General features: G+C 44.2%; 10 protein-coding genes, 2 long non-coding RNA genes, 1 other non-coding gene and 1 pseudogene across 20 annotated transcripts; 7 read left to right on the forward strand and 7 right to left on the reverse strand.

Annotated features, from left to right (window-relative positions):
* Nucleotides 1-4,003: 4,003 nt before the first annotated feature.
* On the forward strand, nt 4,004-9,860 carry LOC120661443 (filament-like plant protein 3). 2 transcript variants are annotated; one of them, XM_039940307.1, is made up of 5 exons: nt 4,004-4,367; nt 4,836-5,016; nt 7,108-7,291; nt 7,380-9,295; nt 9,436-9,860. In XM_039940307.1, exons 2-5 carry the CDS (start codon nt 4,912-4,914, stop codon nt 9,649-9,651), a joined length of 2,421 nt encoding a protein of 806 aa, XP_039796241.1. In that variant the 5' UTR covers nt 4,004-4,367; nt 4,836-4,911; the 3' UTR covers nt 9,652-9,860. The 2 variants fall into 2 exon arrangements, with proteins under 2 accessions (XP_039796241.1, XP_039796242.1); XM_039940308.1 differs by having other exon boundaries at nt 4,135-4,393; nt 9,436-9,844.
* A 1,664-nt stretch (nt 9,861-11,524) lies between these two features.
* LOC120661444 (WD repeat-containing protein 74-like) lies at nt 11,525-16,229 on the reverse strand. Its single transcript, XM_039940309.1, has 12 exons — nt 16,058-16,229; nt 15,841-15,956; nt 15,709-15,738; nt 15,489-15,625; nt 15,165-15,341; nt 14,984-15,047; nt 14,784-14,891; nt 13,871-14,024; nt 13,239-13,328; nt 13,041-13,096; nt 12,677-12,734; nt 11,525-12,183 (listed from the first exon to the last, which is right to left on the reverse strand). Exons 1-12 carry the CDS (start codon nt 16,137-16,139, stop codon nt 11,702-11,704), a joined length of 1,554 nt encoding a protein of 517 aa, XP_039796243.1. The 5' UTR covers nt 16,140-16,229; the 3' UTR covers nt 11,525-11,701.
* A 1,124-nt stretch (nt 16,230-17,353) lies between these two features.
* Nucleotides 17,354-21,092, reverse strand: LOC120661445 (probable protein phosphatase 2C 62). Its single transcript, XM_039940311.1, has 5 exons — nt 20,748-21,092; nt 19,162-19,413; nt 18,440-18,725; nt 18,051-18,205; nt 17,354-17,712 (listed from the first exon to the last, which is right to left on the reverse strand). Exons 1-5 carry the CDS (start codon nt 20,784-20,786, stop codon nt 17,572-17,574), a joined length of 873 nt encoding a protein of 290 aa, XP_039796245.1. The 5' UTR covers nt 20,787-21,092; the 3' UTR covers nt 17,354-17,571.
* A 3,218-nt stretch (nt 21,093-24,310) lies between these two features.
* On the reverse strand, nt 24,311-29,458 carry LOC120661446 (annotated as a pseudogene). Its single transcript, XR_005669905.1, has 23 exons — nt 29,137-29,458; nt 28,911-29,002; nt 28,747-28,808; nt 28,618-28,654; nt 28,473-28,534; nt 28,260-28,369; nt 28,029-28,215; nt 27,847-27,955; nt 27,660-27,761; nt 27,266-27,361; nt 26,929-27,099; nt 26,744-26,806; nt 26,575-26,655; nt 26,407-26,483; nt 26,234-26,312; nt 26,024-26,152; nt 25,840-25,929; nt 25,628-25,747; nt 25,375-25,541; nt 25,178-25,286; nt 24,984-25,043; nt 24,806-24,900; nt 24,311-24,728 (listed from the first exon to the last, which is right to left on the reverse strand). The product of XR_005669905.1 is annotated as a protein TPX2-like (transcript).
* Nucleotides 29,459-30,558: 1,100 nt separating this feature from the next.
* On the forward strand, nt 30,559-34,835 carry LOC120661447. 3 transcript variants are annotated; one of them, XR_005669907.1, is made up of 4 exons: nt 30,559-31,979; nt 32,089-33,275; nt 33,499-33,598; nt 34,479-34,835. It is a non-coding gene; the product is annotated as an uncharacterized LOC120661447 (long non-coding RNA). The 3 variants fall into 3 exon arrangements; XR_005669908.1 differs by having other exon boundaries at nt 32,146-33,275; XR_005669906.1 differs by having other exon boundaries at nt 30,559-33,275.
* Nucleotides 34,836-36,309: 1,474 nt separating this feature from the next.
* LOC120661448 (serine/threonine-protein kinase svkA-like) lies at nt 36,310-44,907 on the reverse strand. Of its 4 annotated transcripts, none has more exons than XM_039940315.1 (20): nt 44,595-44,907; nt 43,317-43,373; nt 42,759-42,786; nt 42,525-42,647; nt 42,256-42,367; nt 41,035-41,072; nt 40,862-40,915; nt 39,418-39,486; nt 39,229-39,345; nt 39,043-39,111; nt 38,713-38,792; nt 38,496-38,624; nt 38,175-38,418; nt 38,005-38,097; nt 37,756-37,920; nt 37,543-37,667; nt 37,314-37,440; nt 36,969-37,093; nt 36,708-36,869; nt 36,310-36,631 (listed from the first exon to the last, which is right to left on the reverse strand). In XM_039940315.1, the coding sequence occupies exons 1-20, from the start codon at nt 44,687-44,689 to the stop codon at nt 36,592-36,594; spliced, it is 2,052 nt and encodes a 683-aa protein (XP_039796249.1). In that variant the 5' UTR covers nt 44,690-44,907; the 3' UTR covers nt 36,310-36,591. The 4 variants fall into 4 exon arrangements, with proteins under 4 accessions (XP_039796249.1, XP_039796248.1, XP_039796247.1 ...); XM_039940314.1 differs by having other exon boundaries at nt 38,005-38,103; nt 44,595-44,906; XM_039940313.1 differs by having other exon boundaries at nt 36,310-36,869.
* Nucleotides 44,908-46,550: 1,643 nt separating this feature from the next.
* Nucleotides 46,551-51,215, reverse strand: LOC120661449 (protein MAIN-LIKE 1-like). The gene is made up of 6 exons (XM_039940316.1): nt 51,062-51,215; nt 49,006-49,095; nt 48,268-48,921; nt 48,021-48,182; nt 47,557-47,940; nt 46,551-47,473 (listed from the first exon to the last, which is right to left on the reverse strand). Exons 2-6 carry the CDS (start codon nt 49,087-49,089, stop codon nt 46,904-46,906), a joined length of 1,854 nt encoding a protein of 617 aa, XP_039796250.1. The 5' UTR covers nt 49,090-49,095; nt 51,062-51,215; the 3' UTR covers nt 46,551-46,903.
* Nucleotides 51,216-51,341: 126 nt separating this feature from the next.
* Nucleotides 51,342-61,305, forward strand: LOC120661450 (transcription factor GTE12-like). Its single transcript, XM_039940318.1, has 10 exons — nt 51,342-51,637; nt 51,995-52,762; nt 52,847-52,895; nt 53,001-53,047; nt 53,174-53,228; nt 53,302-53,346; nt 53,484-53,605; nt 53,702-53,768; nt 60,515-60,636; nt 60,725-61,305. The coding sequence occupies exons 2-10, from the start codon at nt 52,271-52,273 to the stop codon at nt 60,992-60,994; spliced, it is 1,269 nt and encodes a 422-aa protein (XP_039796252.1). The 5' UTR covers nt 51,342-51,637; nt 51,995-52,270; the 3' UTR covers nt 60,995-61,305.
* LOC120661451 lies at nt 55,480-60,288 on the forward strand. Its single transcript, XR_005669909.1, has 2 exons — nt 55,480-59,122; nt 59,458-60,288. It is a non-coding gene; the product is annotated as an uncharacterized LOC120661451 (long non-coding RNA).
* Nucleotides 61,306-62,936: 1,631 nt separating the features above from the next.
* On the forward strand, nt 62,937-63,008 carry TRNAH-GUG. Its single transcript has one exon. It is a non-coding gene; the product is annotated as a tRNA-His (tRNA).
* A 184-nt stretch (nt 63,009-63,192) lies between these two features.
* Nucleotides 63,193-71,787, reverse strand: LOC120661452 (pre-mRNA-splicing factor ATP-dependent RNA helicase DEAH7-like). The gene is made up of 16 exons (XM_039940319.1): nt 71,467-71,787; nt 71,242-71,371; nt 70,863-71,078; nt 70,384-70,445; nt 70,000-70,264; nt 69,731-69,910; nt 69,477-69,607; nt 68,561-68,658; nt 68,061-68,166; nt 67,421-67,598; nt 66,663-66,892; nt 66,403-66,582; nt 65,764-66,012; nt 65,363-65,424; nt 65,087-65,239; nt 63,193-64,996 (listed from the first exon to the last, which is right to left on the reverse strand). The coding sequence occupies exons 11-16, from the start codon at nt 66,831-66,833 to the stop codon at nt 63,400-63,402; spliced, it is 2,412 nt and encodes an 803-aa protein (XP_039796253.1). The 5' UTR covers nt 66,834-66,892; nt 67,421-67,598; nt 68,061-68,166; nt 68,561-68,658; nt 69,477-69,607; nt 69,731-69,910; nt 70,000-70,264; nt 70,384-70,445; nt 70,863-71,078; nt 71,242-71,371; nt 71,467-71,787; the 3' UTR covers nt 63,193-63,399.
* A 784-nt stretch (nt 71,788-72,571) lies between these two features.
* Nucleotides 72,572-76,822, forward strand: LOC120661453 (protein FLX-like 1). Its single transcript, XM_039940320.1, has 5 exons — nt 72,572-73,159; nt 74,337-74,569; nt 75,501-75,664; nt 76,188-76,264; nt 76,351-76,822. Exons 1-5 carry the CDS (start codon nt 72,659-72,661, stop codon nt 76,444-76,446), a joined length of 1,071 nt encoding a protein of 356 aa, XP_039796254.1. The 5' UTR covers nt 72,572-72,658; the 3' UTR covers nt 76,447-76,822.
* A 280-nt stretch (nt 76,823-77,102) lies between these two features.
* On the reverse strand, nt 77,103-82,486 carry LOC120661455 (SH3 domain-containing protein 3-like). The gene is made up of 10 exons (XM_039940322.1): nt 82,365-82,486; nt 80,839-80,961; nt 80,485-80,554; nt 79,510-79,658; nt 78,704-78,805; nt 78,433-78,630; nt 78,280-78,342; nt 78,106-78,195; nt 77,950-78,024; nt 77,103-77,613 (listed from the first exon to the last, which is right to left on the reverse strand). The coding sequence occupies exons 1-10, from the start codon at nt 82,422-82,424 to the stop codon at nt 77,497-77,499; spliced, it is 1,047 nt and encodes a 348-aa protein (XP_039796256.1). The 5' UTR covers nt 82,425-82,486; the 3' UTR covers nt 77,103-77,496.
* Nucleotides 82,487-82,791: 305 nt separating this feature from the next.
* Nucleotides 82,792-88,301, forward strand: LOC120661454 (mitotic checkpoint serine/threonine-protein kinase BUB1-like). The gene is made up of 14 exons (XM_039940321.1): nt 82,792-83,107; nt 83,595-83,754; nt 83,849-84,006; nt 84,105-84,198; nt 85,825-85,929; nt 86,008-86,095; nt 86,306-86,409; nt 86,490-86,561; nt 86,647-86,736; nt 86,860-87,017; nt 87,276-87,330; nt 87,420-87,554; nt 87,652-87,773; nt 87,872-88,301. Exons 1-14 carry the CDS (start codon nt 82,977-82,979, stop codon nt 88,059-88,061), a joined length of 1,662 nt encoding a protein of 553 aa, XP_039796255.1. The 5' UTR covers nt 82,792-82,976; the 3' UTR covers nt 88,062-88,301.
* The last annotated feature ends 51,692 nt before the right edge of the window (nt 88,302-139,993 follow it).

A 139,993-nucleotide genomic window follows, 5' to 3' on the forward strand; every position in this document is an offset into this window, starting at 1 on the left:
TTCATCTGATCCAAAGTGCTCACATGATCAAAATACTTTGAAACTCCCAAATAGACACATAGCATATATATACCTTTTGGATGGTGCGTGCTAAAAAAACTCGACCGGTGGGGGTATGATGGCGCCTATTATTTTTCATTAAGAGGAAGCGACTTCGGCTTCCCGGCCGAGAAAACCTTTGAACTCTGGCTTCTCTGGCTAGTGAGGAGGAATTTTTTAACCTCAATCTAGAATTCGCTCCCACCGGAATTCAAATCCAGGACCTAATGAGTGTGATCGAAGCTATCTAATCAAATCAGCTAGAGGTCCGTTCGCCTAGTGCGTGCTACACAAGTAGCAATGTAGAATGACAAAATAATCTAGAATGCCTGGGCCTACCTTTTGAACCGTCCTAGGGCAACACAAAGCCATAAAATTGCTGAAGAGGATAATCCATGGTTGGCAGCCAATACACGTCAAAACTCCCCCGTCATGGATTAGCTAGGGCGATTAGAAGGATGATCAGAAATAAAGAAGGGTTGATTAATCAGTACATGTCTGATTGTCTCCTTACTTATAACAAAAGAAAAGTTCATAATATGAAAAGGACATTTTGATTGCGACCCTACACTTTTCGACACCATTTCTTCCTCCCAAAATAATAAATTCCACCTCCTGCAGGGCGCTTTCAGAGCCCCACAAGATGCCAACCTGACGACTCCGACGTCAGCATTCATCAGTTTTCTCTGTCATATATAGAAGTAAGAGCAACTCCAAAAAACTCTTTATATCCATCCTAATTATTAGAAATAGATATTTTGATGGAAAAAATAGCCTCCAAGAGCTTCACTAAGTGGTTATCCAAATATAGCCATCATCTATTCCAGATTTCTTGCTAGCCAAAAATAGATAGCGAAAATGGCTCTTTAGAGTCTAAACAACATATAGAAAAGCTGTTGGAGAGTGAAGATATATAGAGAGCGATTTTTATGTACATGACTCGCCAAATGATGATTTAGAGGGTGAAATTTAGAGAGACTCTTGGAGATGCTCTAATATTGGCCATATATAAATAAATACAAAGTTTTCTCCAGCATCATTTTTCTTTGGGGTGATGTCTTGTTTGCAAAAATGAGATGCAGGCCGTGTTTAGTTGACTCTCGTAAAATTTTTGAAAAGACATCTTTCTACATTTGAAGTACTAAACATAGACTAATCACAAAAATAATTACAGAAGTCGTCTGTAAATCGCGAGACGAATCTAATGAGCCTAATTAATCCGTCATTAGAGATTGTTTACTGTAGCAATTTAGCGCCTAATTACAGCATAATTATGTTCATTAGATTCGTCTCGCGATTTACAGGCAGCAGTCGCAATGCGTTTTTTATTTCGTCTAGATTTAAGTCTCCATGCAAGTGCTCAAAAAAATTGGAATTTTGATTTTTGGAACTAAACACGGCGGCAATTTGGTGTAGGTGTAGCAGTCCCTGCCCGTAGCATGACAGTGACCACACGTCGACACCAATCACCTTGCTTGTAGAGGACAACGGAAGGAAAGAAATGCTGCTCGATCATGTGGCGACATGCAAATATTTGCCTGCCGTACCGCAGCGCGAGACGGCGTGTCGCCCTCGCTGTACAGAAGGGTACACTCGCCCATCGTTGACGTTGCCATACCCATCCCATGACTCGATTGTTTGCCATGATAGGCTGTGTTTACATGGAGTGAAAATGGATGCGAAAAAGTCACATCATATACTGTAGCACGTTTCGTTTGTTTGTGGTAAATATTGTCCTACCATGACCTAACTAGGCTCAAAAGATTCGTCTCGCAACGTACATCAAAACTATGCAATTAGTTTTTTTATTTACCTACATTTAGTACTCCATGCATGGGTCATTTGCTATATTTAATGTTTCGATGTGATGGAGATGTGATGGAAAATTTGAATTTTGGGGTGGTTTTTGAGGGATCTAAACACACCCATAGTAGTGTCCAAAGTTTTGAAATTGGTTGTGCACATCCATGTATTCTCATGGCCAGTGGCGAAGCCAGCCGAGAATGCTGCCGGGGTCTGCTTCATTGCACGCTGGAGTCGACTCCATGGTAGAACAGTACGAAACAGTGATTTAGCACTGATTTTGCAAAACATCGTCGGGTCGGCAGACCCCGGCACTTCCATGCAGCTTCGCCCCTCCTCAATCCTCATGGCATTATTTACTGTAACTAGTAACATGTTTCTTTTCTGTTCGGCAGTGCAAGTGGAAAAGGAGTCGAAATAGTACATGTTTTGATGACTATAATGGCATACTTCAATCATTTATAATTCAATAATCTCGCGAATTTCAATGATCATGACAATTAATTTCACGGGAATTTTGGAGGAATATTTTGGTTCATCGGTAAGATACAAATCCTATGTTCCTGAATGCATACCGGCTCTTCTGTGGCTTCAAAGTGGGATGGCTAAATATTGCAGAAAAGACAACTTCACTCTTGAATCTTGATTTTCGCCAAAATTTCAGAGGAACACTGCAGTTGATGCAGGGCTAGGAAATCTTATGTTTGCGAACGGTATCCAGCATCTTTTGCGGCATTAAAGTGGGTCGGCTTAATAATAGTGGGAAAGAAAATAAAACATCAACACTCTTTATCTTGTTTTTCCCTCCATGGACTTAAAAAATGGTAGAGAAGAGAACACAATAACTCGCCATAAAACTGCCATGTGCCCCCATCCTGTCAAACTGTCAAAGTAAGTACGCAATGCACCATCAAACCAAACGCTTCTGAACAAATATTTTTTTTCCTAAAATATATTGACCATCTTTATGAACGTATGGTCTGCCCACCATATCGAAAATCTTCAAACTTCCCCCAATATATTTATTTATATAATGGAAACATACGTATAATATATTTATTTATAATATATGTTTGTATTCAAGCAAACATACGTTAAGGCCACCGTGCAAACAACAAACGAGCCCTGTAACGATAGAAACAGAGGCGGCACCTGTCTGTATGTGTCTGTATTATGTAGACGCTACTAGGGGTCTCGCTAATTTACGGTTGCCTGTAGTGAGCGGCTCCCTACGGTCGATCTCCCGACTGTTTTTTTTTTCATTTTTAGTAATTTTTTTGTCGTTTTTCGATTTTGGGAATTTTTTTGTAAGAGAAATTTTGGAGAGAGAAAATTTTTTGACGAAAAAAAGTTTGAAACAAAAATTTGAGAGGCAAAAATTGAGAAATTTTGAAAAGAAAAATTTTACATTCAGAACAAAAAAAATTAGTAAAAAAATTTTCATCCGAAAAACAAAAAAATACTTATAGAAAAAAATTGCATCAAAATCAAAAGAAAAAAAGTTTTTGGTAAAATTTTTGGTTGGTAAAAAAAATTGATATATCAAAAAAAACCTACCTCCCCCGCCGACGCCGCCGGCCCGCGGCACTACCTCCCGCCGCGCGGCCACCGCCGCACAACCCAGGAAGGCGGATCCGGGCGGCGGCGGGCCAGCGAGGCAGATCTCGCAGGGGGCGCCGGCGGGGGAGCACGCGGCGGCCCAGGGAGGCGGATCCGCGGCGCGCGGCGGCGGGAGAAAGAAGCGGCGGCCCAGGGAGGCGGATCCGCGGCGCGCGGTGGCGGGAGAAAGAAGCGGCGGCCCAGGGAGGCGGATCTGCGGCGCGCGACGGCGGGAGAAGGAAGCGGCGGCCCAGGGAGGCGGATCCACGGCGCGCGGCGGCGGGAGAAGGAAGAGGGGAGGGAAGGGTAAGGGGGCTCGCTGCCAGCGCGGGGGAGAGCGGATCCGACGCGCGGCGGCGGGGGAGAGAGGATCCGGCGTGGCAGCGGGGGAGAGCGGAGCTGTCGAGAGGAATGGGAAGGGAAAGGAAGGATGAACGGGGGAAGAGGAAAGAAACGAATCGATCATAAGTTGTTGAAGTTATGATCACCCGTAGACTCAGCATTGCGCGCTACTGGCGCTACTGGACAGTATACGTACATGCAAACTTATGACAGCGCACTCGCCCGCACGACTACCGATACGGCCGGCGTCGCAGCGAAGCCTCCATTCCTGAAACGGCCACGGCCCCTCCTCTCTCTCTCTCTCTCGCGAGCAGACGGGCTGTTTTAAAAGGGGCCCGTGCGGTGCGGCGTGGTGGGGTGTGGTGTGAGAATCTCGGAAGCAACCGCAGTGGAGACATGCCCCCTCGCATCGGGGTCGCGCTTCGTGTGCCGCGCACAGGAGGAGGAGGAGGAGTGGGGAGGCGGTGGTGACGGAAGCGAAACGGAAGGCGCGGGTCTTGCGGGGGCGGCCGCCCTGGTTCCCGGGTCTGGTTGGGCGGGCGCGGGGCGTCGTCGTCTTCGTGCTCGCGGGTCACGGGGTTGAGGTGAGCCTCCTTCCCGTTTCGTGGAGGTAGTCCTGCTGGTCCTCTCTTCATCAGTTCCTTGGATTGGAGTTGCCTCTCTGTTCTCGGATACTTTGCTCTGTTCCTTCTCCTTTTTTTTCTCGCGATTCGTGTGCGGCGTTCTCTGAATTGCGTGGTTTCTGTGTGATTTTGGCTTGTTTCCTGGGAACCCAAGTGAAGCGATTCTACTTGTTTCTGCCGATGAATCGTAATCGTGTTCATCTAGACACCTTTACCCGTCGATCGGAACCAAAATTGCATCGGCACAAGGAGTCCACATGGATATAATAATCGGTGTGCAATTGAATTTGGGAAATTTGAATATGAATTGATAGGACCATTGGAATTGGATTGCGTGTAGGTTTGTGTTCTTGAAGGTCAGGGTTCTAGTCTTGTGTGTACTAATTGTTCAACCTGTTGGCTGAACTTTTGTCCCTTTTGGTTTTATAGAAGGATCATCAACTCTTCCGGAGGTCGCGCTGAACGAAGGAGAGATCGGCATTGGTTGGCGTAGGGGACTCCGGAGATGGATCGCCGGAGCTGGCTGTGGCGGCGCAAGTCGACGGACAGGAGCCCCGCCGAGACCGAGACCTCGCCCTCCTCAGCATCCGAGAGGCTCACTGACGAACAGGTGCACAGTTCCTCCTGGCCTTTCTTCTCAACCAAACCAAGCCTCATAGTATGCAGAAACGTGCATCATTCATCTGCTCATGTTCTGAATTCTGCATTCATACAATGCTACACCCAATTTCAGAAGGAAATACATAGGGAAACTCAATTCCCCGTCGTGTTTCCCACTTATGTAGTCAACAGGCTGGTAGTCAATGCTAGTTGCTAGACAGTGGCGGAGCCACCATACCGCACGGTGGGGCTGCTGCCCCAGCTAGCCGCCGGGAACCGGCTGCTGTGCCCGTCTGCCGCGCCCTGCCGGCCGCCGGAAACCTGTCTGCCGTGTCCGTCTGCCGCGCCCCGCCGGCGGCCCACTGCCGGCCTGCCCCACCTAAAATTTTTTGCTGGCTCCGCCTCTGTTGCTAGATGAGTTCTGGGAGAAGAGAGGTGTAAATCAGACAACAGTGTCAGTCTTCACATTGAAGAAGAATAATACCCAGTCTAGGAGTGAACCGCAAGCAAGCATTGCAGGGCGTTCATTTGACTTTCAGACTCCTGCAATCCTTCAGTTAACAGGTCATGTAGCATGTGCAGTGCCAGTGCATGTGAGGTTTCATCCAGCACCAGATCCGTAGGGCCTCTCAAGCATGGTAATCTTCTACCTCCAAGTTGCAGCAATGCAGCACAAACTCTTCAAAACCCCTATGCTCCAATAGGGTTACCCGGATTTCCGACGACGTTCAGTTTATCCCTGGACAAATTCCCTGCTGTTCATGGCCCCTGAATCCTGACGCTGTGAGCTACAGGAGCCTTGTACCTTCAGATGTTTCGGCAATTCTGTATGGGCTTAACTCCTTGTCTGCCAAAAACAGGATAATTGCGCGAAATACGGCGTAGACCCCCAAACAGCAGATCAATCATTTTTGGCCAAGGCACACCGACCGTACCCATCACCTATGCACCCACATGGCGCCAAGGGCCAGCAACATTCAGTTTCCCATTCTTTCCTCCTGCATTGCTGTGCTGAGCAGCAAGCGGAGGAACGATGCTGACCAGATCTCCCTGTTCATGATCATGTGAGAAATTCCATGCCGTAGGAGGCCACTGACTGATTGCACTGTGGGGGTAGAGGCCGCGACCGAGGCTGTCCTCCATGCCATGCCAGGGAAAGCCAAGCCCTACCTGGCCTCACCGCTGCCGGCCCTGCCTATGGACAATGAGGACGTGGGTGTTGGTTGGGACTCACTTTTCCTCTGACACCATCATGGCTGAGCTTAACAGGATCAGGATGCAATCTCTTGGTTGGTTGGCCGTTCCATGTGCTTCACTGCGTGCCCGTGGCATGGCCTTTGGCCCAACCCAAATGGCTCATCCTGTTGCTTCTGGGTGCTGGCACGGAGCAATCAAGATGCCCCCCTCTCTTTCTTTCAGCTCTGGTCCTGCGCTGGGCAGTGCATCAGTACCTTACGCCATTGTTCCTCTTCTTTGACCGGAGCTTCCATTCTCCTCCATGTCCATGGTAATGTCAGTAGGCGCTTTCAACACTCTATGCAAGTACTGCGTGCCCTGTCGTCTCGAAGTTATGTGTGCTGAAAGCTGTAGGTGAGAGCCATTAGGCAGGCTAACATGGTCTCTCGCCTAAGTACCATGCCGTGCGTTTCGATGTGACAGTGTTTGGTGCCTCGATAGCCATTTTGACAGAACTTTCTGATACTTCTGGTAGAGCTTGTTGTTATTGTATTGCAGACATTTCAACCATCTCACTGTTGTGTAATACTGCTCGAAGCATAATACTATTTCAAAGCGTAAGAACTAAATCATGGTAGTTAAGGTGTTAATCTGCAGTTTCTTTGAATCCTTTGAATCACATTCCTTTGAATCCTATGTATCACCGATACGCGATACGGGTACGGCGATACGTGAGTTTAAAAAACGACATAGTGGTAGTATAGAGAGAGTATCGGAGTATCGAAGTATCGGATACGCAAGTATCGGATACGGCTGAGTTAGTGAAGTATCGGTGATTCATAGTTTGAATCCTCTCCCTAGTTTCTGCAAAATGAGCAAACAAGTTAATCTGCACGATGTTTGACAGTTTTCGGTTCTTGATCAGGATACTGCCAAGAGTTCTCCGAATTCGACACAATCACCGGAGATCTCGTCGAAGGAATTGGAGGACGACAGCAATGTAAAAATGAAGGTGTTGAGCGAGAGGCTGTCATCCGTGGTTCAGGATATCCGTGCCAAGGATGATCTCGTGAAGCAGCATTCCAAAGTTGCAGAGGAGGCTGTTCTAGGTACGGTCTAACACAACAGTGAATCAGATATTTGCAGTTTTCTGAACATAAAGTTCAACAAATTTTTAACTTTATTCCTTTGTACTAGGATGGGAGAAGGCCGAGAAGGAGATCGCGTCACTGAAGACGCAGCTGAACGCTGCAACGGCCAAGAACTCAGCGCTGGAGGACCGGCTCGTCCACCTCGACGGCGCCCTGAAGGAATGCGTCCGGCAACTCCGGCGAGCAAAGGAAGAGCAGGACCAGACGGTGCAGGACGCGCTGGCGCAGCAGGCCCAGCAATGGGAGTCCCATAAAACCGACCTCGAGCTGCGCATCGTCGAGCTCACGGCGAGGCTGGAGGCCAAGTCCGAGCGCTCGGTGGCCACCGACGGCGACACGGGTTCCAAGCTGGCCGCCCTGGAGAAGGAGAACTCGGCTCTGAAGGTGCAGCTGCTCGCCAAGACGGAGGAGCTGGAGCTCAGGACGATCGAGAAGGAGCTCAACCGGCGGGCCGCGGAGACGGCGAGCAAGCAGCAGCTGGAGGGCATCAAGAAGGTGGCCAAGCTCCAAGCCGAGTGCAGGAGGCTGCAGGCCGCGGCACGGCGACCGTCCATGAACGTCGAGCTCAGGCGTTCTCCGAGCTCAGCCTACGCCGAGTCGGTGACGGACTGTCAGTCGGACTGCTCCGATTCGTGGGCCTCGGCTCTGATCACCGAGCTCGATCAGTTCAAGAACGACAAGAACAGCGCGAGCACCAGGACCGGCAGCCTCGCCGCCGCGGACATCGGCGTCATGGACGACTTCCTCGAGATGGAGAGGCTCGCCTCCGTGAACGATTCGTCGAAAGGCGACGCCTCCGTCGAGGATGCGAGCGGGCGGCTGGCGAAGCTCGAGGAGAAGGTCAAGAAGGTGGCCGCCGAGAAGGCCGAGAGGGAGAAAGCCCTGCACGAGGCTCAGCGTGAGCTGACTTGCCGTCACCGTGTGATGGTGGCCGAGGAGAAATCAGCTGAGCTACAGCGGCAGCTGAACCTTGCCAATGGCGAGAAGCACGCCATGGGGACCGAGGTAGAAGCCGCCGAGGCGAAGAGAAGCGAGCTTGAGGGTAAACTTGAGCTGGCCCGCGCCGAGATCGCGGACTTGCTGGACAAGGGGCGCATCCTGGAGGAACGGCTCGAATCGGAGAAGGCTCTGACGCTGGAGCTTGCAGCCAAGTATCAGGATATGGAGGCCTTGGGAGCGGAGAAGAGGGAGATAAGCGCTCAGCTGGAGGCATCGCGGTCCGAAGCCAAGAAGTTAAGTGACAAGATCACTCTGCTAGAGAGGAAGCTGGAGGTGGAAAAGGCCCTGTCGATCCGGCTCGCCACGAAATGCCATGGCATTGATGCTCTGGAAGCGAAGAAGAAGGGCGTAGAGCTAGAGCTGGCATCGGCACGAGAGGAAATTGCATCGCTGCACAAGAGGGTGAGTAGCTTGGAGTTGGAAGTTCAGCAAGAGAAGGCGTCGTCTACCGAACTCGCAACACGGTGCGAAGAATTGGAGGCATTGGGTAAACACAGAGATGAGCTTAGAACCCAGCTGGAGTCTGCAAATTCAGAGATTGTTACGCTGAATGAGAAGGTTAAAATGCTAGAGGATGCAATGGAGAAACAGAGGCCAGCGACAGTGGGATTGGAGTCTCAGCTTCAGTCGAGGCAAGCGGAAATTGAGAGTTTGAAGGAGAATGTCAGCCTCTTGGAAAAGAAGCTGGAGAGCCAGAAGAACTTGTCATCGGCTTATATATCTGCACTGGGTGCTTCTGAAACTGAGAAGAAGGAACTGGCTGCCCGTTTTGAACTCAAAGAGAAAGAAGCAGATGAGTTACTGAGGAAGATGAGATTTCTGGAGGAACAGATTTACAAAGAGAAGGCGCGGTCGTCGGAATTTGAAGCAAAATTTCTGAAGATTGTAGAACAAGTGCCAAGCAGATCTCTGGGTCACCAACCAGTGAAGCCTACGACAACCAAAGATCTTCAGATCAGGAAGGTAAATTCTACCGAACCAATTGGCATTTTGTTACTGTCCATTTATGTTACCTTCTATCGTGGTAAATTATGGTAGTGGATACAGTAGTTTGAGAACTTGCAGTGGTGTTGTGACTCATGAAAACCCAACCCATTTTGCAGGAGAAAGAGCTAGCCAAGGCCGCTGGTAAACTAGCTGACTGCCAGAAGACGATAGCTTCACTGAGTAGCCAACTGAAATCCTTGGCCGATTTCGACGAATTCCTGCCTGGAACCGAGACTGGTGGCGCCGCCTCAGCCGACACCTGGGACGGTGATCTGAAGCTGCTCCATCCAGCGAGCTATCCCGCGCAGATTGGCTATTTGGCAGTCACATGATCCTCGTGGCAAGTGGATGTTTTTGTTTGGCTTTTGCCGCATGATTGCTTGATGAGATTGCCATGATCTCCCCACACGTCATATAGAGTTAAGTTAATAGTCAATAGGTGAGGAAAAATGTTCATAGGGAAATCTGTTTATAGAGTTGGTGATGAGCCTCGAGGGAACTTATATTGAAGATTATCTTTGATCACCTTGTCCCTTGGAAATGGCTTTTTCCCCCCGACATGTGCTGCATCTGAATTATTCCGCGTGCTTAGGTTGGAAACATCCTCACTGTCGGAAGACTCTAGAAATGTGATCAGGCTCTATCTCATTCCTCTTGCTGGTCACTCCCCAATCGTTAAATTTTCACAAAAAAAAAAAGAAAAACAAAGCTAGCGTTGCTCAAACCGAACTCCTCATTGCCTTGATGAAGAGAACATGTGGGAACACATGACCATGGGCTCGTTTGGATCTAAGAGGCTAAAAAATAGCCCTAGAGAATCTTACTATTTAAATCATTTAATAAAATAAATAAAGTCCATTTTTTACCATCCAACTATTGCCCGAGTATGATTTTGGTTATGCAACTCCAAAATCGGGTATCCATGACCATCGAACTATCGAAACCGTTCACATTTGGCTATTCGGTGGTTTTGTTGGGTGGTTTTGGTGGCATAGCTGACACATGACAGTGGGCCCACAATGTCGGGCATTTTTTTCCCTCTTTCTTCCCTTCCGCTGCGTCTCGAATTTCCTCGCGGAAACCTCGTCACCGAGGGAACACGGTGCCGGACCGCCTATAGCTCTGGCTGCACTCGCTGCAGGAAACGCGGCGCTGGACCGCCCACAGCTCCAGTTGGCGACGGGGCTCATCCAGATGCCTCCTCGTCCCCGGCGACGGGCCTGCCTCTTTGGCGTGGCAACAAGCGCCACCTCCTCTTGCTCGTCGCACTGCTCCCGCCCAACGTGACCAGCTAACCCTCCATCTGCCAGCGCAGGAGGAAGGGCAGGGACAGCGGCCGACGGCTGCAAGATGAACACCACAGCCATGGATTGTAGGCCCCTCTGATCCCCCTACAGGCCTTGGTCGACGGCGACGACACGCTCGAGGACGGGACCGCAGGCCACCACCCCTGCTGTACGTGCTCGCCAGTGCCCCTGCTGGACCCTCGCATCGCCAATCCGCCGGTCTTCTTCTCGCACCGCCCGTCGCTCCAGCGATCCTGCTCAAGCACGCTCTGGAGAGATAACCCCGGCGGCGACCGAGGCAGGCGACGGCCCCTCCTACTCTATTCTCTCCGACGAGCAGGGGACGAAGTAGGGGTGGAGCAGCCGCTGCATCCATGGCTGACTCCCTCCCTCCTCAGCCTCCTCCATGTCGCCGCCCTCCCCTCCCTGTTTCTACACTGGCCAACCGATTCGAGTTTGCGGTCGGCGGCGAAGGAGTAGGCTGGATCCCGACGGCGGATGCGTAGGAAGGGCGACGGCCGGCGCATGGTGAGAGGAGAGGGAGTGGAGAGAAGAGAGGGAGAGGAGACAGGAGGGCTGACATGTGGGTTCCACTGCCACGTGCCATCCACGTCGGAAACCACCTTTCAAAACAGCCGAATGGTCAAATACGACCAACTTTGATAGTTCGATGGTCCAAAATATGTGGTTTTAGAGTTGCATGGCTAAAATCAAACTCAGCTAATAATTGGATGGTCAAAAAGAAGTTCTAATAAAATCTATGTACAAAACTACTTGTAGTCGCAAGACGAATGTAACAAGGTATATTAATTCATAATTAGCTGATGATTAATCATAGATTAAATATGCCCATTAGATTCGTCTCGCAAAATAGACTAGAGGTTAGAGGTTATGAAATAGGTTTAATCAGTAATCTTCGTTTAAGACTCCTAAATATCAAAATTTTGGAGAGCTATTTTTTGAATAAATCAGTAATCTCGCAGAGTTTAAGTGGGGTCACTAAATTATATTTTGAATAAACTACCATCTCAAAAAACGCATGATTTTACAAAATCAAGTGACAGGCAGGTATAAGACCAAAGATACTTGTAGACTCCTAGGAGATATGCTGTTTCTTGCTCTTTTTCTTCTTCACGCATTTGCTTCTCTGTCCAGATTTTCTTCTCTTGGTAGTGCACAGTACACTATCACTGTCTCGCTCCTCATCGTCTTCAGTTCTACTATTCTTCTTCTTTTCTTTCCTGGCATACATTTCATCATCACTATTGTTACCGTCAACCACTCCATCTTCCTCCTCATCGTGTTCAATTGTTCCTCTCTTCTTTTTCTTCTTTTCTTTCCGGACTTCAGCCTCAGCCTTTTCAACTGTTTTACTCTTCTTTTTCTTCTTTTCTTTCCAGACTTCAGCCTCATCCTCTTCAACTGTTTTACTCTTCTTTTTCTTCTTTTCGTTTTGGACTTCAGCCTCAGCCTCAGCCTCATCCTCTTCAATTATTTTACTCTTCTTCTTTTCTTTTAGGACTTCAGCCTCAGCCTCCACCAAAACCTCCGGTTGCTTGGAGTTTGTCTCTACAGGCTCTGGAGCATAACAGTGTTAGCATATGACCACCCAGATGTCCTTGAAGGAAATGCAATTTGATGAATTATTCAGGTCTATGGGTTTTATTATTCTAATGATAAGAAAAATAAAGTACCGCTCTCATAACCACTATTGTCCAGGATTAACATTGCCTAATGTTAAACTTCATCAAAACTACTCCCTTTAACTCATAAAGAGGCATTTTTAGCTTTGTCCTAAGTCAACCATCAAAAGTTTGACCAAGTTTATACAAAAGAGTACTAATATTTATGATGCCAAATAAGTATCACTAGATTCATCATAAAATATGTTTTCCTAGTATACATATTTGGTGTCATAAATGTTGATACTCATCTCTACAAACCCAAATCAAACTTAAGATATTTTGTCTTAGGACAAAAATAGAAGTGCACTCTTTGGGATGGAGGGATTAAGAAACACAATGAATATCAAACATTTGGGAGCAGTTGCAACTGTTGAGAATAGATTAACCTTCCACAGAAAAATGTGAATCAATAACCACAGTTGTAAGATGCTGCTTCAGAAAGACCTGCACAAGAAAAAATGAGACAAGTTAACCATAGAAATAGCTCAACATGCACTACAAACAAGTCATGAGGCCCAAAATTAGTTCAGTGCAGTAAAGAAAAAATAACTCCAAGATGTACTTGAATTTTACGAAAGCAGTTCTTTTTTCGAGACGAGGATCACCCCATTTCCATTCATGAAACGGAAATACAGTTCACAGAGACAGGAGCAGAAGGAGGGGGAGAGAGGGGGTCTGCTCAGCGAGCAGTTCGGTTCAGACACTCCATGCCTGATTCAGACTAGGAGCGCTGACGAAAGCAGTTCTTACCGCAGAAAGCAACTGTCTTGTGTTTGTGTCCCAGATACGTAAGTAGCTATCCAATCCTACAAAGATGAACAATATCCTGAGTTATCGAGAATTCTGAAAGTTGATGTTTTAATTTGTAACAGAAGCTATCCAGAATGCTAAGTGAAACCAAAACATCCCCCAATGGACAGAAACGAGCCTCTCTGGAGGTAGCCCCACCACAAGATGCTATCAAAGGTAGCTCCGGATGCCTAACAATTGATCTAATACTTCCACTGCATTTGCCAATATAGCATCCCAGCAATTTTCCTGAAAAGGGGGGAAATGTTGATTTTGCAGTTCCAGTAACAAAGAAAAAGGAAATGATACTGATAATAAAGCTGTCAATTAGTAGTTCATTATAGCTTGCACATATGATTATTTTAACAACACAAACATATGGACATATGAAAACATGTATCAAGAAAATTCCTTCCTGAGTTCCTGTTACAGATAACATATTGCTGATAATTTCTATACTGGAACTACCATCTGAAAAACAGTTTGACAAACAATAATCCATTTCCCGCCTGCCCACAATATGTATCACTAGACTTGTAGTTCAGTATTGGTTTAGTTGCAATAGAGCACCTTAGCTGCATAGTATTAGTTAACTGAGATAACAAACAAATAAGTCGACCAGAACACATGTAGGAACAGTGGAACAGAAGGCGCATTTCAATTCAAACCATCGAAAGCAAGTTGCAAAAAAAAAGAAACTAAAACTAACATAACATTCTAAAGAAAGAAGATATGATCAAGTTTTCAATTCTGTGTGTATGCAGAAGATAGCATATAGCAGCTTATGATACCTGTTCTCATGTCAAAGGAAGCAAGGTCCCCTGTTCCTGTACCGATATAGACATCATGTCCATTAGGATCAGCAGCAACTGCCTTGATTGGTGCCTCCCTAAAGTCAACAGAGACTGCAGGTCGTCTTTGCAATGCAGTATCATATAAGCGAACCTGACAAAGTTAAACACCATTTGCATAATGTGTCCAGTATCATCATAATTGCATTAAAAAAATATGGAGAACTGGAGATACCAATTTCCTTATTAGAGCATGCCTTGCTAATCTACTGCCTACAAGACTGCAATGACATAAAAAGGGCAGACCCAGTGCCAGGCGGCTCCCACTTGAGTGGGGTTCTGGGGAAGCGGTACCGAAGCTAGCCTTACCCCCGCAAATATGCGGGGAGGCTGCTTCGAACCCAGGACCTGGTGCTCGGTGGGTGAGCTTCTCACCAACTGCACCAAACCTGCCCTTCAATGACATAATTGCAACAAATTGTCTTTTAGTCTATAACCTACAATGGTACAACCGTCTGTTAATAGGTGCCCGAGCAGCCAAGTGTTTTGTGAAGGATAGTCCCACCACATTGGAAGCTTTAATGCAAGTAATACTATCATATAATGCCATTTCGTACAAAACATGGAGCCAGGTTGATAACTTTATGCAAAGAAAGTATCAAAGTATAAGCAGGATGGTAGCTGTTTGTAGGCCTGTCCATTTGGGGTATGGCTTTGAGCAAGTTTTGGGCCTGGCATATTAGATATTGGAAAAATAGCATGCACCTAAACCGACACACATGAAGTCATGAACTTAGAAGTTAACAAACATCCTTCTAATTCAGGCACATGATCAGCTATTCAATCAAAACATGTTCACTCTGCCACAAATTTTTCCTGGCATACCAAGAGATAGGCATCAAGCTTAGATTACCTGATGATTATTTGTGCATGCTACAATTTTACGATGATCATCCTTGAACAAGAAGGTTCCAGCAGTGAACCAAGGCCGGGTGAATATACCAAGACTATTAGCTCGGGGCTTCATATGAAACAAAGAAAGAGAACCATTCAACAAACTAAAGGTTTGCTGCATTAATATCAGAGAGATTAACAAAGTCAATGAGTGCTTACAGATTTAGCAGACCATGTCTTACTACAAGATGCAATATCCCACAAGTTCACTTCTATACCTTTCCTACAACAAAAAGGAACTGTTATTTTCTGGAACTTATAATTGCAAACAGAATTTCATGTCACAAATAGAATTTTTGAACTAAAGCAGATTACTCCATTTGACGTTATTTAAACTCACCCTCCAAACATTGCATAGCTTTCACCATGATCCACTGAGAAAAATTCCACATTACCACTACTGCACACATCCCACATGGTTGACGGCTCAGTATCCGAGCCTGAAGCTGCATTTTCTTTCATGATGGACCTCATTGAAGCTTTCCCCTTGTCCGTGCAGGCAATAAATGTGCCTAACCTGTTATCCACAATTGGATGAAACAAATTGGTCACCACAAACACAATGGTCCGTGAATTTTGCAAAGTATTTGTAATCAAGCAAGTAGAGCAGCACAATACTAGAAATCTAGAGTGAATAAAAGATGATATCAGGATGAAAAATTACATTGAGTCTGAAGCCTGTCTTGTGAAAAGGTGCAGAGCGACAAGGGGATCACCTTCAGCGCTACCATCATCTAGAGCTGGTCCCACGGTCTTGACAGCAGCCAGAGCATCCCCATTCAGGGGATTCAGCAACTCAACCTACAGGAAATCATCGAAATCATACACCAAGAGGGACATTGCAAGCAATGAGATCTCAATTCCACAGAGCAGCAGCTTCTCACCACGCCGTTCTTCCTCGCAACAGCCAAGACCTGCAGAAGAGCGACATCAAAAGTAAATTAGAGGCACGCCCTGTTTGATCGGTGAATCTGATAAAGCCTCCGCCGCAAGGAGGCGGGAAATGGGATGCTCACGGGGTCGGCTGCGCGGTCGGCGAGGGAGGCAGCGACGATGGCGCGGGAGGCGTCAGGCTCGCCCCATGTCTCAACGACCTTGGCGGCGCCCGCCGGATTCGTGCGGGCCTCGACGACTGCGACCAGCGGGAGACGGGTAGGGTCAGTGATAAGGAGCAGTAGCGCGCAGAGGACGTGCACGCAGCGGAGGGGAGGAGAGAAGGGTCCGTAGGCTAACCTTTGACGAGGCCAAGGATGTCAGCGGTGAGGGCTCGAAGCGGCAGGCAGCCGGGGCTCTCCACCACGGTGGTCCGCGGCATCCTCCAACTCCGTCTCGCTTCGGCTTCGCCGGCGCGGGGGAAACTTGGGGGAGGAGGAAGCGAGGGCTAGTTCTTTTTCTAGGGTTTTACAACGTGCCCTGCGCCGCCGCCCCGCTAAGCCGCGCGGCGCCAGAGCGGGAGCGGGCTGTGGCTTGTTGGGCTGAGCCTGCGGTTCCGGGAAAGGAAAACGGGCCCAGGAAAAGGCCACTCGCGTTGAGCTTGAGCCCACACAGCAGCCAGTCGCTTCGCCGGAGGCAACCGGTATTTGTCCGGCCTGTTTGAGCGAGTAATGCTCCACCAAATTATAATTTATATTATTTTGAATATCAAAATTTGGGATTTAATCACATAGTAGAAAATTAGATGAACACTAGCCTTATCAACCCGTGCTCCCACACAAGCTAATTAAAATTAATATAAGAATGAGATTAATAATTATAATCATATATCTCACGCTCTTTTTCATCAATTAAATATTCTAACACATACTCTAAAATATATATTTATCATTATTTAGTTACAATAGATTTTATTTTGCATCCCACCTCCACATGTATTCGATATATATATTTAGTTGAACTATTTGTTTATAAATTGATAGTTTTATCTCTTCCATCATACATAAATACATGGTGACATATCGTGAGTAATATTTTTATATAAACAATAATATTAGTAATGATAGAAATTGTAATTTAGATTTTTATATTGATATTTTATTATTTTATTATAATTATATAATTTAAATTCAGATTTAGGAGTAATTTAACTTCTAATAATGATATAATTGAATAATTTATATGCAAATTTAGGGGGCTATTTGTATTATATTGGCATAGGTGGGTAATTTACACGAAAACTAGGGGGTTACTTTAGATTTTTTTATAATGGCATAGGTGGGTAATTTAGATACATGTTTAGGGGTTGCTTTAGTCTATTTTCATAATGGTAGAGGTGGGTAATTTATAAGAAAACGTAACAGATCTGATGGCTATTATAATTAGAGTTGTTAGATTGATGGCTAGATGTTTCTGATTTTTATGAGAATTTATAGAATTTCTCTATTTTTTTAGAGTGCCCACCTAAGATCTTATGTGGCTTCATGTGGAGATTTCAAAGGAGCCTCCAATTAGTAATAGTAAGATTAGATAGGAAGTTACTTATTTTTTGATGGAAAACAGGACCTTAAAATCTGACTCGATCAGATGAACAAATACCAAGGAAATGATTGATGATATCATGCTTTATTTGGAGCCTTTAACCAACAACAATATGTTACAACTTACAAGCCTTGATCCCCTTTGTGGGGTCTCCCCAAAACGAAAGAAGATTAAACACAATATCCAACACCATTTGGAAGGTCCGCAGCCTGACAACATAAGACTGTTTTAACACTGACATACAATCGGGAGACCATCAGCCTGACATTGTGCTAGCACAGGAACTTGACGACGATAACAGAGATGTCGTCCTTGCTCTTCCGGTTCACGGCCTGCTCCGTCAGGTGCTTCGCGGCAGCCTGCGCGTCCTTGAAGTCCTTGATCTCATCCACAGCCTCCTGGTTTGACATCACCTGCACATGTGCCATTCTCGCGTTATGATCATCACTGGAAATGGTAAGCACAATATCAAGTGACTTAGGCACTTAGCAACTCATCCATAATGCAAAATGCTACTGAAGAATTAGACGAATCACAGTCTCCGTGCTTAACAAATTTAATGGCTTAATTTCAAGACAAGTGTTGCTGATACAAGGCCCACATAAGTTGCATCCAGAATCAAATTATATCTCTCATGCATATGTGCGTACATGCATACAACGTTATATGGAGAGTTAGCAGAATACACCATGCTGCAGGTTAACCCAATAAATCCATCAGGAACAATTTGTGTGAGATTCATATTCATTACCTTCCATAAGCCATCGCTTGCTAGAATCAGAAAATCAGAATTTTCAGTGATAGTTTCGTCAATTACATATGGTTCAGAGCTGAGGTGCTTCTTCAAGCTCCGGTCTCCAAATGCCCTCGCAACAGCCAGCTGCCCATCAACACGTGGTACATCACCTGCAAGCAAACAAGTTTCAGATTGAACTCTACAGATCAAGATTATACGCATGCCATTGTAACATGAAAGAAGTTGTTATTAGCTGGGTCAGCACAGGTGACATCCACAAGCAGTTAATGGACGAATTCCGTAAGTCATCAGAAAACATCTGATCAGGAAACTCAAGTCATGATGAAAAAGTTTTACTAAACATACAGTTCAATGGAAGGCGATGACAATGAGATATCATTCACCTGGTAGGTTTGATACGAAGCCACCCTTTTTCTCGATCGTTTGTCGCTCCATGTTTGGTTCATGGTCAACTGAAAGCTGCTCTGCCACACCATTTTTGCTAATAACTGCACGTGAATCCCCAACATTTGCAACCACTAGCTTCACGGACTTGTCACTTCCTATTAAGATGGCAGTAACAGCTGTGGATCCTCCTCTTCCCAACTCTGATGCATTCTCCAATATTTTCTCATCGGTAAGTTGGTATGCTTTTTGGATAGCAGTTTTCGGGTCACTCAAGAATTCTGGCTGAGGAGGCAGCATTCAATAAAATAGTCAGCACAACTGTGACTTAAACTGCACTCTACCAACTTAGACATGATTTATACATCAAGTCATCTTCTTTCTTGCTCCTAATATGGCTGTTGCATGAAAATTGTAGGTTGCAGAGCTACGATCATTCCCAGTATATACACATTTTCAACCTACACTAAACACTCTTTTTTATCATTTAATAGAAAACAATCAGCATTTGGCACATCACTGATAGAAATTATTCATGCTGCATTAAGTCATTATCTTCATTCCCTCAACATAGGTCATAAGTATGAAGCTACCATATACAAACACTTGAAACAGAATGGATAAATACTAACATCATTTGAAAATTCTAGCAAATGGAAGATATGAATGACATTATTAAGAGTCTAGAAAGATAAAAAAGTTAACTGAAGTGGAATATTACCTCACTCAAGATGTTATCGAAAAGATGGGACCGCAGAAAGTCTGGAACAGTGTGTCCAAGGTGACCATCAAATATTGCAAACAAACCCAAATCATGTTCACCCACTTGCCGGTACTCTGCCACTAGATAGTCCTCCATTGGATGATTTGATTTCCCCTTCACTAGATGGTAACCATGCTCGACTCGCTTGCCTGATAACTTTGTCTTGCCTTTCCCTGTTTCTGGTCCTGATGAACTAAAAGCATCTTTGACCTGCCAGAAAAATGCATACTCCCATGTCAATCATATTGTACTGTATTAACACAACATTAAGCAGAGCACATAAAACGAGCATCTTCCGGACATCCAACCCATACATGTAAACATGATACCAGCAGAGTACACATAGCCTAGCTGTAGTCGTAAACTCGTAATTCCACATATCCAATTCTTATTCAATTCGGTCCATTCTGATCCTGGCCTATTTGTTTCTGGTAAACTATAGAATTGACTTTGTTTCGAGGAAACTGCAAACAATATATAGCCATGATGTAGCATCCAGATTCCAGAGAACATATTTTACATGCCAAAGATAAAATAAATCCTTAGGCACACCCACAAGCATGTCAACTTAACTATCTCCATCACCCACTGTTAACAATTCTTAAAATAGTTGGGAAATAACCAGGACCACAGTGTGACAAATGTTCTCCAAATAAAATAGTAGGTAAACAGGTTCCAAATGATGCAAACAAAGTAGGAAATCCATACAAACAAGCAAAGATACAAACAGTACCAAGTAGCTTGACTAAAATAGGTTGTGGTCTGCTATCAGGGTCAAGTGGCAACAGATTGATAAGCTCTGTCTGACTTGCATTCTATGCTTTCATTTCACTTTGGCTACAAACAGTACAAGGAAAATTTTTCCTTGAACCACTAACAAAATGATGAAACACAAATCAGAACTCCAACATTTTCACAAATTTTATAGCCTTCTAGCTTTGCTACAACAAAATTATACCTTCTATTTCTAACCTTCTGTTATTTTGATTGCACTTTATTCCAGAGCACCAGCCCTCAAAATCATATCCCGTAAAACAAACTTCTTTTTAACACACAACCAGCTTCACGCAGATTGCCAATTTCAATCTTTTAGGTGATGCGGCTGAACCAAAACATTTTTTTGCCTCTTTTTACTTCAAAACTCATCAATAAATACAGTATATCATCAATCCAACCATTCAAGTTGTGAAACTATATGACACCGATGTAAGATATGCCTAAAACCACCGAATCCAAAGCACGGCTTAAGGATTCGTTGAATCAAGGCCCAGCTACTACGATTTTCATTTGCCGGAATCCAGTGAGTCCCGCAATTGGATCATCATCGCTCCGAAATTTCTCATGAAAATCTAATGAATCGGCCAGTTGACCCTCTCAAGTCTCGGCACCCCATACCTTGGTGCAAGGACCAGAAAAGGAAGCTTACGGAACAATGATAAACCTAACTCTCCATACAGCAAAACCAGGAGACAATCAATAAGCAGGGAAAAGGGATGCCATAAGCAAAAGAAGCAACAACCCCCTCCTCTTCCATTTCTTATTACCTTGTCCTTCACCTTGTGGTAGATTTCCTTGCCAGCCATTGGTCTCCTTCCCAATAGCCCCGAGATTCAGAGCTACTGCCCTGAGGTAGCAGAAGAAGCTATGGGTTTCTTGGGATTCAATTCCCCCTCAATCACTTCTTCCTTCGATCCCACCCACCAAAACTGGTCGTTTCTTGGATCAGCTTGGGGTCAATGATAATATTTTTATAGGTTTATAATTGAAGGAGGTGGGTTGGTGGTGGCCTGGTGGGGGCTGCTGGGGGAGGAGCGAGGCGGGCTGGTCGCCTGGATCTTGGATAGCGTCGGTTGACCCGAGGTTGGGGCTGCTGAGATTGGGACACGGACATGTCGAGTGGGGACAAGAGAGCGAAAGGGGCAAAAAGCACTGCCGTCTGCCGTCTGCCGTCTGCCGTCTGCCTTCCCATGTTTCACAATTCACACTCAGCAGGATCGCCTGCAAAAAGCAAGATGATAGATGAGAACGGATTTCAGATCTCACGAATACGTAGTGCCCGATTTGGCATATGGAGTTCCACGTAACCTGCGAACGAGTCGGGTTGAAATGCGTTTTATGAGTTGGCTTTTGATATGGGGCATATTTAGGTGGATTAAAATAAGTTGTATTACGTAATAGGATGGGACATAGTAGGTTCTATGTAAATATGAATTGGAGTGGGTTGAAATGGAATAATTTGTACAAAACAATATAACAATATATATATATATATATATATATATATATATATATATATATATATATATATATATATATATATATATATATATATATATGCGGGTTTCGTGTTAAGAGCAGCACCTTAAAATAAAAAATCATGTGTTCACACCACAAAATTTTCTATTAAGATTGACTAAATTTGTTGGACATAATATAATATGATTGGCAGCTATTCTGTCCAAAGTAGTGGGGTTAGACCCATATGTGGGCTCGCATCAAGAGCCGGACCCTGAAAATAAAACATTGCGTCAACACTATACATTTTTTATTGAAATTGACTAAAATTTGTTGGAGATAACTCAGTATAACTAGCAGCTACTCTGTGCAACGTGGACCCCACGTCAAGAGGTGGGCTCTTGAAATAAAACTCTGCGTCCAAGAAGTGGTCTTGGCCATGGCACGTTAATCCTTTACCTATAATATTTTGCACCGGGCATTCCATGACACGAGATGGAGCTGTTTGTTTCTGACACTTGTGGCTCAGACCACAACATCTCCATTTATTCAGGCAAAAAAAGGTGGTGACTAGATAAAAAATGATAGTGTATTTTACCATAAAGCATACTGATTTTAGGAAAGCGATTTTCAAAGGACAAGTCAAATGCTAACACGTGGTGCTAATCAACTCAAGGCAACCGAAGTCGTTCAGAAAATACATTTTAACAATCAACTCGTGAGGAAAAGGAACGAAAGGCCTTTTGTTCAAAAAGAAAAGATGATAAGTAGCCAGCTTTGCGGTCAAGAATTACCTGTTCAGACACTACTCGTGAACATCAGTGGAAAAGCGTTTTTCTACTTAACCAAGAAGTGGATGCTCATGGCATCTGAAAGAAGCAAATGCTGACATTTCTGCAACCTGAAATCACGCGCCAATCCTTCTATTCCTTACTTGTGAAGTTGTGATTGGCCTACATCCAACCTGGTCAAGTTGTTTGAAAAAAAAAAATCGTACGCGCACGCTACCTGCAGAGAATTGAACAAGTCCATCGCATTTTTCAGGGCCAAAAAAAGGGACGGCGACGCGTGAAGGCGATGGGAATGCTTGCACATGATGCTTTAGAAGTCGGCAGTGTGTTCAGTGTTTGAAAGATCGGATCGGGTGCTCTAGCCTAAGAGGAAGATGAATGAATTAGATAATTTTAAAACTTTAACTTATAGCTCTAATTCAATTGCACAATATTAAACTAAAACATGTTATTTATATGTGCAACTAAGGTTGTTTTAGTATGAAACTTCTATCCCAAAAGAATTTAGCAACATATGTCCTTTTCTATCAAGAAACTACTCTATAAAAGTAAAGCCATACAAAAATTGCTGGTATGAAATGCGGAAACGTAAAGAGCGGAATATGAGGAAGCAAACTCTTGACGCGGGTGTTTATCCCGTGGTTCGATTAGCCACAAAGACACACCTACATCCACGTTGTTAAAGCACTCACTAAGAGTATTGTTTCTCGGCAATCAAGTCTCTTCCGTGAACTCAATCACGGTCACCTTGATATCGAAATCCACCAAGTAGCTTCTCCACAAAAGATGGGGGTCTCTGCGTCCCCCGCACAAGATCGTCCACGCCGCTCCACACCAAGTCGGAGGGTCGTTGACGTTGCCGGCGAGCCACAAAGCTCCAAGGGGCCAGCGCTCCAAGATATTTTCTTTGGTTCACAGGAGAACCACAGCACAAAGGCACAAAGTCTTACTTGTTCACTCTCTAAAGAGCTAACCTAGCACTAACACTCTCAAATGTGTGCTAAGGACTAAAGATATGATCAATAAGCACTTGAATGGTTTGGAGATGTTCTTGGGTGTGTTTGAGGCTTGTAGCAACTCCAGCAAACTTCAAATGGCCGGGGGATGGCATATATATAGGACTCCAAAACCATAGAACCGTTAAGAGCCGTTGAGTCTTTTCTGCGCAGGGCACCGGATAGACCGGTGAGGGGGCACCGGTGCAACCGGTCACTCACGGCTGTCAGTAGCCGTTGGCCTTCTAACAGCTGACGTGGCTGTCACCGGTTAGACCGATGCCTGGTCTCCGGTTCATCCGGTGCAACTTCTTTCCCTTGCAGCTGATGTGGCATTGCACCGGTGCTTGCTCCGATGCACCGTCGGTTCAACTGGTGCTGAAGAATTTCGTCCTGTCCACTTGACATACTCTCTGGTGCATGGCATGGTGCTTGCACCGGTGCTTCAACTTGGCACCACCGGTGGATCCGGTGCCACTTGACTTTCTGGCACCAGCACTGCAGATTGCTCCAGTGATAGGACACAGGTGCATCCGAGGCCTACCGGTTAGACTGATGCTTGGTCACTGGTTCAACCGGTGCAACTGTTTCTGCAGAACTCGTTTAATTCAATATTTTTTTGAGTTCTTTCTTCCTGTTTTGTTTTATTTGGCCTTTTTACTTCATCTCTGGAATCTATAATTGTTCACTTGACAAACTCATTAGTCCCATTAATTGCATTATTACTCAATCACCAAAATCACAAAATAATGTCCTTCAAAAAAATCACAAAATAATAGTCTAATGGGCCATTTTCCTTACGTTGTTCCGTCTGCAAAACTCCCGTTGGTTGTGTGCACGTCAAATTCATTTGCCAGCAGGGGTCTGAACTCCTAATATGAAGGCCTGTGACTGTGCTATACTTACCGATCCACTGCGAGATTCATGTAAATGCTGCCTAGTTTGTAGGGTCCTTTTTTTTATTAGAAAAAAAGACTGTCCAGATTGTGTCCAGATTTGTGTCCATTAGTGACAGCATAGATATAGGAGTTTGCTAATAAGCTGAAGATATGATCATTAGTGACTCTGTGATCCACCAATGTAAGCGAGTTCAGTGACGATACCAAAAATCAATAATAAGTTAGTAATCGAGATCACAATACACAGACTCAGCACCGACACACACCAATTTACAAGACGAACGGCAATCGCCGATCCTATCTGGCCCTCCTACCTACAGGAACACCATACACTGTGTCAGCTGTCTCGAGTCTCGACTGACAAGATTACAGTTATTACAGCTCTCCGCAGAGAAAGAATTGTAGTAGCCCGGACATCGTCGGCAAGGAAAGAAGAAAACAACAAGCAGTGAGGTACAGTTACACAACTACAACTACGGACTGAGCTTGAGGGGGTGATGGGGCAATTTAGATGGGGTGATCATCTGATGAAGGCATGCCTCCTCGCGCCTCGCTCGTCCACCTGAAGCTGCGGGGACTTCGGACGGGTCGCCTGCTTCGTCGACCTATGAAAGAAGCAACAGTTCAGTTCATGAGGTTGAACATACACTGTGGATGACAAAGTTTAAATGTTTTTACTCACCTCTGCGGTCGGAACGGTCTGTCGAACTTTGGGAGAGGCCGCGCGTGCGGCACCATGGATCTCCTCAGCTGCTTCAGTGCCTTCTCTTCCTCAATCTTCAGACATAGATTGCCATTAGTCGATCAGCAAAAGCAGATTCGAAGAATGAACCAACCGGGGAAGCAAGAAAGATGTGTACCTTTTGTGCGAATTCATTCTCCTCTCTCAGCCTTTTGTAAGTCTTTTCCTTCTCTTTTATCTGCATCGCACAAAAACATAAGTAAAACTTTTTTACGTCTGAAGAGCTGTTTCACAGGTGCCAACAAGAGCTGTTTCACCATGCTCCAGTAAATAACTAAATAAAATGAAGATCCATATGGAACATTGACTGACCATATTATCAAACTCTGATCTCTGAACTGCTCTCTCATCAACATGCAATGCAAACTGTTGAACTTCGGTGAGAGGCTTCCGCTCTTTCTCTGGAAGCGGGATAGGATCCCTGTGACAAGATTACAAAGGCTGTTTATGAATCTCGCTCACAAAAAAGGGAAGAATTCTTAGGAGAAATGGCTTCATGTCCTACTCACTCTTTCAGTATAGGTTGAGCTTTGACTATTCTCCTTTGAGCCTCTTCCCACTCTGTTCTCTCCCTCTCTTCCGTCAGCCTTTGCAGCTCTAGTTCATGCCGCACTAAACTCTCCAGTTGAAAGCCTTCTGGTCTTGTACAAGGTTTTGGTTCAGGTTTCGGTGGCACCTGAACATGGATTTTGTTAGACAAGATGAATCAGAAAGATGACTGCAACTGCAACTGAAAATGTTGGTAGTAAAATTTTCACATACCACCGGATAGTCTGTGGTGTATGGGTATGGGTTAGCTTTGTGAACCCTGGCCTTTTCCTCCTCCATCTTCTTCTGTAAGAGCTGTGCTTCTAGCTGTCTCTCTTTTAAGTGACCTCTTTCCTGCAGAAAAAGATGCATATTATATTTTTGCGGCAAACATGATGAGAGAAACGCCATGAGTGTTTTGAATCAAAAGTTCATATTTGGCAAACCTCTGTGTGAAGATTGAAAGGGTTTGGTCTGGTGAGTCTAGGCACATCTTGCCTGTTGCTGTGTGAAGAACAATCAGAGTGAAGAGAGAGCTGCAAAACAGGAAAAAATCTAATAAGATTTGAAAAATGTTTTTATCAGAAAACAGTCGAATCGTTAATACACAATGTGACTTTAGATAACAACCTTATCGAATAAATCGGCGACTGAAGGAGGGCCCAAGCGAGCATCGGTAGAAAAATGGAACTCCTTGGGAGCTGTCACTTGAGGCTTTGGGTGGGCAAACGTACCAATATCTCCCTTGCTCTCAAGAATCTGCAATGAATGAAGCCTAGAACTGAAGAGCCAAATTCATTATCTAACAAAATCTATATGTTACCAAGAAATGTACAGTACCTTTTTATTCAGTGGCTTGGCCTTGAACTTGGGGGCCTTCTCCAGTTCTTCTTTTTCAAGTTCCTGAGAACTTTTCACACTGTTGAAAGATGATGTTAGAATCAAGCATTGTTGGAAAAAAGGCCGATGTCTAATTAAAACAGTATCATCGCTTCTATGTGGCAAAAGCAAACCTTGGAGGCCGAGCACGCATTGCTGTATGTAGCTGTGGTGGCTTTGGTTGTGTCAATTTGAGTGTCTTGCTTTGACTCTGCAAGATTGAAGCGCTGAACTCAGTAAAAAGAATAATAACTGCATCCTTATATGGCAGAGGTGCAGAGCTGGACAAGTAGCAACTTTACCCTAACAGTATCCGTGGATGAAATTTCTGAACAGGTGTCCGCATATCGTGTTGCTCTCTCCATTGTCATAAGATGGAACTCCTATAGTTGATGCAAAGAATCAAAATAATCATCCAATGAAAAGAGTGTCTTTTATTCATGAAATTTGCCATGATGATAGAATACGTACATTGAATTCAGGGACCTGTGGAGTTTTCCTTGGAAGCGGAGGGAATGATGGGGCTTCAGCTATCTGAAAGCAGAAAACAGCAACTAGTCACAGCATGCGGTTGAAGTTAGACAAATCTTCTTTCAACTAGTCAGCATGTAGTTTAAAGTAAGACAATATTCTTTCAAACGTAAGGAAATCTTTACCTTTTTGTTGAATGGCCGTGCCCTGAACTTGGGGATCTTGGCCAGCATTTCCTCCTCTAGCTCTGCAGTGCTCTTCACTCTGACTGCTCGGACTCTGTGGGAAGTCTGAAGCTCGGGTTCCTTTGGTCTGGTTAACACAAGCTTAGGCTTTCCCTGTAATGCTGCATCCTCCTGCATAACGCGTAAGCAATCAGGAGGTCAAGCCACTTCCCTTAATTAATTATCAATGCTGTTTTCTTGATTTAGTATTCCAGTTGTAATAAATATAGACAATAAAATGGAGTTGCAATGCATGTACAATAACAAAGTAATGACAGAAATGGGATGTGATACTCACAACAGAAAGAGATCTGTTGTTAGTGATGCTCAGATTTCTGGTCCCTGATTCAAACTTCTTAACCAATTCTGCTGCAGATACATATGGACTCACTTCCTGCGAAACACCCAAGGGTTCCTTTATCAGATTCACCAAAAAGGGAACATGTCACACACTCACACTTCAATGCTATCTCTATCCAATCCCCCACAAAACTATAAAGCAAGGCGAGGTCAGTCTCAATGGGAGTGTCAGCGACACAGTTAACAAGATCATGAACTAGGTAATCGAGCCAGAGGAGTGTCATGGTGATGACACTCCTCTCTCTTCGTAAAAACTGTCATATCAGCAAATTTAATGCTCGTGACACTACTAGTTTAGTGGTAGCCTCGCAGGGGAGGAATTTTGCAGATACCTTCGCAGAGTGCACATCCTCATAGGCCCTCCTCATTTCAGAACTTCCTGATAAATCAGCTCTCCCCTTGTGAGGCAGCACCCTGGTCTTGACATTTAGTATCTGAGAGCAACAGCAACAAATGAATTATTACAACATCACAATGACATGGACTTTACAAGAACCATCTTCAATCTCACTCCCTTACCTGTCTGATCCTTCCATCATCAAGCTTCTGTCTCTTCACTGCCTGGTTTTCTTGCACAATTTCGGCAGCAGCAGTGGCTGCCTTTCCAACGCCCAAATCATGACCACCCCTGAAAGCCAATGACTCAGACACGGAAACAATCTCAGGATTGCATAATATATACAGGTGAGCTTGACTCTTACTTGACCACGCTCCTCTTGACGCTCATCGACGAGCCCATAGGACCTGCTTTGCACAGCCCCTGCGTCTTTGGCGTGCGTGCCGCAGTCTTCAGTGAGGATCTCGCACATGTTGAAATCGCGGGTGTAACTTTGATAGCAGCAGGAGGAGGAGGCCTCTGCAGCTTAGGCGTGCTGGCAGAACCACCATCTGCTGCTAAAGCCATGCAAGTGACGAAGTCATTAAGAAATCACAATTCCACCCAAAGCGCATTGATCAAAGGAGGAACTCGAAAGATTTGGGCGATTCGTCTTTCTCTTCTTGAGCTGGCCGTGAGTCTGACATTGCCTCGGAATATGAAGCACTGGCCAAATCAAGGGGGGCACAATTTGTTCTTTGTTCAATATGCTGATCGCAGAGCACGAAATGAATACGAGACACAAATTCTTAGTCAGAAGAGGTTATACCTTCCCTCCTCCTGCTGGCTCCCAGCACTGGCACACGTCCCACCAGGATAGCCCTCAGTGACCTGAAGAAAACTTCAAATGTGAGCACAACTGCTACTGATAACTGCAGAGAGAACACTGGGAACCAGGAAGCAAAATCACGTACAGATCCGAATGATGGGTCCTTCTTCTCCTGCGTACTCCTGAAGAAGAGGGGAATAAGAATTAGAGTAATTAACTAGCTACCCTGATGAATCGCAGATGAATTTCAGAAAGGGATGTCTCCGGCGCATACCCAACAGTAGAATCTGCTGCCTGGATGGCGACGCCTCCTCCTACCCCCTCCACGGGCTCCTCCTGCACAGTTACAAATACGCAAATCACCGGATGAGAAGAACGGAATGGAATAGCCAAAATCGGGGCGGAACCGCCCAATCTCCTCCCGTTTTGTTTTGTTACCTTCAGAGCCGGCTCCTCGGCTTCCGCGAGATCGCAAAAGACCGCGACCTTGGCCTCCTCCGCCCTCGACTTCCTGATCCTGGGGTTGAACGCTGCAATCCGGAACAAGGAGGGAAATCAGGGCTGAAGCGGAGGCGGAACTGGGGGGGGGGGGGGGGGGGGGGGGGGGGGTGGGGAGGGGAGGGAGGGAGAAGGCAATCGATCAGGGCTGATCGCGGGTACGTACGCGAGGGGGCGTGGCTGCGGGCGGCCTCGAACCAGCTCTCGGCGGCCCGGACGGCCTCCTCCGTCTCCTTGTTGATGAAGTCGAAGAACCTCGGCGCGGAGAACTCGTACGCCTCGTCGATCGCCGCCGCCGTCCCCGTGTCGGGCGCCATGGGTGTATGCGGAATCGCTGCCTAGGGTTGGGGGATCAGACTCTCTCTCTCTCTCCGCGATTAAGCGATGGGGAGCACGAGTGAAGAAGATGAAGGGGAAGCGTCGGCTGTTGGGAGGGATCGGGAGCCTTGGCGGCGGGGAGATGAACGTTGGGGGGAGGTGGGGGTAGGGGTAGGGGTCTCCAACGGTCGGGAGGTTTGAACACTGTGCCAAAGGGGCAAGGCTTTAGTGAGGGTGGGTGGGTCGGATGCACGCGCCCGGCGCGCAACGGCTATTTTCCCAGTGAGGCTGCGGGTGGGCCCTGGGGGATTAGCGGTTGTGGGGCAGATTCAGAGCAACTCCGGTGGAGTGACTAAATTTGAGTGATTAAAATTCATTTTAGTTATCCATTTTTCAAGTTTAGTCATTTAAAATGTAGTCTCTACTCTAGCAGCACCGACTTAATAGATTAAAAAATGGTGGGCCTTATTTTTAGTAGCCTAAGTAGAGGGTGACCAAATTGAGGGGGTGGGAGAGGAAATTTAGTCACCCTCTCATTTTAATCACCCAAATAAAAACCCTGCTGGAGATAGAAATTCGAGCAAAATAACTAAAATATAAATTTAGTCACCTAAATAGAAACCTCCTGAAGTTGCTCCTGCGAGCGGATCACGGAGGGGCAAACCAGCCAATGGCAGAAACAGAAACTGGCCGCAGAAGGAAAGGACGTCATCAACCCAGCGTCCAGCTGTGTGCCTACGACAGCGCGTCGGCCGCTCTGTCCCGGACCTCCCGGTCGAGCGTCGAAGTGGGCTCGAGTCGCTGGATGGTGGGACCCGGCCGAGAAGAGGTCGTTCGCGGTGACGGTCATATACTCATACCCTATCGACGCGAACTTCTCTCGGAACCGGTCCCGTTCAGGCTTTATTCGGTTTGGAGTGGATTGGAGGAGGTTGGAAGGAATTAAAACCCTAACAAATTAAAATCTCCCTCAATCCCTTCTAATCTCTTTATGGAGGGAGGGAATTAACCGATCAAGCTCTTAATAGGGAGCGATGCACCGTGAAAGCTACTGCAAATGATGAACTCCTGATATACCTATATGATTGACCCAGCACGCATTCCAGCAACCAAACATCCAAACCGACCATCGCATACCAGTAGCAGAATGCAAGTTTTATAACTTGTGAATTGCGATTGTACTTGGCTACGCACGCACTAGGAATGCTTCACTAGTCATCCAGTCCGTTGATTGCAATGTCTGCCTCTGCCACGATCCGCAAATTTTCTATAGATGAAAGTTGGTTCCCACGGCGGAAAGGGAGGCTATCCACGTCGTCCAGAAATTAGTCGGCCGTTGGATTTTAATCGTCCGGCAACAGCAGCCATCACTGTTTGATTGTTGAAATGAGCATGTCTCATCCTGTAGCGTCTGCAAAAATTGACTTTAAGGTTCTCCGTTTACATCTGCTGTAGCCACGCGTCCGCTGCTGTTGGGTGGAAGCCTCTCGAATCCCTTCCACCCCTTCCGCCTTCGCTCCCATCAGCCAAAAAAAATTCTGCCTCGCTCTATCTCCTCCGCGTCGCCGGTCGCCACTGCCCCTCTCCCCCTTGTTGCCCCCCCCGGGCCCCCTTCCGCACCGCCGTCGCCGTCCATGCGGCGAGCCGGAGCTCGGCCGCGTCTCCCGACGGCTCGGCGGGCAGAAGGCGGCGGCCCACTCTCCTCTCTCTCTTTCTCTCTCTCTTATCTCTCTCGCCGGCGGGACTGAGTGGCGGCAGCGGCAGTGCCTCCACTGCTCCTCCCTCTCCGGCCCTTGCCTCCCCGGAGCTCCCTCCTCCCGGCGCCGCCCCTCCCTTCCTCTCCGCGTCGAGGACCCTGCATGAGCACGCCGGCCAGATCCCGCAGCAGGGCAGCTGCGGCGGCTGCGGCGGGGCGGAGCCTCCACCGCGCGGCCTCCGGCATCCCCTACTCCCTCCGTGCCGGGTCGGCGGGTGATGAGGAGGTGCGGTGGCCTCCCCTGCGCCCTCCGTGCCACTCTCCCCTGCTCCGAGCGGCACGGGGTCCGCGGATCGCTGCGCGGCCTCCTCCGACGCGGCTACGGCGTCCGCGATGGCCTCCTCGACACCGGCGGCAAAATATGTGCGCGGCGGCGGCATCCGGCCAGGCTCGTCTCCATCTCCTCCTCCTCTCTCTCTCTCTCGTGCGCGGGGCAGCAGCGGCCCTGCTCCCGGCGCTCGCGCCAGCCGTGGCGAGCAGGGCCGGGCACGCGCGGCGGCCGCGGCCCCTGCTCTCTCTCGGCGCGGCTTGGCAGCAGCCTCGCTGGCCCTCCCTCATCGGCGCCTCCCTCCCAAGAACCGCCCCGCCAGCCATGCCGCACGCCGGCTCCGGCCCTCCTCCGGCCGCGCCCTCCTCCCCTGCTCTCCTCGGCCTTGCGCCGCCGTGCAGCCTCCGTCCACCCCCTCCCAGGCTCCCTCCGCCGGCGGTGCTGCTCGAGCTCGGGAGCAGCTGCAGCGACGGCCGGCTCCTGGCAGCGGAGGCTTCCGGCTGCCCGCTGCCTGCCTGCGGCTCTCTCTCCTACCACCAATGCATTTCTTGGAGACCTGCTACTGACCTTATTTCTCTCCCCCTCACCCTCACAACCGCACAGGTGAACCGCACAAGGGATACATTGCTGTGCCAATAGTCTGTTCGTCTTCGTCAGTCATAGTCAGGTTGGCCCTTGCTCTACTTCGTCCTCATTTTTTTTCCCACAGTGGCTGCTTCTTTTTCTTGATCTCTATATCTACTTTACTTCTTCCCCTGCGCCTCTTTTCAAGCCAGGTTTAGCTTATCCCTATGTTGGATCCGGCTTCTATCGATGCTCCTTTTGGTATGCAGTGTTGGATCGATGTGGTGCTGATCTTGTTCGCCCGTCCCCGGTGTGCAGTTCATACGGTTTTTCGTCTGTCTGCTGCCAGGTTTGCAGTCCTCGTTCAGAAACTTCATCAGTTTGCATCCCGGCCCTATCCTTCAGCTGAGACATCTCCTAGGCCTCCATTCAGTGAAATTGCTTGGGAAAAAGTTCTTTCACTTTTACTCCTTCAGATCTTAAATTCTGAATACCAATGTGATGAAATGCTGGTTTGATTTGTATATGGACAAATAGATTTGTTAAATTTAGGTTTTATTGACTAAATCAAACAATTGAATAATAGGAAGATGTAGAAACTGAAAGGATTAGGACACTTTTGCAGGGCCAGATCACACTTATACATCATTTGGAAATGACCTTCTTGTTTCCATATCTTTCTTGATCGTGGATAAGAAATTTTCGTGACTGTCTACATTGCTTGGGAACAAGAGGCCAGTCAGATCTTTCCTTTTTTATTGTTGCTATTTTGTAAATTTTCTCATGAGAATATATTCCTCTTTTCTATCTGAAACTGTGTTCCATAAAAAAAACTGAAACTAGAACACAAAGAGTTGTGAATTCGAGATTGCCAAAAGTAACATATAATGCTCCCTTGTGTTTTTTTTTTGAAAAGTCAGGGTTGTTGTTTTCCATCGCGCATGACTCTAAATTTTTGTGCTGGATACTATATTCTAACGTCAGGCAATGGTAGAGATCGATTGTTTGGGCAGGTATGCCATTCTGTGATCGAGTCAGGTGGGTGCTAAAGGTTATTACATGGAAAGTATGTCACACTTTTCTTCTGGCCATACATGAAGAACCAATGTAGAGTTCTCTTAGTGATGATTTGAGAAGTCTCTGAGTCACAGGAAATTATTATGTTATGATGAATGTGCCATGAGGGTCATTTACCAAGTGTGCAGTTAAAATTGGGGTTGACTGGTAGACATCTGGCATTGCACACAAATGAATTCACCTTAATGAGCTGGTTATTACCATTATTGATAAATTTTAATACCATCTTTAGTTCCTTCCTCTGCAGGTTGTCACCCAGGGGAACTGCACCTAGCATTACCTGCCAACATCCATCACATATACCATTGTGGAGTTGGTCGAGGTGAGCCACGAGCCACTTATTTTACTTTGTTGGTACTACTAGCTTCCTAATTACAATTAAATTTGTATGATTACTACCAGTAGTGGATCCTATATTCGTCAGTAGTGGCTCCTATATTCATGAATTTTCAGTCCATACCAGTAGCCCGCAATAATGATTTTTTTATGCTTCATAAGCAATCAAAGTACTCGATACTGATATAAATATGACTATTGTACCTCAGTCCTCGGCCTGCAATAATGAGTTTGCTATCCCAGCCATCCTCATGGTCATTCAGGCTCATGGTGGCTCTGCAGCGAGCTAAGAACAGGAGGTCCGAAGAGGTATTAGTCGATTCTGCCAGACAAATTTACTTTTTTCTTGCACCTCAGCCCTACTTCTTTGTGTTTTGTGTTTAACTACCACTACTTCATCCTGCCATGGTGAGCCACCTTGACCCTGATTTGCAATGTGCAACAGAAGCCATTCATGTTTGTCCGGAGATGTGAAACTGAAACAAATTTCAATCAATAATAACTTCGGTTTTAGTATCCCATGTCTTTTGTTGTGCTAAATGCTACACCTCATGAATGCTAGAATCTCAAATTTTGTTGTTCCCAATCCAAGGTGCTTGCATTTATGAAATTTCAATTATTTATCGAGCTTGATCAGTATAAAATAATTGTATTGTCTGTTACGAGTTCAGAACGTATAACTACATGACTTGACGTCATTTCAGTTCCCAGTGACAAGTCCTATACCTATGAAAATTTTTGATCAATGGTTAGGGAATGTAAACTTATTCCGGTTTCCAAATTGGTTCACCAGAGGAAATGGTGTTGTCTGGTGGCAAAACTATGAGTTAGACTATGCTCCCTGTTCACAAATTCAGTTTTGTGCCCTTTATCTATAGTCACTACATAATCGAGGTGCTAAGTATGGCAGACAATGGACAAATGATGGCTTCGAAATAACCAGCTTGATATGTATTGACATAGATATGGAAATTTAACTTATATATCTCATCACAACGCAAGCAGTGAGAAGCTTGTCTTATCAACCTCCAGCTTGGGTTGTTGATGACGAGCAATCAACTGCTCTGATGTTACCTGGCTGGTGAAATCAATGATTAGTAGAGTTCAAGTGAAATTTCAAAATTCTTCTTCATTATTCATTAAATTGCAAATAGGCCCCCACTGCTCATGCATCTCCAACCATGTGCAGGAGGTAATTTTGTAGATGCAGCTGACTGTCCATCCTACTATTCTCCATCGCGGCGAGCTCTTGCTCTTGTGCTACACGGTCGTTTACAAGGCCGGCATGGGAAGCAAGGGCACCCGTCAGCAACTCCGTCACCTACGCCATTAATTCGGTGATGCTGGCGATGTACCCTGTATGTGAGGCTGTCCAACATGTGCAAGGAAATATGGAATGGCTTCTCCAAGGAAATATGCTGGTTCACTGGATTGCCTTGCCATCTCCAATGATAATTTGGTGTGGATTATTGGAATACTTAAATTTCAACAATATCTCCCGTTACGGCACTATAATATAATATGAGTATTTTGCTTTTGGAGGGTTCCTTATGTTGGTCATTCAAATCTTGGTTCAAAGAAACTTTCTTATTTATTAATAAGATTTTTAAGTGGCATTTCTATGCAATCCAATTATTTCAAAATAATTTAATTTTAAACCCGTACAACATCTCCACTGTATTTAAAAAAAAGGAAAAAAGAACTTATACAAGCTCTTTATGAAACATCACCTGCATGAGCGCGCCCGATTTTCTGTCAAAATGTAATCATGTTCTGTCACTTACGAATTATACATCCACCATGTTACCAACAAACGATTTCCGCGTTCGTAAATTAATACACCCAATCTAACACCTTTATTTCAAAAAATTGATACAAATTTGGCAGGAACGCGCGCGATCGCGCGCGTCATGCACTAGTATGGGTGGTAAAGGGAAGTGGTTCCTTTGTAGTACGGTTGGAGTCAATTACGTGCAAATTTTCTATGCAAATTTCAATCCGGACCACCGGGTCAACATCCAAGAGATATGAGAGATTGAGTAATTTTACAATTACTCGCCTACCTCTGATCACATTTTTGCAAATCCCCCCACATTCCCCTGCACTAGCTCTTGGATGTTGATCCGGTGACCTAGATTGAAGTTTGCTCGGTTTGTACGAAGAGGTTGGTTTGCACCTTTTCCTCAAAATCAAAATCCGACTGCACCACTGAATTTGTTACCATAAAATCTTCAAAATAATACCACACTTTATTATATTTGAACAATTTTTGTACTGGAACATTTATTGTTAAGATGTAATAAATGTTCCTCTTTCAAAAATAAATTGTTCCATATTTATAAAAAAATAGATAATTATATTGGAACAATTTTATTGTGAAGCTGGAACAATTGTTTCTGAACTAAAGTAAATTTTTTCTATTATAAGTTTTTTTTAAATGTAGTCAAGTGAAGCTTTCTTTTGAAGATCTCGTTACAAACACGATGATGCATTCAGATTTTAATTGGATAGTTGATTCAAGAATTGTGATTTTTTAATTGAATCTTTCTTTGCATGCAACCCCATGCACCAATGAATCATACGCCAGACAGTAAGAGAAGACTTCTACTTCTAGCCTTCTGTGATGCTTCGAGGTCACGCGCGCTACCTCAATAAAGGACCTTAGAATTTATGTTAGATAATCTAAGAACCAACCTCTAATTTTATACAATTTTAAGTTACTAATATACAAGTTGAAGTGAAGGACAGATCTAGTGCAGCGGTAGAACCTACTGTTTATAACCAGAAAGTCCAGGGTTCTAACCCAGCCTCTGCACATTTTTAATATGCAAGTTGAATTGAAGTAGTAAGTACTGTAGCAGGTAATCAACGAGGAGCGCAATTACAGTGCGCGCGCCAGCAAATATTGCCGACATATCATCCAAGCTTCAAACCAGACTCATGAGCACAATCGCCACTTTCGCTAAATGTTCCCGCCAAACCCTCGACACTACTAGTATATGTAAAAAAAAATGACAGAATTCTGGCCAAAAAGATTCACGATATTTTAATTAGATGGCAACTGGTAAAATTTGGATATGTCTGTGCTGTTCTTGAGATGTTATACAAGTACAGCGGTGGAAGTTGGAGTATATAAGAAAATGAGCTGGAGAAATGTTATTCACCATGAACACAACAAATGAAACAACAGATGGTTGGGACCGTCTAAAAGAAAGAGTTCTAAAGATTGCATTATGTACACTCAAAATTAATTATACACCGAATCAAAGATGAAATATCTCTTCTTTTTTGTATCGCATGAATCAAACGGAATTGAGATCTTGCGAAACTTGGTTTTGCCACCTGCTACAACGGCAGAAACTCATTCCTTGTCATGGCTATACTAAGCAAGGGAAAAACACAAGAATTGCGGACCAACCTTGTTAGAAGGAACCTTGCCAGCGGGCTTACGGTAGGAGCAGCCAATGGTGGCGTACTAGCTAGTTTCTTGTAGCTTGCTTGTTCGGAGGGAGGTTCAGGCTTCTTTGCAAAAACTGAAGCTGCCGTCTCTTGAAGGCCTTGCAACGAGGACTCCTTTGAGCTGCATCAAAAGGAATGATGATTGATGAGCAATTATGAGCTGAGAAAATGAGCAAGGTATATCCTCGAGAGACAGTATGAGAACAAGTGGTGGCCCAACCTCCCTAGCCGGTGCAGCAATCTGCCAATCAGTGCTTCGCATGATCCAGGTATCTCATGTTCTAGATCCATCAAGGAATCAAGGAAAGCATGAACAGCAGGCCGTTCAAACCTGTCACCAGTAGCCTGCAGCATAATTGCAAGAAAATCCTGAGTTGGAATAGATGACTGGAGGGATTCAAAGTTATCAAGACAAGAATTGTCTTAGCAAATGCACTAGCGCTACTAAACCATGGTAAAAAATGAGTATGAATTAATCAATGCGGCGATTTGGAAGATAGAATGGACATGTTAGTAGAATATAATTGAGAAAGAACTAGGAGAGGGAGCATGCAAAACACATTACCTCCTTCAAAGAAGGGATTATCAATGACGAGATTGTAGGTGAAGCTACAGAACTAGAAGCTCGAGAAGCTGATTGTCCATCAGGTAATTGCCGTGATTTGCGACCTTTTTGCATGTCTAGACTCTCACTAGGATGAAGAACATAATTTTGTCAAAGAACACTTACAATGGGGCACAATGCTTCTATCTTCAAATTTGAAGTACGGATATAAGAGTAAACTTGGAAGTACCTTTGAACATCTTGACTATTTACACCAGAAGATCTATGCGCATGTGATTCCTTCTCATGCCTGTTGACAACAGGTCTTTCTCGAGCATTTCCCTTTCTTAACCCAGCCTGCAGAGCAGCCTTTGCCTGTATGTACCGCATAGTACATTAAAAACTAAGCATTTACTAATAACCAAATACAGAAAATAGGGAACAAATTATTCATCTGCATCACCTCGGCAAGGTTAACAGCACTATCCTCTAGTGAAGCGCTTGGTGCCTTTTCTTGGATCCCCAGCCTTGACCTTGAAGATCTTGGAGTTTCTGGGTCTTCACTTTGATTCCGAACAACTGTCCCACTGGAAGACATATCTTCATATGAGGAGAATCTGCTGGGAGGCTAACAAATGAGGTGTATCAGTTGCTGCTGCTCCCAGGACAGTAGGCCTATTAATTTACAAATTTAATGACATTTTTAATTTACCTTGGAACTATGGTTGCTAGCTGCTGGGTACACCTGAGGTGTTCTTGAAGACCGTAGCACAACTGTTCCTGACCCACTTACAGATTGGTCATTCTGGTTCTGGCAAAGAATTTTAGTTAGTAAAATCATCAAAACTTAACAAAGTTGCATGCCACAAATCAAAATCTCACATCATCAGTAGAGCTTTCTAGTCTCCCACGATCATTCAGAGATTCTTCAGACCCAGTATATGATGTCCTCCACTGATTTTCTCGATCAGCTGTACGTTTTGGTGTATTTGGACTTTGAGGCACATCAAATCTACTATCCTTGGTGGAGGCAGTCTGAGGGGGCCTTGAAACAACTCGGACAGTTCCCGTGCCCTCTGATCTATCAGGCAAATCCCAGCCTGTAGCTTTTCTGACTGTTCCTTGACTACAGTAGAAAAAATAATCAGGTGTGTAAAGACGGAAATGAAGTTACTACTTTACTTACTGATTTCTTAAACCTACCTCAAAGGTGGAGCTGCATCTTTTGCTCTATCAACCTTGATAGTACCTGTACCAACATCATCTTCTTCAACATGTGCCTGGCCATTTTGTGTGGCGTCAATGCGTTTCGCTGCAAATTTTGGCCGCTCTCTGCCCAAGACAGCAATAGAAGCACACAGCATGAATGAGATGAACATCGATACAATAAATTATCAGTTCAAACAGTGTAGCCATTAACCTTATTCTCTCAAGAAGCTTCGAAGTCTTTCGTGCATTTTTTATGAAACGATGCTTAAGAAGATCCTTGGCACTAGGCCTCTGTGAGAAAGTGAGAAAAGAGAACATTAAGCACAAGTGAGGAGAATATAAATTTAAATGTCATTCCAGCTTACATATTATATTACCACGTTAATTACTGCCAAATAAGAAACCACGACAATGACCCATGATTTTAAATAAAATACAGTATAGTAACTAAAATGGTATAATATATAAGCAAATCAGGTACATAATAATGCAGAAAAAATGGCTCATGTCACGTGTAGAAATACAGAACAAGGATTTTTACCTCTGCTGGATTCTTCCTTAAACATAGTGACACAAACTCTTTCATTGGTTTAGAGAAATGCTCATCAAGCTGCATATTAATAAATACAATTTATCCTCTTGCACAGAAATGCATAGCGATGCTGCTTTTGGTAAGTTGCAACTTGCAACACACTTGGTAACAATTGTTGAAAATGAATCAAATGACCTGTGGAGGATTTTCACGAGGTATCATGAAAAGAACTCTCATGGGATGAATATCTGCCAAAGGGGGTTCACCTTTTGCCATTTCAATAGCAGTAATACCTAACGACCAAATATCTGCCTGCATTGAGACATAACTTTGTCTAAATAAGCTCTCAATATGAATAAAACTGTTTAACAAATGCACAATTACCTTCTCATTGTACCCTTCAGAATTTTGAATAACCTCAGGTGCCATCCAAAAGGGTGTTCCAACAAATGTCTGAACAGTTCAAAATCATTAGCAGCAACACAAAGGTTTGATCTCTAATTTATGTAAATTGTAAAGTGCAACACACAAAAAAAAATCACAGTATGATTCCAACAGATGGCTGCAGGATTGTCATTAAGCTAAGTGTTAAAATCCTACAATATCAACATAGTGATATATGCTGCCTTCCATCTAGAGCACAGTCAGACAATACAAACAAGTGCATCTTATTTCTCGAACGCGCAGGAGAGTTGCACATCAATATGTTAAGGAGAGTTGCAAATTCGGAGGAAACATAAAGCTATATACATTTTCCATGAACCAAGTACACCATCAAGCCATATGCGAGGCTCCATCACACGGTGATGTTGTAAATAATGTAAGCAGCAATCATAAACAGGTCTATTATCAGTTGGGAACCGCAAATTTGGGCATTTTCCTCCGTGATGAGGCATTTCATGAATGGTCAATAACAATTAGACCATCTTGCAGGATGAAAGAATATGTACAGGAATCATAATCCACCAAGTTACATTAAAATCTAAAAAGGGCATTTTTTAGTTTGTCGTCACCAACTGCCAGCTCAAATTTCCGGAAAACAGTGTTTTCCCTACTTGGTTGGATGCCTCTTAGAAGCCTGGACTCAGTACCCAGCCAACATACTCCCAAGGACAAAGCTACTAATGTCTAAAAATGTCACCAGAAGTCCATTGACTAGAATAGAAAAGGTTATCTATTTATGTACATGAAAAACAATTGGTTAAACTTAAGGCACCTCAATAATACTGATATCAGAAAAGCCTGAGAAGAAATCCTAGAAGTTCTCACATTAATCAGGAGAAAGGAAAAAATCTAAACCATGAATATGGAGGGAGTAGATTTATAACAATGTACATTTTTTTACTAGATCCACAATAGCTGTATGGAAAATACAAGTGCATTTTTAGCCATAGATATTAGAGTTGTATACTGAATATAAACATATTTCTCAAATCTAGCCATGGCTTGCACGGATTATTCCTAGCTTTACAATGAACAATGTAATGATTAAAAGATGCTACAGTACCTACGTGCTCCATTGAGCTGGACAGGATCATATATGAATGTCTAGCAGCACAGCACATATATGGTAAACACAGTCAACAAGTACTGTTTTCAACAGGGACTGACAGTTTAGTCATCTGGAAATGATAGCTAATCAGTTTACAAGAAGAAATAAGGGGGTTTGATTCTAGTATCTTTTATACCAAGGATTTCATTAATGAGTAGAATCTAAAATCAATCATCTAGGCCAGTCAATTTGAGCTATAGTTGAGGGTTTAAAAGGTTCCTGATGCATACGCAGAAGTATTGAGCAACTTGACATGATCAAATAATGGTTATGTACCTTTCTCCTAGACATTGTTTTAGTCAGCTGTGCAGAAACCCCAAAGTCTGCAACCTGTGAAATACAGGTGGTAACATCACAATATTTATTATAGGCTAGATATGAAGAATAGCAGTCACAATGAAAAACATTCCTAAATGTAAAATCTTCCACAAGTATTAGGAAAATTATACCTTCACATCTCCACTTTCAGTGAGAAGGATATTTGCCGCTGCAAAATATCAAACAATTTGTCATTGCAATTTACATCATGCTGGGCATTACAAGAAAAAACAGCATTGGCAACAGCATATCCTGATTAATAGTCCTTGCAAAACAACAGGATCTTCTGTGTTTGTGTAATAAGCTCTATGTTTAACAGTATCAAATATAATGAATCCTTACATGTCAACACTGAGTAAATGGTTTGGATTGGCAACCGTAAAATTGGATGCTAACCCTCATCTTTCCGCAAAGAACTTTTAAGGTAGATCTGTTTGACCATAACCCTTCGCATCACTATACCTGTAGAAGGACATTACCAACTGTCCACTAAACATGTACGTGTACCCCTTAGATTTGCAACTAGGGTGGTTTGGCATTGGTGTTGCTCTCCCTCTATATCCACCAGGCACCAGCACCTCTAAGATTTCAAATTTGTCCAGTCTCATGCTGCTACCAACAGCAGTAACGATCCTTAACCCAACCAAACATGAATTGAATAGCAAATAAGATCCAAATGTTTTCATACAAGCAAGGAATTTAAATGGAACAGTTAATAAAAGGTCAAGTAACTTTATTGTATCAATAAAGTCATAGTCAACTAATTTGACATGCAGTATTAGATATGTTCTGCACATCCCAGGATGGGAATGGAGTGATTACTTGATTAGGGTAGTTCGAATGGAGTGGATAGGTTTCCAGAAAAATATTTTGTAATGCAAGAGTAATACTGATACCAAGTAATTGTTGTAGCACTATGAGAATACAGTAACACCATCCTTATAAAAAAAAAGCTTCATGTCCATTGGTTTTAGTTTCTTCCGGTTAGCAGACAGACAGAGGTGTAATACACTGCTTATGTCTTTGTGGCTGCTATCAATCAAATGGCCGCATCCAACTAGATACATTTATTTCCATGGCAATGATATATACCTAACTAGCAAAGGGATTACCAAGACCAACAGGAAAAGATCTATCAAGAATTCAAGATATATCACATACACTATGCAACGAGGTAAGTCAATCTGAAAATATTATCCATTACCACCTAAAGTAAACACAGCTTAAGGGAAGGCTCATTCCAGAAGAGTTCGATTGCTATTGGGTTGGTAGTTCCGTAGTTGCTCCAAATAGTTGCATGTTTTCAAGAGAAACATCCAGGTAAGAAAAAGGAAAGGGGGGAGAAGTAAGACCTTTAATATCACGGTGGATTTTTCCTTCAGAATGCAGATATTCAATTGCATGTAACAAGTCCCTCAGAATGCATGCGATAGACATTTCATCCAGAGGAGGGCCAGCTTGAAGCTGTCACAGAGATAAAAGCAACAGCAACATTAAATTATCGCCCAAGTAATTTATCTGATGCTTGGCAAATGAAAATGGAATAAAATTAATTTCACTTCTATCTGCATTGTATGAAGCATTGTGCTGAGTCAATTGATAAAGGATATATAAAACATACAAGATCAGCCACAGAACCACCAGCCATGTATTCCATTACTATCCACAGTTTAGTCTGGTGAAGATAAGAGCCGTAATAATCAGTTATGTAAGGGCACCGGCATTGTGACAAAACAGATATCTCCTGCAACAGGAAATAAAGCCTTTTAGGGAAAGAACTTTCCATACCAATGCATGTTAAGTTGATCCTATGATAGCCTAGTATCAAATATAGAGCACAAGGTGAAACTACAACCTTTTGTATGTCTTCAATGTCATCCTCACTGCATGAAATTGGTTGAAAAGAAATTAATAAATTGGAATAAATTCTTGGTGGAAGAAAACAGACCAGAAAAACAAAGAATCTACAATGACAATGTGTGCCGATTAGTTAAGTATTTTCCAAGGAAAATTTAATTACAGATGCAGAATGAGGTAGAGGACTGGTAAAGTTTGCAGTTTCACGACAAGCAGTTTCTTTCCAAGGAAATCTAGTGGTGATATAATTATATGACAGTTTCTGACATTAATTAGAGGGAGTGGCCGATCAAAAAAGAAATAGAGGGAGTGGAAATGCATGCAAGCATAAGGCTAGACATGGGCATCCATTTCACAGAAAAGCAAAACTTCTCCATTCCTTCTCCATTTTTTTTAAACATAAACACACCATCGGTGTTGAATATGGTAATTCTTTTTTATCCAAAACACATAAGCATTTTTGTGTAAAATAGACGGAAATATTACAGGTGTAGTGAAAATAGTAACTAATATGTTGAAAAGGGAAGTCAAGGTAAAATCTATGTTATGGACTTACGCTTCTTCCAGATCAATGACTTTTATAGCAACCTCCTTATTCAATTCCTTGTCAAACCTACAAAAAAAATAACACAAACGAATATTGAGCAAGCATTGAAATTCAACATAAAATGAGGTAGAAGAAAGGATAGAAGTACAACTCATGTGTAGAATTTAAAGGGGGGCTAATGCCTATGGATATGAATATATGATATAAATACCTTTTAAAGTGAATGGGGAAATAACGTAAATGTTATAACATTCTCCATGCAAATAGCACACCAACTTTGATGTGCATTATATGTGAAATAAACAGTATAAATTATTAAATTTATTGAGCAACGATACAAAGTACATAGCGGAATTTCCATTTCACATGCTAACTATTGTCTATTCCAAAGGTAAGAATTTAAGTATAGAGGAAACAGAATATGGAAATTTCCTAGGCGGTGAGTTACAAACAAACTATTAACCAGTTTCCCCACGTAACATGCACACCCTTTATTTTTGAGAACACCTGAAGCTCGCGCATCTTTTCTTTGAAAATGAGGAAAGCAACCAGTAACAGCCTACCCCTCACTTAAGTGTGTCACATCATAAAGCGCTTATGTTCTACATGAACAAAACAATTATACCTTCAGTCATGGTGAGCAAGCATATTCCTTAGTCCTCACAGGAATGGCATTTCCCCACATAAAGATAGCTATTAATACATAGAAAACAAGTCCAATAGCATGTGATCACTATTTCAAAGGTTGGTTACGTAGCCGCCTGGGTGGTGCTTAGGCACTAGACGCCACGCTCCTGCCGAGCGCCTAGCCTGCCTAATAGGCCACTACTCACTAGGTGCCACCTGCATATCAGTTTTTTAGAAGCAGAGCTGCCATCCAATACTAAAACCACTCAATTAAAACTGTCATGCCCTGCAATATACCAACCCGTGTTCGCCAAAATCCCTCACCCAGCACTCAAACCGCATCATTTCACACCAGATCCCGTGAAACCACCAATGCCACCGAACTAAGGTGAACAAGCAGGTGGACAACATCACAAACGCCACTCCGCTGGCCACTCGGATACCTAATTCCCAAAACTCAACGCACGAATTCCCCGCCGGACCCAGCCCCGCCTCGAGCCCCAACACTCAAATCCGCAATGCCGCTCGACCGGCAGCGAAACTAGCGGCTCAATCGAGCGCGGCCACCGCCCGCCGCGCATCAGCTCGGAAATCCGCGCGATGTAATTGGAGGCGAGAAGGAAAATTTGGGGGGCAGGAGTAGGAGGGCGTCATCCGTACCCTTTGTAGACGTCGCCGAAGGAGCCGCGGCCGATGAGGTCGCGGCTGCTGAACCGCGCCTCGACGGCGGCCGCCATCGACGCCGAGTCCGACATGCCTCGCTACCCCGAGATCCGGCAGCCGGGCTAGGGTTTTGGAGGGCCGGGACCGCTGCCGCGTTCGCTCGCCGTCTTCCTCCTGGCGCTAGGGTTTGGGATTCGGCGTTCGTCTCGCGCTACTCGCTGCCTCCGGTTTCGCCCATTTCGACAGGTCGCGAGATTTGGCGTTGGTGCCTGGTTTGCGCCTGTTCGTCCGGGAGGGGTGCCTGCAGAAAGAAGGTGGGGCCGGGAGGTAAGGGATTCGATAGACACTGTCGTGTGGGGCCCTCTATAATGTCCCATCCTCAAAGGTCTGTCATCCGCGCGAAGTACTGCACAACTCGATCGAAAATGATTTGTAGAAATTCGTGGTTTCCCGCTGCTGACTGATGATGAGTAAGGTTCGCGGAATAGATGAATGTTTGACAAACAAATGATACATCAATAATTTGGATCGGAGGGAGCGAGAATGCGAGATACAATACAACATAACTGGAGTAGTTATTTGGTTGGAGAAATAAAACCAGGGGATTTGTCAAAATCATGTTTTCCTGTTACGCACCAAACATCGTATTCAAGAAAATGCTTGCATTAATTTTGGCCTATTTCTTTCGGCCTATCGTGCTTTGCTGGTGAGGGTTGAGGGCAACTCCAGTGTATGCTCCGTGCAGAGTGCGACAGTGCAGAGTGAACTACCATTAGTTGTTGTTTTGAGAACAAATGGAACGCAGTACAGCCCTTCAGCAGCATCAAGGCTGGGAGATGTTGCATTAAACAGGCCGTGAATAGTGCAAGTATAAATCCTTCCATCTAGCACTAGCAGGCATCTGCATCCTGGTACCGCTGGTTGCAGTCATGTCAGGCTCAGGCAATGTGAACGATGATCACAGCTCATGGATCAGTTCCCGGGCCGGTGCCTGAACCTGTTGACCTGAACGGAGTCGCAGTGCTCACCGCCGCCGCCTCATCTGCCTCTCATGTCGGCGTCCTCCTCTTCCACCTCGCGTTCCACGCGCCCTCCCCGCACTGCCAGTCTGCCACCTTCTTCCTCGGCGGGGATGGCACCCGCGGATGTGGGTGCGGGTTTGACGAAAATCTGCCCGCAGGCAAATCCGCAGGGTTAGAAAAAACCCACCCGCAGGTAGACCCGCGGGTGCATTTCTGCACCCGCACCCACACCCGCGGGTTTCGGGCGGATTTCGGATGTCCGCGGGTGTGACAATAGATATAATAAAAATACACAAATCTATCAATTTAAATAGTCAAACATCACATTTCTATAAATAATAAGGGCAAACAAACGACAAATTCATAAATTCAAAGTAATAAGAACAAACTAATAACAAATCCATAAGTTTTTGTGCTCATTTTATAGTTAGGATTAGTTAGGATAATTGAGCTAAGCCTTATCTAAGTACACTGGGATGAGATTTCTTTGTTTGCGGACGGGTGCGGGTCCACCTGCGGGTGGAATATTGACCCCGCACCCGCACTTGTCCTGTCTAAAATCCGCGGATAACCGCGATGTGGGTGCAATTGCCCCCTATCCTCGGCATGCAGGCGCGCTCCTAGGTGTTGCCGTGCTGGTTATGCGCCGCAGCATCATGTGCAGGCGTGCAGCGTCTGGAGCTGCTTCAGTCTCTGGATCATGTGGCTGCCATTTCTGCTGTTGCTTCTTCGTGTGCCAGTTCGGCTGGAGGGGCCTAGTGCAGCCTGTTCATGAGATTCTGAAGACCCTTCTCTTCGAGCATCGAAAGCGGCGGCAGCACTTTGGTGTGGGAAGCGGAAGACTCGACGAGATCGTGGATCCGAGTGCCTGCTGCATGAGCAGTCGAGATTCAAGAATAACCATGCTTAGTGTTAAAAAAAGAATAACTATGCTTGCAAAAACAAGGGCACTGAAGCTTAGCAGCAGCAGCAGCATCTGGAACCAAATTTGTACAGCAGAATAACTAGGCAGGTCATCGTCTAGGCGATAGACTGCACGTTGTGGCGTCTGCCTTTGGGGCTACATGCTGACTGCTGAGATATGAACATGGGAAATCATTGCTAATTGCACTGACAAATGGCAATGGCTCCGCGCTGTGCTATGCACAGCCACATTAATCCACACTATCAGGAACCCCAAGAAACCTACAACCAGCTAACTGTCAGCACTCAGCAGGGCAACAGACTAAGTTTTCTTTTTCCACTACTTTGTACAATACGAAGGCCAAGAGCTGGTGGTCTCCGTCAGAGAAAAATTGGATTAGCTGCCTCGGCACCCACTCCATCCCTGTGCTTGAACATTTTCAGCTGCACACAGAGCCTTCCACTCCTACGGAGGTCTTCAGTGCCCCTTGGAATTTGAGTTTCGCCCTCATCTTGCCGACCCCGCTTCATTGATTCTGGTGAGCTTGAACCTAGAGATGAAGATGACGGGGTCATTGTCAAATGGGAGGTTTGCCATGGCTCCATGGCCTCTTGTTCCTTGTACTCATCACCCCCATTTAGTAGAGGACTGGTGCCATCAAACACCATGTCAAACTTGCTTGCCTGATATGGGACAAGCTCGCCTGGATACTGATGAGGGTTCGAAGGATCCTGAAAGAGTGAAGGTTTCCCCCTTTTCCTTGGGTTCTTCGACCTGACAGGGCCAGTTTGGCCCTGAGCTGCTTGATGTTTCCTTCTGTTGCCCTGTGGTGGAGAGTAGTTCTTGATCATTGTACCCACTTTCTCTAAGAAGCTTGCAACCTCTGCAGGAAGCAAGTGTCCCTCAAGATACCGATCAATTACTGGGAGATCATTCTTCAAATCTTCAATCTGCAAGTCACAAACAATAAGGACACTGAGGCCCACCATGTAAGCAAAATGCACAAGAGATCAACTTTCTGTAAAGGCCTTACCATTGAAGAAATGTCATGCAAGGTATTCCGACTACATCCAGTAGCATTCTGTCCAGCCACAGACTCATATGGTGGTAGGGAGTTGATATTGGTTTCTGCAGAAGGGGTGAAACGGCAGCCAACCAATTGATGGAACTCCTCAATCTCACGAGCATACTCAATCCTCCAGTCTTTCCACTTACTCCATGTTCTTCTTGCCCACATTGGTACGCCATGGAGGCGAACCTGGTCCCTTCCAAACTGCCTAGCAAACCTGTCAGGAACATACACCTCCTTTATGTTAAAGCTGATTAGCCATGTCCGTGAGTAGCAGATGTTATCTGCAGCAATGCAATATTCTGGAACAATTGCTGGATTCATGTCCTTGTAAGGGTTCCAATTGACCTGAAAACATAATTGGGATAGTATAACATAACAGTTGAACACATTGGAACACGAGTACAAGTAGGTAATTTGGGACTTGCCTCAGATAACTGAAGCTGCTCGAAAACTTTTCTCCACTCCATAACTTTTTTTCTTTGTCCACGTGTTGCTCCTCCAAAGTTCCACCGGCAAGCCCGGGGCAGCAAGGTGCTCTGATTCTTCTGTTGTGGTTGAGTTATAGGAAGGTACTCATAAATCCAAGCCTTGCGGGAACAAGGGGAAGCCCAGATTAGTGAGGCAGATAATACAGAAATCAGAGATAATAAATCATTCAGATAAAGAGCATACCATCAGCAAAGTTGCACTGCCAAGAAACTGTGTTGTGGCATTAGGTGTTACTGCAACAGACAATCCCCTATACAGATGAGCAAGGGCTGCAGCCCCCCAAGCATACTCACGGATCTTCCTAAAATCCGCCAACAGGGGTAGATATCTTGGGGATACAAATCCTCTCATTGTGTCAGGAAATAAGGTGGAACCAACCAGGTATAGAAGGTATGCTCTGGTGCTATATGCGATCTCATTAATGGTCGGATTTTCTGGTAGTTGACTGAACTTCCTATACAACCAAGTCAACCTAATTAAGCCACACAATTGCTCTCCATTTCCAGGGCTCTCTCCAAGATAATACAAGCACATTCGATTCACAGCTTCATCACCAATTGGCTCTGCGGTCACCACATGACCAGTCACTGGAATGCCAAGAATGTATGAAACATCACGAAGTGATGGTGCCATTTCAAATCCCAAGAAATGCGCAGTATTTGTCTCATTGTTCCATCTCTCGCAAAAGGATGTAAGCAAAGAACGATCAATGGTAAACCCAGTGGTAAGTGCAAGATGTCCAAGACCACTAGCATTAACAAGCTGTTGCTGCTGATCAGTCAGAACCCATTCCTTTAGCTTTCGAGTCTGCTGGCTTGGAAGCAGAACACCGTACCGCTACAAAATTTAGAGTACCTCGGTGTGTAACTTGTTTAAGATGCCTAAGTAATGAAAGGAGTAAGGAACGAGAAAGAGACATACTGTCCAAATTTGTGAGCTACCAACTGGTCTTCGACTATTTGCCTTCTGTTGTTGTGCTGTCAAACCTTCTGATGCAAGGTCCATTTTGTCCTGAGAAACATGATTGCAGTGGTAAGATGGCAGCATTAACAGTTAACACATGAAAATAAAAATGGGATACATGATAAAAGGATACATGCCATACATTCATAGCTTTTCCATTCTTCCATTCTCTGGTACTTTTATTTTGACTATATTACAAATCTAAAAAATATAACAGTTGCAGACTTGGGAAAATAAAACCCCTTCTGAGTCTCTTGCGAGCAGTGATATATATCTTGGGTGACAAGAAATATATAAAAAAAAACTTGGCCTGCGGGGGGACAAGCCGCCCCCTGGGCATTATCTTAAGAAGGGCTTCTTCCACAGACCGAGAAAATCCCCAAACCCTGACCCCGCCATGACTCTGGGACCGTAGCCTGGAAGAGCCCCCTGGGCCACGGCACAGAAGGCGCACACATGGCCCCGACCCACCTGGGTCACACACGGTCCTCAGGCGTTGGGCAGGCCGGTCTTGACCAGTGCTTTGGCACACGAAATATATGGCCACTTTCCTGTGTTATACAGAATTACAGATAGTCCTTGGGGGATGAATGATTGCGTCACTACCATGAGGAAGTGATTGCATAGGCCAGCATTGGGTGGTTGCCTGGCTGGTTTCCTGACCTTAGTTCGGCTGACACCAAGGTGGCATCAAGCAAGCAATAGGATGAGAGAGCAGACAACAAATTGATTCTCTTACTTTCTTCCTAGTCTGGCCAGATTACAATCCGTGAGCACAAGCTAACAACCCAAGCTAACGAACTAATAAACCAATCTAAACTGAGTAGGAAACCAAAAAACTGAAGGGATCATAGCTGATCAGGAGTTCCAGACACCTGTGTGTGACTTCTTCCTGTGATACTGAATACTGCACATAACAGATTGAGCATGAATAGTACATGGTAACCTCCCTCACAACAAAAAGAAAAGGTTAAATCTAGTCCTGCCAGTGCCAGACATAGTATTACTGTGTCTGCATAGCAAATAAAAAGAGGACATGTTTAACCTCATTTCTAAATCTTTCCTCTTCTAATGATGCATTAACTTTTGGTTTAATTTCTCCAAGCATAAACTTTCGGTTCTACAATATTCTATTGTAAATCATCCTATTAGGCTGTTACTAAGTGTTTCATTCATTACCATCTTTAACTATTTCAATCATTAACATCTTAAAAGATCAGCATAAATCCCCAAAAATTAACAACTGCCATTCGAATCAGATGACAGGTTAAAAGTTAAAACAGGGATGACTGAAGTTACACTGTTATCCAGCTAAACCATGATCACTCTGAGGAAACATTAAAATAGTTGTTTATTCGTAATCCCACATTCTCATGTTAATCTTCCCGTCATAATTCCTGTTGAGAACCTATAAAGCTCCTGAACTACATCATTCTCTTGTGGTGAGAAGTAACTATTTATCTGTCACTAAATATTATTGTACAATCTCATGTTACTATAAGGAAGCAAAGACAACTAAATGCATATGCAAGCAAATAATCAATATAAGCAAGCAACTGTAACAGGTTGATTATGCAAATAATCAATATAAGCATAGCAACTGTAAGAGTTTGATTAAGGTATACAGACCAACCAGAGCCGCAGCAGATCAGGGTGGCACCCCTACCTGAAAAATGCTGCCCGTACTTAATGCAGCACACCCTAATTTTGCACAACATTTCGCAGTGTTCCACAGATGACCTCCTACGTCCTACTACGGTCCTACCGTCCTACATTCCTACCACGGCCGGGCCTTGCCACACGAAAACTCAGTGTCTCGAAAACCAAGGGATATCAGAAGCTAGACCATGGGATGTGAAATCGGTGCATTATTGGCTCGATCAACTAAGAATCGCCAACCAAGGCGCGAAATGGTACCCTGGATCTGGGCTTGCGCCATGCGGCTCCCCTCGACTCCAGCGATGATGGGGTAAGAGCAACAACAGAGAGGAGGCGGTGGCGACTGCTCACTCACCAGAGAGGATCCGAGGGCGCGCCACGCTCCTCCGCCTCCGGGGCCCGGGCGCCTCCGATCCCGAATTCCCCTCCCACTTTCCTGGTTGGAGGTTGGAACCTGCGAAAGAACGAAGCGACCGTGGTCCGTGGGAGGGGTAGAGAAGAGACACGAGAGGTGGTCAAGTGGAACTGAGAGGGCGTCTCTTCCGCTGCCACGCGGGGCCCAGTCCTCAGATCGCTACGTGGGGCCTACCTTTCAGTGGATCGAAGCCATTCGAGCCCGACCGACCGAGCGAAGGACCGGGTCGGTCGGGTTCGCTTCCCACGAGCCCGGGTTAAAACCCTAGTCTCCGCTGGCCCGCGCCGCGATCCCCTTTCCACTTCACCGCGGCCGCTCGCTCGCTGGGGAAGAGCTGCAGCGGCGTCAGCGGCGGCGGCTGCTTTGTTGGCGCCGCGTGCCTCCGACCCACCCCGCGCCGTCGTGGGATCTGAGGAGGTCCACGGACCGAGAAGAGGGAGGGGGGCCTCCCGACCCTACGGGGGGCGGGCCTCGCGCGGCAGCCCCGCGCTCTCTGCGACGGCAGAGCGGCACCAGGTTGGTTCTTCTCTCCCGGCCTTTTGTCTCGAGAGGACAGAGTAGGCGCTGCGGTCGGGTCGTTTGACCCGCTCTAGGGTTTTCAAGCTGCCATGTGGCTTGCTTCGAGCTTGCCGGTGCGCTTCGATGTAGTTCTGTAGATTGGGTAGGATAATTGGGCAAGTTATAGTGTTGTCATGCAACCTTTTGAAGAATTATATACTGTCAAAAGTTATGTAAAACAAATCCTGCTTAAAATTGGCCGTGTAACTTCGAAGCTATTCATGTTACTGTTCTGCTGTTGTTTCCTTTTTGGGTTTACCACTTTGTCTGGTGCAAGGTATGCAACTTTGTTCTATATCATTCTTCTGTTTTCAGCCCTACGGAGGATGTGCTGCGTGCCTATCTGAGAGGTGACGACAGGTCTGAAGTTACTGGTCCTCTGTCGAAACCAAAAAGCAAGTGTTCTCACCAAACACTGTGATCTCACGGGAGTGTAAAAAGAGGAGAGCAGTCTCACCAAACACAGGTCTGATAAGCGGTGAACCACCACGTCCTAGTACAGATTCAGAGGTTGGAGAAATAAACTCCCAAGAATCTGATTCTGAGGTGACATCAAATTCTATATTTGAGCACCAATCATTCCCTAAGAGCATGGCTGAAAGCATGAATGTTAGCAAGACAAGGCTGTGTGGGAAAATTCTGAAGAAGCTCATGGATCACAAAGGTGGTTGGCTTTTCCACAAACCAGTTGACCCTGTTCTTTATGGGATTCCTGATTACTTTGATGTTATCCGTAATCCAATGGACTTGGGTACTGTTCATATGAAACTTTCAAACAAGCAATATGTTACAGCTAGTGAGTTTGCAGCAGATGTGCGACTTACATTCACAAATGCAATGAAGTATAATCCTCCAGGAAATGATGTCCATGCAGTTGCTGAACAGTTAAATAGAATATTTGACTCAGAATGGCGATCAGTGATAAGGAAATGGAATATCAGAAACCCAGTACAAGAGCAGAAACCGATGAAGGCAACAAAGCTTCAAGCTGCCATGAAATCAAAGTCTTTGATTGCTAAAGGGCTGGTCACATGCTCAAATTCACTGGCAAAGGAGTCATCAATAAATGCAATACCCTCCAAAGTAGGATAATTATATACCTACCCACTTGATGGTATTTCTTTTTTATTGATAATATTTTAATGTATTGCTATCTGCTGTCCACAGGTAAAAATTAAATTTTTTGTCCGAGGCTCTGAGAATACCTCTCTTAAAGGTTTGAATGACATATCTTCTCTCAATTGTTGATCTTATTGTATAGAATATCCACTAGAGGATTTTTAATGGTTTACTTTTTTTTGGGGGGGATCCTTTCATGCAGCTGGTAGCCAAGAGTGCTCTATAGATAGTTCACTTGCTTCAACCAAGGTTTTTGGCTTGACTGCTCTTATTTCTGTTTTGAATTGTTCTTATCTTTGTCTGATTATGGCATAATGCCATCAGTAGCTGAATGATGGTCCATTCACCCTCTTATGCAATATCTTCTATCTTCAGGAGAATGATAAAATATCAAGAATACAATCAAATGAGAATAGGGTTTTATCAAATGGTATGGTCTATGCTGATACTTTCGACCAAATTTTATGTTATCAGTTATCTAACAAACTTGCCTACGACTGTAGGAAATGAGTCAGTGTCTTGCAATTCTCTTGCTTCCTCTGAACAAGGTAGATGCTATCAATTATTTGATGCACCTGCTTGTATTTTAGTTTTACATTCTTACTTTATAGTTATAACAGCTTGAACTTTATTTTCTAAATATTGTTGTTTCCTAATATAGTGCATCTTGTGATGTGAATTCTAGGGGAGGAAAGTTATGTACACCTTGAACCTTTGTCACCAAGTAAGGCCCTTCGTATAGCAATGCTCAAGAGTCGTTTTGCTGGAACAATTGTGAAGGCACAACAAAATGCACTTCTGGATCATGTAATATTTCTGAATTCATAATGAACATCGTACACGATAACTTTTTCAGAAGACATTTCTCTATGGCTCTTACTGAATGCCGTTTTGATTTTCTAGGGGAAGGAAGTAGACATTGCAAAGTTGCAGTTGGAAAAAGAGAGACTGGAAAAAAGGCAGCAAGAAGGTAGGAAATGTTCTGATGGTTGTATGTGCTTGATCTGTTACCTCTGCCAAGTTTGGTCAATTCAATTGTGCCTCTGTATTCATGAAGAGCTCTCACTAGTCCTGTTCCTTTTTAATACAATAGTATGGGTGATTAGATTGTTGGTGAACTTGCTATTCTACGAACTTGCTATTCTACTCAATATCCTAAATTTTTCATTACACTAGTTGCTAGCTAGAATTTCTGAATAAACGATGTTCCCACCATAATTTTTTGTTTGGATAGAGGGGTTTCCCCCTAGAGTCTAGATTATGATGGAAAATTACAATTTATGCTAATTTGAGGGGATTAGATCAAATTCACCCCTGTCCAGATAGAGCCCTAACCCCTAAGTGCCAGGCATGCTGTTATGGCTGTTGTTGGGATTGAGATCGTGAGAGAGGGAGAGGGCGGTGGCGCGCTACAGTACCCGCGGGTACTGTTCACTAGACGCAAACAATGACTCCACTAGACGCAAACCGAAAACCTAAGAACAAGCCTTTTACATCTCGACTTATTTTAAATAAACTGCAATTCTTTATTTTTGACTCTTGAAGCTACGGCGGACACCCTCCTTGTGCTGGACCTGCACGTAAGTAGCCGCCTGGATCCCATGGAGACCATCGGAACGAGAGGGGAGGACAGGTATCGCCACCGGAAATTAGTCGCAACAGCGACCAGCGGAGACGTCCTCGTGGTGGCCAGTGACGGAACGTGATGGCGCTAGGCGATGTGCCTCCGCCGATGACAAGGAGGAAAGCGCCTCCCTTATCGCTGCTGTAGAATTGGAGTTCGCTACCTAGCGCGCGCTTGAAGACAACGGCGAGTTGGCGCGAGCGCTGGTGGCCTCCCGACGGGACAAGGTCGCGCCCCTATTTGCCGAGGTCGCGCCCCCAATTGCCGAGGTCGATCGCTGTCAAAGCCGCCTCTTGCATCTCCAAGCGCATCTTCTGCAGCCGACACCGCGCTAGGAGGCCGCGTGCTGCAGCCTGCAGCCGCACCGCTGCAAACACATGGCAGGCATCCTCCCACGCAAACGCCTTCTTCCCGAGCTGTGGCAAGGCTACTGCTGCAGGGACGACTGGATGCCAGCAGCGCGCTGCAACCGGCAGCGGCGGCGCAGCTGCCTGGGTGCCATCTACGCCCCCGTAGAAGATGCCCTCGCCGTGCTGCTGTGGAGGCATGGGGCTAGGGGCGGTGAACGATGGGAAGGCGGCTGCGAACCTTGACTCCAACAAGGTCAGGCGGGCCTCCATGTCGCCCATGCTGCTCAGCAGCTTGGTCATCAGGGCGGCCAGACCCTCCATGGTTGGCGGCGGCGGCGGTGGCTCAGACTTGTCGTCGCCTGGCATATCTGATACCAGATTGTTATGGCTGTTGTTGGGATTGAGATCGCGAGAGAGGGAGAGGGCGATGGCTGATGCGCGCTACAGTACCCGCGGTGCTACAGTACCGCGGGTACTGTTCACAGATTGGATCGCGACGGCGGCTAGGGCTGCAGGGGCGCTGGAAAACGCCGGCCGCGGGGCTTCGCCCACAGCCCTCAAGAGAGAAGGGATTTCCTTCTAATCTCTTGCTTGATTAGATTGATACATCTCCTCTCCTTATATAGAGAGGTTTACTTGACCCCTAAGCAAGCGACTAATTAACCCTAATGGGCTAAGGCCCAATAGGCCCTTGACTCCTCTAACACATGCCCTATGTTTTAACATGGTCTCAAGCATGTCACATAGTAGCACGATGCATGATATTTTATTATGGGTAAGAACTGATGGAGGGACCTTTGAACATGGCAGTCAATTCTAAGACCAGTTTTTCTTTTCAATTTTCTGTGACGATATTATAGGCCAGTTTGTTGTTCATCGAGTCATTCATGGAAACGGTCTTAGTATTTGTGGAGTAGTTAAAGAAGCTAATTTAAGAAATTATCTTACAACATTTGGATTTTGGGGAAAAATATCTGGAACAGTATGGAGGGATGCAAATTGGTGACCCTTAGGTGCACCTCCAACCCTCTTTAGTTCAAATATTTGTGCTACTTCTCCAAAATAGGACCCCGTTTTAGAAATGTAGTACAAATATTTGAACTAAAGAGGATTGGAGGTGCACCTAAGGGTCACCAATTTGCACCCCTAGAGCTCTGTATATGTATAGTGGGGCGTAGACAACATATGGTGTGATGCAATATAAGTTGTAGAGCATTGCATATAACTGTGGGATGATATTCTTAAATACCAATGGATCTTCAACCTTGACCATTTCCATAAGAAAATAATTTTAAAGTTACCTCTTATTTCGAGTCAGCTGCCATGGTGAAATTGGTAGACACCCTGCTCGTAGAAAGCAGTGCTCATGCGTCTCGGTTCGAGTCCGAGTGGCAGCATTCTCGAAAGAAGTTTAAAATAGGTTAGACAAGTACACATGGTGGGTAACTTACTTTAGGAAAACGTGTTTTCGTAGCTTATATGCTCTGGGAGGGTTCAATTTTGAAGATGCATTTTGGCCCATCTTTCTCTTGGTGCTGGCAGTAACCAGCCTAATCAATGCCTGGTGCGCAATAACTGGCTATCAACATGAACTGGCTAGAGATTTTTTACTCATGGCATGTTAGAACTGTAGCATTCTACTTAAGAAGGTCGATAGAATAGATAAGGTTGTGAGGTCAGGGGGAGTTTGTTTGAACTTTGAAATGGTGAGCTGATTTGGGGAGTTTTCATTGGCACTTAACTGCAAATTTGGTAGGGTTTGAATTGGCTTTTACTGATGGTGAATTTACCAGTTAGTGAAGTTATGCATGTAGAACCTCCCACTCTTGAAATTTATCGTTATTCAGTTGCAAATGCTACGAAGTTATATTTGCTAAACGCAATTGCTCCCACCTATTATTTTTCTAATGTTCTTTTTTTGCTCAAGGCACTATTGGGGATAGTAGCAGCACCTTGCTTCATTGGTTCTGTTGCTATACCTTAGATACAGTCATTGAACCTCTTACTGCTGCCTCCAGTGTCTACCTTCTGCTTCTTTGGTTTGGATTACCTGAATATTTTTATTCCCATCGATCAATATTATAGTACCTCTTGGAGCTCCATGGCACAACCTACCATGTTCAGTTCTGATAGTGGCACCTTTTCACTGTTTCCAATGACTAGCGTGGAATATGCCATCTGCATGTATCCTTTGCAAAATTTTCCAGTTCCATTGAGGGCACTGTATTTCACCAGTGTTGCATGGATACGTGCGTCCAAAATTTGATGTATCGACGTGTATCAGATATATATGGTGATACACACCAGACTCTTACTGGATAGGTAAGAATAGAGGCAGATGTTTTCATGAGGAAGAAGGGAAAAGTGACTCGCATATTGGAAGATTGTGTAGAAAAGGGTAAGAGGGGAACAGTGCAGCCTTTTCTTTGCTCTGCTATATATACTCCCTCCGTTTCATTGTTTGTCCATAGCACACTATGTGCAAGAACCAATCAATGTGAAATGCCTATATGGGTCATGATGTCATCAAGGGGGCCGCCACCTCTTTGACTTTATATGCTTGTTAGTTTGTGAAAAAAAATGTGCTGTGCTTCTAGCTTGATTAGTAACAGTCCTTGGTAGGTCCTTGGTGTAATATCTTGTTCCTAGACTTGTGATGCAGCTCATCTATTTTGTTCACACCATTCGGCACAAGCCATGATTGCCTTGCCATTTTTTATCCTGCTTTGTACTTTTTGTTGATTAGTTAGTCTCATCTTTTTCGTACCTAGCCCTTGATTCTCCACTCCTTCACTTCTCTGCCTTTTACCTCCTGTGGAGGCCCTATTGCTACCACTATTTTCAATTCTTGAGGAGTCTCTTTTTCTCAAAAGCGGTCCCTCTAAGCTCTTCAATTGAGAGTCATCTTATCGTGATGCTACATCTGTAGCACTTTGAACAATTTATTACTACTTTTGTCACCTTGAACAGTTGATCGCTACTTTTGTTGTTTGTGCTCTAGATGGAGGGTAGAGGGGGATCTTCCCCGTTCCCCTTCTGCAAATGTCTCCCATCATGTACAAGTAGGTGGACATGTTTTGATGGCACTGTTGGGGCTTTCAAGGCTTGTTCTCATGTTTTTTAGTGAGTATGGCCCTGTCATTGCCTTTGCTCAATAGTAGCCTCTTTGCTGTTGCAACAAGAACCACCAAACCTTTTTGTTTAAAGCAAGATATGTGTGAAATGTGTGTATATGCAATCACTTGCGGCGAGCTCCCTGGAACCGGGATGCATTATTACCCAAAGGAAGGATAGATAAGAAAGTGATGATGATACGTGGCCTGTGGGCCTTACTTAGAGGAAGAGATGGTAATGGTAATGACCTGTGGGACCAGTGCCATGTTGGACACACAATGGACCACATTAGAGAAACTTGGCCTCTAAAGCCGCACTAGAAAGCTGGTAGCATCTGCACGAATAACATTTCCATCACTAGCATTACATTATAGCATCCACTTAAATTTCGAATGTGTAATACTGTCTTCAATATAAAAGCAGGTATTCTGGCCCCTAAAGTAATCAATATTGTCTAAATCACCACCTAAAGTGGATTAGGAAATTGTTTCATTGTTGGGGCAGGTTATGTGGATGATGACAATTGACATGGCATTAATTGCACACTCCATGCTTCTTTCTCGTACTTCCTTTTTTTCCTCTTGTTCTCTCCATGCCATTTTCCCCTTCCTCTTCCTCTTCCTCTTCCAGCCCCACCTGTACTACTGCAGTGCTGCTGCCATTGTATATCAGCAAGGTCGTCAGGAGCTCATGGATCCCCTGCATACCTCCGTGACCGCGCGTGCTGCTCACGATCATGTAGAAGATTGACATTCAATGTAGCTAGAAAATTTAATACATGATCATAATTGTCCAGATATGACAATATTGCCTGTTTGGTCAACTTGTGTGTGCCGCATTCCCCAGGCATGCCGCTTCTTGTGTCAGTTGTTTGCAGACTCATTGCTGTCCGAAGTGCCCCTTTGCGCGCACCTTGCAAAAGCCTTCATGCTTGTTGTTCACCACACCGCCAGATCTGGAGCTTGGCCTGCTCGCTCGCCTGCCTGTGTGTGAATATGGTGCTCGAAACACACCGGCATCCACCTACTGCCACAGGGGTCCACATGCTGTTGTTGCATGAAGGAGAAGTGAGAAGAAACAGATGGCAGGTGGGTCGGAGTGGAAGAGAGGAGAGAAAAGGAAAAGAAAGAAGCAAGATATGTGGGGTCAATGCCATTGTCATTGTCGACATAATGCGCCATGCCACAAACCACCATAGAGTTAGAGCACGAATGCATGGTTTTGTATTTGAGGGAGGTTAGAGCGCCCCACCTAACCAACCCGACCATAAAACCCAGGTGTTATAGTGGGAGGGGTGGGGGCCTTAATCCTTGGTCCAACATTCCCCCTACGGCGTGCGAGTCCGGCGTAGCCCGCAGCAGGTTCTAGTGCCCGGCGTAGCCTGCAGCAGGTCTCAGCACACGAGAGACGCAGGGGAAATCGCGCAGCGGAAATGCGTGGCCGGGAGGGATCGAACCCAGGATCTCGGCTCTGATACCAAGTTAGAGCGCCCCACCTAACCAACCCGATCATAAAACCCAGGTGTTATAGTGGGAGGGGTGGGGGCCTTTATCCTTGGTCCAACAAGGGAGTTAACTAGACAAGCCTCAGTACGCCAGGGGATGCATAGCAGCACTTAAGACATCTCATTTATATTTGGTTTAGTCTTATCAAGTATACACCTATTGATTTTAAGGTCTTTGTCCATTCTAATCTTGTCTGCTAGCTTTGCGACAACAGTAAAGAGCATACACCAAGTGACAATTAAATTTTGAAACTTCCGATTCAATGGTCTCTTTCTTAGCTGGGCATGAAGAATTTCTTTGGTAGTTGTGAGCCATGAAGGTGAACATCACATGCTGAGGGATGATGGTGGCCTCCTGGTTATATTTTCCAGAGGGCAGGTTTGCTTGAGCGTTACCAAAGTGGTGCATCTCATAAGTGTCTGGAAGCTCCATAACATTAGGGTTGCTAAACTGATGTGTAGCTGCATTTGCACAAATTTGTGATTTGAAATAAGAGATGGCGAATTGGCAATGGCTTGATCGGGGTGGGGCCAATGGGGTTAAGGGTAGCCTAGCATGAACATTTGTTTTGAGCGCAACTGATTGTTGATGGAGGTAGCAAGGAATGGTTGCCTTTTTTTCGTCTCTCTCCACCCTTCCCACTTCCTGTTCATGGAAATAGTCTTCCACCATTTTCCTCCTTCACTATACCCTGGACGCTGGCAAACTTGAATTCCAATCTTTCAAATTGATTTAAAAAAAAACTTTATAATTATGGTCAACATCACTCATGTACCATAAAATATTAGCTGACCTTATAAGGTGGATGCTTTTTTACTGTTAGTTTGCATGTAGATCAGGATGTTTTTACCCTTCTGCATGCCTTCAGAACAGTTCCAGTTAGTTGACATCTTGGAAGTCCAGGCTAAAAAAAGCGTAGTTGGTCTCTAAACATAACTCGATAGAGGCATTTCTTTCTTTCTTGTTCCTGTACGATTTTATTTGTTTCACTATTTGGCTATCAGCCATTCAGCCTTGTGTTATGCTAGCTATTTCTCTAAAAATATTGACAAGGTTATGTCAGGCCCGTCCTATGAAGATTGACCTTACATGGCTTAATGTTGAATTTTTTTCCATGTTACAGAGAAAGCAAGAATTGAGGCCCAGGTAAAGGCTGCTGAAGCTGCTGCGCAATTAAAGCTAGAGGAAGAAATGAGGACCAAGCGCGAGAAGGAAAGAAAGGCCGCACGATTGGCACTGCACATGGTACTTCCTGCTTGCCATTTCCTTACCAGATCATTTCTTTGCTTGATGCTGCACTATGGTTACTCGAGCTGTTCTCTTTGGCGTGTAGATGAAGAAGACTGTTGATATTGATAATAGCGACTTTCTGAAGGACCTGGAGAACTTGTGCCAAAAATGGCAATTGAATCCTCCAAGCAAATTGATCGTAGATTTTGTCCATGGGATTGAGTTGCCAGAGGGCCTAGGGAGCCCACTGGAGGCCCTTGGCCTATTCATCAAGAATGATCTCGAGGAAGAGGTTGACCATGAAATGGACGAGAGTGTGTCAACCTCTCTGAACGCTGATGTTGAGGAAGGAGAGATCAGCTGTTCTCAATAGCATACCTCTATCCAGACTGTGAACCTGGAATTGTAGGATTATGTGTGCTATGTAATCTATTCCGCCTTCATACAACCTCATAAGCAGAGTAATAGTGTCAATTCATGTGGTCTGCTGTGTCATCTAACCTAGTTGCCCCAGAATGTCTGCCGTATGCTGGAGTAGAATAATTTTGGCATCGCCATCACTTTTGTGGTTGTCATGCGCCAATGTATATTATAGGTGTTCATACGCTATTCAGACAAGCTACTGGTTGGACTTTCTATAAAAAGATAAAAAAGAATAGTATCAGTGTATATTGTAGTTATATATGGTGTTAGCTGTTATAAGCTGGCTTTTTGCCATTCGTTTTGCTCTTTTTTCCCTGTTCTGTATTTATGAATCAGCGAGGCACTGTTGATGGATCTTGCTTTGCAGTAAGTCAATGGGCAATTATTAATTATGTTCTATCAGTCTGCAAGGTCAGATTCTCTATAGTTCAACCATAGGTATAATTATGAAATTAGCTCTATATATTACTAGGTTAAGGATCTGTTTGGACAAGCTAAAGTTAGATATTAAATTTTAGTACCTATTAGCATTTATACCGATGCAAAAGTTTGAGTTTTAAGGGCGGTTCGTCCTTCCTGATCTGGCACCCTAATCAGTCTTGGTTAGTCTGTTCAAGTGGTGGCAGCAAGCTGGAGACACTCTCAACAAAGAAACCCGATAAGGTTTTAATTCACTGGTCATACTAGGTGCTTGGATCCTTTGGAAGTTGAGGAATGATAGTTTAATGGCGCCTCGCCCAGGATTGATCAGGCCCTTCTCCTGGCACCTGGCACAGAATAAGGCCGATCCTGGATGCTAGCAGACGCCAAAGGATTGTCTGGTCTGGTCACTGCTTGGCACAGAATAAGGCCGAAGGCCGATCTCTGGATGCTAGAAAACGCCAAAGGATTGTCTGGTCTGGTCACTGCTCGACCTGGTGGTTAGCATTGTGTGGTGGTAGTTGTGGTGGACTTTTGTTACATGCGCGCTTGTTTTTTTTTTAACCCAATGTGGGTATGTTTGTATGGCTACTTTAGTCTTTTTCTTCTTAATGCAATGATACGTAGCTCTCATGCGTATTTAGAACAAAAAAGTTTTTAAGGGATGTTTAAAAGAGCTAAAACTACTCCCTCCATCCCAAATTATTAGTTGTTTTGACTTTTTTAGATATATAGATTTTGTTATGCATCTAAACATATTATATATATTTAGGTGCATATCAAAATCTATGCACCTAGAAAAGTCAAAATGATTAATAATTTAGATTGGAGAAAGTAGATGTTAAACTTTAGCACATAATAGCACTTATATCCAATACTAAAGTTTTTGAGTCTTAGCTAAAATTTAGCCACCGTATTATTCTTGTTTGGAGGAGTTAGAAGCTGTTTGGGAGGGCTTCACTTAAAATAGCTTCACCAGTGAAGCCAATGCAAATGAAGCAAAAAAAATTGTTTTCATCTGACTTCTAGTTTATTTTAGCGCGAGCTTATAAAATACCTTCACACTATATTATCTCGATTTGCGTGAAACAGGTGAAGATGAAGCTAAAATAAACCCTGCCAACAGACCTTTAGTGCTAAAATTTAGCGCTTTTAGACATAGCATTTGGATCCAAACATTGTCTAACTAAAGTTTAGCCCACCCATTAGCACTTCTGTTTAGAGAAGTTGGTGCTATAGTTTAGCACTTTAGACATTAGCAGTTGGATCCAAAACGCTCTCAAGTTGAGTGCTAAAATTTAGCACCTATTAGCACTTGTATTTTTGCTAAAGTTTACCCTATAGTTCTAAACTTTAGCACTTTGGGATATTAGCATATGAATCCAAACACCCCTACAAATGGCAAAGGAGGGATGGGACTAGCTGATACGGATCACATGATATAGCTGCAATAACTAACAGAATGCAACAAAGTGGCTGTAGTTTAGTGGTTAGAATTCCACGTTGTGGCCGTGGAGACCTGGGCTCGAATCCCAGCAGCCACAGTTGTCAACATTTTTGCCTGATACATCTTTTTTTTTTCAATATCCCGTTACTTTTTTAGGAATAGTTTTCAATCGAAATACATAATACGACGTTGTTTAAGTCAATGTATAGTACAGACATCGACATAGGAGCATTTAAAAGCACCTGCCCCCTGGATTTAAGACACTGAGATGCTAAAATCAATTGATGCAAAATCTAGACCAGAAACTACTTTTTTTTTTTCTTCACTTCTCCATGTTGTAGCTGTTACATTCAAGGTCATTTGTGTATTATTTGACATGAGTACAGGCTACATTACCCCACGAATCAGCAAGTATTGTACAAGTGATCTCATGATCTCATCCTAACAACGAAATCACAGTTCACCGTTAACAGTTTCCCGACCTCTACCTACAAACCCATCTTTCTAGGCCTTAGATACGTTGCGCCCTTCTTCAGACCGGGCATGGCAACCTGCTGCTGCTGCTTCGCTCTCTTCTCCCACTCTTTCTCCTTCTCAATGCGGGCTGCCTCAGCCTGTTCCTGCCTCAACTTCTCCATTTCCTCCTCCATTGCCGTCTTCTCTTCCTTCTGCCTCTTCTTATGGTCCAGAAGGGAGGTATCTGTCTCCTTCACCGAGAAGAACATGGGCCCCATCTCTGCTAACCATTGCGGGTCAACCGCGGTGACACACTGCATGTATTCCTTGGTGGTCAGGACGAGCTCATGGTAGACGACATAGTCTGGAGTGTAGCCAAGGCCGTAGAGTGCACTGCTGGGGTGGAGGTGGCAAGGCATCCCGTTCCGACAGTTGACGTACTCCCCAACACCCTTCAATCGGGCAGAGTTGTGGAAGTATGCAGAGCAGATAGCTTTCCTGACCACATCCCATTCCATATGGCATGATGTCAGGGGGATCTTCAGGGTTTTCAGTATGTCCAGCAGCTGAGATCTCACTTCCCGAGCCTTACGGAGACCCTTGACATGGAGGAAGTGATCATTGCACCAGTCTCCTCGATATTGGTTAGACTTCCACTGAAGATACACGTTCAGGAGCGTTAGGTGGTCGGATTCTGGGACGAAGAACTTCTCCCGTGCAGCATCACTCTCCTCTGCTCGATCTTTGGGCCGGAAAAAGACCGAGGGTACCGATAGCATGGAAACTATGGTCAGCACCTCATCAAGGCACCCAAGCTGCTCCCCCATGAGAAGCATCTTTGCTAGAGTCGGATCCAACGGGAACTCCACCATCTTCCAGCCAATTTCTGTAAGGCCACCAACATTGTTCAAGGCTCCTAACACCCAGAGTTGGTACATGGAGTTGAGGATATTCTCTTGGGGAGGAGGGTCCATGAAATCAAAATCGAGCAAATTTTCAACTCTCAGGGATTTCAGTAAAAGAACCACATTCCCCAGGTTGGTCCTTTGGATCTCAGGCACAGGGTTAGGAAGAATCTCATTCTGGTAGGCTGATTCTGTGAACAGCCGGTAGCAGGTGCCAGGGCCAGTTCTTCCTGCTCGACCTGCACGCTGGTCAGCAGTTGCCCGACTGACGGGAAAAACCTGAAGCGCGTCCATACCCATCCGTGGGTTGTCCACCTTCATCTTCCCATATCCAGTATCGATGACGTAGAAGATACCATCCACTGTCAATGAGGTCTCAGCAATATTGGTGGCAACAATACATTTGCGAGCGCCCTCTTCAGCCTTCTGAAAGATTTTGGCCTGCAAGTCAGCTGGCAACTGTGAGTAGATGGGCAGAATCTCCAGCTTGGGCACAGTCTTTGTGGATGATGATATCAGCTGCTCCATGCGTTCAGCAAGAGCATAGCAGGTAGCCTCGATTTCCTCCTGCCCAGTCATGAAGATGAGAATATCACCAGGGCCACTGGTTATGTGGATAGTCATTGCTTGCTTCACTGCCGCTTCCACATAGTCCTCACATGGCGTTTTGCTGAACATAATGTTAACTGGGAATGTCCGGCCTGGGATATGGAATATTGGCACACTGAAAACAAAGGAAAGAGTTAGTGGTCTTGCACATGTAAGCATGGCCAACATTTTATTTGGAATAAAGATACCTATCAGGTTATCTTACCCTCCAAAAAACTTGGAGAACTTGTCTGCATTTAGGGTTGCTGATGTGATGATTAGTTTAAAATCCCGTCTGCGTGCAACAACCTTCTTCAATATACCAAATAAAACATCAGTGTTGAGTGACCTCTCGTGTGCTTCATCCATGACAATAACACTACAAAAGAACAGGGAGAGGGGGAAAATTTTAGTATGGCAAGTCGTACTCAGACCATCTAAGGTATATTGGGACATCCCAAGCTCTATCAAATACTGAGGAAGGGAGAAGTTAGCAACATACCGATACTTGTCCAGGTCAGCATCTTTCAAGGTTTCACGGAGCAGCACTCCATCTGTCATATACTGCAAATGGCCAACAATTAATTTTGTTACTTGTAGGATGGCAGGAGAACCATACAAAACAACTAAAACTTGATCAAAGTTAAAGTAACATAATAATGGAAATCTGGCCCAAGTTTCAGTCAAGCGGTCAGATGTGATCACAAATGATAGTGCAAGGAGCCTAGGACCTTTATAATAAGCCCTCCTACAAGGCTGTATTCGAGCACAAACACATGCAGTGCCTAAACACATAATGGCAATAAAGAACACTAAAACGGTAATGAAACCTGATACAGAAAGGCAAATGTCTAAATGTGTTGGAACTTTAGCGTAAAAACAAACAAGCCACTAGCAGTTTACCTTTATTATAGTGTTTGGACCAGTGACGTCCTCAAATCGTATGGCATACCCAACTTTATCCCCCAAATCAGTCTCCATTTCCTCACTGACTCGCTTAGCAACACTCATGGCAGCCACACGCCTTGGTTGGGTACAACCAACAACTCCTGTGCTAGTATATCCATCCTCATGCAGATACTGAGTTAGTTGAGTAGTCTTCCCAGAACCAGTTTCACCAACAACCACAATTACTTGATTTTCACGCACAACCTGCTCAATACATCAATAAGACTATGTTATTCCTATACCGGGCTACTATCATTTCAAACAAGCTAAATGCAAAATTAATTGTTCGCCTCAAGCATGATGTACACACAAGCAATCCCAAAAGATGTTTAATATAAAATTATCAAAGTTCTCTAAATGAAAGAGCAACAATCTGCATCATGCCCTTTCTCCTTATGCATAGGTATTTCTTCATTCATCAAAGCCATAGCTCAAAGTTCCAATCATTTTGGATGTTGAACATTTACAGTATACAGAACTTGTGGTACAGCTTTCAATATACTAAATTCCTTGAAGCAGAGGAAAGTAAGACACCAAGAGGGAAATCTTGACACAACTAAAAAGCTCGTGATAAATACAAACCCAAGTACAAACCTGTAGCAGATCATCCCGGACAGTAAATATTGGAAGATATTGTCTTTGTTGAGCAAGAGACTTTGATTTTGCAAAATCACTGACAGCTTCTGCTTTTTCCTTCAAATGTTGAGAAAACTTTGCTTCTTCTTTAAAATTAATCTCTCCTTGGTCGCCAACAACAGCTGTATCTGCATCAACCTGAATTTTCAAAGGTGAGTAAGGACAATGAACTGTATTTTTAAAAACACATAGATACATGTAGAGATGTGGAAACCTACCTGTTCAGCCGTTTTCTCAACACCCAAGATGTTCCCAAGCTTAGATCCAGCAAGCTCCCAAAATCGTTGCCTTGATTTATTCATGCTCTGCTTTTCACGAATTTCCCTAACCAGAGTAGAACCTTTACGTGCAATAATAGCCATATCAGATGTAGGATCCTTCAGTGGCATTACAGGTTCTGCTTGTTTTGTGAATACAACTCGTCCATCCAGGAACGGAGGCTTTGTGTCTGCCAAAGATTAAGACAACAGCTTGTCAACTTCAACTGCATCAGGATACTGTAGATAGGCAGAAAGCCTTGTCCTCAAGTAAAAGAACAAATATTCACACACGTTACTTTATTTTCTGTCTCATGTACAAATAATGACATAAAGGAAATTTAAAGGGACGCTAGATTAAGATATAGTATAAGTTTTGGGTTGACACAACGATTGGAACATGCGTACTGAATCCCATACATGTTAACAATAGCCACATCTTGCTCTGAAGGATTATCATGTATGAGCCATCATCTCTAGCCACTAATACCAACTAATACAGAGACAAACAGCTCCATGTTGATCAGTTAAATAGCACTATCCTGGTGACATCCCATCACAAACATATTTAACGATCTTCATAGAAATTGTTTGCATCTATCGCAACCTTCCATGAGAAACAAAGGGATGCTTTCTAACATGTGGTATGATTAAAGCTTACTGAATCACAACTCTTAAACAACAAAAACAAATAGATAGAAGGAAGCCTTGATAGGTACCATGCACAAGAAGTATTACTTTCCGCTCCTCCTCATCATCAAATTCAGTCTAGACTTCTGTTCCTTTAACAGCTCCAGATCTCAACAATTGTCTATCCTCCCACTGAGCATTATCAGCAGTCATCTGTGACAACTTTTTGCTCTGAGCAAGGGTCATCAGACTACCATCTCTACGAGTCTGCAGCCAAGAGAAATAGCTGTCAAAAAAAGAGTACAAATGCATCGCATACTGCAAAAGTTAAGGCTACAAAAGCTACAGTTTACTGGAAATAATTGAAATGTTGGAACAAAAAATTTAGATTGTCTTCTAATTTCTGAACGCACAGTTTGACTATACCGAAAAGAAGTTATATGAAATTATGAATCATACAATAAGGTTGATTCGATTTCCTTTGTTGATGGTGCACTTCATATGCTATCAATCTCATCAGGATGCGAAATTAGTAGGAGTAAAACCTAACATGTTGCTAGAAGATAGGAAGTCGAAGAATGATCAAGGAAAACAAAGCATGTCTCTAATTGCGGTTGTATTATCACGCCCTACTTATTGCAGGCATTTCGCTAGTAGCCTACCAGGTGTGAAGCCAAAGTACATGATGTACTTGAAAGTATCATATTGGTAAACAAACAAGGAACTTACCAGCTTCTTCGGCATCGGTGCTTCCTTTTTTTTGTATGAACTTTCATCTCCAAGATACATAGCATTATCACCGTCGAACATGGTTGTGTGTTCTTCACAGTCATACCTGAATAATTTGCAAAGGTCAGAGGATTGGTTAATTATATTTGGTGTTATATGGCTATAAGACTGTTCGGTCATGTATTGATTCTCCTGCACTAGAACACTGAAGAAAGCACGCTAAGGTACAAGAACTTAGGATTGTATGCTAAATACAAATAGAATATGTTCACACTGAGAATGTCAATATGTTAAGTAATATATATATATATATATATATATATATATATGCCTTGCCACTTTGGCGGATGGCATTGCCATATTTTTTGGAAGCAAACATTGTAAAATGTAGAATCGGAAAGCTTTTGCTTATAATTGTGATGCCAACAAAGATCATACAGCACCTACAATATTGCCAGTCTGTAAAAAAAACTAAGCAAGGTTTATTTAAGGAAAATTACCATGCACGATCAGCATTATAATCCATCTCTTGCATCATTTCCTCGGTTATCTCATGGTTCCTATCAGGATCTGAGGGGCTTCTATCAGCATCTATAACCTGGGATAACAAGGTAGCAGTTATAAACTTGTAGCTTATGATAAAAACATGCTGAGGAAATAAAATTAGAACCTTTAAAAGTCTAACGGTAAACTAAAGAAACAGGGTCATCTCACCAGGTTGCTATCAGTATGTTGATTGACTATACGTAATAAAGTTTCACAATGTTGATTGACTAAATGACTAAATAAAGCAAAAAAATGATTCCTAAAACAAGATAAGTAATCCTAAAACACATATGATTATAGAGCTTTTTAGAAGTAACTACATCAACTAAATGACAATCCTAGCTCATGACTCACTGTTTATTAAATTTAAGTATAAATCAACCTAAAGAAAGAGGACCAGCATAAAGCAGGCAGTGAGGTGTACATGTTCATCCAAACAAAATAACTATATTGTATAGACCTTTCCATTACAGACATCTAGAAGTAGCCACTGACTGTTGTCAAAACACTACAAAATTGGATGACAGTATGACTGGACAAAACCATATGGTTGATTAAATTATGCAGTACAAAATAGAATACAAAATCACCAGGGTTATTAAAACGATAAAACGACGAAACGAATAGAGAGTAGATTTTAACGAAACGATGGACGTTTTATCGTTTAAACGGACGTTTTAACGTTTAAACGTCGATTTCACAAGAACGTTTTCTCGTGAAAACGTCGTTTTCACGACGTTTAAACGTCGTTTTCACGACGTTTAAACGTCGTTTTAATAACCAGGAAAATCACATTTGATAGCATGAAGTAAAATAGTATTTTCCTAAAACAAGTAAAATTATGTTGTATAAAATCAAATTATAGCTTACATTAGAACCAGCTGTTGATGAATATGTAAGCTGGTGTGATCTTCCACCAGAACCTGAATAAGAAGACCCTTTTGAGGAACCAGAAGCGCGTATGGGGGCAGGTGAAGGGGATATATTATCCCATGGGGAAGCTGGACATTCACAACATCACATTATGATTAGTTTAGTGATTTATTCAAGTAACTCAGATGTAGAGTATATTTACTTCATAGAAACAAAGCAATCTTGCAGATATTCTAGCTAGCTTGATTTACCTGCTGAGCGCGGTGTGTTCCCACCTAACCAAGGAGACACCAAACGAGCATCTGGGGATGCAGCAACAAGCATAGGAGATCGTGTTGGATGCTGCCTTCGAGAGCCAGGTCGATCATCACAGTAATCTCGACGAGGTGTATCTTCCCATTCCCAGCATCCATCATCCCAATCAGATCTTGCTAACATTCGCAATGGCAACCATACTCATATCAGTAAAGTGTCAAGCAGTGAGTGAGAGTTAAAAAAGAATCCCATCCCAAAACGGTACCAGGTGTTCTTGAGCTCCTCGAGCTATGCTCATGTCGATTTCTCTTGTTAGCATAGTCAATGGATGCAGATCTCTCACGCTCATCACGCCTAGTATGAGATTCCCTATCATCATGGTATCTTCGCCTTCCACTACTGTTATAGCCAATGGATGTAGATCTCTCACGGTCACCTCGTTTATCACGGGATCCTCTATCATCGTAGTAGTCATAACTACGAGGAGTGTCATAAGCACGGGAACATTGAGAGCTTCTAGAGATGTGGGTCTGTAAAGTAACAGGCATACAATTTTGACTTGTAAGTAAGGTCAAGATAAAAGTAATGAAATTATTGATGTAATTTCCAAAACAAGCAGGTGGGAATGTAATTTCCATGTGATACTGACCTCTTGCCGGTGGGCCTCATCCCGATGGCTGGGTGTTGGGACCCTTTCATCCTCATGAGCAACTGTTGGTTCCAAAAACGAAGAGAAAGATTTAGTTACAATTTACAGATGAATGCAAATGAATTGCCATAAAAACGTAGCACTAGAAGGGTCTATATATCAGCTAACGGAAGCACTATTAGGTCACTCTTCCGTGATTCCCGGGTAAGACTTCAGTAGAGAGTAGACAGCCTTGACAGGGAGTCGCCCCGACACATCCTCATCATCCCATCACTGGCGGTGTTCCCACTGCCAGATTCGCTGCAGCTACACCACTCCCCCCTCACTAACCACTCAGTTTTATTACTCCCCTGCAGTGAGCAACTGAGCACCACTGATTGGCACCTGCCCGCACCACAACGCTGCTGGTGCAGCTGCCCTTCCTCTAAGCCCTACAGCCAGCAGAAACTCATGTATTTTGTTCAAAGAATAAGACGCACCATTCGAAGATGTTTTATCATCAGAAGCACTTCCTCGATAGCGACGCGATGAATTACTGCGACCCACTGTGGACAGGCTCTTCGCCTCATTCTCGGCAGGTCCTGGCTTCTCATCTTCATCGACAGAACTGGCAGCAACAGCTACCTTGGGAAGGGGAGGCTTAAACACGTTGCTGCCTTCCGAGGCCCGCTTTCTGCGAGCGAGGTCATCAAGACCTGCCAAAGCACAGACCTAGAGTTAGCTCACTGAAATTCTATGGACACAATAGAACTGTAACCAGCAATCAGTTCATAGGCCTGCACGTTGTTAATGAGGGAAAAGCAAACCACAAGCAACATGGGTCCATCAACAGACACCGCACAAGCACCAGATTCATACCTAGGACGGACTTCCCAGCCTGGGGCCGGTACATGACCTTACTCGGCAAAATGAGCCCTTGTGTCGTGTCGTCCTCTGGGCCAAGGGTGGCCATCGTCGCGTCCATGTCGACCTCCCCGATCCCGTTCCCCTGCAGAAGGAAAGGAAGCAAACACGGGAAGCCGTCTCGACGTAAGCGCAAGAATACAAGCGTACTCGAAGCACACAGGAAGCTCAGGGGACGACCTCCATGGTGATGGTCGGCGGGAGGAATCGGAGAGCCGGAGGTCGTGGGCTGGCACTGAGTCGCCTCGGATCACAGCTCGGGGAGGTAGGAGGCGTCCCCCGCCGATACCGCTGCAGCTGCGGCGACTAGGGTTTGGCCTTAATGCGGCAGAGTGCGAGTGGCATGTAGCTGGGGAAGCGACGAGGCGGGCGGGAGGAAGGGGGAGGCGGGTAGGCAGAGGGCGAGCGGCGGTGGCGGCGAGAGATGCCGGGGGAGGCGGCGAGGTCGCTCGTATTGGGGCCCCCGAATCTGGAGCCTGAGGGAGGGGGAGGGGGGAATTGATAAATTTTTTGATAGGTGGCGGACGCGGGGTCAGGGCGCGAATTGTCAAAAGTCGCAGGCCCGCGAGGTCGGTTCCATCAACAAATCTATCAACAGCACATCCTACTTGTCGTCGTGTACAGGAGGGATTATAGCAAATCAACCTTAATCAAATTATTCTTGGATTAAATTAAAAACGTTGAGCCAAAATATCATGATATGATAGCCGCTTAGGTAAGAATTATCATGGTTCAAAAAATTGCGCCCAGAATGTACGGAATTAGCATCATGGATCCAAGAAAAGCGTATCACGGATCCTGGTTTAGTAGGAATATATATATCGAACTGTTCTAAAATAAGTTCATAAGTTCATGTGGTACTACACAAATATGGCAAATAGTCCCAATGAAGTACTAATGGTGCGTTTAGTTCGCAAAAAAAATTATTCAATTTTTTTTCGAAATATTTACGACACCAGTTAGAAGTATTAATGATAAAACTAATTACACGGATGGATGAGAAATCGCAAGACGAATCTATTAAGCCTAATTAATTTATTATTATAAATTGTTTATTATAGCACGGTATTGTCTAAATATTACATAATTAGGTTCATTAGATTTGTCTCGCAATTTTGTCTGAAAATTATAGAATGGGTTTTATCAATTATCCACATTTAATACTTCTACTAATTAATGGTCAAACATTCAAAATTACTGTAGCACAAAAAAGTTTTGGGAACTAAACAGGCCCTAAGGCCCCTAACATTGTTTAACACAAGATCCGAGGTGGTTCGTGCAAGATTCATCCTTCGCTGAGCTCCCGAAAAACGTCATTGGGGGAAAACAGTCTACCCTCACCACGCCATCGGTAGGGGTCCGGCGACTCGCCATGGCCGGCCGCCACCGCAACCCACTTCCACACCCCTACCCCGGCGGCGGCAGCGCTGGCAACCACCCGCATCCTCCTCCGCTCCGCCACCCGCACCACCCCCACCTCCTGCCCCATCACCACATCGACGACTACCGCGAGCCGCCGCGCCTGCCCCCGCGCCACCACCCCGACGACTTCCGCGACCCGACCCGCCTGCCGCCCGGGCACCCCGACAGCTTCCTCGACCAGCAGCAGCCGCCGCCGCCGCATCTCCGCCACTTCGCGGGCCATGGCCACGGCGGCGGTCCCCTGCCGCCCCAGCCGCACATGCTGGCGGCGCTGGAGGAGCGGCTCGGCGCTGAGATCGACGAGGCGCACGCGCTGCTCGCACAGAACCAGCGGCTGGCCGCGACGCACGTCGCGCTCGTGCAGGAGGTCGCCGCCGCGCGGCACGAGCTCGGCCGCACCGCGCGCGCGCTCACCTCCGCTCAGGAGGAGGGCGACCTACGTCTTCGTGAGGTGCGGATGCTCTCCCCCCACGAGCTTCAGCGTGCTGAAGCCTGAATGTATCTTCGTTTCTACGCATTGCAAAATTATTTGCAAATGCATACTTATCTGGAAACAGCGTGCTCAATTTAGCCCAAGAATTGAAGCTATGTAGAGCTTCTGCCCTGGCCTGGAGGCTCTCTTATGTTTGTTTGGTGTCTATACAGACATAAGATTAGGGCTAATTTGATTTTTCAGTGTATATTTTGTGTTGCAGTGGATCTATTTGGGACTGGCCATGTGAACTTGAAACTTGTAATGCCATTAACCAACAATCTGTTTTGTTTAAGTTTATGACACTCCCTTGGGCACCGTATTTGGAGACCGCCACCTTTCATGATAAGTTTGTGCATGACATCCTAGCTTTCCTAGGCCACTAAAATCGCCAAAAAAGGTCAAAACATGCATGTTCACCCATTTTTTCGTCTTGTATAGGACCAGCAGTTGGAAAATATGAAAGAGGATATAGAAATGCAACCTGGGCACAAATCTCCTAATCTTTTTGCCGAGTCAAACACCCCAAACCAGTGTTTGTTTCCTAGTGGTATTTGGTGTGTCCCAAAATAAAATCTGCAGATCCCTCACCTGTACTTAGATTAAGCACTGATATCCACACCCGTGCCAATGAAACACTACATATAATTGAAAAAGAGGCAAGTTTGCCTCAGGTTTTGGCTGCCTAAGTGGGTTTGGTAGCTGGCAAGGCAAGGAGGGAACTGTGTTGCAATTGGGTACTAGACAGGAGAGCCGCCTAAGTAGAAGAGACAAGCGACATAATTAGAACCTAAGTTTCTTTATGCTATACTTTTTATTAGTTACACTTGTATCTGCATTTTCCAAGAAATTGCATTAATTGTAGGTTTGAAACTGCATAACTTAGGATTTTTATGTTTTAGCTTGAGGCAATACCTCATTTTCAGGTGACATTTTCAAATACTTACATGCTATATTATCATGTAAATTCATGTATCGTTGAGTCTATGGCCCGCCTGACTTAGTTGAATAAGATAGCCCTGCTCCCTATCGCGTGATAAAGAGAAGAGCGTACGGAAGAATTGTAAACAGAGCAGACTGCCAGAATGATTGTAAACGTGTCAAATAAAATTAATTTACGGTTGTCTTGGTTGTAATGCCCAAAAGTAATTTATAGGTCTATGAGCGATCAATGAAGATGGAGGCAGAGCTCCGGGCAGTACATGAAATGAGAGCAGAGCTTGCACAAGTTCGTCTGGACATTCAAAACCTGGGTGCAGCACGACAGGAACTCATGGGCCAGGTCCAGGGGTTAACACAGGATTTGGCTCGTTCAGCAGAAGACTTGCAGAAGGTGTCTGCACTGAAAGCTGAGATCCAGGAGACCAAACACGAAACACAGCATTTGAGGTAGATCTCTATTAAGTCTTTGACCAATTCCCGTTGTTTCAAACACAGGTCTAAGGTTTTTCAATCTGTGGCATATATGAAAATTACATCAGACTTATAGTGACACTTTATCTTCTCTTTCCTGGTTTATTTAATTTCCTCCCCATCCATGTTATCTAGTCGTCCGACTAATCGCGATTAGTCGCGATTAGTCGGGCTTATCAGTCCGGTGACCTCGATAAGGGACACCGAGTAGGTCTGGGCGACTAGTTTTCTAGTCGTCCGACTAGTCGTCGACTAGTCGCGATTAGTCGCACGATCAGGTTGGAAAACGATCAGACTTGAGATTGTTTTGTGGGTTGTTTGCGTTGTGGGCCTCGGCCGGTGATGGGCTGGCAAGGTGGCCCATTAGGTTTTTGGTATATAGAGGCTGAGAGACAGGAATATGGACTATGGGACAGGAATACAGAGTTCTGGACAGTTCACAAATCATCTCTCACAAATAAGTGAAAAATCGACCATTATTGTTGCCTTCATACTTGCTTTTTATTAAATAATATGTAGTACATATATCATATCGGTCCTGGGACACATAGGACGACTAGGACCGACTAAGCTCGACTAATCGGCCTGATCGACGACTAATCGCGACTAGTCGTCTGATCGGTCCCATGGCGACTAGGTTCGACTAGACGATTTGAAAACATGGCTCCCCATTAGCATTATCGGTAATCATTGTCGTAGCCATTTTGTTCTTCCCTTTCACCTGGTCCTGAAACCGTCTTGGCTGTTCTGCCTACAGTCAAAGCACACCTCCAAACTGGAATGATATGTCCATCAAGTAGATTCAATGGAATTTCAATCATCTGTTGAGTAATACAGAGAAAGGCAACTTTACTACGAATGCCTTTGCTTTTTTCAACTTGTATGATAATTATGGATCAACATGCAGATCTGGTATTGAGCTTGAGAAGAAAGGATATGCCGAGAGTTATGAGCAGGGACAAGAGATGCAGAAGAATTTAATTTCAGTGGCTTCTGAAGTGGAGAAACTCCGAGCTGAGGTTGCTAACGCAGAGAACAGGTCACGGGCTGTTATGTCTGCAGGAAATCAAGGTATGATCTGAGTAGGAGGAAGCTTATACTTTTATTTTTATTTTCTGTCCAGAACAGTAATTCTGCAAATTATGTGAATAGTAGGCGGGATTGCCTTGGCAATAAAAAGGACGTACCCAGTGCCGTAGGCTCCCGCACTGTGCGGGGTCTGGGGGAGGTTATTAGCGGGAGGTCTTTCCCACACATCGTGCAATGTGTAGAGGCCACCGCTCGAACCTGTGACCTCTCGGTTCACAGGCGGCAAGCACTACCACTTGCACCAGGCAATAAATTTAGCCAAATGTTAAGATAATGTTTTAAAAAAGATGCTTCCAGAGTGATTATGAATTTGAGATTTGAAAAATCTGTGTGTTAAATCCTGACCTATCCATATGCTATTCTTTAGAAACTAGTAACTACCATCCTGTTGTGAAACTTAAATGTTGTGTTGGCTGTTCAGTATCAGGCATAATAGGTGAAGCTGATTACCTAGTTCAATCTTTTTGTGGTATGTGTGATATAATTTATGCTGACTACCATGCAGGTTATGTTGGAAGCTATGGGAATCCCAAGGGCAATTTTGCCCCAAATCCTTATAACTCTGGGTACAGCATGAATCAAGTATGTCTTCTGGCCTCTAGTTCATTTTATGCAGGACCAGCCCTCACATCCCTTAATCCTCATTTGAAAGGGCTTCTCTATTGCAGGCAAATGCTGCTGATTCTGCCTCTCAGTATGGACCTGGCGCAACACACGCTTCATGGGGTGCCTATGACATGCAAAGGGCATCTGGGCGGAGATAAATACCAATTTACTTGCCCATTCAGTAAAGCGTACACACATAACTTCGGCCGTGAATTCCATGTGAATGTTGTGGTAGATAGAGCGCAGCTTGACAAATGGCACACAGATCTACCTATAGCTTATCTTCCCATCGGCATGCATAAGGGAATATATACACTTTTTGCCGATGAAGTTGATGTGGTGAGTGATGGTATGAATCGAGATATTGACTCAAGTGCGAATGGGTGATGTAATGTTCAATTGTGCATAACGTTTAACTAGTTTGGTCCAAGTTGAAAATTCATCTGTTATGACATTGGGATGCCCGCTGAGTTACCCATGCATTTATGTACACATTTTAACATGATAATAATCATGTACAGCATTCTTGGGATATTCAAGCGTGCAAAACCCAATTCAACAGTTCATAAGAATTGGATTGAATTTCTTGTGATAACTGCCACATTGCCAGAAATCTCATGCCATCGCTTGCCATCCAATAACGATCTCAACTACTTAAGTCTTTTTTTTAGGGAAATCAACTACTGAAGTCGAGTAAACGAAAATAGTTTAGCATGGTGGAAGACAGCTCACATGAGAGCAGTCTGAAATTCTGCAGGTTGAGTAAACAGGTTGCAGGCTCACAGCCCTGATGCACGATGGTATCAATAGGAAAAACATAGAACAGCGAACCACTGGTACATATAGTAATAGCAAAAAGAAAAAACGGATCAAGAATCACTTTACATTCGAAAGGCGTCAGTAGCAGAGGAAGGGATAGGCTCAGTCTTCGACCTATGCTTCCGCGATCACATGATGGATACATCAAGGGTAGTTATACATACGCAAGGCGAAATCTTCAGTGTGCTTGCAGGCACAGTGCGCAGACAGGCCTTCTCTAAAGTCTAGACCACAACCAGAGTATAAGATGTACAAGATACAAGCATCAAACGGTTCACAAGTTACACAGACTTACGGCTCCCTAATGCCAAACTGTGCATTGACGTCAAGGAATGTTATTTGCTACCAGTAAGCACTGCACAGTGGAAACAGATGACAGGCTTATGATCTTATGCTTGTGGGAAAACTTTATTGGGTGGGATATTTTCACGCCGCTCAACATAGGCAGCCGGGAACCACCCGGCCTTCCCTCGGCTTTCTCCTTCAGCCCAACCATTGGGAGCAATCTGTCACAGGCAAGGAAAGAATAAGCTGTCATACAGTAAAATAGCACACACAGTCAATTAGTTGAATAGTTTCCGTGTTTATTGGTCGTTGGACGGGTAAATTCATCGCTATATTGCTTCCACCACAGTATGATTATTTTTCTTTTAGTAACTGATAGACTGATTCATCCATACAAGCCTGTAGGCAGTCATTCTGCACTCACTGCAGGAGGGCAAGTTCCCACATGCTAATTGGTTAATATTTGACCTGATAGTTTCTTATGATTACGTAACAATTCTGGAAGACAGAGGTAACTACATTACTCACACAGCTGAAATTGTTAAGAACACACTAACCTGACGAACAACAACATAATCGCCAACAATTAAGCTCAGTTCCTTATCTGTGGTTCCATTGAAGTTATGCACTGCCTGCAGCACAAAGAAAAAAAAATGCTCAACGTAAATGATAGTATATGTATTTTCTCTTTACGGCTGGTTACTCATTTTCACCTCAGCAAGGAAATATTGGGATTTCTCAGCACGCTTATGAGAAGATATAATAGGTGGTGCGGATTCTCTCTTTTGCTTCTCAGAGGACATCTACAGAAAAAGAATTCATAAAAAAGTAGAAATGCAAGAGAAATTTCATAACCTACCAATCAAAGTGAAAAGTGAAAACTCTACCTCAGCCTCAACATCATCAAGTATTGCAGCTAATCTCAGATGGAATAATTTTTCTGCTTCTACCTTCAACAAGATGAATGGCCAAGGATAAGAAACAGATGAATGAAAAAAAATGCAAATAGAATGACCATTATTATAAGCAGGCAGTCTCACCATGCCAACCAGCCGCTGAAGGGTTACCCGTTGCTGCTGAGATTCAACAGCCGCAAGTGCAGCTGCTGCTTCCTTTCCTAACACAGCCATACTAGCTTTGTGCTCTATCATTTTAGCTTCAGACTGTTGAAGCTTTGTAGTGTGCTCCGGAATTGGAGCTTCTCTGACACGTGCCTTTCTTCTAGCAATTTCAGCAGACTGTTGCACAAACAAGAAGGATCAGGGTGCATGCAAGTAATGAAGTAACAATAATCGAAACTAGTTCACATACTAGGATCTCAGCTTCATGTCTCATCCGGCTATAACGCTGTGCAAGGCCACGAGCATCTTCCAGGGGTGTGCCCATAGACATTGCCTTCAATGGGTCTATAGTCTGAAACGCCAACAATTGGAAGAATGTATCTAAATGAAATCAAAATATCTAGCTAACACATACTGAGGCTCTTATACTTGTATCAAACGGAATATATTTCAGAGGTTGAGCTCAAATTTGAACTGATAAAAGCTGTTCTACAACCACAATATTTTCAAAATTATTGTGCAATGCGCATGATTACCAATTCCATACAGAAAGTAATGAAGTCACATGGAAGTAAAGGACAAACAGATACAGAAGGATATAGATTTTTAACATTTTTGTTTTGACAAAACTAGATAATTCTATTTATGGGCTAATTGAATCACATGGGCTTGCGAAACTTTTACTAAAAGAAATACAACATTTTCAATATTCTGGGGCTGTCAGTACAATCTCTGGTTACCAATTGCAACTTCCAGTACAAAATACATCCATCAATGAATTTCTAGAATTTCCAGAAAGTAAATCCATGCTAAAAATGAGTCACTTTAATGGGCTGACATGTATCTAATTTCCATTAACAAGTTATTTGATTCCATTCATATTAGCAACCCTACCCATAGGTTTGTGGTAGTTATACCCTCGAATACGCGCATTCCTCATACCACCAGGCAACCAAACAAGAGACTTCAAAAGCCCCTACCCCTGAATTCCAAAAATTGTCTTCAAACAAAGAGGACATACGTGGGAAATTAACCCAAAGAACAAACAACACTTACCTGGGAAGATAAAGTTCTGTTGAAATCTTCATACTCTTTCTCAATATTTCTCAAAGCACCTCCGTATAATGATGCAGCTTTTGCAAGGGCTTCATCACTTGCATTATTTTCACCTCCATATCTATAGCAGTCCTCCGAAAATTTTGTTCCTGCGACCAAAAGAAAGAACAGATGCAACTGTTTCACAAACCATTTCACTATATCTTCAGTTAGGGGATTTGCATATGAGCTCTAAAGCAGAATTGGAGCAACTAAGCTGAAAAAAAACTTTTATAAATATCCTGGCAATAACTATGAAACCAATTAAAGGCATGTTTGGTTGGCTACCAAAATGTGGACATGCCAAAACATGGGCAAGCCTATAAATTTTGGGACTCATTTGGTTGGATTCCAAAAAGTAACCTAACTGTTATTCTAAAACTGTCAAGATTTTGGTAAAAAAGATTGGCATGCCCACATTTTGGTAGCAAACCAAGCAGGCCCTGATTCTTCTCAATCTCAGGTTAGCAAGGCATAGCAATAACTCCCTGAATTCCTTTTTATAAGACATATTATGATATGCAAGTATACTTTGACCATTAACTTATCTCATGATATATTATCAATTTGTATGAAACAAATCCTATTCAAAGATATTTGAAATATGAATCTAACAATACATCTTTTGTTTACTAAACATGTTAAGATTTGATTTGTTCAAAATTTACTTTTGAATCCTAATACACCCAGTATTTTGAAATGGAGGGAGTATCGTCCATGATAACTACAGGCAGAAGTTGTTATTCTAGCTCATAGCCTCGTACTAAACTAAATTCTGGAAGGTGGACATCCAATTTCAAACCCTAACTAATGGATCTACCATGTGGGAAAATGTAAATAAGACAATTGTTTTTTGCGTTGTTCCTAGTCTGTGAGGGAATCTTATCCTGACGGAATAAACCATGGATAACTGACATGAACCACATAGGCACCTACCCACTTCAATATGCTTGTTTCCAATAGATACCAAACCTTCAGCTGCTCTAACAATGTCCTTCTGGAAATCCTGTTAATGTGTATACATCAGGTAAATTTAGCAACTACCATCATGAAACCCATTAAAACATATATTGCAATCATATTAATTTTCACTTCCATATTCAATAACTTAGAAAAAGTATTGTCTAATGCATTGAATATACAAAGATTATGTGTGATGTAGTACAGATGTTTAAGTTCATCAAGCTTAGCATTCTATAGTGAACAATGCTAATATAACATCAATTTTTGTCCACGTGTTCACATCACATAGGTAGGTCCTTATGGCTGTCTAGAATCTCCCAGTCTTACCCTTCCAGAACGAGTAGAGCTATACAATTTGTCAAGCTGTAGATGTCTCTGTAGTTCAACCTCATCAATTACAACAGAATCTGAGTGCTCATAACCAGTAGTACTGAACTGCTTTATAACAGCCTGAAAATGTAAAATCACAAAATGTCAGCAAGGAAAGAATTAATTTTAAAGCACCAGTAAACATTGCATCCAAAAAATTTGTAATTTTAAAACAATAGCATCAGCTATAAGGCCATAATTGAGGCCATTTTCAAGTTCTCTACAGTTAATGCCTCAATTGAGGGTGTGTACAGAATAACTTGAGTAAACTACACATAATCAAACTATAGGATACCCTCTTTAGTCAGACTGCTTCAGATTTATAAGCATGGCTTTAGGAAACAAGTAACAATATAGCAGGGATCTTTTATGTTTATTGCCTTCTTGTAATTAGCAAAGAAAAAAAGGCTTGGAAAAAGAAACTTCAAAAATGCAAAAAAATCTGCAAGCAGTCAATTCCATATGTAGTAGCATGACAGCTTTTCTATTGATACCATTATGGTAGTATAAGTTCAGATAGACAACAAGGGAAAGTTGTGTTGTTAGAACACATGACTGCTCAAGTACAAGAAAAAACTATAGTGCAGGCAATTTACAATATAAAAAATGACTACTAGGAATGCAATCAAAACATGGAAATTATTGTAGGAAACAAAACCATTCATTATCCCATGAAGCTAGACATGCCATTCCTGTCTATTTGTGTGAATATGATGTCAATCAGACTGCTACAATGCAGGAGCCGAAGGTTTTGCATACACATTACAAAATAGACACATATTTCTGATTCCTCATGCAAACATAGCGCCTCAATTCCAAACATAATGAGATACTAAATCTTAATTTACAGAAGGGACGTGTTTCACATAAATACACACAGAAGTCAAATCAGCGTGGTATGGTACGCTTCAACTAACATACAATCATCCAATTTGCCCTTACCACACTTCCATCAGGTAAGGACTTCACAATCCATACAGCACCATGATCATTACAAGTGCCTTGGCTAGTCTAGAACTCCAAGTGCCGAATTCAGTGCCTACTGAAACACAAAACCTTATAAAAAAATGTTTTTTTCCTCCGCAGCCATGGAATCAATTAATTGCAGCAGTGGTTTCACACTAGAGCCACAATGACCGATTCACATTCCATCCAAATTCGCAAGATTCAACAGAACACAAGAAGTCTCATTCATCCTGGAAACGCAGCTAGCGGGTCCAAGCTCCAACCCCACGGCAAGCAGATCCACGCGGCCCAAGAACCACAAATTCGCATCGAAACAAAAGATCCAACCACAGGACAAGCGCGACCCCCCCCCCCTAAATCCGGCAGCAAAATCTCGCTTCCATATCCTGGCGGCAGCCTCGCAACACATTGCCCAAACTAAACGAAGCGAGATCACGCCCATTTTCTTCGCGCACCGGCAGTAAAAAGAATCGCGAGGCGCAAGGAAGCATCAGGGTGTTCGGGTGTGGGATCCTGACCTGCTGCTGCTTGGCGACCTGCTCCTTGAACTTGCTCGCCTGCTTCCTCAGCGCCTCCATCCCTCCCCCAGCTCCCTCTCGCTCCGCTTTCGCTCCGACACCCACGCACAATTGCCCAAACCGCCGTCGACGCTACTCGGACGGCGGCACCGGCACCAACACGCTGCCGTTCCAAACGATCACGGCCGTCCGTCCGTCGCTTCTAGAGAGACGTCGGCACGGACGCCGTGCCCGGCCCATGGAAGCCCAACTCGACCTTCTTACGAGGGAAGAAAGAAGGCCCACTACACTTACTGCCCATGGAAGCCCAGATCAACCGACAAATGGCCCAACTACGGACGCCTCAGGCTTACTCGCGCCCACAGCAGCGGCGGCCGGGTCGCCGGGACTCCTCTCTCTCTCTCAAAAAAAAAAAAAACAACAACGGCCAGGGCGGTTCAAAATTTCCCCATCTGCCAAGCTGCCAACCATCTTCTCTTCCAGTCATCTCCACTCTCGCAGCGTCCCCCCAGCTTCGCCTCCCACGCGAGAGAGGAGCGGAGAGCTGCTCGTCGCCGTCTCGCGTGCGGCGATCGCTGCAGGGTTCGATCCAGAGGCTCTCCATCGCCGGCCATGGTGATTCTGGACCGCACGCCGGCCGCGGCGCCGGAGGTCACCTCCAGCCCGCTCCAGAGGTCCTCTCTTAGGGTTCCGCGGGAGGGCGGCGAGCCGCCGCCCTCCGATCCCATCCTCCCATACCTCAGGTAGTCCCGAATCCCCGCCTCCGTTACTTGGATTTCGCTTAGTGTTTGTGCGAATCCGTGTGGAAGTTTGCTTCCTCAGAGTGTTACAGTGAGAGATTCCGCCGAACGGGCGCGTGTGCTTGTATCTGAGGGTCCACCGTTGATTACTTAAGCGTGTTCAGTTTGGGGGATATTGGTTTGGGCGTGTGATTTAGCTTTCGCGGCTCTAGCTTTGCGATTCCGCCTGTGGTCGCTCATGCGTATGATGTGGGATTGAACTGGGATGCACAACTATGGCGACTCCGGACTCGAGGCTGTAATGGTGTGATAACTTGATTTCAGCTCCGATTTTGCCACTCTTTGTTTTTTTTTTGGTTGATTATTCGTAGTTATGAATCACGCACATCTTATAAGATTATCACTTATCAGTGTGATGTGCTTCCCTGTTGGCATGAGCTTCTATACATGTCCTTGGTTTGCTTAGGTTGGTTTCCGGGTTTGTGTTCAGGTCTATCAGCAGGGCCATGGATGAGCTTGGGACAGGGCCACAGTGTGACCCATCAGCCTTAGACCAGCTCAAGTGTTACTTGACCGAATGCATTAAAAAATATGGGGATGAGTACCAGTACTCCACTGATCCACGCCTCCTGAAGATCTGGATTCTCTATGTAAATTTTTACCAACTCTGACCTCATTCCTCCAGGGTTACTAGTTGTTTTCTTTCTTATTTTTCCGGGGTCTTTTGTGATTCATGCTGTTTAGGCGGATGTAACTGAGGCCTTTCCCAAGGTTTACAAGCAGCTGGAAGAGAAACGAATGTTCTTGGAACATGCACTGCTCTATGAATCATATGCATTGTATCTATGTGCTGAGGGGAAACTGCAGGAGGCTGATAAGGTGTATGCGATTGGTATCTCCAGGTTAGTGTTCCACTCGAAGTTCACTTCTGAGGAGATACAATACAACCAGATGTTCTCATGTCGATGTGATGGTAAATTATCTTTTGTGGCTTAACTAGGAAAGCAGAGCCCCTCGATCATCTGAAGAAAACACACTTGACATTTCTGAAACATCTGGAGCATTTTGTAGAAGAGGCAGACCTGGATGCACAGGTATGTAACTATGCGATGTGATTTAGTTGTTTCTATCCTGCATGCTGAGCACCACATTTTCGTGTTCATCAAACCTTGCAATATTTCATATTGCTTGCAGCCACGAGCATGTTGACCATTGAAATAGGTCATGCGTATGTTGGGCGTCACATTCCTGCCTATTCAAAATAGCTCACGGACTCTGTATTCAATTGCAACCTTCATATCAGGATCTCATGGTTGCGCTGAGCCATTTGACCTATGGTCATTAGACTGTCAGTTCTGTATTGTCACTGGATTTCTCAGCGCTCTCCAGTGAATGTTCTTAACTGCTGTCCAACCAGAAAATTCTACATTGTATATTTTAAATCATGCCCATACATTACTTCCAAGTCTATCAATACATTTGTATGACCAGAAACTGGACTAGCTTGCTACTGTGAAAAACTTGCTTTAATTTCTCTGCAGGGTTCATGTGAATTCTGTACTACAGAGAAGAGATAATATGGTCTGTCAACTACTTTTCATTTGATTTGAATTGTACTTTATTTTGCGAATATATGGTATGCACACCTGTAGAAGTCTGTGCACCTGTGCAAGCCTGCAAGGTAGCTCAGACCTTAGACTTCCTAGTAACGATAACTACACGGTGAGAAACAGCTTGTTTCTGTCCTTAACTCCTAATATTAAGCCCCTTTCTACCAAGAAAATGAAACCAATGTGGGACATTTTGTGGAGTTTATAAACAGGGCAGTTCATTTTTTTAGTTAGCTTGGTCTGCATGAAGATTCTCAGATAATTTTATCACCTCGCATAGCTAATGAATTGCTGGCCCTATCAGGCAGTCAACAATGTGTTAGCTTATATAATAATGTGAGCCATACCTCATTATTTTTTTGGAAGCCCTTTATATCACAATAAGACTGTTTCCTATTTTTAGTGCAGTGGATTGATTGGGTTTGCACACAGTTATTAGCTGCACATTCCTGTGCTTGTGATTCTTCTCCTTTCATTTATCCATTTGTGTGTTTCTTATGGCTTGAGAGTTGAACATGGGTTGAGGCTAATGTGCCTCGATGTCTTCCCTCATACTTCTTTTATTATGTTGGCTTATACATCAATAATATCAGTTTTCACCTAGATCCATGTTAATTAGCTGGAAGCTTATCATTTCAATTCCTATGCCCTGCAGTATAATAAGATTAGACTGGTAATCATGTTATGAGTGAGAAATACAGTTGATTCTGGATTAGTCATAACTGGGAATAATTTCAGAATGCACTTTTCTTTTATTCATACCCTTCATATGTTCTATCATGAATTTGTCTGCTGTAGAAATTTTTATTATGGTAAGATGGAATTAATTTTCATAGCTTTAGTGTACCAAGCGTTATGGAGTATAAACAAAGAAAAAGGGATATGTGGGTTTTTTGTGTAAAGATATAGCACTCCACAAGCCTGTGGAGTAATTTATTCAAAATATTATTATATTCTTTTCTATTGACTACGCATACTCTCTGTTTAAAGGTTTCATCGTTGTTCTTTCTTTCATATAGCATTATTTTCATGCGTATAGTTTCCTCGTGCCTGTCATCCTGGTGGATTAATATTCATTCTTCACTCTGTTTTTTGTTTTTTTGTCTCCAGCCATCAAAAAAACAGAAGAATGAACCTAGTGCGGTAGATCCGTGGTCTGTATCGTCTAGGAACACTTTACTGGAAACAATTAACGATGACCTCAGGAAGTTTGCTGTAAGTTCACATACTAGCATGTACAGTTTTTCTTTGTGTCATTTAACTCTCATCATGGGTTCGACAAATCCTTTACAGGGCTATCACAAGAGTAACAAGGTCTACTACGGAAAAGTGGCCTTAACTTCTTCACTGCATATTTTAAGAAACAAGGTCATTGAGTTAGGTATAACTCAAATTATTTTGTTTCAGTCTTGCACAAAGTTGTCATACATTCTGAACCATGTTCCTAGTTTGACTAATTGATGATTGATACTCCCAAGTTGCAATGAATAAATTAAGATTTTGCAGATATATCCTCTTCTTTTGTTTCAATAAGCTCATTTGTGTTGTTGTTATTACTAAATGCAACTGCAATCCCCTTTTTCGTGTCAAGGTGGCAGAAAGTATCAGATCAAAGGATCTACTGGCACTGGTGCTTTTGCTAAAGTATACAAAGCCACTGTTGATGGTAATGCAGAAGAAATGGTTGCTCTGAAGGTGAACAATGTTTCGATTGCCTTAGTGAAACTTGCCTTTCATGGTTTGTTGCACTGCTAAACATCATTCATCATTTGCAGATTCAGAATCCCCCATTTCCTTGGGAATTTTACATGTATCGCCAACTTGATATGCGTATACCTGAAGTTGAGGTACAAAATTTCGGTTTTAGATAAGCCTCGACCTTCTTTCGTTATACCATAATGATGTTTATACTATGAATTGTTTTACTTCCAGCGACCAAGCTTCGGATACGTGCATGAAGTGCATATCTTCTCTGATGTCAGCGTGCTAGTCTGTGATTACTTGCCATACGGAACCCTTCTGGTAATTACAATAAAGTCATTTAGAAACCAGCTCTATAAAAACTACCTAAGTATCTATGTTAGGGAATATGTAAGTACAGACAATCGATGTTTGCAAAGATGTAATTACTCGAACCTTCTGCAGGATGTCATAAACTCCCATTTAGTAGTTGATCGGCATATGGATGAAGTTTTATGTATGTATTATACCATTGAGATGCTGCAAATGCTGGAAACACTGCATAGTGTTGGCATAATCCATGGTGATTTCAAACCTGACAACATGCTTGTTTGCTATCCAAGGTAATCATATCATTGCTGTAGCCACTTTATGTGCCCCCCTTTTCCTGCTGTATCTGTTTGCTCGGTAAGAAATATGCAAAATGCATTTCATTCCTCTAGTATTAAGGGTTCAAACTGCAAATCCCCAAACCATAATACCTGCAACTGCAAATCCCCCCATGTTTCAGTTCAACATGTAGCATTGGTCAACTCGTTTTTATTAACTTATTTCTAACCATTTACTAATCATTGTCTTTCTTCTACTCTTGGTACGTGAAGTGGGGATATCACAGAAGAAACCTTCAGAAGCGAAACAAGAGACGAGCAGAATCAGGTGAGCATATCCATTCTAAACACATTGGGCAACTTGCTTAGAGGGCATCGGAGTCCGGTTTCTGATGCTTTATGGAATCTGCGTTCTAGGGGCTCTGCCTTGTCGACTGGGGCCGCGGCATTGACCTGAATCTTTTACGCCCTGGCACCGTGTTCCACGGGGACTGCGGAACGTCGGGATTCAGCTGCGTCGAGATGCAAGAAAACCGGAACTGGACGTATCAGGTCAGGAGCCTGTGGTTTCCTCTGCTGCTCTAGCAGTCATTGAGTGTGCCGCTCGCTGATACAAGTGCGCTGGTCTCTTGTGCCGTTGTGCGTGCAGGTCGACACGTACGGCCTCTGCGTCATAGCGCACATGATGCTACACGGGGTGGCCATGAGCATCGAGAAGGTGCCCAGGGCAGGGGGAGGCTGCGAGTACCAGCCGAAGCTGCCGTTTAGAAGGTGCGTCCCCACCATTTCGAATTCTTCCTTCGCCTCTCGCGCGCGGCGAACGATGTTAATGAGGAAGACGCGTAACCCCCCGCCTCCCGTTGTCGCAGGTACTGGAACGTGGAGATGTGGAGGAAGCTCTTCTCCACGCTGCTGAACGCACCCTCCAACGACAGCGACGTGGCGGCGCTCCGGGGGCTGCGCGCGTCGTTCCGGGAGCATATGTGCGGCAGCCGGCAGCTCGTCGGCAAGCTGAACCAGATGCTGGCGAAGCAGAAGGCCTCCCTGTGCTCGTCCTGAGGCGCGCCGGCCGATCGTACCCCCGGTGGCTCCGTGTCGTGACAATCGAAGCGCGTCCGACCGGCTCCCTGCCTGTTCCGGAGCACCGCTGGTGCCTGTGATCTCCGTGTACTGTATCTCCGACTAGCATGCAAATCTGTCATGTATGTAAGAGGCTGCTGCTTTTAGAGCTTTTCTAAAAAGTTTATTCTGGGTTTTTCTTCTCAAAAGCCATTAATAACTTTTAAATGATGCTTTTAACTGTCTAGACTCAAAAAGCTAAAAAAAGTTCAGAAAACTGAGCTTTTCAGCTTTATATATAAACTCAGAAAAATGATCATTAATCAAAACGGAACAGCAGCGCCCAAAAGCCAAATGAGCTTGCGAGTCAGGCGAGCCACGGATCGCCCCGCTTGGCGCTCGCGCCGTCGCTTCCCATGTCGGTAAGAGATCGGTTCCACCACGGAAAGACGCGGCCACGAGTCCACGACGGACAGGGCTCCGCTTTCTCGTCGTGCCGGCGGCGGCGTGCTCACCCGGCTCGTTTGCCTGGGTGTGTGGCTGGCTGTGTTGCCTCTTGCGCGTTGGGTGGAGTGGTGGGCTCGTTGGGAGAGAGGCCTGCCTCTACTACGTTGACGCGCGGTGTCGGTTGGGCTTTTGGCTCTCGGCTGTGGCCAGGAGCCCAGGACTCTATCTCCTTCGCCCAACGGGAGAGAGAGAGATCCGCGGGTTGATCGATCTGATCAGGATTCAGGAGGGAGAGGTTTGGAAGCAAGGGTTTGAATTACGTGCAGAGCAGGCCTCTGTTGCCTGTATTTCCTGGATGATGCGGGGCGCAGTCCAAGAATCGCGCAACTCCATGGCGTTGCAGGAGAAAATTCTCGACCAAAGCTTACGAAAATTAGTGGCAGGGCCCCCGGAACGCCTCGATACTTCTCTTCTGTTTCTCTTCTAGCTGGTTATCCTTTTCGCAAAATGTGCGGTGGTGGTTACAGGCCGGCGCGTGTCATCGCCGAGATAGTAACCGAGGACGACATTACCAGAAAGATCGGGGAAATTCTACAGTGGACCGAGGACAGCATGTACGCTCATCGATGTTGTCAGCTGACAACGACGACTGGTTGCTAAAAGTAAAACTAAGCAAACTCTAGAGCATAATTAATTAGCAAATAATGCCACTTATGGATCACTAATGGTAGTAACACGTTGTCGTATGAGTGACACCAACTTATGGACACGCAAGGTGCCTCACTGGCGATGGGCCGAAGGTGGCCCGGGTGCCGCCGCCCTATGCGAGCCAACACAATTCGGCTGTTGTTTGCCAAACTTCGCCTCACCCAGCCCACTCCGCGCCCACACTATTTTTTTTTACTCTCGCTATAAATCGCTGGCAAATACACCATTAAAAAACGTTCCTGGAATGATTACGAAGCTGGCCAGCGCCTCACCAGTGTGGTAAACTGCTAATAGTAAGTTAGTAACAATGGGCGGTGAAAAGTAAAATTACAGGGATCCTCACGATGCTGACCTCCCACTTTTTCTGCTGGAGCGGAGAGGAGAATACGCACACGCACGGTTCCCCCGTCCCTGACCAGATTACTGACTTTACCGTCCGAGTTGACTTGCGCGGTTGCGCGGAGACCCGTCCAAGCTCCCTGCTGCTGCTATGGAGAGTAACAGGGGTGCTATGGAGAGAGAGAGAGAGAGAGAGAGAGAGAGAGAGAGAGAGAGAGAGAGAGAGAGAGAGAGAGAGAGAGAGAGAGAGAGAAGCGGCACGTACGTACGAGATCAGACCGCCGACCTACCGGGTTGACCTGTACGCGTGTCGCCGGTACAGGCCAAACACCCTGCTGTAGTTGTAGGCGTGTAGCGACAGGGCGTACAGAGCAACAGCCCCACACCGATCGGGCGCCAGGGAGAAAAAGTCGGCCTTGGATTCTAGCTAAGCTACCCCCGCGGCGTCTGTGCTGTGCACCGTACCGTAGGAGGCTGGCGCGGCGGCAACCGCGCGGTAAAGTAAAACCGGCCGGCGTCGTACGGCCGGCCGCGGCCGGCGAACGGCGGGACCAGGCGGCGGCGAGCGGCGACCACACCAGCTTTGGCTGGGGTCCAAGTTCGCTCTTCAGCGCTCCTTCTTCTTCTTCTTCGCTGCTGCAGAGCAGCAGCAGCAGCTGCCAATGCCGCGACGCAAGCCTGTCCGCTCTGCTGCTTCTCTTAATTTCGAGCCGGCCGGGGCCGCCGGCGTGGGCCTCCCGTCCGTCCCGTCGTCGACCGGCCGACCGATCGCCCGGAGACCTAGAGGTGAGGCCCCTGCCTGCCAGGACGGTCGGTCGGGGTCGGTGGCTCGCCGTCACGGCGTCACGTGGCTGGACCCCGGACGGCGGCCGTGGCGTAGGTATGTGCATGCCGGCCGGGCCCCGTACGGGCGGCCCCGACGCTGCTCGCCACCTGCGATCCTACCTACCTGCATGCATGCACGGCGCGCCCGCATGGACCGATCTGTCGTTGACGTCGGGGGCGGCCCATGGCCATGGGGCCCGGCCGTCGTCGTCTCCGCCTGCGGCGTGCAAGATAATGCAAGGGGTTTACTGCTACGGCTGCTGTATCTGCGGTGACCAACTGATCGGCGGGGAAAGCGTGGATGCATGCATGGTTGACCGGAGTCGCCGAGCTGCTAATACCTGCTTAACTTAGGGATTTACCTAGTTTTAGTGACCGGCAAAGTTGTATCTATGGACTCCATGGGAAAATATTTTGGGTCAACGTGCACTGCTACCGAGCATAGCTTATTTGCTTACATTTCTTATGGTGAAGGTCTGAAGGTTGCACACCGAGTTCGAGTTTTCGATTCAGTCCGGGCGCTGGAACTATTAAATATGATTTTTTTGGAAGAAAAAATCGTCTAGAACATCTGGTGTACCACACTGAAATGAAATCCACTACCATGTGAAAACATCCCTTATGAATTTTCCCTGCTGAGTAGTGACGAACAGACGTTACGCTATAAGAAGAGTCAGACGTCTGAACTCTGAAGGTCTGATAGATGCGGAATTGCCGATGAAAATTGTTGACCTTCTTCCTCTACCTGTCGGTTGGGCCGCCCGTCGTCATCTCCCACCAAACGTCGTCAGCTCATCAGCCGTCACCGATATCGTCCAACAGGCGAGCCACCTGATATGATGCCCACTGTGCATAGACGCTGCGGCCAAGGGGCAAGGGCCGGGGTTCACCCGCACGTCTGGTTGCTCTACCTTGAAAGGGGCGCTGCGAGTCTGCGACGTCCGGTGACGACGCCGTCGTGCCTGACCGTGGCCGGAGCTAGCTCGCCGTCCACCTTTTCTCGGCGGCGCGGCGGCTCAGCTCAGCACCGATCGGGCCACTGCAAGATCAAGGCCGTTGTCGATCTCTTCATAAGTGAGTGATGACTGCAAAATTAAATGAGCCCTAGAGATGAGCAGTCTCTTAATTGGTTTCCCAATGACGTGCTTGTGCTGCGTCGCGGAGAGTCGTCGATCGGATCATGGTACGATGAACACAAGCTACCGGCTGCGCAGCCCGAGGAGCTAGGACAGCGACCTGGTCTCCCGTGGAGCACACCGATCGAGCCCCGGACAGGCTACCGGCCGGCTCGCGACATCGACCTCTGGTGATCGGGATCGATTCCGGCCGGTACCGCGCGTGGCGGTGGTTTGGTTTCCACCGGCGCCGGCCGGCGATCGCATCGGTGGTGCAGAGCATGTAGCACGAGCACGACCGCCACCGCCGGGCCGGGCCGGGCGGCGGGATGCCGGCCGGGATCCCGCGGTTGGCGGGCGGTCGCCTGTCTGGGGCGGCTTGGCGTGTTCGTGTCGGCTGCCGCCGCGGACACCTATCGTCGATCAACTAGCGTTCGTTGAAGCGTCAACGTTGCGTCGCCTTGTGCTATGACCCGCGCGCCTTTGATCTGCGTCCTGGCGCGAGGACACCCATGGCTATCGGGTATCGGCGTCAAGGCGATATCGTTGGTGTTGGGGAACACTGACCCGGCCGAGCCTTTGCTTGTTCCAGAAGTATTACACCTCCATTTGTGCACATGCGTGCAGCTGATCATGTGTTGCAACTTGTACGTGGCACGTCCTGCAAACATGGCAGCACATGGCAAAACTGGGATCGCATTCTTCAACGATCATGCATGCTGCACACCTTGAAACATGGGTGGTGGTGCCACCGATCAAAAAGAAACATGGGGTGGTGGCATGAAACCTGATCCTCGATCTACTCTGTGGAGAGGAAAAATAGTGCGTGGGTGCTGCTTCAAAAGGAGCGGCACACAAATCTCTCTGGTTCCGAGAATCCGAGTTGCTATCCTAGGTCCTAGCCAGTAGAAGTAGTCCGCCTTTCCTATCTCCTGTGAGGAAAAGAGATTCCTTGTGAATGGGGCTCCGGCGAGCTGCGGCCGCCGCCGCGCTGCCATGGCATGGGATGCCGCGCGCCGGCCGCTGTACGTCTGGCGGGGGCGGAACTGGCACCGGGAGATGCGCGACGGGGACAGGCCGATCGGTGGGCGCGGCGCGGCGTGGCGCCGGCCGGCCGCGCACGGCCGACATTCCTTTCTCGAGTCCCCAACCAACGGATCGGATCGGATCCATGGAATCGGATGCCTTCTCGTCTTTTCACCCCGTCTCCCCTCCACACGTTACGAATAAGATTAGCAGCTCGCACTGATCGATCGATCCACTGGCTGCTTGCAGAGAGATGGAGCTGCAGCCTGCAGACGACAGTGCTGCCGGGCAAGTAATTAACATTGTTTTCTTCTTTTAAGGCCATGCTGCGCTGCTGCTCGGCTAAGCTAATCCTCTCCATTGTTCGTTGATCTCCGATCTCGGAACTCGTAGAATGGATTGCACTATCGCTGATCTCCAATCTCGAAGCAAAGCGGAAGAGATTATTTAAGTACAGGAATTAGCAGCAGTGCTGCAGTACTGACACGCACAAATAAAGAGGCCTTCTTCTCCCAGATCTCACTTGGTTATATACTTATATTTATATTCTCGTCCAATCCAAGGATGCACCTGGCAGGCGGATTGACAGCTACGTTGTTTTGGTGGTGAGCTCAACCGATCTTTCAGAGATGGACCGGTCGATATATGTGTCTCTGAATTGAAGTAGAGAATTGGGCTTCATCATTTGGGTCCCAAAAACCAAAATATTGTGCGTGAAATGAATTAGGATGGCACAGCTACCGCGACCAACTTGTGGTCATATCAAGTCAAGCGATTTGTCTATATGTATGACGTGGGAACGACAGCTAAAGGACAAGGTCAAGCTTTCCTAATCAGCTGAGAGGCCAGTCACCTAATACGTACTAAAGGCAGCTTTTCTCTTTCCAGTTTTTGTTTGCGTTCCACCATCAGGTGTAGCCATGAGGGCTGAGGGGTGGAAAATAATTACTCACTAGCATGTTTTTAGTAATAATCTATGCAGAAATGCATGCGAGCAAGATAATACATCTTTGTACTGAAATTTCTGAACCTCTGGCATATAGTACGTGACTATATTCCTTGGCGTTCACTATATACTTTTGGCAAACTAAAGCTTACATGACTAAAGTCCAGCTCTACATGACGCATGTATCAATGATAGAAAGTGCAAAGAGACAAGAACGGAATGCTTAGCCAAACACACACAGCTCGATGCTGCAAGTGCAGCACCCTACTGCCCATAATTGGCAGACAGGGCATCCTTCTCCAGGAAGCAAAGCCACAGACAGCAGTCAAGATCAAATTCGGCAGAGGGGCTAGGGCCCTCTCGTTCTCCCTCTGTCTGGAGCCTGGACACTACTCGCCTCTAGAACAGAGCACATCACTAGATAGGTAGCCATCTAGGTGATCTTGCACTATACTTAACAGTAATCAACCACTATCTACAGCAGCATGATCGAACAAGAACAAGCTAGACACATGCATATGCTGCTTCACAGTGAATTTCATAACCGATTTGCCCATCCTGCTCTGCTCATATAGATCTGGTGCCCACTGATGAGTATAGTGGCCCTAGTTATTTTAAATTATTGTTTTCATTTCTGTCCTGTCATTTCTAGGGCATCTTTGTTCCATCATTAGGCCATGGGAGTTGGCATTCCATGTGAGGCATGCGAGCATCCAATTATATATATGTAATGTGTGTGGCTTGCATGAGCAGCAGTGTAGGGATGCGTGTGAGATTCTTGGCAGCTAGAACCAATCTCTTTGTTGGGGGCCACCGATTCTTAACAATTTCCGTCCCCCCTTGCAAGATGAGGATGATGTATCACATACTCCTCTAGTTTAGAATGAAGCTGATCTTGCATTGTGTCAAGTAGTAGATTTGGCTGTCCTCTAACAAAGAGTACTGTCGCGCGACTAAAAGAATCATTATATATGAATGTTTTGTGTGACCCATTTGCCACACTATTCTAAAGAGTATCAGTAAGACTATTAGACTATTGTTAACATGACACTTAAAGCTGCATGTTCTAATAAATTTGATGTATATTTTTCTACTGTTAGACCCATTATTCAAACCTTGACTAGCTAGCTAGTGTACCCATTATTCACATGAATTCTAACCTTATTTCAGAGAATCATCTTTATATAAAAGAACTAACTATAGATGGGATTAAACTCCTAATTTATTTTCACTAGCCTATCAACCCGTGTTCTCGCACGGGCTAATTAGAGTTATTTTAAAAATAAATCATACAACTAATAACTATAATTATCTATCTCACACTCGCATCTACTAAATATTCTAACACATATAAAATATATATTTATCATAATATAGTTGCAATAGATTTCATTTTGAACCACACATACATTTTATTTGATATATATAGTTAATTAAACTATTTATTTATGAATTAGTGTTCTTATCTCTTCATCATACATGAATACACTGTGAAACTTATAGTGGGTAGTATTTTTATATAAATAATAATAAAATAATGATAGAAATAGTAATTTAGAATTTAATATTGATCTACTTTAATAATTTATTATAATTATATAATTTAGATTCAGATTTAGGGGTCTACTTTAACTTTTAATAATGACATATTTGGATAATATATATATATATACAAATTTAGGGGTCATTTTGCCTTATTATCTTAATGGCATCGATGTGTAATTTACACGAAGATTAGCGGGGTTATTTTAGATTTTTTTTATAATGGCAAAGGTGGGTAATTTAGATACATATTTAGGGAGTTACTTTAGTCTATTTTTATAATAGCAGATGTGGGTAATTTATTAGAAAAGATAATGATCCAATGACTATTATGATTAGAGTAGTCAGATGGATAGCTAGATGTTTCTGATTTTTGTGAGAATTTTTAGAACTTCTCTATTTTTTTAGAGTGTCCACCTAGGATCCTCTAAATGAGGATAAATGAATCAATAGCATTGTTCTTCATCATATATCATGCTCAAAATAAACCCAGTACTATATAATTCTATACAGCAAGAACACAACATCATTATGTGCACAACAAATTAAACTACAAATAATCCAGGAAGAAGATCGATGCACATATTTTAAAATGCGCCCCGGCCGGGCCAGCATTGATGCACTCGGCAATACTTTCATGCACTCGGCATATAGACCGTTTCCGGTAGCGAAAGGGCACGCACCATCCAGTACATGTTTCAAAAAAAATAAAATGGCAGCCAAAATCTCGATCAGGTGATGGCATATGGCCCCCAGATCGAGCTAATTGCGATCGGTTCCCAACGCCAACTCGAGCTATTGCTAAACACATCCCACCGACCGAAAGGAAATAAATTAATAAAGGGGGCATGCAGCGGCAAACAAACACGAAACATTCCCCTCGGCCTCGCTCGGCGGCCGCGCGCACCCGGAACGATCGAACAGCAAGAGAACAAAGCACAAGTGGCCGACATTCCCCTGGGAATCCGCGCCGGCTCGCCATCGCCGCGGGCTAATAAAGAAACGGCGTCCTTGCAGGCAATTTGCAAGCAAGCGCGGGCTAAACAATCTGATCCGCACCGCACAGCGCATCCCGGCCCCGGCCCGGCCGTAAACAAATGGCACGCGTAGGGTGGCGGCGCCCTCCTCCTCTCATGCGCTCTCTCGGTCGATCGGCATGTGTGTCCGCGTACCTAATCTTTCTTAGCTGCAGTATTTTTTGGCGCTGTCGACTGCTATCTACTCGCTCCTCGGCTTTGTATATTGCTTCTCACAGCCAGCGCATGCACACTGCCCAAGCTCTGATCTAATCTACTCTCTCTCTCCTCTCTCTCTGTAGTATGTGTGTGCCAGGAGAGAGAATTGTTTTCATCTCGAGCTGGATCGGAACGTTAGGGGGGGGGGGGGGGGGGAGTGGAGGGAGATTGAATAAAGAAAGGGTAGTTTGATGAGAGAAGGTTTTGTAGGATTTGTGTGCAGGTGGTTGCAAGGAAGATCCACCTGTTCTTCTCCCACACGCCATTGTTAATTTAGTCCCTGCGGTGCATGCTAGCCCGGCCTCCCATGTACTGGACGCCGTGGAGACACAAGGGCGGTCCTATTGTATAATCCTGCGTTAGGCAGCCTGCACTGACTTTCCTTTGGGTCCCACGGTGACGTCTCTCTCTCCCTCTCTCTCTCTCTCTCTGGGCCAATGGTCGGCCATGCGTCGGTGGCAGCTGGTCCTCGATCGATCGGCATGGTGCATCGAGTAATTTGTGATTCAATTTTCAGTAAACAAGTAGTAGTATGGCTTTCCTGCTAGTACCAACGCAAGCAGAAAAATCCTTTACTGAAGACCGTCATCATGCATGATGGTGCCCACTCTTGTGCTTCCTCATCAACATTTGTTATCTCTGTCAATCGATTGATGACGTGCAAATCCATCAACAAAAAGCCTGATTGTTACAGGCAGGTGAATGACGTCATATTTGGTTTCTACTAGAAGTTCCAGCGTTACCATACCCACGCAGGCCAAGTTTTATGGGAGGGTGAGGCTTTCAGGTGATTTATTATGTTACCTATGTTTGCAGGAAGCGACATTTCACTTCACAAATGCCACTTCACGAGACATGACATATATGTTTTATTTGACACCTAGTATTAGGGACAGCTAGCTGTTAATCTTTCGTCTTATTTACCTAAGCCTCCAGAAATATTAACCGCGCAATGAGTTCCACGTGACGTGTGACTTGTTTTGGCATTAAGCCTGGCTGCTCTTAATATTTCGTTTTACCTTACCTAATAAACTTCAGAATTTACCTCGCTCTCGTCATGTGATTATTCGGAGGACACCTACCAAATCTACATGAGGTTGCTTCACTTATAGGATACAATGCAAGAATACACATGGTGAACTCTCAGTCGTCATTTTCTTAATTACTACCAACAAGATGCAACTACACTCCAACACACCTGGAAATAAACACTCGCGGTCACATTCGTTTTCACTGAAAGTGACTGTGCATATATATGGGTAAATAGTGTGCACAAGGATTGAACCTTGCTAGGTGTGGCACAAGACCATACAGCAAGAGGATCTAGGCTTCAGAACCTCGCAAGACCCAACTGTTTGGAACAGAAAATTTTATTTGATTTCAAAAATTACGGTTGTATGCGATCCTTTCACCACGCACTTACACACCTAGCAGTATTAACCTATAATAGCCATTTTGAACATACTGCTAGACAGCTAGAGTTAATTTGAGGAATGTTGAGTACTCTATCATGCTTGTGATGAGTGAATTGTCAACCGTGCGGTGTGATCGTGCGCTTGGTCTTTGGATTGCAGGTACACGGGCGTCGAGTATCGACGGGGAGCTGTCGTGGAGGTGATGTGGCCGATGGACCGTGCGGTGGACGGCGGTGAAGGGCAGCCGGGACCGGAGCTCGGACCGAGCGGTAGCTGTGGCGTCCACTCCTGGATCGAGGGCGCAAGCGGCGACGGAAGGCGAGTTTCTTGGTTTGCGCCACAAAACCAAGGAGGCGGACGGCGGTTGAAGACGCCAAGTCGTGGAGGTGACGGGCGTCGGTCTCGGGACTGACGGAGGTGACGGGCGTCGACGGCGTCTAGGGCCTCGCTGCGGGTGAGGAGGTGACGGGCGTCGGGCGGCGTCTAGGGCCGTCAGAAGGCCGAGGCGGGAACGGCGTCTAGGGCCACGGCGTGGAGGCGGGAATCTTCCCGCGCGTGAGGTTTTGGCGGTTTTCTCAAAACCGGCCACCTACCCGGGTTTCGCGGACCCTCCAAAACCGCGGACTGGATCTTCATCAAGACGGCGGCATCGTGGAGAAGACTTCGTTCCGAAGAAAGAACCTCAGCCGTCGGATGAGATCGTGTACAGGGGGTGCTGCAGGCCAACCGGTTTGACAGGTCCCTGGCACCGGTCTAACCAACCGGTCTGACCGGTCCAGCGTACCGGTCTGACCGGTCCCGCGGGTATAAATACCCCTTCACTTGTGTTAGGTTATTGAGCGGCTTTTGTATTGCATCCGTGAATTGTTCTGTTCTCCAGGCCGCCGCCCCTGTGTCTCCCTCCCTCTGTTCCTCTCTTTAAAGTAGATTTTGTCCATGGATTGTTGAGACCTTGAGTGGGATTTGATTGGGAAAGGAGGCCCTATCCTCCTCGTGCCCTCTGGGCTTTTGAATCGATTCAATCCCCTCGTTTTTATACCCGTTTGTGATAGATTTTGGTTTTGTTTTTGGTGCATACGATTGCGATGGTTCCATTGCTGTGATTCTCGTGCTTCTAGCTCTGTCCTAAACCCTCCGGAATCACTAGCTCGTTCGAATTCGATTTCTTGAGTTCTAGAGAAAACCCCACTCCTTTTGATCTCATCCCGAAATTCTCGTGCTATGGATATCTTTAGGGTGAGATCTCTTGGGGATACGTTCTTGGGGTAGAAACGAAGCCTTCCTCCAAGTTTCATCGATTTTCGTGGTCGTTTGGTCGAGATTCATCGTTTGAATCCAAGTTTTCGGGGGTTTTCTGGGTGTCACCGGTCAGACCGGTAGGCAAGACCGGTCAGACCGGTCTGCTAGTTTTTGAACAGACTCGACCGGTCAGACCGGTCCTGTGCACCGGTCAGACCGGTCCAGGCAGATCGTTTCTGCAGTTTTTCCCGATTCGTTTCCGATCTGCTTCGTGGTTTTGCTCGCTCGTTCGAGGCCTTTTGTGTTGGCTTAGCTTTTCCATAGCTATTCCAAACTCTGGTCAGAACGTTTGAGGGCTTGGATGATTTTCGGGATATAGGCCGACGATTTGAATTTCGAAGAAATTTTGATCGGCTCCCATTCACCCTCCCTCTGGTCGCCGGCTTCGGTCCCTCAATTGGTATCAGAGCTCGATTGAGGTTTTCAGTACCTTAACCGGTTCGAAAACCACTCGGCGACCATGGCGAGTCTTGGTAAGATCCCGGTGTTTTCCGGCGAGGATTATGCCTACTGGAAGGTTCGCATGAGAGCCTTCCTGCAGAGCATGGGAGCCGATGTCTGGGAGATTACCACGAACCACCTTTACGAGGTGCTTGCTGTTCGGACCACACCTCTCCAGGTGACCCAGCACGAGGCTAATGCCAAGGCCGTCAATGCCTTGTTCGCTGGCATTTCTCGTGCGGAGTTCTCACGCGTCCAGGGTTTTCAGGAAGCCCACAAAATTTGGACGTGTCTTGAGAACTACCATGAGGGTACACCTCAGGTGAAGGCCAGACTGTTCGAGACTCACCGGCGTGAGTACGAGAACTTTACACAGGAGCCGGGTGAGAGCATTGACCTGATGTTTAGTCGTTTTCAGTCGATTGTGAACAAGGTCAATGCGAACAGATCTGCTGGTGCCCTTGAGTACACAGAGCACGAGAAGGCTCTCGAGTTGCTCTACGCACTTGACCGCTCTGTGTGGGATCTCAAGGTGAACACGATCATTGAGTCTGCAGGCTATGAGACTCTGACCGTGAACGAGCTTTTCAGCAAGCTCAAGGCCACGGAGGTGGATAACCAGACACGAGCCAAGCTCAATAGTGCCCCTCCTTCGAAGAGCGTCGCTCTTGTGACTGGCCCAGGTGGATCGAGCTCTAACACTAACTCTGCTCTTGGCTTTTCTCTTGCCTCTTTGCCTTCTGTTTCAGATGAGCAGCTGGAGACGCTGGGCGACGACGACTTGTGCCTCCTGATCAGCAAGTTCCAGCGCGTCTACCACAACAGGCAGAGGAAGAAGAACCCCGGGTGCTACAACTGCGGCGATCTGAACCACTTCGTCGCCGATTGTCCCAAGAAGTCCGGCGGTGGCCAGAACAACTCCTTCGACTACTACCGCCACCGTGACCGTGACAAGGGAGGCTTCAACAAGGAGCGTCGGCGCCACAAGCACCGCAGTCGTGACCGGGGAGGACGCTTCGAAAAGGAGTCGCTCAAGAAGCGCTTCCAGTACAAGGCCAAGAAGCGGGAGAAGGCCTTCCTGGCGCAGCTCAGCGACCTCGACAAGAGCTCCGACACCGACCGCTCTTCTTCACCGACCTCCGACGACGACGACAAGAAGAAGAAGAAGCGGGACAAGGAAGCCACCGGCTTCATCGGCCTTTGCTTGGCGGCCGGTCGGCGCAAGAGCTTCTGCACCATGGCGGGCGAAGCCGATGGTGCTCGTGCGTCTTCAGGTGGACATGCTACACCGACGCACTCCGGCTCTTCTCCTGGATCCGAGAGCGATTCAGAGGTAAACTCCACGATCGACCTGCTTGATAAAGAAGTTAGGGAATTGTACGCCGCTCTCGACAACCAGAAGAGGCTGCTTAAGGAAGCAGCAAGAGAGCGTAGAAAGCTTAGGGCTGAGCTGGCTTGTGCTAGGGAGAAATCTAGTGAGGATGAGTGCGCTAGCTGCATATCTCACATGAATGATCTTGTTGCTCTCCGTGCCAAGCATTATGAAAACGTCGTGAACTTAGATGTTGCTAAGACTTCGCTTTCTGACGTGTCTCACGAGTTAGCCAAGGCCAAGCATGAGCTTAAACTTGTCAAGGACGTTCCCATTGTTAGTGATGTGCTTGAATGCGATGAGTGTCATATCTTCAAGTCTAATCTAGCTTCTTTGCAGTCTAAGTTTGCTACTGTTGTTTGTGAACTAGAGGAGCTTAGATCTAGGCCTGCTTTGCTTGGCCCTTGCAAGCTTTGTCCCACGCTTAAGTTGGAGTTAGAGGAGAAGAATGCTTTGATCAAGTCTTTTAGAAAGACTAAGGTCGTAGAGTCTAGCCCACCTATTGACTACTCTGTTTGCCCTGGTTTGATTGCTGATTTAGATAGTCTTGCGGAAGAGAAAGCCAACTTAGAGAATGAGAATACCTATCTTAGGGCGATTCTGAGTTGGGTTTCTAGCAGTGAGCCGCAGTTAGGCATGATGATTAAGCAGTTCAAGCGTGGTGATGGGTTTGGGGTCGGTTACACATACACGAAGTCGGACTTTGACAGGTTGTATGGTAAGATTGGCAAGGCTGCTGGAAACACTACTAGCACGAGCACACAGTCTTCGCTTGTTGACCCCGCGGATGGTGTGCTTAAAGAACCACCGAAAGCACCTCCGCAGAAGCAGGTTTGGGTTCCAAAGCCCAATGCGCTGAGGAATCCCCTCGACACGCTCCCTGCTGCCACAGCCCAGGTTGCCCAGAAGAAGAGGGCTGCTCCTCCCCATCCGCAGGCTAGGCCTCCACCTCCCAAGCGTGAGGAGAGGTACCACTGTGAGTTCTGTGACAGGGAAGGTCACATGAAGGAGTTTTGCTTCAGGAGGAAGCGGGCTGTGAGGCGAGAGCAGGAGAGACGGAACGTGGACATGTACTCTGCTCGGGTGCATGGTCTTTCTCGGCGTGGTGATAGGCGAGATGCTAGGGCGCGCCGTGTAGGTGGAGGTCAGGGAGACGGTGGTGGTTACCGTGCTCCAGTGGGTGGTCGCTTTGCCGGTCGTGCTCCTGGTCGTTTTCAGTACGGCTATGGACCATGGGACCGAGGCTTTGGAGGAGGTTTTGAGGCTCCACGCTTTCCTCGCGGTGGTGTTTGTCAGTCACGCGGTAGACGGGGCGGGGGATACGCTTTGTCTGGTTTTGCTAACCCTTCTGTAGAGCAAATGGCTCGACACTGGTTTGCTTCTCACTTTGCTAACCCCAGTGTTGAGACATTTGCTCACCCTTTGTTTCACTACTGATGTGCAGGTCGGAGGCTTGGAGAACAGGTGGATCATGGACTCTAGTTGTTCGCGCCACATGACCGGGAATGACAAATGGTTCTCCAGCCTCACCCCGATGCGCTCAAAGGAGTACATTGTGTTCGGGGATAATGGTAGAGGAAATGTCCGTGGACTTGGCGCTGTTCGAGTTTCTAATCGCTTTACCCTGAGAGAAGTTGCTTTGGTTTCAAATCATGGCTTTAATTTGCTCTCTGTTTCGCAACTTCTTGATGAGGGGTTTGAGGTTCACTTCAAGGAGGGTTGCTCGCGTGTTTTGGATTCCAGGGGAGATTTGGTTTGCCGGATTACACCTCGCGATCGGGTTTTCTTGGTTGACTTCTCTGGAACTCCTTTTGGCCCTTCTCATTGCTTGTTGGCTGGTCTTTCTTCTGATCTGTGGAAATGACATAGGAGACTGGGACATTTGAGCTTTGACTTGTTGTCTAGACTGAGCTCACTTGGCCTGATCCGAGGATTGCCCAAATTGAAGTTTGAAAAGGACCTTGTTTGCCATCCGTGTCGCCACGGGAGGATGATTGTCACTTCACATCCACCTGTTAATCAGGTGATGACCTCTCACCCTGGAGAGTTGCTACACATGGACACTGTCGGTCCTTCTCGGGTGATGTCTGTTGGTGGGAAGTGGTACGTTCTTGTGATTTTGGACGACTTTTCTCGCTATTCTTGGGTCTTTTTCATGAGAACCAAGGATGAGGCTTTTGAGTTTGTTCGAGACTTGATCTTGAGGTTGAAAAACGAGTTACCCCAGGCCATGAGAGCGATCCGCAGTGACAATGGCACAAAATTCAAAAATGCTCGTTTTGACACCTTTTGCAGTGATCAAGGGCTCGAACACCAGTATTCTTCTCCCTACACTCCACAGCAGAATGGAGTTGTAGAGCGGAAGAATCGGACGCTGGTTGAGATGGCGAGGACGATGCTCGATGAGCATAGGACTCCTCGCAAATACTGGGCTGAGGCAATTAACACTGCTTGTTACGTGTCCAACCGTATTTTCTTGCGTGCTTTCATGCACAGGACTTCTTATGAGTTGCGATTTGGACGCCAGCCCCGTGTTGATCATCTCAGAGTTTTCGGTTGCCGGTGCTTTGTGCTGAAAGATAGAAATCTTGATAAGTTTGAGTCTCGCTCGTCTGACGGTATTTTTCTCGGTTATGCTTCTCACTCTAGAGTGTACCGTGTGCTGATTATTGATACTAACATCGTCAGAGAGACTTGTGAAGTCACTTTCGACGAGACTGCACCGTGCAATTCTTCTGTCTTTGAAGTTGCAGGAGATGACGAGCTCGGCACCTCCATCTTTGAAGATGAGGAGGAAGAAGCTGCAGATGGCGACGCTGAGGCTACCACGCGTACTGTGGACCCATCTATCTCTGCCACGAGCTCAGATGATGACGACGGCCCCGACCCGACTACGTCTACTTCCAGGGGGCTGTTCGAGGAGGTGACTCAGGCTTCACCAGCTGCACCTGAGGAGGCACCAGCTTTGGTTGAGGAGGAGGCGACTTCGACACGGGAAGCACCGCGACACATTCAGCGTCGCCATCCACCTCAACAGATGCTAGGTGATCTCAACGAGCGAGTCACCATGTCCAAGGTAACAAGTATCGCTGGCTTTGCTCAGTCAGCATTTGTTGCCTCTTTTGAGCCCAAGGATATTGGACACGCTCTTTCTGATTCTAATTGGGTCAATGCCATGCATGAGGAACTTGAAAATTTTGAAAGAAACCAAGTTTGGGTTTTAGTCGAGCCTCCACCTGCTTGTAATCCCATCGGAACGAAGTGGGTTTTCAAAAACAAACAAGGTGAGGATGGTTTGGTTGTTCGGAACAAGGCTCGTCTTATTGCCCAGGGGTTTTGCCAAAAAGAGGGTATTGATTTTGAGGAAACTTTTGCCCCTGTTGCTCGATTGGAAGCTATTCGAATCTTTCTTGGATTTGCTGCTTCCAAGGGTTTTAAGATTTTCCAAATGGATGTTAAATCTGCCTTCTTGAATGGTTTTATTGAAGAAGAAGTTTATGTGAAGCAACCCCCTGGTTTCGAAAATCCCAAGTTTCCAAACCGTGTTTATAAACTTCAGAAAGCTCTTTACGGTTTGAAACAGGCACCTAGAGCTTGGTATGATAGATTGAAAACCTTTTTGCTGGCTCAGGGCTTTAAAATGGGATGTGTTGATAAAACTTTGTTCCTCATGCGATCTGGCACTGATTTTATTTTGGCTCAGATATACGTGGATGATATTATCTTTGGTGGCTCTTCTCACACTCTTGTCTCCAAGTTTTCTGAGCAGGTGTCCAGGGAGTTTGAGATGAGCATGATGGGTGAGTTGCAGTTCTTCCTCGGGCTGCAGATCAAGCAAACTCCTCAGGGCACTTTTGTCCATCAAGCTAAGTACACTAGAGACTTGCTGCGGAAGTTCGACATGAGTGACTTGTCTCCTCAGCCGACTCCGATCAGCACATCTATGGTGCTTGATTAGGACTTGGACGGCGAGGCGGTGGACCAGAAGGAGTACAGGAGCATGATCGGCTCTCTCCTGTACCTGACGGCGACGCGACCGGACATCCAGTTCGGCGTCTGCCTCTGCGCGGTATCAGGCTTCGCCGCGCACCTCCCACGGGCAGGTGGTGAAACGCATCTTCAGGTATCTGAAATTCACCCCTGAATTCGGTCTTTAGTATTCTGCAGATTCTTCTCTGGTTTTGGTGGGCTTTTCTGATGCCGATTTCGGTGGGTGTCGGTTGGATCGCAAGTCGACATCCAGCACTTGTCAATTTCTCGGTACATCTTTGGTGTCTTGGTCCTCTCGCAAGTAGGCTAGTGTAGCGCTTTCTTCCACATTAGCTGAGTATGTTGCCGCTGCTAGTTGCTGCTCCCAGATACTTTGGATGAAGCAAACCTTGCAGGATTATGGCTTGAGTTTCGGTAGGGTTCCCATCTTTGTAGACAACATGTCCGCTATTAGCATTGCAAAGAACCCTGTCCTACACTCCAGAACCAAACACATAGATATCTGATTCCATTTTCTGCGAGATAACCATGAGAGAGGACACATAGACTTGATTCATGTCCCTTCAGAGAGGCAAACCGCTGATATTCTCACCAAACCGCTTGAGCAGGACACCTTTGCTCGCTTGCGAGGGGAGCTTGGGGTCTGTTACCCCTTTTGATCGCTGACTTTTGTTTTGGTTAGCTTGGTAGGTCCTTGTTTTGCTTCTCTTGGTTTTCTAGGTTTGGTAGTTGCATTGTACATGTTTGCATTTTGCATTGTCTCACTTGCACTAGCATTCTTGTATACACTGCTATGATCTTCCAGTACCCGCTAGTGTGAGTTGATAAATTTGATCATGTATTGCTTGCTCCACTATGTATATGACATCATCTGAGTTAAGCTATTTTGATTTGAAAAACTGAAAACATGATCACACTGTCTTGGCTACTAGCATGTTAGGGCGTGTTGATATGCTTTGCTATCTTATTCATGCTAGTGTGGCTTTTCGTTCAGCAATTCATACTTGAAATGATTTAAATCTGAAAAAATTGCTTGAACTGTTCTTGAAATGGATTGAAAAGATCCAGGTGTGATTGCTTGTTGCACTGATCGAGCTTTCGGGACGGCTCACTTTGCACTTGTGAGAACCCAGGCAAGGCTGTGCATGACTGAAACGAGTGCTTTAAGCTTCTGATTGTCTTTTGGCATAGGCTTGGCCTTGTTGCTAAGTAAAGTATGACAAGCTTTCAACCCCTGGCATTAAGAATTGCTTGATATAAAATTGATTGAAAATGAATGTTAACAACTTGTTTTGGCTGGTTTGGCTCACCTGTATGAGTTTGTTTAGCACTGCTTTCCATTCCTTACTTGTTAGTGCTAGATCATGGGTGATGCTTTTATTTCTCATAAACTGAACTTTCCTAGCTCTGGACTGATTTGATATACCCTGTTGAGCTAGATGCAGGTATTGTTTATGGATGCACACGTGCTTGTGACTAGATGTTGCTCATATCCTTGTATCCCTGAATGCTTTCACTTACACCTCCTGCATTGCATTCATTGCATAGCATCTGTTCAGGGGGAGTTTCAGCTTCAGGGGAAGCTTTAGGTCTTTTTAGGCTTGATGTGTGCATGTGCCAACAAGGGGGAGAATTTTGAGAGAAGTGATCGAACAAGGGGGAGACTTATTTGATTTTTGAAAAACTTGTTGTGCACAGGGCTTCGAGAGTGCATCATTTTGGGAGAGTTGCACTTGTGAGAGGGAAAAGCTTTGCTTGGGGAGTTTCTGCTTTGTTCTTGGCTCCTGGTTTTCCTCGTTTTCCCTCTGCTTCTTGCATGACTGCGTCGAGCGTTATCTCTGTCTTTGAGGAGTCATGTTTTGGCTTTTGATCGATTGTGTCGAGCCTTTGCCCTTGTCTTAGGGGATCGATTTTGCTTGAGTAAGTGACTGTTCCTGCCTTTCTGAGCTTTTTGTCACTTGCTTGTGCTTCTTTGTTCTTTTCTGGTTTCACTTCTCTTGGTTCGTTTGTGGTGTGTTGATAATGCACTCATCAAGGGGGAGATTGAGGAATGTTGAGTACTCTATCCTGCTTGTGATGAGTGAATTATCAACCGTGCGGTGTGATCATGCGCTTGGTCTTTGGATTGCAGGTACACGGGCGTCGAGTGTCGACGGGGAGCTGCCGTGGAGGTGCTGTGGCCGATGGACCGTGCGGTGGACGGCGGTGAAGGGCAACCGGGACCGGGGCTCGGACCGGGCTGCAGCTGTGGCGTCCACTCCTGGATCGAGGGCGCAAGCGGCGACGGAAGGCGGGTTTCTTGGTTTGCGCCACAAAACCAAGGAGGCGGATGGCGGTTGAAGACGCCAAGTCGTGGAGGTGACGGGCGTCGGTCTCGGGACTGACGGAGGTGACGGGCGTCGACGACGTCTAGGGCCTCGCTGCGGGCGAGGTGACGGCGTCGGGCGGCGTCTAGGGCCGTTAGAAGGCCGAGGCGGGAACGACGTCTAGGGCCACGGCGTGGAGGCGGGAATCTTCCCGCGCGTGAGGTTTTGGCGGTTTTCTCAAAACCGGCCACCTACCCGGGTTTCGCGGACCCTCCAAAACCGCGGACTGGATCTTCATTAAGACGGCGGCATCGTGGAGAAGACTTCGTTCCGAAGAAAGAACCTCGGCCGTCGGATGAGATCGTGTACATGGGGTGCTGCAGGCCAACCGGTCTGACCGGTCCCTGGCACCGGTCTAACCAATCGGTCTGACCGGTCCAGCGTACCGGTCTGACCGGTCCCGCGGGTATAAATACCCCTTCACTTGTGTTAGGTTATTGAGCGGCTTTTGTATTGCATCCGTGAATTGTTATGTTCTCCAGGCCGCCGCCCCTGTGACTCCCTCCCTCTGTTCCTCTCTTTAGAGTAGATTTTTGTCCATGGATTGTTGAGACCTTGAGTGGGATTTGATTGGGAAAGGAGGCCCTATCCTCCTCGTGCCCTCTGGGCTTTTGAATCGATTCAATCCCCTCGTTTTTATACCCGTTTATGATGGATTTTGGTTTCGTTTTTTGTGCATACGATTGCGATGGTTCCATTGCTGTGATTCCCGTGCTTCTAGCTCTGTCCTAAACCCTCCGGAATCACTAGCTCGTTCGAATTCGATTTCTTGAGTTCTAGAGAAAACCCCACTCCTTTTGATCTCATCCCAAAATTCTCGTGCTATGGATATCGTTAGGGTGAGATCTCTTGGGGATACGTTCTTGGGGTAGAAACGAAGCCTTCCTCCAAGTTTCATCGATTTTCATGGTCGTTTGGTCGAGATTCATCGTTTGAATCCATGTTTTCGGGGGTTTTCTGGGTGTCACCGGTCAGACCGGTAGGCAAGACCGGTCAGACCGGTCTGCTAGTTTTTGAACAGACTCGACCGATCAGACCGGTCCAGAAAGATCATTTCTGCAGTTTTTCCCGATTCGCTTCCGATCTGCTTCCAGGTTTTGCTCGCTCGTTCGAGACCTTTTGTGTTGGCTTAGCTTTTCCATAGCTATTCCAAACTCTGGTCAGAACGTTTGAGGGCTTGGGTGATTTTCGGGATATAGGCCGACGGTTCGAATTTCGAAGAAATTTTGATCGGCTCCCATTCACCCCCCCTCTGGTCGCCGGCTTCGGTCCCTCATAATTTTTATACCGGAGTAGTAGTAGTACATTTTATTTGAATTAATGTAAATATATAAATAATATTACATTTCATCCAAAAATGACATGTATTTGGGACTGAGTATGATGCAAATATTTACACATTTAATTCATGCCAGCATGAATTTATTTTTTCACATTTAGTATTATTTGGGAACTTTCAAAGAAAGTTATTACCTCGGTCAGATCACCTGCAACTTTTGCATTGCAGAGATGTAGGAATGTAAAATAGAGCTAAACTAGTCGTGCCATAAATTAAGAAGATCCACAGATATATCAATTTAGTGATAATCACCTCAATCATTATCGATCAGCTAGAAAATAAGCATGCCTTCTCAGAGTGTCAGAGTAATTATTAAGTGACATGCATGAAAACGCATCTAATATACATACAAACATCTGCTATAGTTAGTCAATGATTAGCAGAGCATATATATAGCAGCATATAGTGTATAACATGTATGGTTTGCCTGCGTACATACAAATTAATAGTGGACCACTATAGCAAGTGTTTATGAGGATTTCGCAACAGAAACAATTACCAAAACTAAACTCCATGCCACTAAAAAAAACTAAACTCCATGAAGTATCACAATCCAGTGTCTTATATACCGGTACTTGTGGCCGCTCCACTCCAATATTTCCATCCATATGTGTGTTTAGAGCAACATAGCTAGCTAGGCTCTGTATTATCCCACCTCTCCACAAGCAAATGCATTTCTCTGCATGAGGTGCACTGGACCAATCAGCATGTGCCCCAACTCCCAACTCAGAGAGAGAGAGAGAGAGAGAGAGAGAGAGAGAGAGAGAGAGAGAGAGAGAGATTCCAAGGAAACAAGCATGGCAGGGGCGGGCCAGGGCCAAAGGTTCCTCTGTGATGCCGTGATGCGAGAGTGAGAGCAAGAGGGGTGGATGAGAGAGAATAGAAGAGCTAGGGCATGGTGTGGTCCGTCCCATGCAACTGGTCCATTCTGGCTGCAGCACTTTGGGAGGTGGGGGTGATCTCCGCCACTGGGGCAGCAGTGTTGAAAATCACTAGACGCATGCAGTTGATCCCCCACACGGTACGGTACTGCCACTGACTGTCAGTTTGGTGCTGGCCATGGTCCATGGCTCTCCATGCCGGCCGGCCTCCCTACATGGATGTGGATGGACAAGTGGGCCAGCAGCTGGAGGAGGGGCCATATGGTCCACTGCATGCCCTGTCAAAAAAAATCCACACTCTCTAGACGCTCCTATCTTGAGAGAGAAAGAGAGGGAAATGCATCGTCATCATGGCTAATGAGAATTATTAGGTCCTTGACCATGATGGCTTTGTGAGAGGAACTAACCCACATGCAGCCCCTTATGCAGGGCATCATGATATGGCATGGCAGTGCTCAGCTCAGCGGGGACTGGGACGGACGATTAGTCCATGGATTGGAATGTTGGAGCATGCATGATTAGCACTGACAATGCAACCTTGACACCTCAACCTAATCAATTATCAATTATTAATCAATCAGCTAGCTAGCTAAGCTAGCAAAGTGTGTTGTGCTATATATTGCCAGGAATAGAAATGTTTTTCCTGCTGGAATGATCCCTTTCTTAGCAGCACAGAAATCTGTTTGGGGGTGGCCAGCTGATAGCTAGTCAATTAGTAACGTGCTTGCTTCATATAGTCATCAGGGACAAATAAAAACATAACATAGGGAAGCATGCTGAGGAACTCAAAAGAAACAAGGTTTCACTGCCTTTTGGCTGTTGGCGTATTGTGTGTTAGGTTGCGCCCTGGAATCTGGCTAGCCAGCTCTCTATGACTCTATTATCCGTGAATTGTTACAGCTCAATAATTCTGTTAATGAATTTTGTTGTAGGCTTGACGCATGCAATGGGTGTGACTATTCTTCAGGTGTTTGGAATGATCATTTTTTTTTACCATTATCCTTGCCCTTTTATTGGGTCAAATCTGACCATCTTAACCGCCAGTACTGGAAAATTGGATGTTGAAGAAGGAGAATGGCGTACTTTGTACAACCATTTGAGTACACATTGAGTATTTTTAATTCTCACAAAATGGAAAACCACCTTCAAAACCACCCTTGGGGCAAATTTGCCCGGTTCTGACGGTTGGATGGCCTATGTTGTCCGGTTTCGTAGTTGAAGGTTGAAAATCGGACTTTTGCGATAGTTGGAGGGTGTAAACCGGACTTTTCCCTAGTTTAATTAGAATACTATCAAAATACTGTGTGCTTTAGTTGTGACAATCTTAATTATTTGCTTTTTTAAGAAAATAGGTTCAAGACACGGTGAGATCGTGGTATCGTTGGTCACATGAATGACCATTATGTGCTTTTATTTAATTTTGAACGGAAACTGAAGCGCCCCGACCCGAAGATCAAGGCTAAACCATGTATTAAGTACCGAATAAGGTCTCCGGCATAATACATGTTACATCAAGTGGAGTCCAGAGTCATACAGAGCTTTATTTAACACGTACATGAGGAGTAAAGTGACAACACAAAGCTACACAGAACAACCACAGGATAACAACGAGCATAGCGACATGCAGGACTAGCTCTTCATCCATCACGGCTCCACTCGATCAGCTTGGGTGCGGACACGATTTACTCGTAGTCTTCCGGCACAAAGTCTGGATCCTCTGGAGGAAAATCAACAGGGGTGAGTACAAAAGTACTCAGCAAGCTCCACCTCACCCTACGGGAGGGGAAAAGACATGCAAGACACACATAGAGCACCATGCATTAGCTATGCAATTAATGGTATGCAACTCTTCCCGACACAACCCACAATAGGTAGCTCACTAGTTGTCAGGACCACACCGTAGCCTGTCCATACCGTGGACACGGACCATTCGAATGGATTATACACTCTGCAGAGGTTGTACGCTTTACCCACATGCACTTCACCGTCCAGAGACGGCTCCGTCATAGCCGACACCCAGCCGTGGCTCAACCCCGACTAGTCGCCCCCAAACCCTCGGGTCTGGACCATTCCAGGTCTCTCCCCAAAACATATCCACCTCGGACGACTACCAGGTTAGCCAGTGGGATTAGGCTAAGGTTTGCCCATACAAACTCATGTGGTCGTACTGAAAGTAAGCTAGGTGAGATGTCAAAACAACTCGGTCCTTATGGTTCACCAGGGCAACAACCATCCCTTAACATGTCAACTCGAGCCTACCACCACGGTAGCACTCACCTGCCAGTCTACCACCACGGTAGCGCCGGCTCCATCATACCCAGCTGCCCTGGTCTCAGCCAGATCCCTTCTTATCCTATTCTCAGCTCTGGATATGCATGACTACTCAGATGCATGCATGAGCACACTCAATCACTCAAGTACTAGTATATGTAATCGATCCTAGACCCAGGCTACAGCAAAACGTCCTCACATGGATGCAACCGCTCACGTAGGGATCGATGAAACTTGCCTTCGCTTGCGTACGCGTCGTCGGCGGCGGCTTCCTGCTCGTGGTACGGGTCTTCTGGCTCCTTGGCGGGCTCCTCCTCAGTCACTCCGTGATCTATGAGCGAAAATGGCACAACCGGCAAACAAACACAAGCAAGCAATAAGCTCAAATGGAGATGAAAATAGGAGGAAAAAGAGTTACGTGAAAAGGAGTTGATATGAAGGAGATATTGAGTTTTTGGTTGGTAGAATGATTTGGATTAGGTGCTCACGGCTGGTGGGTGTTTTGGGCTTTTGTTGTGGAGTTAATGGTCGGGAGAGCTGCCTGCCATCTCACCTTGGCGCGGAACAGCTCGAGGAAGAGGATCAATTGTTGGAGCCTCGTCTCGTGAGTGAGCTGGGCTCGGAAGGAGTGGTTCAGCTGGTGGAGCGAAGCGGCTCGGTGTGCTTGGGCTGGTGACGGGGCTCGTCACGGCCTTGCTCCTTTTATAGGCGAAGAGAGCAGCAGCGGCGTCGCGCAAGGACGGGCGACGGCGTGGGCTGCGGCAGCTCGTCGTCAACGCGAACAGTGGCAGCGCTGAAGGCGCGAGCGCCGAGGCGGCAAAGCCGGCGAGGGCGCTGCAGCGGCGTGGGCGAGGTAGGGACGCGGGAGTGGGCGGCACGGCATGATGCCGGCGGCAGCGCACGGTCCCGTCGTGGGGCCGGCGTGTCGCGCGTGCGCGAGCGAGAACGAACGGGTGAGGCGGTTCGGCGGAAAAAATCTCGGCCGGCACTGTGCGTGGCGACCCCGATTTTTAGCGAGGTGGGTGCTGCCATGACGGGTCTTTTCAAGGTCAATGGTGTGGGTACTCTGTGGCTTCCAAGGAATGGTGAAGTTATGGCAAAGGAGGTAGGCGTTGTCATGATTGTCTGGGAATTATGGCATGGTACGGTGATTTGAGAGGCTTTTATGGAAAGAGACGAGATGATTTTTGTCGTAGGTGCAAGCATGCGTACGCTGGTTACTGGAGGGAACGAATGTACTAACGCAAGGCAAGAGTATAAAATAGTTTACCTAGTAGTTATGTAACACCTCACGTTAGTATTATTTTACGTTACTAGTTTAATTGCAACATAAGTTTTATTTTAGTGATTGCTGGAATTTGAGGTGGCCCTACTAAGTTAAGGGTCTACACCAACTCAATTCAGAGTCGGTCAGCTTCTAGTTACTTAGTGTACCGGGTCCTTTTGACGGCAGAGCCGCCTTTTGCTTCCGGGAGGCAGAGCCTACCAACAGATGAAGCTGGCTTCCGGGTGGCAGAGCCAACCTTCGATGAAGCCCAGACCCTTTTGTGATCCCGGGTGGCAGAGCCAACCTTCGATGGATCACAACTTATACACTAAGTACTTAAACTTAACCGGGAGACTAACACTTATAAAGACACTTACCTTATTGAAGCAACAAAGGAACACACCTAGCACACTCTACCCAAGCTCACTTCTACCATGCCTTTGAATGTGTGTGGGATGGAGTGGAGTTGTATGGCATGGCAAGGGGTGGCACCCTCCTTATATAGGCACCCATACCCTCTTGGATGAGTGACACTTGTCACAATCTAGGAAGCTCCCTACAAATATCTAAGTTCCCTACAAATATCTAATTCTAGAAAATTCTAAATTTTACCATGGCAAGAAAATATCCAAGCTTCTTGTCTTCTTATGATTCTTGTGGAACATTCTAGAACCTTGTCATGGTGAACAAAATTACGCCATGGTTTATTCATATTTTTATAGAACCTTATAGAAGTTTGCATTATAAATTTCAACACTCCCCCCTTAATCGTGATGAGTGGGATGTTACAGAAACCTTTCTTTGATCTATAAATATTTCCAGCTTGGAGCCATTTCGTCTATTTATTTGCTTCGAACACTTTTTCCGTCTCAATTCAAAATTTTCTTCAGCTCGGGAAGCTATCTCCATTTTGGCTTATTCAAGAATTTGTGCAAATACAATAAAATTTAAGTCATTTTTTGAAGAACTTTTTATCAATCAAGCAAGCCACAAAAAAAGGTGATATTTGGTCAAATTTGGGAGTCAAAAAGGTCAAGCGAATTATTATTTGGAACAGATGGAGTATATCTTCTCAGCGTCCTATGGCCAAATACTATGGTGTCGTCTAATAACTAATATTTTCATTTTCCACGCCGTTTTTACATCGCACCTATTTTTTTTGTCAAAATTTCATCAGAAGTTACCCAATTATCTCTCTCTATACACGCGAGAGTACACGATCGAAGCCGCACTACAGTGTGCGGTGTCCGTGGTCACATACATATGTACACCTCTAGCGAGTACCACCAAAATATAGCTCAGGGGTGGGTGCACTGGTCCCTGTCACTATATGCTGAGACTGTTGCGGGCGACGGCCACATGTACATGGCGTGTACTTGCCGACCGATGCTACCTGTACAAGCATACTATACCCACACACACACACACCCTGCTAGGTAGCGGTAAAACTAGCAAGCTGGGCATGCAAGCTACCTAGCTAGCTAGTAGAACAGTGCGCACGCCACTACTCGCCCGGCCAGGAGCCCCGGCCGGCGGGCACGGCGAGCGCGCGCGGCCATGTCGCGTGGCGACGACACGCCGCTCCAGCGGCGGCGCCCGGCGCCACGGCGGAAATGCGTTCGCCGGACGGATGCGCCGCCACGGACGCCGCACCCACGCCGCCCAGTCATCTCGGTCATGGCCTGTGTGTGTCATGTGATCAGCACGACAGCACTGTGTACCAGCTCCCTGTTAAAATATAAGAGCAAGCTGATTGGCCTGTTAGACTAGAGTAATGGGACGATGGAGCTGTCAGACTCGGTTGTTGTCTCGGTTCGTGTGGATCGCAGCGGAATGTGCATGGAATGGAAAGGGGATGGAAGGAGTTGATGAGACGGGTCGATGGGGGGGAATTTGTGCGTGTGGGCGTTCCGGCCATAGGAAATGCGCGCGCGCATCGAGTGCCGCGCGCGGCGTCGGGTTGGAGACTGAGATCGTTCGCCGCGCTGTCCTGCTTGGAACATCGCGTGTTGCTTTCCGTGTGGCCCGGCCAGCCGGTCCGGTCGTCGTCCGATATAAACTACTATCCTTGCCTTGTTTGATTCCCTCTCTCTCTCTGCATCTGGGATTATTGTTTACTTGCCAAGAGGGAGAAACTCAGGTACTGTGCGCCTCTCCTGATCGATCGATGATCCTTTCCTTCACGAGCACGGGTTTAGCCAACAAAGAGAATCTCTCTCTCTCTCTCTCTCTCTCTCTCTCTCTCTCTCTCTCTCTCTCTCTCTCTCTCTCTCTCTCTCTCTAGTAGCTATCTTTTTTTTTTGAACCTCTCTCTAGTAGCTAGCTAATACCACCCACCAGTGGCAGCTAGCATAGACTAGCAAGTACTACGTGTAGCTAGCGCAGCGCATATACGGGCGATATGGATGGAGGCGTGTGAGTGGAGGTGGGTGGTGGCGCCGTGGAGGCCACTAGCCAATGCAAGTAGCGATCGATCCACGGATAGCTAGCAGCCCGTCCCCATCCACACGGTTTTGACCGGACCCGTACACCGAACGAATCGTCGTCGCCCGCGGCGGCAACGATGCGCGGCGCCGGTCAGTCGCCGCCGGCCGCCGGCAGGCCGGTTGCGGCCTCTCATCTCGTGCATGCGCGCGCCCCACACACCCCCTATCCCATCTCGGCGCGGCCTCGCTTTCGAGCCCCGTCGTCTCCTGCCCGACGGCGTCGATCCTTTCCTTCCGAGCAAAGACACGGGCAGATGCCCGCTAGCTAGGCTCCAATGCATGTGGCAGCGACGCCTCCGATCCGGCGCCACGCCGGTGGCGCGACGCTCGCTCCCGGGCCGCGCCGTGCGTGTCCGTGCCAAGTACGTTACCACGCCGTGTGCCACGCGGGTCAGGGGTCGGTCAGTCAGTCAGGTGTGATAGCGATCTATGAGGGACTTTGGTTTGGCGCTACAATCCTAGGGCTAGAAGAGAATCTTTTCCGCATGAAGGACTGAATGAAATCTATTTGTAAAACTTTTTTAGGAATGGGTGTATCTTTTCGTGACGAATCTAATGACGTTAATTAATCGCTGATTTATTATAGTTATACTACAGTAATCATCCTCTAATCACGCGGTCAAAGACCTCATTAGATTTTTCAAGGTCACTAGCGCGGGGTTCTGAAGTTGATTTTGTAAACGGTCTCTATTTGACACCGTAATTAGTGGTCAAACTGTCACTATTCACTAACACGCTGCAAACCAAACGGCCCCAGTAAAGGAACGGCTCCCAGGCCGATTCGTCACGACCGGGCGGTGATGCTAAGTGGTGTGTGTCAGTGTGTGTGAGTGTCAAGGGTGTCAACCCCAGAAAATGTGGCGAAACTAGAAGGCAGCTAGCTAGCTAGTGCGCGCCCGTCGCCGTCACCGGCGCCGGTAGATCATCTGTACGTACGTGCCCGTCCACCAGAGAAGCTGTGTCGGAACGAACATGTAGGGTGCGTGCCCGATGGTGGCTGCTAGCTAGCGACGCGAACCACGGACTAGTTGACACCACACCACTATCTACCAGTCACACATTGCTTTACTACTGGTGGTGCCTCGCCCAGAACGACGCATGCAGCTAGCTAGCTAGCAGATAGCAGGCTAGCAGCTCGTCGCCTCTCTCGACGGCGTGCGGCTTCGTTCGGCGCGAATGGCCGGCCGGTTCCGTGCGGAGTTGGGGGAGAGGGGCCCGGCGAGCCGAGTCCCTGGCCGACACGTCCCCGGCTGGCCGGACGGGGCAGGGGCCGCGGCCGGCCGTCATCAATCGCATCTATCATTGTGACCTAGACCGCCGCCGTCGCGTCGTCGTGCGTGCGTATGCGCGTACACGTCGTGCCTGCCTGCCGCGCGCGACCTGCGCGCGCGCTGGATCGCCAGTCGTGCACGGCCGGGCAGGCGACGCCGCGCCGGCGGGCAGGCCGCCGGTCCGTGTTGGTTTCCGGCTTGTCCGCGAGCCCGGCGGCTTTATTCCGGCCGGCGCCTGCGGCTCGCGTGCCGTAGAGCTCCTAGGAGGGGAGGACGAACGGACGAGGATCGGGGCGCGCTCGATTGCCTTGTCGGCTGCCTCTCCGGGCACTGCAATCCTCTCTCTCTCTCTCTCTCTCTCTCTCTCTCTCTCTCTCTCTCTCTCTCTCTCTCGTAGTGGAACAAATGATTGCCGGTTGGTGTGGTAATCGATCGTCTCGGGATGCTACAACATGCGCGCCATCCATCACTACTCCATCTCTCTAGTTTCTCTCTCTACGTCGCTAAGCCATTGTTCATCTCGTGTTACTTTTGTCCATGAGAGACACCCGACACCGAGCAAGCTAGGTTAAACTAATAAGAAGCTTGCTTAATTAGTCATGCTGCTCTCAGAGACTCAGAGACAGGAGGCGGCAGCGGTCAAACCATCAAACTACCAAGGAGGCAAAGCGGAGTAGGAACCGGATAGCGGCCAAACGGCCGCCGTACGTCAAAGAAGTACGTTAAGTGTCGGCCCCAAACTATGCATATATGTACGTGCTTTCAAACTGGGATTAGGATTGGACTGAGATACGGTCGGAGCGATTTGGGCACATTCAACGTATATGACGAAATGGACGAAATAGCCAGTTTTCCCTCCATTTTCCTTTTACATGGTCATGGGGTTTTTCAAAAGGAAGAAGCTAGATTGACGCATATATATAAATCATTTCTCTCTTTCTTCATGATGAGTAGTATTCTATTTAACCTCTTCGTCCATCTTCGTGCTCGGTGCCCCCACCCCACACATCTACATCGCCCCTGCATCTCCGATCCCGAATCACCCAAAGCCACATCGATCTACCCCCTTCCTTGTGCAATAGCTCAATTTTTTCCTCTTCACGCCCCGTTCACCATTTACAACGGTGTGGTGTGCCGTGGTACAATCTCTCACCACTCCGGCTGCAGGCCCAACTTTTCATCTCGCCCTGAGGGTCATCTGTGGACAAGGAAAACCCCTAACCTCGCGTGGTCGCCAAAGACTTACCGATAAATAAGTTCCTTGACTAATTCGATAGATGAATCTAGCTAGGATGAGTGTTTAATATTTAACATGTTATCAATTGTTAGAAATAAAGACTTCTAGTTAAAATATTCATGGAATGAATACTACCTACTAATACAACTTTTGTACTAAAACGATATTAATTTCTCATGACACCGAATGATGCATCAATCTAAGAGGATTGAACGTACAGTCCATTCGAGGACAAGTAGTTAATGACATAGGAATACAATGGAGTAGTACTTTTGGCTCGTTATCAGTGCTTTTGGTTATCGCTTTCTGTAGTTGCTCTGAACTATGTCTGTCGCCTTTGTTCTGAGATTTTCGTTCGAACCTTGTAATATGTTGTCTGGCTGGCTGGTTTCCACCTGGGAATCCTAGGTGAGTTAGTCTAGCTTTAGCTTCTGCCTAGCCTGAATGCCAGGTTAGTTGGCACAAACTTTCCTCCTTCTGGTGCTGTTCTCTTGAACTCTAAACTCTGTAATTCCGTTCTTGTAAGGGAATTGGGGACGTGTCTCGTTTCGAAAAAAATGGAGTAGTACTTAGTGGGGTCTAGAATAGAAATTTATTTAGTTTGGGAGGGAGGAGGGAGTATGATTTATTTATTTGTGAGAAATTTTACAATGATTGAAAAAATAGGAGTCGTCCATCTGCTAAAAATCCTACGGTGGTGAAGGTAAGAAGTACATAAAATATATGATACTTCCAAAATGTGGGACCAAGTACCAAACAATGAGATCGAATACTAATTTAATTTAATTTAATTTATATAAATATTTTCCATAGACCAACGGCTTGAAAAAAGTTCAAGGTAAAAATATCTGAAACTTTACTATCATTATAAAACTAGCAAGGTGACCCGCGCTAATAGCGCGGGTAGCTAGTATTTCTTTAACATTTTTTTATTTTTTTAAATTAATTGAAGAGATGTATTTGGCATTTTATTTATCTTTAGTTCGTTCTCATAGTGTACTACCTGCAGTTTCCATGTATAGGCGTTCATATCAATCATCAATTTTTAAGTTGCTTTGTTTCGTATAATGTTGACATATTTTAATACTTTAACTTGCAATATCTAAATTTGAATATTGAATTGAATATTAGGTCACCATAAGTATAGGTGCATATTGTACCACGTAATACTAAGTTTGATGATTAATAGTAATATAGGGTCACCTTGAATACATGTTTGTCTTTTTCTAATTTTTATGTAGTTATTAGATACATTTATATATGTGTGCGTGTACGTGTTATTTTCAAAGCCTATAACTTGTAACTTAGATGGTGGACTTTGATTTGTGCCTTGCAATAATTTGATTTTTACTAAGCAAAAAGTCAAGCCTAGTTGGTCTAGTTTTTAGAGCATATGGATAGCATCGAACAAATCTAGATTTCACTCCTCATTACAGTAATTAAAACAGGCATAGATTAAATAAAAAGTTATATTAAAAAATAGGTTGGGGTTCTCAAAAATATTATATTTATTTATTTTCACCTACCGTAGAAAAATTATATATAACATATATTCTACAATAATATATATACATATATATATAAGTTTTTTATTCGGTCTAACCTATTTGTATTTTTCACACTTTGGGTTATGTACATTTTTCGTCTTTCGCCAACCTAACTACAGAAATTGGCTCACTTCAGAGTTGTGTCATATCGACAATGGATAGTTTCAAACATGTCTTTGTTGTTATCTCTAACTCTTTTCTTGACTTTCATTTTCTCTAGCTATTTTTATCAATTTCACTCTCTCTCATTTTCTTCTTCCACACATTTGAAATCGATTAGTGTGTTTCGTGTCTAATACACCTAAAAGAAAAGTTTCCTGTGGAGTTCGATTCAGTTGGTGAGTTTAGATTGTGTGTCAGAGCTTTTTTTCTAAGATCTTTATTATATTTTATGGTATATTTTTGGATAATAATTTAGGAGAAAATTAAATATTTTTATGTAAACACTGTAAGTACTAAATATTTATATATTTATTTACTATAAATATTATTTTTTTAGAAAATACTTGCAATGTACATTTTTTTCTTGATTGTTCTAGTTACCATACGTGATAAACAAATCACCCTTAGACTTGAAGAATTATATTTAGTTAATTGGTTCCCAAATTCTTTGCACGCCATACCACGATAATCAAAGATGCGTCATTGATAGTGCACGACTGCTCATCACTAAGTTTTGTTGAACACTACCTGTGGCATGCAATGGATGAGTGTGCATGTCATATTGATTTTCAAGTTGATTTGTTCTAGATCTCTCTCAACACTCCACAATGGTTGTCATCTATCATTTTCTCACTTGTAAAATTTTTTAGCTCTCTATCATCAACTTATGATAATGCTATATGGTTGTTTCATGTACGTTGTTGCTATTAAGTTGTGCTTCTCCAGTTATGCCCTAACAATGTTGTCATACCTCCAAAAAAGTTTTCATAACACACTTTGCCCAACTTGGCAAATGTTCTTTTCCATTGCGCATCCACAATACAATGAGCTTTCTAAATTATTTTCAAAATTTTAATTTAAAGTTATGGTAATAAATAAAATTTTACAATGTTTAATCCTTAATTCTAAAATTTAGCTGCCCTTAATGAGGTGTGCTCCCTCTAAATTTTACCCTAGGTCAATCGAGACTTACTAATGTGTGAGGATGAAGAAGTCTGCAATTAAATCTTCTTTATCATTGGAATATATATGCTTATTAGCTTATATCATTATTTAGGGTTAGAACTCGAGTATGTGACCATCATTACACAACGGTGATCCGCACTGTAGCTATCTATATAATAAGTTAGTTTGTACACTGCACACTGGTAAGTAGGACTTGTGGGTGGTAAGAGATTATAGCCCTATTAGTCTCTTCACAATCTAACATGGTCCTTATATTTTGAGCTCAAATTATATAAGATAAGAGCTCGACCCTTTTTGAGCATGACATCTAGATTATCTAGATTAAATTTTGAGGCTATCCACCACCCTTACTTGTGTTACCTTACATGAGAATATGCTCTATGGCAAAAATGGCTGGAGGTCATCTTAGAGACAGGTTTTCTCTCAACCAATGGAAGTTTGGTGGAGGATAGCTTTGTATGTCAGTATTGCCGGCCAAGTCCTGCAAATGCATTCTAGTACCATATTGTTGCTAGCATAACAAAATTATTATGGTAAATCATTAGTTGATAATCCAGTAAATTATTATAGATTCTTCTCTCCTCTTGCAATTTTCGATTAGTGCAGTGGATGCTGGCCACCATACAAATCACAGTTTACTTGTCATAGTTTCATTTTTCTACTATGCTCCAATATTTCTTTAGCACATAGCTTTATTCGGTCGGAGCACATGATAGCATGATTTTTTTTCCCCTTCAACAATTTTCTGTCATGATTCACCGTTTCCGGTTAGTGGCTGCGGCGTGTTAAATAGCGCACCCCTATATATTTTATTCAGCGGAGTCCATTGGTATTTTTCTCTTTGGTTATTGTACTTTTCTTATTTATTTTTTAGCCCATTTAATTATTTGCATAAATTGGTCCACTTCAGACTTTTGTCCTCTCATCGATGTATAGTTCCGGGCATATCTTTGCTGTTGTTTCTAACTCTTTTCTTTTACTTCATTTTCTCGAGCTATTTCGGCTGATTTTTCCATCTTCAATTTTTTTTCCTCCATACATTTAAAATTGATTAGTCTGTTTCACGTCTGATGCACCTAATGGAGTTCACTATTTAGTTCAACTCAGTTGCTGAGTTTATATTGTGCCTCAGAGCTTGCTATTTTTTCTGAGCAAAGAGGAAGAACGACACTGATGTGAATAATTTGTTATGTATCGCTGATTCGTAGGCTATCGACTTAGGGCTATTTTTTCACTTTGGTTACTGTACATTTCTTATTTATTTTTAGCCCATTTGATTGACCGTATAAATTGGTCCACTTCAGACTTTTGTTCTCTCATCGATTTATAGTTCCATGCATATTTTTGCTGTTGTTTCTAACTCTTTTCTTTGGCTTCATTTTCTCAAGCTATTTCGGCTAATTTCTTCATCTTCAATTTTTTCCTCCATACATTAAGAATCGATTAGTGTGTTTCATGTCCAATGCACCTAATGGAGAAGTTCCCTATTTAGTTCAACTCAGTTACTGAGTTTAGATTGTGCCTCAGAGCTTCTTATTTTTTCTGAGCAAAGAGGAACAATTGCAGCGACTGATTTGAATAATTTGTTATGTATCGTAGATTCGTAGGCTATCGAGTTAGAGCTAGTTAGGCAGGGCTCCAGCTGTTGCTGAAACAACTTTGGTTATATATAATTTCGTATGAAATAATAAAGTAATGAATATAGTTATAGAGTAAACATTTATTTATTAATGAGGGTGAGCATGTTTATGTCCAGCGTTGGTCAGGGGTCAGAACTGATCGACCTGACCTTGATTTGCTCAAAAAAAAAACAGGAATGTCCTTTTTTAATGTTTCCTCTTTTATTTGCGCCTAATTAGAAATGGATCAGACATGTTTTATGATGTCAACTTTCCTTTTTTTTCTTTAAACCTGAACGGAGACATGACTATGGAAAGATGGAGTCCGAGTCCTTTTTACATTAGAAAAACTAATAAAGTCTAATTCTAATAGGAAATACCAAATTAATATGGACATACTCTTTGGTGTAATATCCCTCTCCTTTTTAGATTAATGTGGAAGTCAATTAGTGTGCAAGTCAATTGCTCAAAACTTGACGTGCTATCAGCTGATTGATGCTCTCCAAATTGATATAGGCTCAAAACTTGATGAGCTAGCTGATTGATGCTCTCTAAATACTTGTGATTCAGTTGTGGAATCCCTGGGCCAGTTGTTTGAGAGATCTAGTTGAGAAACGATTGAGAAATTCTTTCGGCTCAAAAAAGCTGTGCAAGACAAAGTTAATTGTACCAATTGTTTTAGTGTTCTTATTATATATACACGTGACAGAGGCGGTCTTGGACCTGAGCCAAAGCTTTGATGAACGTGAGAATATACGTGATAGAAACGGATATATTTATGAGAATATTAAAAAAATAAAAAATATACGTCTTGCCATAAACCAAGCATGATAGAGTCCTAGTACATGTTTATGATGTGACATTTTCTTATTTTTTTTAATCCTAGCTGTATACGAAGCATGATAGAGTTCTAATCCAATGTGGATTTTTTTTGTGTGATATGAATTTTTTAATACGAAATAAATTCTTAGAATAATATAGACCGTTGGATCTTCATAAAATCCAACGGTGCAAATCTTTCTCTTTTTTAGATTAACGTGAGAATTTCTAGACCCTCTCGGCGAACGTGGAGGCTTCTTTTGGCTTCTTTTAACACTCTTTTAATAATATAACTAGCAAGGTGACCCGCGCTAATAGCGCGGGTAGCTAGTATTTCTTTAACATTTTTTTATTTTTTTAAATTAATTGAAGAGATGTATTTGGCATTTTATTTATCTTTAGTTCGTTCTCATAGTGTACTACCTGCAGTTTCCATGTATAGGCGTTCATATCAATCATCAATTTTTAAGTTGCTTTGTTTCGTATAATGTTGACATATTTTAATACTTTAACTTGCAATATCTAAATTTGAATATTGAATTGAATATTAGGTCACCATAAGTATAGGTGCATATTGTACCACGTAATACTAAGTTTGATGATTAATAGTAATATAGGGTCACCTTGAATACATGTTTGTCTTTTTCTAATTTTTATGTAGTTATTAGATACATTTATATATGTGTGCGTGTACGTGTTATTTTCAAAGCCTATAACTTGTAACTTAGATGGTGGACTTTGATTTGTGCCTTGCAATAATTTGATTTTTACTAAGCAAAAAGTCAAGCCTAGTTGGTCTAGTTTTTAGAGCATATGGATAGCATCGAACAAATCTAGATTTCACTCCTCATTACAGTAATTAAAACAGGCATAGATTAAATAAAAAGTTATATTAAAAAATAGGTTGGGGTTCTCAAAAATATTATATTTATTTATTTTCACCTACCGTAGAAAAATTATATATAACATATATTCTACAATAATATATATACATATATATATAAGTTTTTTATTCGGTCTAACCTATTTGTATTTTTCACACTTTGGGTTATGTACATTTTTCGTCTTTCGCCAACCTAACTACAGAAATTGGCTCACTTCAGAGTTGTGTCATATCGACAATGGATAGTTTCAAACATGTCTTTGTTGTTATCTCTAACTCTTTTCTTGACTTTCATTTTCTCTAGCTATTTTTATCAATTTCACTCTCTCTCATTTTCTTCTTCCACACATTTGAAATCGATTAGTGTGTTTCGTGTCTAATACACCTAAAAGAAAAGTTTCCTGTGGAGTTCGATTCAGTTGGTGAGTTTAGATTGTGTGTCAGAGCTTTTTTTCTAAGATCTTTATTATATTTTATGGTATATTTTTGGATAATAATTTAGGAGAAAATTAAATATTTTTATGTAAACACTGTAAGTACTAAATATTTATATATTTATTTACTATAAATATTATTTTTTTAGAAAATACTTGCAATGTACATTTTTTTCTTGATTGTTCTAGTTACCATACGTGATAAACAAATCACCCTTAGACTTGAAGAATTATATTTAGTTAATTGGTTCCCAAATTCTTTGCACGCCATACCACGATAATCAAAGATGCGTCATTGATAGTGCACGACTGCTCATCACTAAGTTTTGTTGAACACTACATGTGGCATGCAATGGATGAGTGTGCATGTCATATTGATTTTCAAGTTGATTTGTTCTAGATCTCTCTCAACACTCCACAATGGTTGTCATCTATCATTTTCTCACTTGTAAAATTTTTTAGCTCTCTATCATCAACTTATGATAATGCTATATGGTTGTTTCATGTACGTTGTTGCTATTAAGTTGTGCTTCTCCAGTTATGCCCTAACAATGTTGTCATACCTCCAAAAAAGTTTTCATAACACACTTTGCCCAACTTGGCAAATGTTCTTTTCCATTGCGCATCCACAATACAATGAGCTTTCTAAATTATTTTCAAAATTTTAATTTAAAGTTATGGTAATAAATAAAATTTTACAATGTTTAATCCTTAATTCTAAAATTTAGCTGCCCTTAATGAGGTGTGCTCCCTCTAAATTTTACCCTAGGTCAATCGAGACTTACTAATGTGTGAGGATGAAGAAGTCTGCAATTAAATCTTCTTTATCATTGGAATATATATGCTTATTAGCTTATATCATTATTTAGGGTTAGAACTCGAGTATGTGACCATCATTACACAACGGTGATCCGCACTGTAGCTATCTATATAATAAGTTAGTTTGTACACTGCACACTGGTAAGTAGGACTTGTGGGTGGTAAGAGATTATAGCCCTATTAGTCTCTTCACAATCTAACATGGTCCTTATATTTTGAGCTCAAATTATATAAGATAAGAGCTCGACCCTTTTTGAGCATGACATCTAGATTATCTAGATTAAATTTTGAGGCTATCCACCACCCTTACTTGTGTTACCTTACATGAGAATATGCTCTATGGCAAAAATGGCTGGAGGTCATCTTAGAGACAGGTTTTCTCTCAACCAATGGAAGTTTGGTGGAGGATAGCTTTGTATGTCAGTATTGCCGGCCAAGTCCTGCAAATGCATTCTAGTACCATATTGTTGCTAGCATAACAAAATTATTATGGTAAATCATTAGTTGATAATCCAGTAAATTATTATAGATTCTTCTCTCCTCTTGCAATTTTCGATTAGTGCAGTGGATGCTGGCCACCATACAAATCACAGTTTACTTGTCATAGTTTCATTTTTCTACTATGCTCCAATATTTCTTTAGCACATAGCTTTATTCGGTCGGAGCACATGATAGCATGATTTTTTTTCCCCTTCAACAATTTTCTGTCATGATTCACCGTTTCCGGTTAGTGGCTGCGGCGTGTTAAATAGCGCACCCCTATATATTTTATTCAGCGGAGTCCATTGGTATTTTTCTCTTTGGTTATTGTACTTTTCTTATTTATTTTTTAGCCCATTTAATTATTTGCATAAATTGGTCCACTTCAGACTTTTGTCCTCTCATCGATGTATAGTTCCGGGCATATCTTTGCTGTTGTTTCTAACTCTTTTCTTTTACTTCATTTTCTCGAGCTATTTCGGCTGATTTTTCCATCTTCAATTTTTTTTCCTCCATACATTTAAAATTGATTAGTCTGTTTCACGTCTGATGCACCTAATGGAGTTCACTATTTAGTTCAACTCAGTTGCTGAGTTTATATTGTGCCTCAGAGCTTGCTATTTTTTCTGAGCAAAGAGGAAGAACGACACTGATGTGAATAATTTGTTATGTATCGCTGATTCGTAGGCTATCGACTTAGGGCTATTTTTTCACTTTGGTTACTGTACATTTCTTATTTATTTTTAGCCCATTTGATTGACCGTATAAATTGGTCCACTTCAGACTTTTGTTCTCTCATCGATTTATAGTTCCATGCATATTTTTGCTGTTGTTTCTAACTCTTTTCTTTGGCTTCATTTTCTCAAGCTATTTCGGCTAATTTCTTCATCTTCAATTTTTTCCTCCATACATTAAGAATCGATTAGTGTGTTTCATGTCCAATGCACCTAATGGAGAAGTTCCCTATTTAGTTCAACTCAGTTACTGAGTTTAGATTGTGCCTCAGAGCTTCTTATTTTTTCTGAGCAAAGAGGAACAATTGCAGCGACTGATTTGAATAATTTGTTATGTATCGTAGATTCGTAGGCTATCGAGTTAGAGCTAGTTAGGCAGGGCTCCAGCTGTTGCTGAAACAACTTTGGTTATATATAATTTCGTATGAAATAATAAAGTAATGAATATAGTTATAGAGTAAACATTTATTTATTAATGAGGGTGAGCATGTTTATGTCCAGCGTTGGTCAGGGGTCAGAACTGATCGACCTGACCTTGATTTGCTCAAAAAAAAACAGGAATGTCCTTTTTTAATGTTTCCTCTTTTATTTGCGCCTAATTAGAAATGGATCAGACATGTTTTATGATGTCAACTTTCCTTTTTTTTCTTTAAACCTGAACGGAGACATGACTATGGAAAGATGGAGTCCGAGTCCTTTTTACATTAGAAAAACTAATAAAGTCTAATTCTAATAGGAAATACCAAATTAATATGGACATACTCTTTGGTGTAATATCCCTCTCCTTTTTAGATTAATGTGGAAGTCAATTAGTGTGCAAGTCAATTGCTCAAAACTTGACGTGCTATCAGCTGATTGATGCTCTCCAAATTGATATAGGCTCAAAACTTGATGAGCTAGCTGATTGATGCTCTCTAAATACTTGTGATTCAGTTGTGGAATCCCTGGGCCAGTTGTTTGAGAGATCTAGTTGAGAAACGATTGAGAAATTCTTTCGGCTCAAAAAAGCTGTGCAAGACAAAGTTAATTGTACCAATTGTTTTAGTGTTCTTATTATATATACACGTGACAGAGGCGGTCTTGGACCTGAGCCAAAGCTTTGATGAACGTGAGAATATACGTGATAGAAACGGATATATTTATGAGAATATTAAAAAAATAAAAAATATACGTCTTGCCATAAACCAAGCATGATAGAGTCCTAGTACATGTTTATGATGTGACATTTTCTTATTTTTTTTAATCCTAGCTGTATACGAAGCATGATAGAGTTCTAATCCAATGTGGATTTTTTTTGTGTGATATGAATTTTTTAATACGAAATAAATTCTTAGAATAATATAGACCGTTGGATCTTCATAAAATCCAACGGTGCAAATCTTTCTCTTTTTTAGATTAACGTGAGAATTTCTAGACCCTCTCGGCGAACGTGGAGGCTTCTTTTGGCTTCTTTTAACACTCTTTTAATAATATAACTAGCAAGGTGACCCGCGCTAATAGCGCGGGTAGCTAGTATTTCTTTAACATTTTTTATTTTTTTAAATTAATTGAAGAGATGTATTTGGCATTTTATTTATCTTTAGTTCGTTCTCATAGTGTACTACCTGCAGTTTCCATGTATAGGCGTTCATATCAATCATCAATTTTTAAGTTGCTTTGTTTCGTATAATGTTGACATATTTTAATACTTTAACTTGCAATATCTAAATTTGAATATTGAATTGAATATTAGGTCACCATAAGTATAGGTGCATATTGTACCACGTAATACTAAGTTTGATGATTAATAGTAATATAGGGTCACCTTGAATACATGTTTGTCTTTTTCTAATTTTTATGTAGTTATTAGATACATTTATATATGTGTGCGTGTACGTGTTATTTTCAAAGCCTATAACTTGTAACTTAGATGGTGGACTTTGATTTGTGCCTTGCAATAATTTGATTTTTACTAAGCAAAAAGTCAAGCCTAGTTGGTCTAGTTTTTAGAGCATATGGATAGCATCGAACAAATCTAGATTTCACTCCTCATTACAGTAATTAAAACAGGCATAGATTAAATAAAAAGTTATATTAAAAAATAGGTTGGGGTTCTCAAAAATATTATATTTATTTATTTTCACCTACCGTAGAAAAATTATATATAACATATATTCTACAATAATATATATACATATATATATAAGTTTTTTATTCGGTCTAACCTATTTGTATTTTTCACACTTTGGGTTATGTACATTTTTCGTCTTTCGCCAACCTAACTACAGAAATTGGCTCACTTCAGAGTTGTGTCATATCGACAATGGATAGTTTCAAACATGTCTTTGTTGTTATCTCTAACTCTTTTCTTGACTTTCATTTTCTCTAGCTATTTTTATCAATTTCACTCTCTCTCATTTTCTTCTTCCACACATTTGAAATCGATTAGTGTGTTTCGTGTCTAATACACCTAAAAGAAAAGTTTCCTGTGGAGTTCGATTCAGTTGGTGAGTTTAGATTGTGTGTCAGAGCTTTTTTTCTAAGATCTTTATTATATTTTATGGTATATTTTTGGATAATAATTTAGGAGAAAATTAAATATTTTTATGTAAACACTGTAAGTACTAAATATTTATATATTTATTTACTATAAATATTATTTTTTTAGAAAATACTTGCAATGTACATTTTTTTCTTGATTGTTCTAGTTACCATACGTGATAAACAAATCACCCTTAGACTTGAAGAATTATATTTAGTTAATTGGTTCCCAAATTCTTTGCACGCCATACCACGATAATCAAAGATGCGTCATTGATAGTGCACGACTGCTCATCACTAAGTTTTGTTGAACACTACATGTGGCATGCAATGGATGAGTGTGCATGTCATATTGATTTTCAAGTTGATTTGTTCTAGATCTCTCTCAACACTCCACAATGGTTGTCATCTATCATTTTCTCACTTGTAAAATTTTTTAGCTCTCTATCATCAACTTATGATAATGCTATATGGTTGTTTCATGTACGTTGTTGCTATTAAGTTGTGCTTCTCCAGTTATGCCCTAACAATGTTGTCATACCTCCAAAAAAGTTTTCATAACACACTTTGCCCAACTTGGCAAATGTTCTTTTCCATTGCGCATCCACAATACAATGAGCTTTCTAAATTATTTTCAAAATTTTAATTTAAAGTTATGGTAATAAATAAAATTTTACAATGTTTAATCCTTAATTCTAAAATTTAGCTGCCCTTAATGAGGTGTGCTCCCTCTAAATTTTACCCTAGGTCAATCGAGACTTACTAATGTGTGAGGATGAAGAAGTCTGCAATTAAATCTTCTTTATCATTGGAATATATATGCTTATTAGCTTATATCATTATTTAGGGTTAGAACTCGAGTATGTGACCATCATTACACAACGGTGATCCGCACTGTAGCTATCTATATAATAAGTTAGTTTGTACACTGCACACTGGTAAGTAGGACTTGTGGGTGGTAAGAGATTATAGCCCTATTAGTCTCTTCACAATCTAACATGGTCCTTATATTTTGAGCTCAAATTATATAAGATAAGAGCTCGACCCTTTTTGAGCATGACATCTAGATTATCTAGATTAAATTTTGAGGCTATCCACCACCCTTACTTGTGTTACCTTACATGAGAATATGCTCTATGGCAAAAATGGCTGGAGGTCATCTTAGAGACAGGTTTTCTCTCAACCAATGGAAGTTTGGTGGAGGATAGCTTTGTATGTCAGTATTGCCGGCCAAGTCCTGCAAATGCATTCTAGTACCATATTGTTGCTAGCATAACAAAATTATTATGGTAAATCATTAGTTGATAATCCAGTAAATTATTATAGATTCTTCTCTCCTCTTGCAATTTTCGATTAGTGCAGTGGATGCTGGCCACCATACAAATCACAGTTTACTTGTCATAGTTTCATTTTTCTACTATGCTCCAATATTTCTTTAGCACATAGCTTTATTCGGTCGGAGCACATGATAGCATGATTTTTTTTCCCCTTCAACAATTTTCTGTCATGATTCACCGTTTCCGGTTAGTGGCTGCGGCGTGTTAAATAGCGCACCCCTATATATTTTATTCAGCGGAGTCCATTGGTATTTTTCTCTTTGGTTATTGTACTTTTCTTATTTATTTTTTAGCCCATTTAATTATTTGCATAAATTGGTCCACTTCAGACTTTTGTCCTCTCATCGATGTATAGTTCCGGGCATATCTTTGCTGTTGTTTCTAACTCTTTTCTTTTACTTCATTTTCTCGAGCTATTTCGGCTGATTTTTCCATCTTCAATTTTTTTTCCTCCATACATTTAAAATTGATTAGTCTGTTTCACGTCTGATGCACCTAATGGAGTTCACTATTTAGTTCAACTCAGTTGCTGAGTTTATATTGTGCCTCAGAGCTTGCTATTTTTTCTGAGCAAAGAGGAAGAACGACACTGATGTGAATAATTTGTTATGTATCGCTGATTCGTAGGCTATCGACTTAGGGCTATTTTTTCACTTTGGTTACTGTACATTTCTTATTTATTTTTAGCCCATTTGATTGACCGTATAAATTGGTCCACTTCAGACTTTTGTTCTCTCATCGATTTATAGTTCCATGCATATTTTTGCTGTTGTTTCTAACTCTTTTCTTTGGCTTCATTTTCTCAAGCTATTTCGGCTAATTTCTTCATCTTCAATTTTTTCCTCCATACATTAAGAATCGATTAGTGTGTTTCATGTCCAATGCACCTAATGGAGAAGTTCCCTATTTAGTTCAACTCAGTTACTGAGTTTAGATTGTGCCTCAGAGCTTCTTATTTTTTCTGAGCAAAGAGGAACAATTGCAGCGACTGATTTGAATAATTTGTTATGTATCGTAGATTCGTAGGCTATCGAGTTAGAGCTAGTTAGGCAGGGCTCCAGCTGTTGCTGAAACAACTTTGGTTATATATAATTTCGTATGAAATAATAAAGTAATGAATATAGTTATAGAGTAAACATTTATTTATTAATGAGGGTGAGCATGTTTATGTCCAGCGTTGGTCAGGGGTCAGAACTGATCGACCTGACCTTGATTTGCTCAAAAAAAAAACAGGAATGTCCTTTTTTAATGTTTCCTCTTTTATTTGCGCCTAATTAGAAATGGATCAGACATGTTTTATGATGTCAACTTTCCTTTTTTTTCTTTAAACCTGAACGGAGACATGACTATGGAAAGATGGAGTCCGAGTCCTTTTTACATTAGAAAAACTAATAAAGTCTAATTCTAATAGGAAATACCAAATTAATATGGACATACTCTTTGGTGTAATATCCCTCTCCTTTTTAGATTAATGTGGAAGTCAATTAGTGTGCAAGTCAATTGCTCAAAACTTGACGTGCTATCAGCTGATTGATGCTCTCCAAATTGATATAGGCTCAAAACTTGATGAGCTAGCTGATTGATGCTCTCTAAATACTTGTGATTCAGTTGTGGAATCCCTGGGCCAGTTGTTTGAGAGATCTAGTTGAGAAACGATTGAGAAATTCTTTCGGCTCAAAAAAGCTGTGCAAGACAAAGTTAATTGTACCAATTGTTTTAGTGTTCTTATTATATATACACGTGACAGAGGCGGTCTTGGACCTGAGCCAAAGCTTTGATGAACGTGAGAATATACGTGATAGAAACGGATATATTTATGAGAATATTAAAAAAATAAAAAATATACGTCTTGCCATAAACCAAGCATGATAGAGTCCTAGTACATGTTTATGATGTGACATTTTCTTATTTTTTTTAATCCTAGCTGTATACGAAGCATGATAGAGTTCTAATCCAATGTGGATTTTTTTTGTGTGATATGAATTTTTTAATACGAAATAAATTCTTAGAATAATATAGACCGTTGGATCTTCATAAAATCCAACGGTGCAAATCTTTCTCTTTTTTAGATTAACGTGAGAATTTCTAGACCCTCTCGGCGAACGTGGAGGCTTCTTTTGGCTTCTTTTAACACTCTTTTAATAATATAATAGATAGATAGCTCTTTATTTGTACCCATATTTTACAAACAAAAGGAAGTAGTACCCACAATCACATATACGCCCGGGGCGTGAACGGTAAAAATGCAAAACCTTGACCGTTTACCTCGCCTTGCCTATCTGCTGTCGCCACCTACACACTGCCACACTGGTGTGAGATACGCTGTGGCAGGGGGGGCTCTGAATCGAAGGATTGTCAAGCGCGCAGAGAGAGCAGCAGCACAAGGACGAATCGGACGAGGCGACCTATAGGCCATAGCCCGATAGCCGGACAAGGGTAGGTAGTGGGTAGCTCGGTTGCTATGCAAGGCTAGGCTATCAGGCTACGCATAGGCCGGCCGGAGGCGAGGGGGGGCGCCGGAGTCGCAAGCGCGCGCTCGACGGCGATGGATGGAATCTTACTGTTGTGTTAGCGGGCGAAGCCCTGGTGGCGCACGCGTACTCCACGGGGCGAGAGCGAGGGCAGCAACCAACCCCACCGCCGCGCGGCCCTGCAGGCGCACAGTGCACCGGTACCGGAACGGGCACGCACAGTGACGGCTAGCTGCAGGACGCGCACAGCCCCCGGCCCGGTCCTCTCTCTCTTTCTCTCTCCAGCTCTTTGGCTGTGGACGATGTCTGGGTAACGCATGCATGTACTACGCAGCAAGACTTCCACGCACCTGGTGCGTTAACAGGAGGACGGCAGGAGAGAGAGAGAGAGAGAGAGAGAGAGAGAGAGAGAGAGAGAGAGAGAGAGGGATCGGGGATGATGGATGCGGACATGGGGTTGGGGGAGGCTGGTCCCGGGGCGCCCGGCGGCCCCTGGTTCCTGTGTGCCAGCGACAAAACTGGTAGATACCAAACTCACTGTGCCTCGCAGTAGCCCTCCCCCCCCCCCCTGCCTGAACGTACTGCCTCCTCACAATAATCCATCCCCCCGGCCCTCTCTCTCTCTCTCACTCACTCTTCATCCAATATGGTGGCCGGCCGGGGCACGCGCAGGCGCAGCAGCGAGAGCGAGTGAGCGAGGTAGATGGAGCTGCAGAGCGAGGGTGCGTTAGTTGCGACGGAGTTGTACGTAGCCGAAGCGGCCGCGCAAGCATGCCGCCGCGGTGCGGCGCCGGCGCGGCCGGGTGACGAGCGAGGCCTAGCTGGCGATCCATGGAGGGAGGGAGCGAGGGATCGAGCTGAGTGAGCTGTCCACACATGCGCTGTCTGTGCGGCCGGCAGGGCCGCGCATGCACGCACGCCGTCAGCGTGCACCACCACCGGCCCCCGCGCGCGTAGGCCTAACGGCCGGCCGGCCCCCCACCCCTCAGCTCGCCCCCCTCCACACCGAGATCCCACTGCACGCGCGCCGGAACCAACCGCAACCAACGCCGCCGCGCCGGCCGGCCTACTACTCGTACTCGTACGTGACATCGTCGATCATCGCGTGCGGACCCAGCCTAGCCGCACGTCCGTCCGTTCGTACGTGCCATCGACCCGATCTCGGCGTAGCAGCAGCAGTAGGATTTAGGAACTACTACGTACTCCTACGCCCTGGTAAATTCTTCTGTGAGGACGTGACTAGTTTCACCGCCAACAGTGACAGACAGACAGACAGACGACAGGCGATCGGTGCTGTCGCGTATAGGCTGCCAACGCAAGGCTGCATGCAAACACGTACATGCTTGATCGTCGATCGATCTACTGTCTCCATCCATCGCCTGGTACGTAGCTTGTCCCGCACCGATCGGATCGGACGGCCCTGCCGCTGCTGCTGCCGTCCCCTCTCTCCCCTGTAGTCCGCACAGCACAGTGTGCCTCGCTCGCGCCGGCCCCGCCGTCACGTACGTGCTGCGCGTCCGTCCGGCCGCCGGCGACGTACGCCAACGTCGCCTTGTCGCTTTCCCTTCCCGGCCTCCAGGGAACTCCGGTTGCATTGCGTTCATCCCCAATGTTGTTACCGGGGTGGTGGGCCCCCCGCTCGCAGTAGCGGCAGCGAAAACTAACCATGCACGCCCAACCGATACATAAACACCACCGGGCTTCATCTACTCCCTCCGTCCCTAAATAAGTGTTGCTGTTGGTGTGCGTGCCACAAGTTTAACTTGATTTATAGCAAATATGTGCAACATTTGAGTCTTCAAATAATTTTGTTAAAAAACTAGATTCAAATATCTTTCCAGTGATACTAATTATGTATCATAACTATTAATATTTTTTTAATATAAAATTAATCAAAGTTGTTTTTCGGAAAGCACAAACGACACTTATTTAGGGACGGAGGGAGCAACCGGTAGTACTACGTGTAAAACGGCATGAACAGGAGAAAAAGGGCTGTGTCACAGTGCGAGAGAGAGAGAGCAGTGTGGTCGCGACAGTGAGGGATTGTTCTTCTCGGGAGCCGCGAGAAAACTTGGGGCCGGGGCATCGGGATTCCCACCGCGCTGCGTGCCCGGGCAGGCGGGGCACCACCAGCACAAAATTCCCTCAGCTCGCTCATCTTTCGATTTATATATATATGCATCTATCCATCTTGCAGCTACCTGTGTTTATCTAGCTAGCCTACAAGATGCCCTTATACATATATATTTATATATATAGAAAGTCGTGGCGTACTGTACTGTGTGTATGTGTGATCATCAGACTCACCAGAGTGTGCATACTACAAGCGAGCAAGTGGTGGTCCTATATATACAACTAGGTGGCCCTCGCTAATAGCGCGGGTAGCTAGTTTTTTATTTAATTCTTTAAAAATATTTATTGACAGAAGAGATGTATTTTGTAATTTATTTACCTCTCATTTGCTCTTGTTGAATATTATACTACTTGCAGCTTTCTATGCATAGGAGTTCATATCAATCATCACTTTTTTATGTTGCTTTATTCTATATTATAGTTGCATATTTTAGTACTTAAACCTGCAAAATCTAAATTTGAGGATTGAATTCAATTTTGGATCACCTTGAATACGGAGCAAATTGTACATAATTGTATTCATATAAAGTTTTTTATAATTATGAAATATATTTATATGTATTTGATAGTTATGTTTGCCAACAATCTGTAACTTAGATGTTGGAGTTCGATTTGTATCTTGCAATATTTTGATTAATATTTAGCGAAAATATATCTAGTGTAGTTGTTAGAGCACTTAAGTAGCATCTAGCAGATCTAGACCTGACTCATCATCGGAGCGAAATAAAAATGATCATGGATTAGACAAAAAAAAGTTATGTTAAAAAATAAGTTGAGGCCTCCTGCTGGCTTTGGTAAATAAATATTATGCAAAACTTATATATATGCGTGCTATGTTAATGCATATATGTTTTAAATTTTTTATTTAACCGAACCTATTATTATTTTTCCCACTTTGGTTACTACACAATTTATTTGTTTTTAGCCCATATGACTGCATATATTGGTCTACTTTGGAGTTTTGTCATCTCGGTGATAGATAGTTCCATATATATCTTTGTTGTTGTTTCTAACTCTTTTCTTTATTTTTCATTTTCTCTAGCAATTTTTACTGATTTCTCTATCTTCTATTTTGTTCCTCGGTATATTTGAAATCGATTAGTGTGTATCGCATCTGATGCATCTAATGGAGAAGTTTCCTGTTTAGTATTGTGCCTCAGGGTTTTTTTCTGAGCGAAGAGGAGCATCGACAACGTACATTTGTTTGAATCATTTGATTTTGTACTGTAGCCAATCGACTTTGAGATAGATTAGCAGGGCTTCAGGCCTGTATCTGTGGCTAAAATAATTTCAGTTGTGGCTTCTTTGATGGAGCAGCTTTTTTTATGGATATAGAGCTGTTTTGAAAACCGTTCGGTAGAACCGCTTCTTCTATTTTTTTCATGAATATATAAAAGATGTCAAATGTCCAACAGGACATGGCTATAATTTAATATTTTTCTCATTCTAATGATATTATTTACAGACTAAACCAATAAATTCACTTTTGTCCTTTTCTTTTGCCCTCATTTTCTTATTTTTCCTGCCTTCTTTTTCTATTCTCCTTTTTCTACTTTCCTTACCCGTTCAATCTTGGTGCTTCTTTATCTTTTTCTCTTCTCTTTCTCTATACTTCTTTAGAGGTATCGATCACATTTGTGTTCCATGCCTAGTGTGTACTTATAGAAAATTAGATGGGGATAATAATGTTAATAATTATCTATACTATTTGATTCCTCACATGACTAACTCCCTGATTTTTCCCATGCATCTATTTAGATTGAGCTAATAATAGTCACATTTATTTGTAGGTTTCGGTGCTTTACCCTTTATCCCAGTGATTATTACTTGTATGGAACTATTATATGCCCATAGAATCATAATTCTTTGTTGACCACCATCAGATTAGTTTGTATAACTAAAGTTGTTCAAGAATATGCAATATTTATGATGATAATTCTTGTTTGGAGAAAGCATTGGTTCTTTAGCAGATATTTCTCTCACATTAATTCGTCTGCGTATTCATTGGCCCACACTTATAATCATAAGGTGCCAATGGTCTTGCAATAGATTGCAATATGTGAAACTCTGCGTATCATCATTATTTTTTCGTCCCTATCTTGATGTTTGGTTGCTCCAGAAGAAATGGATTAATTGAGTTCGGCAATGATTTTGAGTAGAATCCAATGTGCTTCATGCAGCTGCATGTATTGCATGACGTTCTTGAGACTTAAAAAGTTGTGATTCGGAATCTCGGGCAAAGACTATGGTCGTGTCGTAGTGCAGGGCGCTCCAAAGATTTTTCAAACCAATTATCTCTTTCAGTAGTACCAATACAATACAACTATGGTCGTGTTGTCACGCTTATGCAGCTGTCATTTTTTTGCATCTTTAAGGAAGGTTAATGCGAGACATAGATGGTAACATGAGTTTTTATGTCATGCGGACCCTGTATTTAACTTTAATTGGACACATACACTTTTTAGTAGTTTAAAATATTGCATCTCATTAAATTGGGCATGGACTCTTTTGTCCAATTTAGATCGTTAGATCTTCATTAAATCGAATGGTGTAAATCCTATACACAAATACTATTTAGATCTTCGTTAATTTGGAGTATTTACTAACTTTATTTGCCATCAAACTCAAACTTGGATTTTTATTATTGCATTTGATACTATTTATTTAGCTATTTTTCTTCTTAATATGATTCATAATCACTACACATATCAACAATAATTTTTTTATTCTAGTTCCTGCATTTATCTATTTATTAATTATATTTGATGCCAATTTTTTTATACTTTTAATTTTTAATTTAGCTATTTGGCTAATAATAATTTTTTTGTCATGTGCCAATGCTAATTTTTTTAATTTTATAATTCCGAATTTGCTTATTTAGTAATTGTATTCAACATGGACTCTTTGGTTAAGTCCTAATTTCCTTATTTTTTTAATTCCAAATTAAACTATATTTACTAATCGTATTTGGTATAGACTCTTTGTCATGTCTTTTTTTAATTTTTTAAATTCAAAATTAGCTATTTATTAATCGTATTTGACATCTCATCACGTTTCTTTACTCCATCATCATCATGAAATCGTCCGTCCATCCATCTTCGACATCCCTTCACGTCGGGGCAGTGCCATGACAACGGGGGCACATCGCGTCGGAGGCTCCCTTTGCCAGCCTGTTGCCTGCGACCACCGTGCTGCTAGCTACCAGTAGTTGCTAGGAATACAAGTCAACGTTATCTCTTTGCAAAGAGGTATTAACAGTCCAGATTAATTCTAAAACATATGTTTTTCCATCAAGCTCACGTAATACCCATGCCCCCCTCTTCTTCCAATCTTTCAGAACGCATAATCCATTTGCAAAACTTTTAACAGGTACTAACAATATGACATACTAAAAAATTAGTCAACTGACAACAGTTGGACAGTCGTAGAATAACGTAGGAATTTCTAGACCCTCTCGACGAACGTGGTGGTTTGTTTTAACACTCCCTTAATAATATAATAGAATTTATACTTTAATTTTAAATTTAGATATTCAGCTAAAATTAATTTTTATCTAGTGGTAATGCTATTTTTTTTAATTTGATAATTCAGAATTTTCCTATTTAGAATTGTATTCAACATGGACTCTTTGATTAAGCCCTAATTTCCTTATTTTTTTAATTCCGAATTAAACTATTTACTAATAGTATTCAGCATGGACTCTTTGCCATGTCTTAATTTTCCTTAATTTTTTAAATCCGAAATTAGCTATTTATTAATCGTATTTGATATGAATTCTTGAGTTAGTTTGAACCGTTAGATCTTCATAAAATCTAACGGTGCAAATTCTTCTCTTTTTTAGATTAATGTGCGAATTTCTAGACCCTCTCGGCGAACGTGGTGGCTTCTTTTAACACTCCTTTAATAATATAACTAGCAAGGTGGCCCGTGCTAATAGCGCGGGTAGCTAGTTATTTATTTAATTCTTTAAAAATATTTACATTGATAGAAGAGATGTATTTTGTAATTTATTTACCTCTCATTTATTTTTTATTTAATTCTTTAAAAATTTGAGGATTGAATTCAATTTTGGATCACCTTGAATACGGAGCAAATTGTACATAATTGTATTCATATAAAGTTTTTTATAATTATGAAATATATTTATATGTATTTAATAGTTATGTTTGCCAACAATCTGTAACTTAGATGTTGGAGTTCGATTTGTATCTTGCAATATTTTGATTAATATTTAGCAAAAATATATCTAGTGTAGTTGTTAGAGCACTTAAGTAGCATCTAGCAGATCTAGACCTGACTCATCATCGGAGCAAAATAAAAATGATCATGGATTAGACAAAAAAAAGTTATGTTAAAAAATAAGTTGAGGCCTCCTGCTGGCTTTGGTAAATAAATGTTATGCAAAACTTATATATATGCATGCTATATTAATGCATATATGTTTTTAATTTTTTATTTAACCGAACCTATTATTATTTTTCCCACTTTGGTTACTGCACAATTTATTTGTTTTTAGCCCATATGACTGTATATATTGGTCAACTTTAGAGTTTTGTCATCTCGGTGATAGATAGTTCCATATATATCTTTGCTGTTGTTTCTAACTCTTTTCTTTATTTTTCATTTTCTCTAGCAATTTTTATTGATTTCTCTGTCTTCTATTTTGTTCCTCGGTATATTTGAAATCGATTAGTGTGTATCGCATCTGATGCATCTAATGGAGAAGTTTCCTGTTTAGTATTGTGCCTCAGGGTTTTTTTTCTGAACGAAGAGTAGCATCGACAACATACATTTGGTTGAATCATTTGATTTTGTACTGTAGCCAATCGACTTTGAGATAGATTAGCAGGGCTTCAGGCCTGTATCTGTGGCTAAAATAATTTCAGTTGTGGCTTCTTTGATGGAGCAGCTTTTTTATGGATATAGAGCTGTTTTAAAACCGTTCGGTAGAACCGCTTCTTCTATTTTTTCATGAATATATGAAAGATGTCAAATGTCCAGCAGGACATGGCTATAATTTAATATTTTTCTCATTCTAATGATATTATTTATAGACTAAACCAATAAATTCACTTTTGTACTTTTCTTTTGCCCTCATTTACTCATTTTTCCTGCCTTCTTTTTCTATTCTCCTTTTTCTACTTTCCTTACCCGTTCAATCTTGGTGCTTCTTTATCTTTTTCTCTTCTC

Source organism: Panicum virgatum, chromosome 2N (genome assembly GCF_016808335.1).
Source record: "Panicum virgatum strain AP13 chromosome 2N, P.virgatum_v5, whole genome shotgun sequence".
In the NCBI taxonomy this organism is placed as follows: domain Eukaryota; kingdom Viridiplantae; phylum Streptophyta; class Magnoliopsida; order Poales; family Poaceae; genus Panicum; species Panicum virgatum.

Bases quoted from the DNA above. Each gene is read 5' to 3' on its own strand.
- LOC120661443 (XM_039940307.1), top strand. From the start codon at position 4,912: ATGGATCGCCGGAGCTGGCTGTGGCGGCGCAAGTCGACGGACAGGAGC. The intron at 5,017-7,107 runs GTGCACAGTTCC...GTTCTTGATCAG, and splicing joins AGAGGCTCACTGACGAACAG to GATACTGCCAAGAGTTCTCC. The intron at 7,292-7,379 runs GTACGGTCTAAC...CCTTTGTACTAG, and splicing joins TGCAGAGGAGGCTGTTCTAG to GATGGGAGAAGGCCGAGAAG.
- LOC120661454 (XM_039940321.1), top strand. From the start codon at position 82,977: ATGGTGATTCTGGACCGCACGCCGGCCGCGGCGCCGGAGGTCACCTCC. The intron at 86,096-86,305 runs GTATAACTCAAA...TTTCGTGTCAAG, and splicing joins AAACAAGGTCATTGAGTTAG to GTGGCAGAAAGTATCAGATC. The intron at 87,331-87,419 runs GTGAGCATATCC...TCTGCGTTCTAG, and splicing joins CAAGAGACGAGCAGAATCAG to GGGCTCTGCCTTGTCGACTG.
- LOC120661448 (XM_039940312.1), bottom strand. From the start codon at position 44,689: ATGTCGGACTCGGCGTCGATGGCGGCCGCCGTCGAGGCGCGGTTCAGC. The intron at 39,346-39,417 runs GTAATTGTGCAT...GTCTCAATGCAG, and splicing joins CTGAAGGGTACAATGAGAAG to GCAGATATTTGGTCGTTAGG. The intron at 37,094-37,313 runs GTAATGTGTTTT...ATTATGCTGCAG, and splicing joins TAATCCCTTCTTTGAAGGAG to GCTACTGGTGACAGGTTTGA.
- LOC120661455 (XM_039940322.1), bottom strand. From the start codon at position 82,424: ATGGAGGCGCTGAGGAAGCAGGCGAGCAAGTTCAAGGAGCAGGTCGCC. The intron at 80,962-82,364 runs GTCAGGATCCCA...TTACATTTTCAG, and splicing joins AGGTCGCCAAGCAGCAGCAG to GCTGTTATAAAGCAGTTCAG. The intron at 78,196-78,279 runs GTAGAGTTTTCA...CTTTTTCTGTAG, and splicing joins TTGATGATGTTGAGGCTGAG to ATGTCCTCTGAGAAGCAAAA.
- LOC120661450 (XM_039940318.1), top strand. From the start codon at position 52,271: ATGGCTGAAAGCATGAATGTTAGCAAGACAAGGCTGTGTGGGAAAATT. The intron at 52,763-52,846 runs GTAGGATAATTA...TGCTGTCCACAG, and splicing joins TAAATGCAATACCCTCCAAA to GTAAAAATTAAATTTTTTGT. The intron at 53,606-53,701 runs GTAATATTTCTG...TTGATTTTCTAG, and splicing joins AAAATGCACTTCTGGATCAT to GGGAAGGAAGTAGACATTGC.
- LOC120661445 (XM_039940311.1), bottom strand. From the start codon at position 20,786: ATGGCTGGCAAGGAAATCTACCACAAGGTGAAGGACAAG. The intron at 18,726-19,161 runs GTAATATTCCAC...CTGCCTCCTCAG, and splicing joins TCGATAACATCTTGAGTGAG to CCAGAATTCTTGAGTGACCC. The intron at 17,713-18,050 runs GTAATGAATATG...GCACATGTGCAG, and splicing joins CAAGCGATGGCTTATGGAAG to GTGATGTCAAACCAGGAGGC.
- LOC120661444 (XM_039940309.1), bottom strand. From the start codon at position 16,139: ATGCCGCGGACCACCGTGGTGGAGAGCCCCGGCTGCCTGCCGCTTCGA. The intron at 15,048-15,164 runs GTGAGTTTAAAT...TTTTTGTTGTAG, and splicing joins AGCTATGCAATGTTTGGAGG to GAAAGGTATAGAAGTGAACT. The intron at 13,097-13,238 runs GTGGGGCTACCT...TCATCTTTGTAG, and splicing joins ACCTTTGATAGCATCTTGTG to GATTGGATAGCTACTTACGT.
- LOC120661453 (XM_039940320.1), top strand. From the start codon at position 72,659: ATGGCCGGCCGCCACCGCAACCCACTTCCACACCCCTACCCCGGCGGC. The intron at 74,570-75,500 runs GTAGATCTCTAT...ATCAACATGCAG, and splicing joins CACGAAACACAGCATTTGAG to ATCTGGTATTGAGCTTGAGA. The intron at 75,665-76,187 runs GTATGATCTGAG...ACTACCATGCAG, and splicing joins TATGTCTGCAGGAAATCAAG to GTTATGTTGGAAGCTATGGG.
- LOC120661449 (XM_039940316.1), bottom strand. From the start codon at position 49,089: ATGGACCTTGCATCAGAAGGTTTGACAGCACAACAACAGAAGGCAAAT. The intron at 47,941-48,020 runs GCAAGTCCCAAA...TTATGTTTTCAG, and splicing joins AGCAGCTTCAGTTATCTGAG to GTCAATTGGAACCCTTACAA. The intron at 47,474-47,556 runs GTAAGGCCTTTA...TGTGACTTGCAG, and splicing joins TGCATGACATTTCTTCAATG to ATTGAAGATTTGAAGAATGA.
- LOC120661452 (XM_039940319.1), bottom strand. From the start codon at position 66,833: ATGCCACTGAAGGATCCTACATCTGATATGGCTATTATTGCACGTAAA. The intron at 66,583-66,662 runs GTAGGTTTCCAC...TTGAAAATTCAG, and splicing joins TTGAGAAAACGGCTGAACAG to GTTGATGCAGATACAGCTGT. The intron at 66,013-66,402 runs GTTTGTACTTGG...TGTATTGAGCAG, and splicing joins TCCGGGATGATCTGCTACAG to GTTGTGCGTGAAAATCAAGT.